Raw genomic sequence first — 144179 nt, 5'->3', positions numbered from 1 at the left:
TGTACTGTCATAATTTTGATTATTATTAACAACAAGAAACTAACTCAATTCCTAGCCAATAATTAATCAAATCAATGAATCTACAATCATGATCGACATCTGATCATCACCACAGACCTGTGGTCACAAAATCTTAAGGTTCTAAAGATAAACATTTCAATTAAAATCAATTACAAGGCATACTGGATAACTTTTATCACCAACAGTTCAGTTTATCTAAACAAAAAGAAATTAATATCAGAGTTGTAAATAAGCAACATCTTTTCCATGGTGCATAATATTGCACTTACTTGTGGTTAACAGAACTGTGTGCTTGTCTGTGTAACAGAAGAAACATTACATTTATTCTTCAATTTTCAATGCTTGACTGAATTTTTTTTTTAACTTACTTCAGACTTTTACAACTGGTAGAAAAGTTTATGGACAACAGGTAGATAGTGAGCATTTGAGGATCTTTAAGCTGCCTCTGTTAGACATGATTACAGCACACTGGTTTGGGGTTAATTCACTAATGTGCAATGGTTAATAGAGAAAACAGTGGTGGAATAAGCTGCAGGTGGTTGGGCTCCACAGTCAGAGGGTTGGACTCTCCTTTTCATAATGTATATCAATGACTTAGCTCAAGGACAACATTTCCAAGGTTTAAGGATAAAAAATTAACCGTGTGAGATTTACAGAGAATGCAAGGAGAAATCAGCACAAATGGGAGGGCTGGCTAAATAGACAAGGACATGATGAATGGAAAATAATGTGGTGACATATGACTTCAGTAGGAATATTAGAAAAACAGATATTTGTTATATGGTGAGTGACTGGACATTCAGAGGATCTGGGTGTCTGTATACACAGTCACTGAAAGCTAAGTGAGCCAATAGACCAGGGGTTCCCAACCTGGGGTGTCTGCACCCCCAGGGAGTGCGAGATAGAATTTCAGGGGGTGCGACAAAGAGTGACTTGTGTCCTTGAGTGACGAGTCACGAGTCATCACTCAGCCAGCTGCCACTGTGCCCTGAGAAATGGTAGTAACATTTGTCCCAAGCACACTCCAGTCTCCTGCTGCCCGAGTCAGCGTTAAGGATTCTCATCAGTGTTACCTGGGAAATTACACCTCAGAGTTGAGGAGTCTCATCAATGTTAGCTAAAACAGGGGTTCCCAAACTTTTCTATGCCCCACACCCCTAGGAAATGTTTGATTAATGTTCGCACCCCCTACAAAAGTAATATCACATTTGAAGATGCAGAAGTCTAATTTTTAATTTTTGAACCACATACAATACTGCGGGTGAACAAATTGAACTTAAAAAATAAGCTTTTATCTCAGTGCAAAAAATGCAAATATAAGTTGAGCAATTAGATTCTAATTTAATCAGAAAAAATTGTGAACAGTAAAATCAATCCCAACTGTGAACATAAAATTCAATGACTTTTTTGCTCCTGCTCTCATTCATGATTTTGTCAAAATGTGGAACTTTCTTGCTGACAGGTCTGCCTGTGGATTCAGACCATTCCGAGATTTTGTCTTGATTGACAAAAGAGAACTGAATCCAGATTCACACAAGTATGTTGTTGAAAATGGAATGAGGACACGGAATGCTTTTCCACCATGACTTGGGAACATATCCGGTGCTGCACACCAAAACTCCTCCAAACTTTTGCTTTCAAATTGCATTTCAAGAGCTCGATTTGTCCGCAAATCAATAAGATCTTCCTTCAGCTCGTCATCATCTGACATATTTTCCAAATTGTAGGAGTCTGGATTCATGATCCATTCTTCTGAAATCTTCAGGTCTCTAGCAGCAAAATATTCATCAAACGATTCTGACAGCATTTCCAAATGAGCCACAATTTCTTCATGCACAGTAGGAGTTATGGATCCAGCATCATCAACCATCTCTTCTAGTGAAGGAAAATTTGAGAGACTGCCTCTTTCCATCCTTTGACGCCAAAGACATAACTTTTCTTTGAAGGCATTCAACTCTTCACAAGCCTTCAATATGTTTATCCCTTTTCCTTGAAGAGAAACACTCAGGTCATTCATACAAGTGAAAATGTCAGCTAAGTAAGCCAGCATTTGGGCAGATTCCTGTGATTCCGTTGCCCCAACCAGATCACATTCACGCTCCTTCAGAAAAACTTTGATTTCTTCCCGCAGTTCAAAGAAGTGGGTTAAAGCTTGTCCTCCTGACAACCAACGGACTTCTGTGTGGAAAAACAAAACTGAATGCTCACTTCCCAGATCCTCACAAAATGATTTGAAGATGCGATGGTTCAAAGCATGCCCGCTGATCCAGTTGGCGATCTTCACACAAGTATCAAGGACCTTCTTCAAATTTGGAGGCAATGTTTTTGATGCCAAAGCATGTTGATGAAGAGAACAATGTGTAACTTGCAAGTCGGGAATCTCCTTTTTCATCAATGCAGAAAAGCCAGATTTATTTCCAAGCATTGCAGGTGCCCCGTCAGTGCACACAGAACCAATGACTTTGATATCTAAATCATGTTTGGCAAAAAGTCTTTCACCAGCTGCATAACATCCTTTGCGGTTGTGTTTGTTTTCAGATCTTTACAAAACAGGAAATCTTCCTTCATAGCACCATCATTGACATACCTCACTAATGTGATGAGTTGACTACAACTGGAGACATCAGTTGACTCATCCAAATGAATAGAGATTTTAAGAGGGCTAGCTCTGACATCTGACATGACTTGGTCCAAAATATCTTCACTCAAATCATTGATTTGGTTGTGAATGACATTATTTGATCGGGGCACCTGTTCAAATTTTTTTCTTGCTTCTTTGCCCAGGATAATTGCTGCCATTTCCAGTGCACATGACTTGATGAGATCTTCTGCAATTGTATGGGGCTTCTTGGATTTGGCCACTTTATATGCCACTTGGTATGAAGCAAGAAGTAGTGGTTTTTCAACAGAAACAAAACTTAATTTTGGAAGAGTTCCTTGTGAAGCAAAACGAGCTCTTTTGATTTTCAATGACCCAACATCATGTCTTTCAACATCAGCTCTCTCATGCTTGTTCTTGAAGTGCTCTTGAAGCTTGAATGGCTTCAGATTTGAGTTGGAAAACAGAGCGCTACAAAGAATGCACTGGGGTTTTTGCAAGCCATCATTTCCTGTTGTGCAAGTGAAACAAAAGCACACATAGTCATCATTCCATTTCCTTCTTTTTGACATGATGAAGAGTTAAGAGTAAAGAGAAAAATATGAGCTAATATGAGAAAAACTATCTGACTAAGTCAGGGATGACCGCTTTACTCAACCAGACACGCCTATAGCAAAGTATCACGGGAAATACGCTTTCGAATATTATATTACGATATTATCTGAGACGTAACCTTCTAGACAATACCTTATGTGCAGCCTGATCAGTGTTTTATAAAGGCTCAGCATGACAAGATCTTTCTGTGGTGGCAAAGCATTAGGTTGTTCTTTGTATTTGTTCAAAACACAGACTGATGAGATGTCTGGACATGGAGTGTCCAGAGATACAGGACAGTGGTGGAAATGGCGCTGAGGTAGATGATCAACCACATTCTGAATGAATGGTGGAACAGCCAGGAATCCCCAATGGACAACTCCTTCTTCTATTGGTTATGATCCTATGACAGCAGCATTAACACTGTTATTGACACCCTAAGCCCATTGTTTTGTGTTGTATATCTCAGACAACGCACAAAACATTCCTCTCCACAGAATCTCAGACAACGCACTCTTTGTCCATATCACATTGTACTGTGCTGCCATTGTCATCCTGCACATTATCCATTCTACTGGATATACAAGAGTGAACAATAAATCAGTATTCATTGTGTTGTTTCTTATGTACTGAGGAGCAGAAGAGGGCTGTTCAGCCCATCGAGATCATATCATCTGCCCAAGATTTCCATCAGGTATAGTACATCTCCCCATATCTGCCTGGAAACAGCTCTCCGCCATTGTCCTGCTGTTAAATTACACTGGAGGAAATTTACGGTGACCGATTAACCTACCAACACCAACCTGTTCTATTGAAGTCTGCCATGGTCCGGTCTGTGAAATCCACATTTCCGTTCATGGTCCGGTCCATGTTCCTTATTCCAGTTTTTCTGTGATTCCCCAGTTTCTGTTGAGGCAGCTGATTCTTGTTTGGGCTGGCTATATAAATAGCTTCAGGATTCAGCCTCGGGCTGCGGGATTGTTCCTGTCCAAACCCCCTGTCTGTATCCCTTCCCTACACCTTCCTCCTGGAACCCTGCCTCACCTTGTCTTGCCTCTGCCTGGAGCCTTGCCTCGCCTCACCTTGCCTTGCCTCTGCCTGGAGCCTTTCCTCGTCTTGCCTCTGCGTGGAGCCTTGCCTCGCCTTGCCTCTGCGTGGAGCCTTGCCTAGCCGAGCCTCGCCTTGCCTTGCCTTGCCTCTGCCTGGAGCCTTGCCTCGCCTCACTTTGCCTCTGCCTCTGCCTGGAGCCTTTCCTCGTCTTGCCTCTGCGTGGAGCCTTGCCTCGCCTCACCTTGCCTTGCCTCTGCCTGGAGCCTTTCCTCGTCTTGCCTCTGCGTGGAGCCTTGCCTCGCCTTGCCTCTGCGTGGAGCCTTGCCTAGCCGAGCCTTGCCTTGCCTTGCCTTGCCTCTGCCTGGAGCCTTGCCTCTGCCTCGCTGTGCCTCTGCCTGGAGCCTTGCCTCACCTCACCTCTGCCTGGAGCCTTGCCTCACCTTGTCTGTGTCTGGAGCCTCACCCTGTTGGAACTGTCTCTTTGTGTCCACGCCTCCGCTAGGTAGGTCTGGCCATTTTGCCGCTACCTAGCGTTGGGAACTGTCTCGTCGTGTTCAGTGTTCTGTGTGATGAGTCCTGGGCCTACATCCTGTACCCAAGGAGGGGTCCCGGCTCTGTGTTCTGTGTGATGAGTCCCGGCCCTATGTGCTGTACCCAAGGAGGGGTCCCGGCTCTGTGTTCTGCGTTCCTGTCCTCCCTCAACCCAGGCTCTGTGTTCTGCGTTCCTGTTCTTCCTCGCTCAGTGCTCTGCATTCCTGTCTCTTCCTCGACCAAGTCAAGGCTTTGGGGTCTCGTTCAGTCTTAGTCACATCCAAGGTCCTTGTCCTGTCAAAGCCAAGGCTCTGTGTTCTGGTCATGTCCATGTGCCTCACCCTGCCCAGGAGTACCTTGCCCAGCCCGGTGCTGGGATTCCCTCGTCCTGTGCTGGGATGCCCTTGTCCCGTCCATGAATCTCACGTCCTGTCCTGTTGCCTCTCTTCGTCCTGTAACCTCGTCATGTCCTCCCCTTGTTCTGTGTTCCGAGCCCGAGTCAAGACCCAGGTTCTGGGTCCTTGTCCAGTCTCTGGCTCAGAGTCCAAGCCCAGGCTCCTAGTTCCCAGTTCCATGTCCTGGTTCCCTATCCTAGTCAGGTCCTAGCCCAGGCCCGGAGTCCTTGTCTCGTCCGGGGCCGGGGTCATGTCCAGTGTCCTTTCTTCCTCTCTTCCCCTGCTTCCTTTTCACGCCTAGTCCTGTTCCTGGTAGTTCAGTGTCTGTGTCTTGCTTTTGGGTCCGCTCCCAATGCCCCCAATATGACAAAGTCAGAGCACCCAGAGGAAACAAGGAAGGACAGATGATTTCCGCACACTAAGCAGAGGAGCTCGGGATCGAACCTGAATCTCGGGAGATGTGTGGAAAATATTCTGGCAGCTGCACCACTATGCCGCCATTTCTGACACAGAATCATGTAGTATCGTGCTGCTTACTGTCCAAAACCCGTTTTCAGATCGTTAAACAGTCCCGGAATCTCCACACGGCAGCAATACCAGCCGCGATCTTCTCTCTGTAGATCATTTATAGTGAGCGACACATCTCCTGCCGCAATTCTACCACCAAGACTATATCTCTGGGATGTTACAGAAGTTACTCTCTCTCCATTTGTTCTAATCAGTTCATCTGCACAGTTCAGAACACCACACTCTCCCCGGCCCCAGCACATCCAACCTTTTACATACTTTCCGACAGAAAAGCGGCACGACAGTGTGATCGACTGTCCCGTGACTCCTCGCACTTCTGTTCCAGAGACGAAGGCGACTCGACCTGAAACAATCCGGGGATAGAAAGTTACAGATGGCGCTGAATGGGATGAGCAGACGGGGAGTGTCCACAGTTTGGAAACCTGTCCGAGCAACGGGAATGTGATCCATTTTACCTGCTGGACGGCATCTGGGGAATATTACAGAACGTTTCTCCGTATTCAAAGGGATATTATTGTGGATATTATTATGTATTTCCCACACCCTGAAACACCCATGCCTCAGCTGACCCCGAGAAGGATGTGGTGATCGACCAGCATTTCTGTAGTTTTGACACATCCGATAGTCCTGCGGTAACATTTCAGAGAGCTGTCCAGTCACAGTAACAGAAACATGCAGGGAAGGTACGAAGATCAGATTGTGATCTCGAGTATTGAAATTATTCTCCTCCCTTGCCATTTTGAATCTGTGATTCATTGTCCTAGCAAAGGAATGTGATCCATTTTACCTGTTGGCGGCATATGAGGAATATTACGGAAATCCCAAAACTGCTCGGAGGGAATCGAACTAACATCTCTGATCACAGATCCAGCCTCTGGTTCATTCACCCACTCACATACTACTGTGCTACCAAACCTTCAACGCAATGATCCGGGGATATTCCGAGCTTCGATCTTTTCTTAGTCCATTCAGATGAGCACTGATCAGTCCTCCAAGTTCACTCACCCCGTCAGTTCAACTGCCCAACCCCAACTAATCTACAAAAATTGGCAGCGCCGGGCATCACTCAAGGTCTCGGCTGTATCCCTCCCGGATCTAACACTCACACACGGTGTCCTCATCAATTACTGCGTCCAATAGGTTAAAACAACATGATTGAACAAGGTAATTCAATTCCTGCTTTCAGAAGCGTGCCTAACTGAAGAAACATTATTATGAAATGAGTCACAACGCCAGTAACAGCCATCGCGCCGGACACTGTGGCGGCCGCTCTCCATGTCGCTGCGAGTTAAACTGTTGCTTCTGGCTTGTCGTGGACAAGAGTTCCTTCCACAGGAACACGGGTGTTGTTCACTGACACCCCGGAGAAATGAGGCAAATGTTATCAAACACTCGGCTCCTCCCTGGCGTTACCATCAGAGTCTAAACGCGTACGGATTTCCTTCAATGTTGCTTTCAGTTCCCGGTTTTGGGGATAAAACACTTCTTCCGATCACAGATATGACGCTACATCGACAGAAGTTCGTGTCTGAAATGTCCATCAGAAACACGAATGGGCAAGTTGCCAAGTATCCAACAGGCTGAACTGTTGGGTCACTGGTCTGGTTGAGTCCTCTCACTTTGTGTGACGTTTCAATGTTTCGTACGTGAAGGGAACCGAGGGTGAAGTAGAGAGTGAGAGAGAGATCAAGAGACCCAAAGAGGCTGATTCCACCATTTTCTGTTTTAACTCCAGCCTGTTCTGCACTGGCTGTCTAAATTTGGTCTGTCAACCCAACTGAGGACTGGAGTCAAGGTCATTTGTTGGTGAGGCGTGAAGGGACTTTCAATCTCTGTCCAACTGTGAAGAGGCTTAATGGTGGCACAAGAGTCTCTGAACTGCAAATTGTAGACACAATTATACTTCATTCAATCATGTTGTAATAAGCATTGAAACTGGGAGTGATACTGGTGCTGTGGTCAAACCTGGTACTAGGGCTGCCTACCCAGATGTCTGGTGCATTTCCCAGGCAGCTCACAGGTAAAGGTGAGATGATGATCAGACCCCAGTAATTAGGAGGGACCGGCTGATAGATATGCGGAAGAAAGGTCAAGTAGATGGGGAGGCAGTGGAAGATGGGGAAGTGATCGGAAGCATGGAGTGTGAGTACGGGTGATCAGGGAAAATGTACCGTGATAATGACCAGAAAAGAAATGAACAGAAACAACAGAACAAAACTGATCTCCCTAGCCGGGATATTCAGTTACTTTTTCATGCAGAACAACTGTAAATAAATGTAATGCAGGGACTGATGAGTTATATTGCATCATTAAAGCAAAAAAAAAAAATCAGGCAGTTAGAATTGAACATAACTCTAAAGAACGGACGCAATAGGATGATGATTTCCAGAGGGATCAAAGCAATTTCAAGAAAAAGATGCTCAGTGCCCCAGATCCAGGCTGCAGATATACTGTATATTCACTCTGTCTCAGATTGTCACTCTGTCCCAGTTTATGAGAAACAATGATGTGAGCAGTTTCCAGACAATGAGGGAAATTGTCTGAAAATCTGGTGATGCAAAGGACAGTTCAGATGTATTCTGACCAAATGGACCACCGATGTGTTCAAACAATGACTTTATCATGAACTCTCCAAACATATTGAGCACTAACTACATTGAAGACTGGTGAAAGGGTGATGTGAATAGCTGTCGGTACTCCAGTTATTTATTGTTCTCTCTCTTTGGCAACTATGTCCTTTCATTGTTAAGAAACTGGAGCTTTCCACTATCTGCTCAGTCCAGTCTTGCCAAGACTCTGTACAATTATAGTATAACTTTGTTACTCCTATGTTCAAAACTTCTAATAATAAATGGTAACTTATTATTTGCACCTGGAGAGTGACTTGAAGAGATGTGTGTATCATCACACCTTGTTTCTAAAGTTTAGCACCATCCAATCGCTTCGCATTTAAGAAAAATTACATTTACATTATTGTCACTAAAATGGATGATCTCTCATACATCTTCAATGTGTTCCATCTGCCAAGTTCTTGAAATATTATTGAGCTTCTTCATAAAACATTGTGGACATGTTTCCACAAGGTGATGAAATCAGGTTTACTTCTATTTGTGTCACTGATTACCTTGTTGCAAATTCTATGAACAGACACAGTATCATTAATATTGTCATATTAGGTCTTTCTGTATTGGGTGTGGCTTCGATTATTTTTAAGAACAAGAAATTAATTTGACTCCAAACCAACTGGTAATCAAATTAATAAATCTACAGTCAGGATCTACATCTGGTCATCACCACACCCCTGTCTGTGGAAACAGGTACCCCAATGGCTGCTCGGAGTGAAAGTCACTTTATAAAATGCAAGTCTTACTTTCACTTTAACTGCAAACATTCCCAGCCTGCCTTATGCAAATATCTTCACCAAATTTTATGGTTCTAAACATAAGCATTTCAATTAAAATCAATTTCAAGGCGTACTTGTTAACTTTTATCACCAACAGTGCAGTTTTTTCCAAACAAAACACATTGATATCAGAAATGTAAATAAGCAATGTAATTTCCATCGTGTGTAATAAAGCACTTACTTGTGGTTAACAGAACTGTTGTGCTGGTCTCTGTAACAGAAGAAACATTAAATTTCTTTTTACATTTTCCAATGCTTGCCATGCAATTTTATTAACTGACTTCAAGCTTATACAACTTGTAGAAAAGATTAGGATATTAAGCATTTAGACCATTGGAGGATCGTTAAACTGCCACAGTTAGATTTGATTAGAACGCATTGGATTGGGATTAATTGACCAATCTGCATTGGTTAACAGAGAAAACAGAGATGAAATAAGCTTGGGTTGGGAAGCTGCAAGTGGTTGGGCTCAACAGTCATACAGTTGGACCCTCTTCTCTTTATACTGTAACATATATCAAAGACTTAGCTCAAGGGAAACATTTTGAAGATTTAAAAATAAATAATTAACTGTGTGAGATTTACAGAGAATTCAAGGGGAAATCAAAGGAAAAGGGAGGACTGGCTAACTAGACAAGGAGATGATGAATGGAAGATAATGTGGAGAGATGTGACATGATCCACTTCAGTAGGAACCTCAGAAAAACAGACTTTTGTTATATGGTGAGTGATTGGACACTCAAAGGAGCTGGGTGTCTGTGTACATGGTCACTGAAACCTTAGTAAGCCAACAGGCAGATTAAAAAAAGACTTGATCAGAAGAAATAGATGTTCATACATTGATTCCAAGGAAACAGGTATTGGCCGTTTCACAGATGTTGTGCACACAGCAGAGTTCAGATGAATAGGAGGAGAGCTGAGTGAAATATAAAAAAATCTGAGAATGCTTCAAACGGCAGGTGTACAAGATCCTTTGCCTGTAGGGATCATCATTTCTAAATCTCAAAATAAGGCATCATCATTCAGGACTGAGATGCAATAAAATATATGTGGGAACAAGTTATATATTTTGAATTTTCCAATAGTGTAAGACCAAGGGGGATTGGGAGCACATAGCAGGATGTGAAGAGACTGCAGGGTTATATAAACAAGCTCAGAGAGAGGGCAAAAAAACCAACAAATGGAATACAATGTGAAAAAAAATAAAGCTTATCCATTCTGGTGAATAGAAAAGTGAAATAGTTATTAAATGGAGAGTGATAAGGCAATGATAAAGTTTGTAGAGACCAAGGTCTGATGTAGGTGCAAATGGTAGATTACCATTTACAAGAGAATTTGAATACAGCAATGAGGAAGTGTTGCTGTACTTGTAGAATGGCTTGGCAACAGCATCCAAGAGTACAGTGGACAGTTTTGACCTTTTACCTAAGGAAGGATGTAGTGGCCATAGGCAGAATGCGATAACAATTCAGGATTGGTAGGGTTTCTAAATGAGAAGATATTGAGTAGGCTGGGATGTACTCTCTTCACCTTCAACAAAACATACAAAAACCTTCAAGAACTTGGCAGAAAAATGCAAGGAAGTTGTTTTCCCTGCCAGAGGAACCTTGAACTTGAAACAGGCCAGTCAGAATTGACATGAGATACAAGAGAAAAATCTGCTGATGTTGGAAATCCAAGCAATGCACAAACATTGCTGGAGGAACTCAGCAAGCCAGGCAGCATCTATGGGAAAGCTTACAGTTGATGTTTTCAGCCAAGACCTTTCATCAGAACTGTACATACCATAAAACCATAAGGCATAGGAGCAGAATGAAGCCATTCAGCCCATTGAGTCTGCTACACCATTCTATCATGGCTGATCAAGGATCCCACTTAACCCGATTCCCCTGCCTACTTGCTGTATCCTTTGACGTCCTGACCGATCAAGAAATGATCAACTTCCTCCTTAAATATATGCACGGACTTGGCCTCCACTGAAGTCTGTGGCAGAGCATTACATAGATCTTCTACTCTCTGGCGGAAAAAAGAAATCCTGCTCACCTCTGTTGTAAAAGGTCACCCCTGAATCTTGAGGCTGTGCCCCTATCACAGGAGACATCCACTCCACATCCACTCGATCTAGTCCTTTCAACATTCGGTAGCTTTCAATGATATCACCCTGCATTTTTTTCCTAAATTGCAGTGAGTACAGGCACAAAGCTGCCAAATGCTCCCCACATGTTAATCCCTTGAATCCCATAATCATTCCCGTGAACCTCCCCTGGACTCTCCCCAATGATAACCCATCCTTTCTGAGATAAGTGGCCCAAAACTGTTGACAAAACTCTAAGTGAATCCTGACCAGTGTCTTATAAAGGCTCAGCATAAGCAGATATTTCTGTGATCGTGATCCTTTAGTCTGTAGAAGCACTTTTTCGTATTTGTTCAAAACACAGATTGATAGATATCTGGACATGGAGTCAAGAGATACAGGACAGTGGTGGAGAATGGCGCTGAGGTAAAAGGTCAACCACATTCCGAATGTGGAGCAGCAGCCGGGAATGCCCAATGGACAACTCCTGTTTCTATTGGTTATGCTCCTATGACGGCAGCAGTCACACTGTTGCTGACACCCTAAGCCCATTGTTTTGTGTTGTATTTCTGATGCAACACACAAAACATTCCTCTCCACAGAATCTCAGACAACGCACCCTTTGTCCATATCACATTGTACTGTCCTGCCGTCGTCATCCTGCACATTATCCATTCTACTGGATATACAACAGAGTGAACAATAAATCAGTATGTTATTTCTTATGTTCACAGGGGCAGAAGCGGACTGTTCATCCGATCGAGACTATATCATCTGCCCAAGATTCCCATCAGATACATCCTGGAAACTTGGCTTCCGGCATTGTCCTGCCGTTAATTTACACTAGACGCTGATTACGGTGACCGATTAACCTACCAACCTGTTCTTGCGATCTCAGAGCACCCGGAGAAAGTGAAAAAGGACATATGATTTCCACACAACGAGCACAGGAGCTTGGGATTGAACCTGCATCTCTGGAGATGTGGGGCAATTATACTCGCAGCTACACCGCTATGCCGCCATTTCTGACACGGAATCATGTAACATTGAGCTGCTTACCGTCCGAAACCCGGAGATTCAAATTCGTTTTCTGATCATTAAACCATCCCGAAATCTCCACACGGCAGCAATACCAGCCGCTATCTTCTCTCCGCAGATCCTTTATAGTGAGCGATACATCTCCTGCCGCAATTCTACCACCAAGACTATATCTCTGGGATGTTACAGAAGTTACTCTGTCTCCATTTGTTTTAATCAGCTCATTTCCACAGTTCACAATACCACACTCTCCCCGTCCCCAGCACATCTCATGTTTTCCATATTTTCCGACAGAATAGCGGCACGACAGTGTGATCGACTGTCCCGTGACTCCTCGCACTTCTGTTCCAGAGACGAAGGCGACTCGACCTGAAACAATCCAGGGAAAGAAAGTTACAGATGGCGCTGAATGGGATGAGCAGACGGGGAGTGTCCACAGTTTGGAAACTTGTCCGAGCAACGGGAATGTGATCCATTTTACCTGCCGGGCGGCATCTGAGGAATATTACGAGACGTTGCCTCGTATTCAAAGCGATGTGGATATTATTAGGTATTTCCCACATCCTGAAACACCATCCCTCAGCTGACCCCGAGAAGGTGGTGGTGATCGACCAGTATTTCTGTAGTTTTGACATATCCGATAATCCTGCGGTAACATTTCAGAGAGCTGTTCAGTCACAGTAACAGAAACATACAGGGAAGGTGCGAAGATCAGATTGTGATCTCGAGTATTGAAATTATTCTCCTCCCTTGCCATTTTGGATCTGTGATTCATTTTCCCACTCACATACCCTCTGTGCCCCCAAAGCTTCACCGCAATGATCGGGGGATATTCGGTGTTCTGATCTTGTTTCTTAGTCCATTCAGATCAGCACTGATCAGTCCTCCAAGTTCACTCACCCCGGCAGTTCACCTCCCCCCACTAATCTACAAAAACTGGCAGCGCCGGGCATCACTCAGGGTCTCGGCTCTATCCCTCCCGGGTCCAACACTCACACACAGTCTCCACCTCAATTACTGCGTCCAATAGGTTAAAGCAACAAGTTTGAACAAGCTGAATCAATTCTTGCTTTCAGAAACGTACCTATCAGAAGAAACACTATTGGCAAATGAGCCACAACGCCAGTAACAGCCATCGCGCCGGACACTGTGGCGGCCGCTCTCCGTGTCGTGGACCAGATGCCGTGGCTGCGAGTTAAACTGTTGCTTCCGGCTTGTTGTGGACAAGAGTTCCTTCCACAGGATCACGGGTGTTGTTCATCGACACCCCCGAGAAATGAGGCAAATGTTATCAAACACTCGGCTCCTCCCTGACGTTACCATCAGAGTCTAAACGTACGGATTTCCTTCAATGTTGCTTTCAGATCGCGGTTTTGGAGATAAAACACTTCTTCCGATCACGGCATCGACAGATTGCGTCTGAAATGTGCATCAGTAACACGAGTTTGCAAATTGCCAAGTGTTCGTCCGACTGGCTGGTTGAGTCCTCTCACTTTGTGTCACGTTTCAATGTTTGGTACGTGATGGGAACGGAGGGTGAAGTAGAGAGTGAGAGAGAGATCAAGAGAGCCAAGTAAGGTGATTCCACTATTTTCTGTTTTAACGTCAGCCTGGTCTGCACTGGCAGTCGAAATTTGGTCTGTCAACCCAGTTCAAGACTGGAGTTAAGGTCATTTGTTGGTGAGGCGTGAAGGGACTTTCAATCTCTGTCTAACTGTGAAGAGGCTTAATGGTGGCACAAGAGTCTCTGAACTGCAAATTGTAGAGACAATTATACTTTATTCAATCATGCTGTAATAAGCATTGACACTGGGAGTGATACTGGGGCTCTGGTCAAATCTGGTACTCGGGCTGCCTACACCAGATGTCTGGTGCACTTCCCAGGCAGGTCACAGGTAAAGGTGCGATGAAGATCAGACCCCAGTAATTGGGAGATGACTGGCTGATAGATGTGTGGAAGAAAGATCAAGGAGGTGGGGAGGCAGTGGGAGATGGGGAAATGATCAGAAGCATGGAGTGTGAGAAAGGGTGAGCAGCGAAAATGATCCGTGATAATATCTGGAAAAGAGATGAACAGAAACAACAGAACAAGACCGATTTACCCTAGTCAGTGTAGTCAGTTATTTTTCACGATGAACAACTGTAATTAAATGTAATGCAGAGATTGATAATGATTTACATTGCGTAAATCATTATCCAACACCAAAGAATGGAGGGATTAGGATGGTGATTTACAGAGTGATCACAGTGATTCCAAGAAAATGAAACAAGGAAGATGTGGAGGAATTTCAGTGAGGATCAGCGGATTTTATTCAGTGTCCACACATCTTCAACCATAAAAATGGTCCTAAATCAACAACAGAGTGATGTTGGGGGAGGTTGTGTGGGTAAAGGGAGACAGAGAAGATAAACTCTCACACAGTGACAGCAGCAATGTAACAGCGGCAGTGTTGGAGTGATGAAGATTCAGGTTTATTCTCACTGGCATTTGTCATGAAATGTGTTGTTTTGCGACAGCATTACAGTCCAAGACATCAAGTTAATGTCAGGCAGAAAAATGAAATGTACAAATTAGGAATAACAAGGTCGTGTTCATTCAGAAATCTGAAGGGAAATAAACTTTTCCTCAATGCTGAGTGAGTGTCGTCAAACAACTGTACCTCCTACCTATTGGAAATGCCCTTGACGGTGGGAGTCCTAATCAAAGTTCAAGGTAAATATATTATTAATGTACATATATGTGTAGCCTTTTGGAACAAAGAATTGTCCCTGTTGTTTCCGGTAGGATGGAAATTAGTGCGGGGTTAAAAGCGTGACCCAATACGTGCTTGGGCCATTATCGAGTCCATAAGGGGTCGTGAGTGCGCGCATTGTTAATTGTTTTTGCAACACCTGTGCAGCGCTCCCCTTATCTCCTGTGACTGGTCCGCACTCTTTATGAGAAAAATCAAATTCCATAATACTGCACTAGGTGCTAGTAAGCCATTAGAAGCACTAGACATCGAAAGGAGGCGGCGAATAGAAAACACACACTTCCGGAGATAAGCTTTGTTTATAAAAACACGATATACAAAATATTTACACTAGTAAGAACAATTCAAAATTCCAACATTCTGTTAGGTTCTATATCTCAGATATCAACAAAAATCAAATTCCTGTTAGTTAGAATCGATGATATTCATTAGAGTGACCTTTGTTACTCCAATTTCTCTAACTAATTAGATCTAGTGTTATTTCCTGTTTAAGGGTTTACAGACTAACCCTTTTTATTTACCCTAGTTAGAAAATTGTCTGAAACTACAACCCGTTTGGAAAAATATCAAACTAAGATTATAGACCTGGAAACTAGGTCTCGCCAAAACAATATACGAATTGTTGGATTGCAAGAAGGAGCTGAAAATGGAGACTTAACAGTTTACTTTGGTAAGTTCTTTCATACTCTATTTCCGACTATTTTATCACAGCCGTCTGCTATTGAAAGAGCATATAGAGTGTTTCCTTCGAAATTTAAAGATTCAAACAGACCAAGATCTATTCTGGTTTGTTTTCATCACTTTAAAATTAAAGATCAAATAATGCAACAGGCAAGAAAACAGAGAGTTTTCGGATTCAACGAGTCTGAGCTCCGTTTTTATGAAGATTATCCGAAAGAAGTAATGGAACAAAGATCAAGATTTACTTTGGTAATGGATCAAGCATATGATAAGAAACTATTTCCCTCTTTGAGTTACCTGACAAGAATGGAAGTTTTTCCTCCTAATTCTTCTCCACGCATTTTCTTTGACCCAAAAGCCGCACGCGATTTTGTCCAGGCTATACCTGTCACCGTCACTGACGCTACTACCGAATGAACTTGCTGAAAAGCTGTTTGATTACCTGTATATTATTTACATTTCTAAAAGAAGGTATATGAAGTTTATTTGGATATTTCATTGAGAGATTATTAAAAGAAGATAAGAAAACCTGCTCATTATTGCAGCATACTGGATTTTTTTTTGTGGAAAGAAGATTTACGGTTCAAGTTTGACTGTTTAAATGGCTAATTAGAAATTTGACTGAGAAAAGAGGATAAAAGGATTTGTTCCTTTTATCTAATATTTAGTTTGATGTTTCTTTTTGTTGTTTCTTAATTTACTAATTGGTAGTTTTTTTCCTACTAATAGGGTTTCTTTTTATATATATATCCGGGAGGGTTTAGTTACTTATGATATTACTAATTAATATCTTTGTAAATTTAATTTGGTTAAATATACTATTAACCTCTATTTTATCTGTTTTATTATAGCGTCCTATAACCAAATTTAAAATTTCCTTGGAGATTTAAAGCTAAACTTAAGATGGTGCTGGTTTTTCTCTCTAAGAGATTGTATTATTTTGGTTCTTTTATTGTTTAATACATGATGGAATGTAAACACTCTCCTTTGCTGAGACGTTACTGTCTTTCTTGTCAGGTGATTTTATTTTTTTGTGTGCTCGCGGGGGGAGGGAGAGAGGAGACTGACAGAGCGGCCCATGGCTTTGTATTCTGTTTTAGTTCGCTTGCCTTTTTTTCGGGCTTTTGGGAGGGTGGGTGGGTCTAGAGTTAGGAGTTTTTCCCACTGGGTGGTTCCAGAGCATGCGTGTTTTTTATATGGTTGTATTCTTCATCACCACCATTATGAGAATCCCGTATTGGTATGTGTTCTGCTCATGTATAAAGTAAATTAGAATAAAATTATAGTATGGCAGTTAAACAGATTAATGTAATAAATTGGAATGTATGTGGTTGGAATCATCCTAATAAATGAAAAAAAAACTTTTAAAATTATTAATCGATTCCAACCTGATATAATTTTTGCTCTGGAGACGCTTATCAACGCAAGAGATCAAAATAGATTTTTTCGCTGGTGGAATGGAATATAACTCCATGCTACTTCTCAGAGCAAAACTAAGGGCGTGTCTATCTTTATTAAATCTAATATATTTACTCAAGAGGATATTGAATCAGATTCTAATGGTAGATTTTTAATTGTTAAAGGAGTGATTTGTAATAGAAAGGTTGTTTTGGTTAATTTCTATGGTCCTAATTTAGATGATACTTTTTTAAAAAAAAGTATTTGCTTTATTGCCGGATTTAAATGAATATATGTTGATAATGGGTGGGGATTTTAACTGTTGTTTAAATCCCATGACTGACAAGAGCTTAACTAATCAGCGACTTCCAAAAAGTTCTGCGTCAGTTATTAATTCCTTTTTGACCGATTTTGGGTTGATTGAATTATGGAGGTATTTGCACCCTGATAACAGGGTGTCTATAAAAATATTCGCGGATGGATTGTATGATAATTTAACCTTGCCTTTTGCCTAATGTTAAAAACTGTGAATATGACATTATTGCTATATCTGATCATGCATCTTTGAGTTTGTTCTTTGAATTTGATTGTCATTTTTGCCCGTCCTCCATAGCGCATGTCTGAGACTTTATTGCAAAACTCTGATTTTATCATTTTTATTGAAAGCCAGATAAAAGAATTTTTTCTTTTTAATGATATAGGAGGTATGTCCAAATTAATGATATGGAATACATTTAAAGCATTTTTACGTGGTCAGATAATTTCTTATTCAGCTAAACTTAAAAAGCAGACTAAAGCAGAATTAGATAAAATTTCAAAACAAATTAAAGATTTAGATAATATCTATGTGACTTCCCCTAATATTGACTTATTTAAAAAAAGGGTGGAACTTCAATCACAATATTACCTATTATTAACTCATCCAATTGAAGGTTATTTACATAAGTTAAAGAGCCAATTTTATATGTTTGGAGATAAAAATATTAAACTACTTGCATCTCAATTAAAATCGGCTGGAGCCAAAAGTCAAATTTTGAAAATTCGTACAAAGGATGGTATCCTGGCTCAGGAATATGAAGAAATTAATAACATTTTTCAAGATTTTCATACTGAACTTTATAAATCTCAATGTCCAGTAGATTCTTCTGAAATGACTGCTTTTTTATGAAAGATTGCTTTTCCTAAAATTTCTGCTGAGGATCAAAACAACTGTTGATGCCCGAATTACTGAATCCAAAAATCATAAAGCTACTTTTTTCAATGCAATCTGGTAAGGCGCTGGGATTTGAATGATTATCCTGCAGAATTTTATAAAAAATTTGGAAAATTGCTTTCTCCACATATGTTGGAGATGTTTAAAGATTCTTTTGTGAACAGGGCTTTACCCTCTACTTTTTATGAGGCTTCTATTTCTTTAATTCTCAAAAAGGATAAAGATCTTACTGATTGTGCCTCACACAGACCTATTTCATTATTGAATGTTGATGCTAAGATTCTTTCAAAGATAATGGCCAATCGGTTGGAGAGTTTTTGGGTAAAATCATTTTTAAAGATCAAACAGGCTTTATAAAGAGTCGTTATTCTTTTTCAAATGTTCAGAGACTATTTACCATTATCTAATGACCCTCTTCTAAAACTCCACAATGCGTTGTATCTTTCAATGCTGAAAAAGCATTTGATCGAGTCGAATGGAAGTATTTATTTAATGTTTTAGAAAAATTTGGTTTTGGTATTTAATTTTAATAATTGGATTAAAATGATATATAAAGCTCCTATTGCTACTGTTGTCACTAATAACTGTAGGTCTCCTTTTTCTCAGCTATCACGGGGGACAACACAAGGTTGTCCATTAAGTCCTTTGTTATTTAATTTAATATTAGAATCCCTTGCTATAGCTCTTCGTGAAGCCAAATAATATTTCATGGGATTTTTGTGAATGAGACCATGCACAAGATCTCTCTTTACGCTGATGATTTATTGGTATATATATCTAAGCCTGAAGAATCTATTCCTGCTTTGCTAAAATTATTTGACAAATTTGGAGATTTTTCAGGATATAAAATAAATTTTAGTAAAAGTGAATTACTTCCTTTAAATGAATCTGTCTCCAAATATGATAATATTCCTTTTCAAGTCACGGATTCTTTTAGATATTTAGGTGTCATAATTACTAAAAAATATAAGGATCTTTATAAAGCCAATTTTCCTCCTTTAGTCGTCTCTATGAAGTACTCATTTAGTAGATGGAGCCCACTTACATTTTCCTTGTTGGTTGTATTCATGTAGTTAAAATGATGATTTTACCAAAAATTTTTATATTTATTTCAGAATATTCCTGTTTTTTTTTACTAAGAAGTTTTTTGATCGGATTGATTCAATTATTCTCTTTTATTTGGTATAATAAAAAACCAAGTATTAGTAAATGTCATTTACAAAAGTTGAAAAAGGATGGAGGTCTGGCTTTGCCTAATCTAAGAATGTATTATTGGGCTGTTAATTTGTGATATATATAACAGCTGTTCAGCGCTCACCTTATCTCCTGCGACAGGTCGCCGCACTCCTTATGAGAAAAATCAAATTCCATAATACTGCACTAGGTGCTAGTAAGCCATTAGAAGCACCAGACATCGAAAGGAGGCGGCGAATAGAAAACACACACTTCCGGAGATAAGCTTTGTTTATAAAAAAACAAGATATACAAAATATTTACACGAGTAAGAACAATTCAAAATTCCAACACTCTGTTAGGTTCTAAATCTCAGATATCAACAGAAACCAAATTCCTGTTAGTTAGAATCGATGATATTCATTAGAATGACCTTTATTACTCGAATTTCTCTAATTACATCTAGTGTTATTTCCTATTTAAAGGTTTCCAGACTAACGCTTTTTATTTATCCCTAGTTAGAAAACTAATTGAATTCTTATTTACGGTTAACTTCAGTTTCAGTGCAGCTCAGTATGTCTACAATTCAAATTCACAAATTATATATCCACACAGCGTAACTCCTTTCATGACAATTCTCCAACACTACAACTTTTAAACAAAGTGAATCTCACTCAGTAATTATCAGTCTTTGCAAAAATAATCAGTTTTTGTAGATAATCAAACTCAGATCTTTCGAACGAAAATAAACTTATACATCCAAGCGTTTTAAATCTTCTACATCATGAAACATTTCGTTCCCGCGCTGCTTCTTCGAACTTGGGTGGCTCGCCATTTTGTTTCCTGTTTCGTTGGATGAAATATAGTTGATCATGCACGGAAAGTCGGTTCACAAACTTCTCGAAAAAATTGACCAAATCCCTTGTTGTGATTTAACAGAACTAATTCCCGGTTACACGGTAGAGGTCTTGAACACTGGTCTCTGCCGATATCGCCTCGTTACAGCTGCTGCTTGTTGTAGCCGTAGCTTCAATAGATCTTTTATCGCCATCGTCTCTCCTGCAGGAGTTTCACCCCGAGTAAGCAGGGTAAAGTAAGTAGGGTAAAGATACTCACTGCTAGTTCCACTTAAAAACAGTTTTATATATTTTTTGCTGTGATTCTCTCGCTTTCCCACGCTGCATCAGCCACGCCTTGTTCTTGCAAAGCCGTTCCCCCCCCCCCAAGTTCTTTAAAGAAAACAGTATACCTCGTTTCCATCCCTCCACAAGTTCATCACGTTCTTATTTCATCACGTGACTCTTTTTCTTGTTGAACCTCAGACTCATTTGGGATTGATGGAAGTTTCAGACTTCTTTCATCAGGTAGGATACACTGATTTCCGGGATACCCGCCCTCAGCGGCTAAAAGGGAGGGCTCACCAGTGAAAAACGGAGCTCTGCTGAGCCGAATGATACTCCCTTCAAAACCCCAGACACGGATGCAGATCCCGGCAACCGTGAATTACCAACAACAGTCCCTGTCCCTATCCTCTTTGATGCATTCCGGTGCTGAGGGCTATCTGCCGGACGAAGAGATTGCCACCCAGGCCGGAATACCACCCGAGCCGGTAACCACCCCCCCGGAGGCCCGGGCCCTGGACGGAAAACTGCTGGCTCGGGTGACCCACTGTACGCCGCCCCTGACCTTGATCCTATCCGGCAACCATCGGGAGGAGGTACGATTCAGTCTCATTCATTCACCTCAAGCCCCGGTAGTTCCAGGGTATCTATGGCTGACCCAACACAATCCCCTTATCGACTGGTCTACCAAGAAGATAGCCGAATGGAGCCCGTCTTGCCACTCCAGTTGTCTGTGGGCGGCCCCATCTCCCAGAGAAGCCACTGGGACCCCGCCTGTTTTGGAACCCCTTGATTTGTCCCCGGGACTTGACTTGGGACAGGTGTTCAGTAAATAACAGGCCCTTTCCCTGACTCCACACCGCCCATATGATTGTTCCATCGACCTTCTCCCCGCGGCCCCGCTACCCACCAGTGGCCTTTTTAACCTATCCCGACCGGAGAGAGGACATGGAGAAAAACATTAGCGAGTCCCTCGCGGCGGGCATTATCAGGCCTCCAACCTACCCGGTAGGCGCCGGTTTCTTTTTTGTAGAAAAGGACGGGACGCTTCGCCCTTGCATCGACTACCGAGGTCTAAATAATATAACAGTTAAGAACAAGTACCCTCTACCCCTTTTTAGTTCGGCATTTGAACCACTGCATGGAGACATCATCTTCTCCAAGCTGGACCTTGCAACAGCCACAGCAATCCAAAGATCTGGGGTAGGAAAAGAGGACCTGGGATCTGTTTACAGCCCTCCCTAAACTCTCTTCAAGAAACCGCAGATCTTCTCGTCCGCCACGTCTTCCGCCTCCGTGGAATCCCCGCGGACATTGTCTCCGATCGAGGTCCCCAGTTCCTCTCACAGGTATGGAAGGCCTTCTGTCAAGCCTTAGGTGCATAGTCAGCCTGTCATCCTGCTTCCTCCCCCAGACGGTTAGTTCCACCTTGTCCTTGCAACAAAAAGTGTGTCTAGAACCAGAGGAAATAGTGGAGGTACTTAATGAATACTTTGCTTCAATATTCACTACAGAAAAAGACCTTGGTGATTGTCGGTCTGACTTACAGCAGACTGAAAATCTTGAGCATATAGACATTAAGAGAGTGGATGTGCTGGTGCTTTTGGAAAGCATCAAGTTGGATGTCACAGGGACCAGATGAGATATACCTCAAGCTACTGTGGGGGGAGATTGCTGAGCCTCTAGCAATGATCTTTGAATCATCAATGGGGTCAGAAGAGGTTCTGGAGGATTGGAGGGTTAAAGATGTTCCCTTATTCAAGAAAGTGAGTAGAAACAGCCCAGGAAATTTATAGACCAGTGCGTCTTACTTCAGTGGTTGGTAAGTTGATGGAGAAGATCCTGAGAGGCAGGATTTATGAACATTTGGAGAGGCATAATCCAATTACGAATAGTCAGCATGACTTTGTGAAAGGCAGGTCGTGCCTTGTGAGACTGATAGAATTTTTTGAAGATGTGACTAAACACATTGATGAAGGTAGAGCAGTAGATGTAGTGTAGATGGATTTCAGTAAGGCATTTGATAAGGTACCCCATGCAAGGCTTATTGAGAAAGTGAGGAGGCATGGGATCCTAGGGGACATTACTCACAGAAGTCAAAGGGTTGTTGTAGATGGGTCAAAGGGATCTGTTCTGGGACCCTTACTCTTCGTGATTTTTATAAATGAAGTGGAGGGATGCGTTAGTAAGTTTGCTGATGACACAAAGGTTGAGGTGTTGTGGATAGTGTGGAGGGCTGTCAGAGGTTACAGCGGGACATCGATAGGATGCAAAACTGGGCTGAGAAGTGGCAGATGGAGTTCAACCCAGATAAATTGAGGTGGTTCAGTTTGGTAGGTCAAGTATGATGGCAGAGTATAGTATTAATGGCAAGATTCTTGGCAGTGTGGAGGATCAGAGGGATCATGAGGTCCGTGTCCATAGGACACTCAAATCTGCTGCGCAGGTTGACTGTGTGGTTAAGAAGGCATACGGCACATTAGCCTTCATTAACTGTGGGATTGAGTTCAACAGCTGAGAGGTAATGTTACATCTGTATAGGACCCTGTTCAGACCCCACTTGGAGTATTTTGCTCAGTTCTGGTTACATCATTACAGAAAGGATGTGGTAACTATAGAAAGGGTGCAGATGAGATCTAAAAGGATGTTGCCTGGATTGGGGAGCATACCTTGTGAGAATAGGTTGAGTGAACTTGACTTTTCTCCTTGGAGTGACGGAGGATGAGAGGTGACCTGATAGACGTGTATAAGATGGTGAGAGGCATTGATTGTGTGGATATTCAGAGGCTTTTTCCCAGGGCTGAAGTGTCTATCGTGAGAGGGCACAGTTTTATGGTGCTTGGAAGTAGGTACAGAGAGGATGTCAGGGGTAAGTTTACGCAGAGAGTGGTGTGTGTGTGGAATGGGCTGCTGGCAACTGTGGTGGAGGTGCATACAATAGGGTCTTTTAAGAGATTCCTGGATTGCTACATGGAGCTTAGAAAAACAGAGGGCTGTGGGTAACCCTATGAATCACTGGCCTCTTCAGCTCCTGTGACATGACTTCTAGGATCGTTGACATTTGATTGCAGAGTGTCTTCAACCTGAACTCAAACTGCTGCCCAGACTCTTACTACCCCTGACTATTAATGTCCTGGCAGGCTCCATTGCTTTTTAAATCTGGCGCTACACACAAGAATCAGCATGCATGTTACGCATCTGTTCTTTTGACAGGTGGAATGGATATTTAATTATCTTCTCTTTGTACTCAGGATTAATGAAGAGAATCAACCAACCAAACCCACTGGTGCACTAAGCCTGCACTTAATGTCTACCACAAACTTGTACACGTGCTGCTTTAATTCCATTTTTCTTTATTAGGTTTTCATCAACAACCCTTCCTCCCCAGATTCTACTGTTCACTTACACACCAGACCCCATTTAAAGATGCTAATTAATCTACCACCCTGTTTTTCTTTATGGGAGGAAACCTGAACAATCCCAGGGAGAATATGCTAACTCTGTAGTCAGTACCCTCGGCCCAAGCTCAACTCTGGCCTTGTGAGATAGCAGCTTTCCCTGCTGCGCCATTATGCTGCCGAAGAAGTTTGGATAAGGAGTTTTTCAGAGAGCTATAATCTTGTATTTGTACTGGTATGGGCCAGGTATCAGCCTGCTTCTGAAGGTGCAAGGTACAAAGAAGTAATCAAAGAAGACTAGTAACAGAGTATTTTCATGATTCCTCGATGAAATAGTGTAATGAATTTTCCTACTCTTTTAATCATATCTCCAGTACAGAGAACTGCTGAGTGCACTGAAAAGCAAGATGGTGTTCAGGCATCCTCTGGTGTAGCAAGACCTAAACAAAGTGGTAAGGAATCATCAGTAGAAAGAAATTCTTGATATTGTTACTCCTTTTATTTTAAAATTTAAAGCCCATCTTTCTAGTCCTTTCATGACCAAGTGGGTGTTCTTTTTTCTTGAAAAGGTAACTTGGATTACCAAATTTTCATAACAGAGTTTCATTGAGACTCCACATTCATATTTAAATGAAATTCAATAAAAACTGCAGACGCTGAAAATTGGAAATGTAAATGGAACAACTCAGCAGGTCAGGAGAGGGGAATGTTAGGGGACCGATGAGTAAAACAAAGGGAGTATCTCAGACCGTGTAAGAACAAAATGGGTTAATGTGGCATTTAGAGACACATTATTGTACTTTGCTCAGCATTCCTAATTGCAGGGTTGTGAGATATGCCTTCGAGGTCAGATGTACTAATGAGGAAAGAAAAACTGAGCCAAAATGGATGAGTAGGAATGCCATGTTCTGATGTGGACTGTAAAAGTAAGTGAGTTAGCTAAATCTGGAGAGAAGTGCAGTATATCCAGACAGATGATCTGTTGTTCTTCAGGCTTGCATTGGGTCTCAATTCCACAAAGACCATAAAACATAACAGTAGAGCAAGGCCATTTGGCCCATCAGGCCTGCTTTGCCATTTGATCATGGCTGATTTATTTAACATCTCAATCCCCTTCTGCCTTCTCTCCTGACATCTTTGGTGCCCTTACTAATTAAGAACCTATGAACAGGTTTCAATATACCCAATGACTTGGCCTCCAGAGCCATCAATGGTAATAAATTGCACAGATTCAACACCCTATGGCTAAAGAAATTCCCCTTCATTTCCGTTCTGAAGGGATATCCTTCTATTCTGACACTACGCTATCTCATCCTGAACTCTCCCATGACTGGAAGCAACCTCTGCATGTTACTATCTCATAATGTTCACACCATTTAAACTTGTATTAGCAACTTAAGACATATTTATGAGCATTGACAGTTGTTTGTGATGTCAGCATTCTGTTATTAATAATCCTAATCTTAAATTTAAAGCTTCTGGTTTGCTTTAATTTAACTGCTGCATGTAACACTTAATAAATACAAGATAAAGATTATATCCTTACTAAGTAGCTCTTTTTGTTTCTCAGATGATGTATTTCTTCCTAAAGACATTGATTTAGACAGTGTGGAGATGGATGAAACTGACCGTGAGGTGGAACATTTTAAGAGGCAAGTAAAACGAGGAATTAATTGCCATGAGAGTTCCAGCACGGATGAGGGCAGGCACTGGTTTTCCATGTGTGTAAAGGAGATGATCCCTGTCAGCAGAAGCTTTCAGTTAAATTGACTTGTCTCTATTTTCAATGAGTAATGACAGAAAGTGACTTGTAATAAAATAACTTTGATTTCTTTCTATATTTGTCTCTGTTTGTAATCTGCTTTTCTTCCATTCACGGTACAGCTCTATTGTTTCTCTGGCTCATTCTCTTGTTGATGTTTGCTTGCTCCAGTTTGCTCCCTCCTGTGCTCAAGCCCCACTCTTCTTTATTTCTTTATCTCTTTACCTGAATATCACTTGCTGTATTGACCTTTGTCTCTCAATATTGTCTTTAATTCTCTTTTTATCCCCCTGTTGTTCTCACTCTAAGTATCTCATCACAATTGACCACACTGTGCTGTCAGTAGTGTTGACACCAGTGGAGCAAATTGAAATTTCAATAGAAATCAATAACATAAGTGTAAAGTTTGGAAGTTTACTAGATGTTTTTTGAGCAGTCAAGTCGGATGAAATGTGGAATAGGATACAGGTGCCCCCCCCCTTACAAAGGTAGAGCGTTCCTATGAAACCTTTCTTAAGCTGAAATGACGTAAAGCAAAGAACCATTAATTTATATGGGAAAAATTTTCGTAAAAGCAAATCCTCTTTGTAATGCAAAAACAGGTTACTAATGTAGATCTTTAGTAAAAGCGAAGTGGCGTAAAGCGGGGGACAAGGAAGAATGTAAAGTTGTTTGGTCATTAAAGTGACAGTAAGGCAGGGCAGTCACATTTCATGGCACTTGAGGATAGTCTCTCACACAGTGAACTGCAAATGGGACTAACTTTTAAGAGAATATCTTGCTCTTAAATCTAAATAAAATCAACCAGCGTAAAAATCAAATAAACATTGAACATTTTGGACTTTGCACCACCTTGAGTATAGCTTTAATTAGCCCCTTTGATGAGATGTATTTAGTAACTACAGTCTTAATAATGTGTCCATAGAACTGGAGTAAAGGAACATTACCCATAGTCATCTCTGGGAATGTAATTCATTGATAAATCAAAGACTGCATATGAAAATTACAGTACTATGATGTGTTTCCTCAATTAGGAGGATAGACCACGTGCCTTTTTGATTTTCATTTCTCTTCCCAGTTCTAATGCTGAGACTTTTGAACTTAACATTTATAAAATTGGAGGGAAAATTGAATTGCTTCCTCATAAAATTGATATCTAGGTCAGTGCAGTCTGATTTCCCCTTCCTGATTTGAATTTGGAAGGCATTCAAAACAGGAAAGTTTATGGGGAAATTGCTGAGGACATTTGAAATTGGCTTTGAAGGAAAATAATCAGATTTTTGTATGTTTTAAATTAGCTAGCTAAATTTTTGACAGCAATAGGTGAAAGCTCGTACAATGCTATACAGAAAATGTCTCAAGGCAGTTAATTGTGTGCAGGCAACTGCATTGGTGCTTATTTTAAACACTACCAGGTAGTGGTGATCTGCCCATTATAGGAGGTGCTTTGTTGCAATGGAAGCCTTACTTCAGCATTTTTGATCCTGTTCAAATTTTTCTTTTCTCTCAATGACACCATACAAGCTCTGAAATACATAGCTTTTATCTTCACAATAGCCTTTTTTAAAAAATAAAAGCCGTTTTGACACCAAACCAATACTGGCAGTCTTGTTGAAGTACAAACTTTAGACTATAAAATCTATGACAGAAAGTTGCAGTGCTGATGTCACATAACGTGGTCTGAAAATCTGATGTTGCCTCTATAGTGGTTGGAAATAAGAGTAACTGCAGAGCTGCAAGCTCTTTAAAATGAAAAGTTAGATTTACATTTTGGCTGTAGGTTGAATGTAGAGCTTGATCACCAAACAATTGCAAACCTTTGCTGACTCCGTACAACAAATTAACCACACAAAGATCAGACTCTTTGATCATGAGCCCAGTGATACCGTATTCAACCCAAGTACAACCAACAATTAGGCACACAAACATGATCTCCTTGGTTATTTCTATTATATACACTGCTGCAACTAAATTGATTCTTTCTCCTTTGATAATTATTTTCTATTCCTTGAATTGCTGCCACATCCTAGCCAAGAATAAGATTATAATTGCCAGAAAGAAAAGAAATGATTTGGCCATGTGGTATCTTCATGGTGCATGAGTATTAACGGTTGAACTGATGGTGATAACCAGCTGGTTGGTATCTTCTATAAATCACGGAGTAGACAGCATTTTGCAGTATATTATACTGTATGTTAAAGACTTCCTACTGCGCCACCATATTGGAGTGTGTAGTGGTGACGATATAAAACTGTAGTGGCCGACCCACTTTCATATCATGATCAATTTCAAGCTTGAATGATAATTGATCATTTATCATAAACTTTATATATGTGTTTAGAACCACATTGTAAATATCCTGTGTATAGTGGTGTCGGTGCGGATGGTGCTAATGCACATCTGCACGTTGCAGAATGACAAAATAACTTTATATTCAAGTGTTTTTATCTACTTCAGTAATTCTTAGTACAGTAAATTGGCTATAATTGTTGTAAAGCGCATTTTACATGAAGATTTTAATAAAGGCCTCACCAATGTGATGGAAACTGAATAAGAACTTTTCTGTTGTGTATTAGTGACTGTAGCTGGATTTACAGTGGAACATATGATTCATGTTGCATCCTTGTAACAGGTTACTCTTGTTGCATCTCCATGATGTATGAGCCAACAGAGCAGCAGTCTCTTCCCATGAAGTGGCATTATATATTGTAGTATTTGCTTTATTTGTTTTGTTTTTATGCAATCAGCTTAGCCTATGTCCTGTTTTTACTAGTCCTGTTTATACTATCTTTAAATTCTGTTTTTCTTTAGAAGAAAAAAAGTACAGTAAATACTGGTTAATTGGGACATGTCAGGAACAGTACATTTTGGGCCAATTAAGTGGCTGTCCTGATTAGCCAGTTTCATGGAAATAGTTTAAAAAAAAAACTATTTTAAAAAAGACAAACTGCCATTTCAATGAGTAAAAAATTATGTATTTGCCTGAAATACAGAACAATTTAGAACACTACCAATACAGTGTTATAAAACTGTTCATTAGTTCCTACTAGTTATCGACAGGTACTCAACCAGAGTATGTTGCCGTGTTCTTTTGATTGACTGTAAATGAACAAAATTAGTGCAGACGTGTAGTGCAGATAATGGCATGCCTTCATATAATGCTTTAGATGATTACATCCTCCATATCTTAATTTTCATTGTGACATTTTAATTCTTCGTAGTTCCCAACTTTTTGAAGTAGTAAAATTGGTAATTTTTGAAGTTGTTAAATTGGTAACTGATTAAGTCACCCTCTTAAATTTTCATCATATGTTCATTTCTAATTTAATTTTGAAGATTATTGTTAATTTTTTACTTGATAAAATTTTATATGTTTTTCCATTTTAATGACTGCTGGCTGGAAATACAGTGGATTCCAGTTTATTGGAACACATTGGGATCAGTACATCTTGGCACTGAGTAACAAATTATGTATATAAGTAAAATACAGGACACTTTAGAACACTAACAATCCTGCTACAGTACTATAAAACTGTAATTCCTGATAGTTATCGACAGTCAAAGTAATCCAGTGTATGCTGCTGTGTTCTTTTAATTGACTGTAAATGAAAAAATCAGCACAGGCACCTAGTACAGATAATGGCCTGCCTTCATACAATGCATTCAACAATTGCATCCTCCAAATCTTCATTTTCATTGTAACATACAAGATGACTTTTGATAACTTCGGATGTTTGAAACCACGATGAGCAAAACAGTTCCAAATTGTCTTACTGCCTATTTCTTGCCAACTATCAGTGACAAATTCAGCTTAAAAACTTCTTGCTCAAAACACTTTGTTATGTCGAATGGTCATGCAAGTGCTTGTGACTGACACTAGTTAGAAACTGTTCAGCAGCAATCTCCTGTCCTAATTAAGTGGTATTGTGTCTCAAATAAATGAAGGGAATCCCAGCTATTTTCTCAATATTTGTTCTTTAAGTATTGTTCCAAATAAGAGGCTGCCCTGATTAACCAGTGGTTCAATTAACCAGAATCCACTGTACTTGTGATGTTTGTAATGGATGCTGCGATGATATGAATTTTGCCTGAATCTGATAACCATCTCCAGAACTCTCAGCAAGATTTAAATTGGAACACATTTCATATTGTATGTTGGACTAAGCCCTCTGGAAGAAATGTTTTTTGAACAATTTGAAATAGGTGTATAATTGCAGAATAATTGTAGGACAAAGTAATTTATGGAATGAAAATCCGTAGTGTGTGGCATGCTTCTTCTCACACCTGGGAAAGTGATGCCCGTCTACTGACATTTTTTCATGTCTACATCACAATGTTAAGCAATGTGTTTGAAGTAGCCCAGTGTGTGAATTGTCTTTCATTTGAAATATAAATACAATGTCTTGATGAAGATATGTGTGTGTATTTTCTCAGATGTTTGTTCTGCACGCACTTGTAGGTCTAGAAAGACACAAGAGCTATTGGTAGGATTTGACAAGAAGTGACATTCATTAAACACATCTTTTTAACAAATTCACCAACACAGAATTTGCTTGTCAGAAATTTCAGTATTTAGCCATGAGAGTAACCCGGTAGTGCAGAATTGCTTATTCAGGTAGAAAATTACGTGGAGTAAAAACTTTTGTATGTCGTGGATCCACTTATAACCCTTAAGAAGTGTTAATGTGAGATTTGGAAATACTTCTTTGCATTACATACCAATTTATTGTTTTATGTTCCTGAGAAACCAGTTGGACACAGTTGACAACAACTTGTAACTAAGAGTCCACTTTCTCCCACTCAGAGCAGCAGTGTTTGATAGAATACCTCCTGAACTGTACTCTCCATAATTGAAAAATTTCTTTCTGGAGTAGCAAGGAAGCACAGTATAACAAGTATCTTTTTTCTAGTTCGATGGTGGAAAGTATAAGAAGGTTCAAAATGTCTTTAAATTTCTGAGAATCATCTCCATAACAAATCAGCTTCAGGAAGTGAAAATTAAAAAAAGTTTTCTATTGGAATTTGAATCTAAACTAGAATAATTTTATGCCCAATTTAAACAAACTTGTGTCTTTATGATCTTGGTGATTTGAATGATCTGAATTACTGGAGGAATGGACCTGAAAGCTAAATTGTCACATTGATTAAAATTAGATGCTTCATCTTTTAGCCAGTTTGGTAACAAGGATGAAGAAAAGTCTTTTCTAGTTATGATATGGCCATTTCTCTGCGGGGTTTGTGAAGTTGCATTGAGCAACGTGTAGAATTTTTTTTTGAGCGTTCCTATCTTAATTTAGATCCAGTGTTTAAGATTTCATAACCTTAACAACATTTTATGAATTTTTTTCAATATTAATTTGACTCTTTAGACTTAATTACAGATGAACTCTTTGGATGTAGATGTATAAATACTGATTTATGATCCTACTGTAACTCAGTTAATCAAAAATGAAGTCCAATTGAGGCAATATATGCACTCAGGTAGGTGTAATGCATAATTTAAGGAATTAAGATGATACTTTCCGTATGTGACAGTTACAGCTGAAGAATGAGATAATGCTGTACCCAGAGCAATTACAGGTTAAATTCCAGCTAATTTTAAAATTTATTTCCTCAGCTAAAAATCTATTTGGTACAATATTTAAATTTACTGTGAGAAATATAACCAACGATGTTGCATGCTGCTGTAAATACAATGTCAAGAAACAGGGTAAATTCAATTAGCAACAAACATTTAAAGAAAACATTGTTCACAGTATTGTATTAACAAAGGAGGAATGCAAAATTCCCACCACGATTCTGGATGTGAGTAAAGTCAACCTTTGTGCAACTAAGACTTATAGACTGGGAAAGATACTGATGGGTAAAATCATATTAGTGATGGCCAGAAATTTCAGTGATAAAGAATCAGTTATAATGCAGTGGGAAAGGGACATGAGCTCCAAATCCCAAACTGAAAAGATGAGAGACAAGGTAAAAGGCAAATATAAAGGAAACAAAATGATAAAAATGGTGCATATTAGTGGAAGAGATACAAAGTCTAGCAAAAGACGACATGCAGAGCCTATAATTAATAAAAGGCATCATTGAACATAATGAGAACTGTAAATCAGAGAATCAGCGGATTTAAGCTGAGTTGTGCACATAGATTGAATCTAATTATATCTTCTGAAGTGACTTGAAGCAGCAATTAGGGGAATGTCATATTACTGAAGTAGAATTCAATAAATCACTTGAGAAGTTTCTCATAATCGAACACCAGTTAAAGTTGATGTTCTTAGAAATGAGGCAACGATTTACATTTCTATGAATGAGGTCAGGCAGAAGATTATAAGGATCATGGCAAGGTTCTTGTGGTCAAATGTGACTAGTTTGTGCTGCATGGGTCTGTGTTGAAATTGTATTTACAAGTGATTTGGATGCTGGAATAGGATCCACATTAATATCCCAGAAAGGTAGATAGCTTTGTAAATTAAATGTAAATAGAGAAGTTGACAGTTGCAGCAAGTAGACAAAAATGCAAATAGTTCTCAAGATAGACAAACATGTCTACCATGCAAGTAAAATGGATAGAGCAAAGACCTCAGTAAATGGCAAAAGGCTAGAAGAAATGGCAGATATCATTCAAATTGAATGTAGCTAATGGAATGTTGGCCTGTACTAGTCTACTAGGGAATATGAATTATGATAACTGTCTATGCAAAGCTTTGGTCAGACATTGCCAGCAGTAATGTGAGCATTTCTGAGCACCTCTGGAGAAAGTGCATTGTAGATGACCAGAATTAAATTTGGAGTCCAAGGGTTAAGTTACAAGAAGGGAAATAAAATTTGGGTTGTAATCAAGAAATTTTAAAACTTAAGGAGCAACTTGAAGATTTTTAGGAGAATAAGGACAGAAAGCCAGAATTTCTCTTGCTATAGATTTTAGGCAACTTCAAAAAAAAATTAAAGTAACTTGTTTTGGAAGCTTAAGCAAATATTGAATGTGGTAGGAAATTCTGCAGCTTAAGCAAACATTGTGAGTACTGATGAAGGCTCTTGGCCCAATATGTTGACTGTTTACTCTTTCACAGATGCTGCCTGGCCTGCTGAGTTCCTCCAGAGTTTTGTGTGTATTGTTGAATGTGGTAGGAATTTGCAACTCTTCTTTAGATGGTAATATCAGGCCAATTTAAGTTGGGGATTCATGTTGAATAAGATCCATGTGAAAATGTTCACAGTATGTAGAAAAAGTAGGTAGGTAAAATTTGCAGTACTGTTCCTTATTTGTCACTAACTGAATTTAAAAGGTGATGGCATGCCTCATCGGATCACAATGATCTTTGTATTGATACTTCCACAATAATATTAGTTGAGAGAATTCCAGAGTGTTAATTCAGCAGTGATGAAGGAATAGAGTTTTGTGCAGTTTATTTTAAACTGTAAGATATATCAGTTGTTTCATTTCACAGAATCAGTTAGTGCATCAAAAGTGATTAAAAACAGAGCAGGTTGATGTCCACGTAGTGCGGAAAGCTTTGTTCTGGATAATATCACCAAGAAACATGGAGAAATGAAGAAAGAAGAAGAAAAATCTCTAAGGAACTTCAAATTAATGGTGCAGAAAGGCAAGAGAAGGTACTGCAAGAAAGACTCAGATTACAATTGGATTGTTGAATGAAAGTAACCCAGTGAATTAGATATAGCAAGAGAGTTGAAGAATTATGTCATAATTGTAGGTTGTTTATTTAGTGACCTAAATTAATTTATGAAAAGGATTACCAGGAAATTATGGCATTCATAATTCAAGGCAGCAGATAGAGAAATAATTTACAAGTACAGATTGATTAAAGATGTCTTTGAGGAGAAGGGTAATGAAGGTAGTTTCTCCGTGGATCGTCACCTTGTTGTGGTGGAGAAGCTTGTGTGGTCCTGAGATCCTGAGAGTGATGCCGTCTGGAGCTATGCTTCTGGTAGGGTCACCCATGGCAGTAAGGTCGAGGGTGAGGTCCCTGACAAAGAACAATCCAACCAAGACCTCGATGGTGGAACAGGCGGACTCAATGGCTGTGAAGGCAGATGAAGGCTGCAACAAATCCATCAGTTCCAATCATTGTGGTTTCCATGCCATTGGAATCAGTTGGTTGATTTGTGAAGTTCCGTGTGCTTCTTGGAGTGCAACATCAAGAACACGTTAAACAAATACATGCACAGGCATCTTCGTTCTGTGGGCTTGAACTTCCAAAGCCAAGACTGGTGTCATAAGCCACTTAAGAGCCAATAAATAGATCAAAGGAAGGAAGACCATCATCCTCGACCGCGACGGATAGCCATGACGACGACGAATGAAGGTAGGTTTCAAATAGAGCATGCTGGAGTTTGAAAGGAGATACAGGAGACTGGATGCTGGAACAGCAATCTGCTGGAGGAACTCCACCAGGCCGAGCAGCATCTGTTGTGGGGCTGCAGTGGTAAGGGAAGGATTGTCTGTTTCAGGTCCAAACCCTGCATTAGGAATTTTTTTTTTTTAAATTCTGTTTATTAGTTTTTCAAAACATTTTACAAAATTAAAAACCCCAAATCCCAATGAGGAGCATTAATACAGTGCAAGATTAAGCATACAATAACAATATGCTACAAAGGAAGAGAATTTAACAAAAAAGCACCTAAATTAAAGACAAGTGAGCTTAGTGTCCTCTCCAAGCCCCACAACACAAGAAAAAAACAACAACAACTCCAGACCAACCACCACACAGTATAAAGAGTATAAGTCCGGACAGTCAAACTCCCAGACTGTGAATACACTTAGCAACAGAGGATAATAATGCCTACTACCAGAAAAAAAAGGGAGCTGAAAGCAAGGGACCAAAAAGAAGAGAAAAAAAAAGAAAAAAAAACCCTAGTCAAGAGGAAGGTTATGAAAGTACTCGATAAAAGGTCCCCAGACCTTATGGAACTTTAGATCCGAATTAAGAACTGAATAATGAATTTTTTCGAGGTCCAAGCAGGCCATAATGTCGTGAAGCCATTGTGCATGAGTGGGCGGGGCAACATCTCTCCATCTAAGGAGGATCAAGCGTCTCGCCAGGAGAGAGGCAAAGGATAGTATTCGGCATTTGGTCGGACCCAGACATAAATCTGTCTCGCCCCAAAAACCGAACAGAGCAATTAAGGGGTTAGGTTCTAGGTGCTGATTCAGAATACCCGATAATGTAGTGAAGACATCTTTCCAGAATTTCTCCAAGCTAGGACAGAACCAGTACATATGGATGAGAGAGGCCACGCCCCCTTGCATTTATCACAGAGCGGACTAATGCCAGGGTAGAATCGAGATAGTTTAGATTTAGACATATGGGCTCTATGAACAATCTTAAACTGTAAGAGGCAATGGCGAGCACAAAGGGAGGTTGAGTTAACTGATTTGAGAACTGAGTCCCAGCTCTCCTCGGATAAGGAGATATTTAGATCCTGCTCCCAGGCCATTTTAATTTTATCTGCAGGGGCCCGTCGTAAGGCTGCTAGTTTATCTCGGATAATTGAAATTAAACCTTTACCTAGTGGATTAATGGAAAGAAATAGGTCCATAGCATTTTTTGCAGGCATTTCAGGAAAGTTAGGAATTAAAGGAGCAGTAAAGTGTCGGATTTGGAGATATCTGAAAAAGTGAGCATTAGGCAGGTTGAACTTAACGGAGAGCTGCTGAAAAGAAGCGAAGCGATTATCAATGAAGAGATCTTCAAAATGTCTAATGCCCTTCCTGTACCAAACATGGAATGCTGAATCGTACGTAGTAGGTAAAAAAAAGGTGATTATGTGCGACAGGGCTAGAAACGGAAAACCCCTGGAAATCATAGCATTTCCTGAACTGAGCCCATATACGCAAAGTGTGTCTAACCAGAGGATTAGCTATTGATCTGGGCAGACTGCTAGGGAGTGCAGAGCCAAGAAGTGCAGATATAGATAATTCTTTAGTGGAGCTCAACTCCATTGTCACCCAGTTAGGGCACTCGGGTTGACCATGGAAGAAAGACCAGAAGGCAGCACAACGTATATTAGCTGCCCAGTAATATAAGCGAAAGTTAGGGAAAGCCATGCCACCCTCTTTTTTAGATTTTTGGAGGTGGATTTTATTAATTCTAGAGCGCTTATTCTGCCACAGATATGACAAAATAATAGAGTCTAAGGAATCAAAAAAAGATTTAAGAATAAAAATTGGGATAGATTGAAATAAGTATAAAAATTTGGGGAGAACATACATTTTAACAACATTAATACGACCTACCAAGGACATAGATAGAGGTGACCATTGTACCAGACTCTGTTTTATAGCATATGAAAGATTGACAAAGTTTTCACGAAAGAGATCTTTAAACTTCCTTTTGACTGTAATTCCAAGATAAGTAAATTGATTATGGACTACTTTAAAAGGGAGATCACAAAATATTAGTTCTTGTGCTTCTTTATTAATTGGGAAAAGTTCACTCTTGTGTAAGTTGAGTTTATAGCCAGAGATCTGGCTAAACTGGTCAAGAAATGAAAACATTAGAGGTAAGGATGTAGACGGATTTGAGAGAAAGAGTAATAAGTCATCAGCATAGAGAGAAACTTTATGCTCAACACCTCCTCTCCAAATCCCAGTCAATTCAGGACAATTTCGAAATGCTATCGCCAGAGGTTCTATAGCCAAATCAAAGAGAAAGGGACTTAAGGGGCATCCCTGACGGGTGCCACGTTTGAGATTAAATACTTGGGATTTCTGAAAATTAGTTAGAACAGAAGCAGTAGGACACAGGTACAGCAATTGGATCCAAGAGATGAAACTTTGGCCGAGGTCAAATTTTTCTAAGACTGCAAAAAGGTAGTTCCACTCTATACGATCAAATGCTTTCTCCGCATCAAGGGAGATAACACATTCAGGAGTCCCAGTTGGAACTGAGTATAAAATATTAAATAGACGCCGAATGTTAAAAAAAGGGAGACATTTTTTAATAAAGCCTGTTTGGTCATCAGAGATAATGGAGGGAATAACGGTTTCTAATCTATGAGCCAACACTTTAGCTAAGATCTTTACATCAACATTGAGCAGAGAGATCGGCCTGTACAAGGAACACTCTGTTGGGTCTTTGCCCTTTTTTAAAAGAAGAATAATAGATGCCTCATTGAAAGAGGGTGGCAATTTGCCGTAATTAAACGAGTCAGATAATACTGAAAGTAACTGAGGAGAAAGAAGTGAAGAGAATGATTTATAAAATTCCACAGGGAACCCATCAGGTCCAGGAGATTTCCCTGAGGACAGTGCAGAAATTGCAAAAGATATTTCTTCTAGTGATATAGGCGCATTGAGTTTGGCTTTGAAATCAGATGAAAGTGAGGGGATATTCAGATTCTGTAAAAATTGATCCACAGAGATATTGTCATTCAGAGATTCAGAGGAATAAAGCCGAGAATAAAATTTTTTAAATGCGTCATTAATTTCTAAATGATCCGATGTAAAGTCTCCGTTCTCCTTCCGGATCTTTGTAATATATTGTTTGGCTTTGGAACACCTCAGCTGATTGGGTAGGAATTTACCAGACTTATCCCCATGAATGTAAAAGCGACTCTTGCTTTCGAGAAGTTGGCGTTCGACAGGTTGAGTGGACAGAAGGTTAAATTTAGTTTGGAGTTCAACGCGCTTCTTGTATAATTCAGGGTTCTTAGTTTGGGCATATATTTGATCCAAATCTTTAATCTGGTTAATGAGGTCTGCTCGATCTGCACGGGATCTTCTATTGAGATTTGCTGTGTAAGAGATTATTTGACCCCTCAGATATGCTTTCATGGCATCCCAGACAATCTGGGATGGCACTTCAGGTAATGTATTAGTGTTAAAATAAAAGGTTATCTGGTCCTTAATAAATTTTATGAAATCATCATCCGATAATAAAGTTGAATCAAACCGCCAGTGTTTGTTCCTCTGAGGGAGACCAGGAAAGTTCAGAGAGAGGGTAATTGGGGCATGGTCAGAAATCAGTATACTCTGATAGTCACAAGAGTGGGCAAATGGGATAAGTTGGTTATCGAGTAAGAAATAGTCAATTCTAGTGAAGGTATGGTGAACATGTGAGAAAAAAAGAATAATCTCTCTCCGTAGGATGGAGGAAATGCCATATATCAGAGATACCAAAATTAGAGAGAAATGATTGAATAGCTAAGGCAGATTTAGTAGGTGATCTGGTAACAGAGGACGATCGGTCCAGTTTAGGATCCAACCAACAGTTGAAGTCACCACCCAGTATAAGAGAGTATGAGTTTAGGTCTGGCAGTGAGGAAAAAAACCGTTCAAAAAAGTTAACATCATCAAAGTTGGGGGCATACAGGTTTGCTAGTGCAACTTTAGTGTTATATAGTTTACCAGAAACAATAATAAAACGGCCATTTGTATCAGATATTTTATTATGGAGTTCAAAAGGAATACTTGAATTAATAAGAATGGAAACTCCCCTAGCTTTAGCGGCAAAGGATGAATGAAAATGCTGACCCGCCCACTTTGACAGAAGCCGGGAGTTATCAAAACAACGAATATGAGTTTCTTGGAGGAAAGCAATGTCAGCTTTGAGTTGTTTAATATGTGAGAATACCTTCCTCCTTTTAACAGGGTGGTTCAATCCCTTTACATTCCAGCTCACAAATTTAAGTGCACTAGCCATTATCAATTACTAATGCATATAAAAAGTCAAGCAGTACAATAGCAGTCTGGGAGCAGAGATGTAAACATAGATTCGTAAGGTCAAAATATAAACATGTCCTAAGCAATAAAGAGATGTTGGAACTGGAAAATTCACCCCACCCGCACAACCCAAAACTAGACGGCTACCAAAACAAGTAGCTAGCTCTACCAAAAAAATTAACCCAAATACAACTTCCAGATCTGTGTCATTAACAACAGTTCCGTATAAATACTATAGCAAATAATAACTAGTTTATGCACTAGAAAACATAACTACAGATTAGAACACCTTCTGCAGAAATATAAAACTTAATACAGAGAAAATCGGAAGAAAACCAAAACTAACCTACCCGCGAAAAATTATAGAAGAATAAAGTAAGAGAAAGGGGAAAAAAAGGGTAAGAAGGAAAAAGAAAAAAGAAGAGGAAGGGGAAAATTATAAATTCAAGATGAGTATTTATCAACCATTTACAGAGAAGGGAGAAAAAAATTCAGAGATTAGAAAAAAAGGGTGAAGAAAAGAAAAAGATAAAATAAATATTTAAAACAAAGGAAAAATAAATCAGCAGTTGAACTGTGAACCGACAAACAGGGAGGCCTTCACTAAAGACTTCGAACCTCCAAAACAAGTTAGAGTTAGTTGTAGAACTCTGTAGGTAAAGTTATACAAGAATAAAAATAGATTACACACACACCAAATCCCGGGAGAGATTGTCAACAGCCCTTAAAGTTTCAATGAATAATGTCTGAGTGATTCAAGTGAATTCCGAGTCCAGAGAAAGTAATTTTACTACGAGGAGTACTTATCCACCATTTTAGGAGGTCCGATCAGATTCTGAAGATGACTGGATAGCCGGAAGACTTGCCACAAACGCTTCAGCTTCCTTCGCTGATTTGAACCACTTGTATTTCCCGGTATTAAGCTTGATTCGTAGATTGGCAGGGTTACGAAGGGAAGGTTTGAAACCACGATCAAAAAGCACTTTCATTGCGCCTTTAAACTCAGCGCGCATCTTTAAGGTCTGAGGTGCAAAATCTTCCACAAAGCGAATGGTTGTATCCTTGAAAGGAAGCGACCCCCTGCGACGCGCCTCTACGACATTAGGAATTTAAAGGAGAATGATTTTAAATCATCTCGTATTGGAGAGTTGTCTTACAATCATCCCTTTTCAGCCAGACACACCTTGATTAAGTGACAGAGTGCTGGTTAGCAGTGTTGGAGTAACAAACTGTTTTTGCACTGATAGAGTGAAACACTAAGCTCTAATTCAGTGTGGTGAAAGAATATTAGCCTTAATATATTTTTACATATTTTTAGGTGATGCAAATAATTATAGATAGTCTAATTTGAAATTGTATAGTTCTTTAGCTATTAACTTACATATAGAATGCATCAAATGCCTTCCCAGTATTGAACAAATTAGAATTTTCAGGGATGTATTCTGAAGTGGAGACCATTTAGACTTGAACTGAGGTATCTGAATGACTCCTTATAAAAAAATATGTGAGATGCTGATGGAACGGAGCAGCAATCCATGGGGCTGTTTACATCATCAGAGCAGAGGAAGCTGTACCTTAAAACTTCTAAGATGCAAGATTATGTCTAATATCAGAGAAAGTGGCACAAAAGCAAAATATTCCAGATGCTGATGACTATAAATGGAACAAGAAAACTGAAGGTAGTACTTCAAGTCAATAGCCTTTCAACAGAACCAATGTATGGAATAGACTGACAAGTAGAATATTGGAATGAAAGCTCTAAAATCACAAATTCAATACTGCCTTAAGAAGATCCAGAGAGGTGTTGAAACCCCTTTGTCGCAGTAATACTGTCTGTCAGGATCATAATGCATCTACAAGGCATACCATTACTCTAGCAGTGTTTGTTCAGAAATTTGTGGCATGGGTGTCTGGCATTATTTGTTATATTACACCATGACTTCCTGGGTCTTCAGTAGCACTTTGCCAATGGTCCCTGTTGAAAGCAGCTGCAACATAAATATCAAATTTTCACTCCCTTTAAAATCGGCGATGATCACAAATTTGCTGCAAATGGTGTAATGGCAATTGTAGCAGGAATTAGAATGGCTCATGGCTTTCAATATTAGCATATGAAACAGCAACTTCCAGGAATGGCAGTGACATTTAAACTTGCATAATTGGAAGTTGCTGAACTTGGTGCCCTGTTCCACCTAAAGTAAGAATTAAATCTGTGAACAATTTACTATTCACATTCATGGAATGATATGAAGTTGCTAATTCTCATGGTGAATGAAATATTATGAATGTGAACCATCTTAATCAAAACATAAGTCTTAAACACAGTCTTATTCTTTCAGATGTCAAATGTTATTGACAGTTTTATAGTATGTATTGATTTTAAAACTATGACTTGATCTGTTCCTTTTCCTTCTATTTGTACTTTGCTTTTTGTACATGATTTGATACAATTAAGTACTTGCTCATGTCCTGATTCTTGCTGTTTTTCTCATTAATCAGTATTGAGGCACAGAAAAATATTTTAGGAAGGCTGCACTTTTAACAGTGTCTGAAGGGAATTACCTGTTTGGCCCATGGGCAAGTTCAGAAGATTAGGCAGTGGCAGATTGTATTTAAGGAAGTATTCATTTTCTTTGGGTATGTTATTCTCCTTATGTATAAACTGTAGGTTGTTTATTTACTGAAAAGTATTGCCAGGAAACTTAACAAAATGATTTCCGGTTTATTTGTTACATGTACATTAAAACATACAGTGAAATGTGTCATTTGCATTAACAACCAACACACCTGAGGATGTGCTGGGGCCAGTCTGTAAGTGTCGCCAAATATTCTGGGACCAACACAGTATGCCCACAATGTTGGCAGAATCACAGAACACAACAAGCAAAAACGGCCCATTCCTCCTTCCCACCCACGCACATACAGAATCCTTTAACCCCAGGACTGGCCTCCAGAGGCCACGTTCTCTGCAAACACAGGATTTTGAACCTCCCAGTGGACTCACAAAGATTCTCAGGTTCAGTTCCGGATAATGGGCCTTGACATCTGGACTTCCAATTCCTCTTCGGGCCTCAGTCCTCAACATTAATCCTGACACTTGCTGATCACTGAACACCTGGCATCAAATCATCTATATCTTAATTGAAAATTAACTTTACAGATACATTTGGAATCATAATCAGGCTTATTATCACTGATATATTTTGAAATTTTTTGTTTTGAGTAAGACATAAAATTATTATAAAGTACAAAACCTGCAAAAAAATGAATAATGAGGGAGAGTCCATGGACCATTCATAAATCTGTTGGTGGACGGGAAGAATCTGTTCTTAAAACATTGAATGTGGGTCTTCAGTTTCCTGTACCACTCTCCATTAATACCAACAATGGTAATAATGTGAAATACCTGTTTTTAAATTGATCAGAGCTTTTATTTACACTGAATAATGAGCAAACAAAGTTAAACAGAAAATTTCAGAAACACTCTGCATGTCAGGTGGTTTCGTGGAAAGGGAAACACAGTTTTTGAAGTTTTAGATCACAGACCCTTTAGATTCTGCCTGACCTGGTGATCATTTCCAGAATTTTCTGTGTTTATTTCAGCTTTCCAGCAATTGCAGTAATTTTTAAATTTCCTGTTCTGTGGTAGGTTTCAAAACCCACACAAGCTCCCTACCTGACTCCCTTGTCCACTCGTCCCTCCCTACTGATCTCCCTCCTGGTACTTATCTTTGTAAGCAGAGCAAGTACCACACCTGCCCCTACAGCTCCCCCCTCACTACCATTCAGGGCCCCAAACAGTCCTTCCAGATGAGGCGACACATCACCTGTTAGTCTGTAGGGGTCACCTACTGTATCTGGTGCTCCTGTATATCGGTGAGACGCAACATAGATTGGGAGACTGCTTTGCTGAGCACCTACCAGGAATATTGGGATCTCCTGGTGGCCACTTATTTGAATTCTACTTCCCATTCCCATTCCCATTCCGACATGTCAGTCCATGCCTCCTCTACTGCCATGATGAGGCCACACTCAGGTTGAAGGAGTAATATCTTGTACTCCATGTGGGTAGACTCTAACCTGATGGCATGAACATTAACTTCTTGAACTTCCATTAATTGGCCCCATTGCCTCTCCTTCACCTTTCCCCATTCCTGTTTCCCTCTCTCACCTTATCTCTTTACCTGCCCATCAACTCCCTCTGGTGCTCCTCCCCCCTTCCCTTTCTTCCATGGTCTGTCCTCTCCTATCAGATTCCCCCTTCTCCAGCCCTTTATCTCTTTCACCAATCAACTTCCCAGCTCTTTATTTCACCCCTTCCCCATCTCACGTTTTCAGCTATCACCTGCCACTTTGTGCTTCTTCTTCCGCTTCCTCTGCCTCTTACTCTGACTTCTCCCCTTCCTTTCCAGTCCTGATGAAATGTCTCGGCTCAAAAGGTTGGCTGTTTACTCTTTTCCTTGGATGCTGCCTGGCCTGCTGAGTTCCTCCAGCTTTTTGTGTGTATCGCTTTGGATTTCCAGCATCTGTGGATTTTCTCATGTTTTCAATTTGTTAGTCATTTATTTTGCAACTTTTGATTAATTGTTATCTTCTGTTATTTCAGTTTGTCAGTAAATTTGCTATCAATGCACCTCTTGGATGACAGCTGACATATTGGAACTGTTGTGCCCAATCTCCACAATACAGTTGCTATTTGTAACTAAGGAATGAAATCACAGTCCACTAGAGGGAGTACTAATATAGAAATGGAAATTGTTTGGTTTATAGAGGGTAATTGAATAATGTATCTACTGTGTTGTTGAAGTACCAGTAAAGTTAAAAATATGCATTAAAATGTAATGTACGTTGTGAGCACATTAACTCCAATTATGAATAGTTCAGTGCACTTAATTGTCTAACTTAAGAGCCATAGAAAAGTACAGCTCAGAAACAGGTGATTCAGCCCATCTAGTCCATGCAGGACCACTTGTGTTATCAGCTCATTCCACACTTTCATGACCCCCTAAGTGAAGACGTTTCCCCTTATGACCCCCTTAATCTTTCCACCTTTCATCCTTAACTCATAACCTCTAGTTGCAGAAAAGCCTGCCCGCATTTATCTTCTCTATGCCCCTCATAATTTTGTAAACCTCTCTCAGATCTCCTCTTGATCTTCTATTTTCCAAGCAATAAAGTCCTAACCTATTCAACCTTTCCATGTAACTCTGATCCTCGAGATCTGGCAACATCCTTGTAAATTTTCACTGTTCTCTTTCAACCTTCGTTATATCTTTCCTGAAGGTCGCTGACCAAAACTGCGTACAATACTCCAAATTAGGCCTCATCAATGTCTTGTACAACTTCAACATAACGTCCCATCTCCTGTAGTCAATACATTGATTTATGAAGGCCAATGTGCCAAAAGCTTTCTTTACAGCCCTATCTACATGTGACACCACTTTCAATGAATGATGGACCCATATTCCCATATCCCATTGTTCTAGTACACTCATCAATGCCCTACCTTTCACCGTGTAAGACATATCCTGGTTGGTCCAATCAGGTGTGTCAGAGGTGAATTTTAATAGACTTTTGTTTAATGCGGAGGTATTTGTACACTGCTCCTCTTCCTTTAAACTTGCACTGGGATCTGTGCTACCTCCCTGCTATATGACACTATTCCTATCCTCATTGTGGCCTGTGTGTCCTTTCCCTGTCCACTCGTAGTTTTTCTTCAGATCTGGGGTTGACACATTGGGTCATAGATTTCCACTTGTGGTGCATCTGGTTACAATCATTGGACAGGCCTCATTATTGCAGGCAGCTGGATGAACCAGTCAGCAGTCTGAAGTTTAATTTTCATTTTGTCCCTTTAATGATTGAGTTGCTAATTGGGTTTAATGCTTTTACATTTCCAAAATGCAGGGTGTAAAAATGATGATATTTTAAGATGGAGCATCTCCCTGACATCAGTTGAGATTGGCAGAAATGAAGTGGATGGAGTGCTTTAGTGTTCATTTCTGTACTCAGGAAAACACTTTTTTTACACAATTGTTGTAATGTCCGGTTTAGATAGGCGTAGACTTGCAGCATTCTTCTGATCAAGATGCCTCCGAGCTGCAATGTGTGTCGAGGTCGTGGTTCAGTCTTAGTTGTGTTTTATAGGTTTGTAAGGACAGTTTTTGGGACAGTGTGGGGATTGAGGGGACAGATAAAGATTTACGGACAGGGATGAGGGGAGTTAAAGGTAACAGGCAGTAAATGAAGAGTCAAGGCAGGAGCCAGTGGCAGTGTCCAGGTCTGAGTGATCTGTGGTCGAAGGCCAGTGATCCTCGTGGATGAATGTCGGGTCAGCAGGCACTGAGTGGATTAGTGACCCCCGTGTCAATGACTGAGATCAGCAGACTCCCTTGATGGGGGTTGGTGATCCACCAGGTTGGTGAGTCATGGGATTGGATGCTTGTGTGGGCAGGAAGCAGTTGGGCTGATGACTCCATCCCCCCCACCCTAGGTCTGTGAGTCCCCAGTTCGGAGGCCTGTGTAAGCTCAGAGTTTGAGTACTGGAGTTTAAAGTCCTGGGCTTGATAGCAAAGGCCCAAGATGAAAGTCAGTCCAATAATCAAGACCCATGGGTTAGTGTATCCTGAAGTCAGAGGCCCGATGTGTGCAAGTATGGGATAGGATCTAGAGGCTGGAGGCCCGGAGGCAGCCTGTCCTGGGGTTGGAGGCCTCTCTGTATGTGAGTGGGTGAGTGGATGGGAGGAAGGAATGGGGCTTGTTTTACTGATTTGTTGCTGCTGTTGTGGTTAGTGTTGCTTGTGTTGATCTGTTGAACATTGTGGGCTATTGTGAAAGATATTGTTTTGTGCCATTTATGAAATTCTAATGAATTGAGAACAGTGGGAACACTTTTTCCACACCCAAGCCCATAGTAAGGCTTTTCTGTGGGCTGATATGGCAACAGGGGAATTTTATGACGTGCCAGTGTCAGGGTTGTTCGTAGGAACCTAAATATGATTGATTTTAAAAGCCAACTCAACATATTTGTAAAGGTTTAATGTGCTTAATGATTATTGGAGTGGAGGAGTTCCTGTGACTTAGGAACCTTCCACTCCGTCATCGTCATCCCAACTATCATTCTGGATTAACAAAGGATAGGGATTGCAAAACCGAGGCAGAACTTTACATAAGGGATTCAGAACTTCTTTAGCCTCCTTTATAAAACTTGCCGCATTTCATATTGGGTGCCACATTTGCTTATCTAACGTTCAACCATTTTTGTATCAAAGAGATTGAGATTCAGGTGATTCAGTTGGAATCACAATTAAATTCCAGTGAGCAGGTTATTGGTGGTTCATGTTGCCTAATTGGTGGTTCATTTTCCTAGAGTATGATTATACAGGGAGGTTAGCAAAAAGAATTTTTCTCCAAATGCTACAGTTGGTAACAGTCATCTTGGGGAATTAAGTGCAGAGGGCAAAAGAGTTCGTATTTTGTATTTCCAGCGTTTGATTAGTTTAGTAAGTAAAATGTGAATATAATTCTAAGTTGAGTTAGTGTGTGATTTAGAGTGGAAAATTCTGGTGAAGATGTTCCCTCAGTCTGGTAGCTCATTCTCATCAGTAACAGAAGTTGTGGATATAGGAAATGTTATTTAAAGATACATTTTTGCGTGCATTTTGCAGCCCTGCCAGCAGGCTGGGAATGGATGTGGTAGGGTACCGGTCAAACAGCCTAATCTGTCCTGGGTTTTGCTCAGCTGCTTAAGCTATATGAAGAAGCATCCATCCATGTAAGTGTGGAGTATTCCTACTGATGGTATCTATGCAATGTCATTGCTATATTGCTTTGTCATTCCCACTTAGCTCCCTTCTGAACAAATTCACCGTTTGCAAGCAAAAGTCATCTTCTGTGTCTAATTGTTTTTATTTTGATGCTGAGAACAAATCTGAGAGGAGTTCGGGAAAGTAAGGACACTTCTCAGAATAAAATCTGAAATCCTTCCAGTATCTCAGATTCCTTCTCTTGCTTTGAAACCCTCCCTAAAGTCCAACCTTAGACCAAGCGTTTGGTCAAATGACATCTACTTCCTTTATCACAGTTTCCAATTTCATCTGAGCAGGATTTTATGTAGAGATTGGGCATCTATTTATTATCAGTAAGGAATTGTCACAACCACGGACTCTGCTGTAAGTTCTACACACCTGCACAGGCAGGCTGTGCAATAGGTGAACAATCACACTTGCGAGTACGCATGTTCCAGCTCTGTTCCAGTTATGATGGTATTTAACTTCCTCTTTTCTTTGTGGCTTTGTCGAGACTCGACCAAAAGCACAGCAACCTCTATGCTTCCTGCTTACTCTCACCCTTCTTTGGGAAAGAGGGCCACCGTTTCGACCGATGCTGTCAAACGGTGTTTCGTGTTAGTTATTACTTCCAGGCACAGCGTTGGCGTTAACTTTTTGCTTGAGCGTGTTAGTTAATGGCCCTGTTGACCTAATATTTATTGTATCTTTTTCCTTTAAATTCTGCAACAGTTCTGATTAAGGTCAGTGAACTGTTGACCCTCTTCAGTGTCTCCCTCTCTCCCACACTTGGACCATATCCGAGCGTTTTGACAGGAATAATATTAACACAATACTGATCTATTAATTATCATACTAACAGAAGTGTTCCATGTACTTAATTGCTTAACAACTTTTTACTGCCCAAGTTTGCTATGTTTTTCAGATTCCATTTGACTGCTGTTGTTCCCTTTCAGGTCGAATGGACAAGTCTAATGACCTTCATGATGAACTACATTGCAAAGTAAAATGCGGCAACATGAGATAGATAAGTGATCCTTATAAACTATCACACACTGAATGAAGTATTTGCCTGAAATTAAGCTGTTTCAATTGAGTACAATTAATGCTTAGGAGACGAGACATTTGACCGTTTAGTTCACCCTGCTGCAGAAAGCACATCTGTGCTGTTATGGGCTTTGAACGTGGAGTGGAGAAATGGACGATTGCCTGAAAACAGGGCTGGAGAATGATATGGCATGAGGTCATTGAGAGATGCATATAAGCATTTTAATTATGATGAATAATTATTCACTATATAGTTATTTTTAAACATTTCTCTGAAATGACAGTCATGGCCAAAGCAAAAGGAGGTCTGCTTAAACTAGAGGCAGGACCCGATGGACATCCAGGAGCATTGACTGATCAGTTGATACAGTGAAACGATGAAAGGTCCTGTTGGTATGGGTTGTGGGTTAGAAAACAGAGGAGCCAATAGTTAAAAGTACTACTATCACAGTTTTGATGAAGGGTCATTGACCTGGAATATTAACTCTTACCAGAGCATTAGTCAACACAGCACAGGTTTTCGAGCGACTGAGGGAAGCTTTGAAAATGCCATGTTGAGCTGTGCACAGTGCTAGAACTCCAATATCCAAAATAAAATTGTCCTCAGCTAAGGCACAGGAATAGTTATTAGGCTACAGTGTGAAATTATATATGCAAGAAGTGTTTTAACCTTTGTGCAAAGAAATATATGTTCCAAAGACTATTCTAAAGCTCATCTTCCAACTACTGAGGAAGGAAAAGTAATATTGAGTAATTAATTACATTTACATAACTAAAATGTATAAAAAATCTTCACATTAGATTGATTGGATTTCCAGGAGTATAGAAGGATGAGAACAGTTCAGTGCTGTTCTGACTGGGCAATTGATTAGGTTCAAGGGGCCGAACGTCCCCTGGTCATTGGTGAAGGTTTGGCAGCTCAGTGGGTATGTGAGCAGGCTAATAAATCAGAGGCTGCAATCATGATCAGAAATGTTAGTTTGACACCCACTCGGGCAGTTTGAGGGTTTAAATGAAGTTAATTAAATAAAATATGAATAAAAATGCCTGGAGAGGAAAACATTTGCTTCATACGTATCACTCCTATTACAATCTGTTAGTACCTGCTCCAGGATGTTCCTGTGTCTGACACAACTTTCAATGGACTGTGTCAAAGCTGCTGTGGAAATGCAGAGGTTGAAGAAGGTTGATCACTGCGACCTTTCCAGGGAGAAATGGGGTTGGAAAGGGAACGTTGGATCCACCAGCATTTGATGGTAATGCCAGGCCTGTTGCGGAGTGATTTTTAAACATTTTCTCTATATTTATCTGGAGTGTGTGTTGGTGAACAACACCCACGTTCCTCTGACAGGAAGTCTTGTCCACATCAAGCAGGATGCAACAGTTTAACTCACAGCCACAAGATCCATTTTTATTTTAGTTAATCTTTTTAAAATTTCACTTTTGGTTGAGAAGTGGTAGATGGGATTCAATCTGATAATGTGTGAAGTGATACACTTTGGAAGGTTGAATTTTAAGTCTGTGTACAAGGTTAATGGCAGGATTTAGCAGTGTGGAGGAACAGAGGGATCTTGTGGGTCCATATCCATAGATCCCTTAAAGTTGCCATGCAAGTTGATAGGGTATTTAAGAAGGTGTATGGTGTGTTGGCCTTCATTAGTCGAGGTATTGAGGTTAGAGTGAAAAATTGTATGTAATTTTAAGGTGACTAGAGGAAAGTATAGGGAGATGCCAGAGGTAGGTGTTTTATGCAGAGAGTGGTGGGTGTGTGGAATGTGCTGGTAGATGCAGATAGATCAAAGACATTTGAGAGACTTTTAGATAGCGCATGGATGAAAGACTAATGGAGGGCTATGTAGGAGGGAAGGATCAGGTTGCTCTTGGAGTGGGTTAAAAGGTCAACACAACAACTGACCTGTGGAGCCTGTGTTACACTGCTCCATTTTCTATGTTATAACTTTTTGGAATGCAGTAGCTGAGGTGGGGGCTGTGTTTGACTGAGGGACCTGGGAGGGATACAGTCAAGTTCCCAAATGATGCCTGGTCTGATTGTGAGGATTGCCTCTCTTGAGTTTTGCAGGCTTGGAGGTGAACTACCGGGGTGTTTAAAGTCCAAATGGAATTTGGGGGATAGACATAGAGAACCTGTTCTTTTTGGCAGAGTTCACAACCAGAGTGTGGGGATCATCTTAAATAGAACAAGGTCACTGCAGTGAAGCCCAGAACAATTATTTTTCTTACAGCGAGAAATGTAGAATTCTCATCCTTTCGACTGTGGTTATTGTGTCAGTTGAAAATATCAAGGATGAGCTAAATTGTCTTTTATTTGGAAAATGTGAAGCCAACTTTGGTTGAAAATGTGGAAGTGAGTGTTTTAAATGGTGGGGATTGAAAGGTCTTCGTGTCCAACAAACCTGGGTCTCCAAGGCTGATCGTTGAAAACGTACTTGAAGGTATAGCAAGTGATTCAGTAATCTTAAGTGTGTTCATCTGAAGAGCGATGGCACTTCAATAATAAAAACATATTTTGATGTTATTTCTCCAATCCTTTCAGCTTGTAACACAAATTACTTTTTCAGTATTGTGATAAATTTTCATCTGTGGATGCTTGCTCACTGATCAGTCCAGTCAACCTCAGCTGTAACTTTCTTTGGATGGTTTCAGATCGAGTCACCCTTGTCACTGGATCAGAAGTGTGAGGTGGACTGATTAGAACAAACAAAGACACAGTAACTTCGGCAACATCCTCAAGGTACTGTCTTAGTGGTAGAATTGGGGAAGGAGATGTATCCCTCACTTATGGAGAGAAGACAGCAGGTTGAACTGCTGCTGCATGGTGATTCCTGGTTGGTTTAATGATCTTGAATTGAATCTTCTCATTTTGGATGGTAAACCAATTCAAGATTGCTTCCTGTTATTTACTGTACTCAAGCATAAAGGAACACAAGATAATTGTTACTCTGGATGTGATGCAACACAAACAAAAACAAAGGTTAAAGAATGCAATAATTTTAAAAAACCACAATAAATATAAATAGATGAGATAGTCTATGTATATTGATTGTATTTCCATAATGTTACTGGGCACAACAATGTCTGTGATATTTATGATTATAGATTTTTGCTTTTCAGATCAAGTCCACCCATTCATTATTACAATTTATAATTTTTATAATCCAGATTTTATTGATTTTAGTGGGGATTGAACTGTACCTTTCCTACCATTGCTGTCATACCTGTTACATTTTGAAGGATATATTCCTCCCCCCTGCCCTCTTCCCACCTTTGATTGTACATCTTTATCTTTTTGGTTTGCTGTGAAATAGTTCCTTCCCACTCCTGAATCAGTGAAACCTCACTGTGATCCTCAGGAGGGATGGTCGTCCTGTTTGATGTTTTGATCATTAGCAGGGAAAAGTGCCTTGATGGGAAAAGTTCTGCCCTTATAAGCATCTTGAAGGGCTGAAGAATAAGTTACTCGCTAGCTATGATCTGAGCATTAATACTTCCGAAGGTTTTTGGATATGAATGCATATCTGGTGAAGTTTTGTTTGCTGCCTCACTGGCTTTTTTGGTCTTTTGAAGACAGTGGCTTGGACAGATAAATTCCTTGCATATACTCTGCATCCTCTGACTTTGAATGAATGATTCATCTAACATTTTTTCAATTGCATTCATAACTTAAAATCTCATGTAAGGGGTTTCTGGTGGCGTCATCGTCGAGAATGGCAGCTTAAGTCACTAGCTCCGCCGGAAAAATGCGTATTAAGCCCCATTAACCTGTCAAATATAGTATTTTTCGAAAAATATTTGAACTGAAAAGAGGGGCAAGAATAGGGAAAAAGAATGGAAATAAAAAAAGCGACACTGCGGAGCCTGCGTCCGAGAGGAGTGCAGCGAGCGGCTCTCCGACCCGACCGTGTGCGAGCGAGGCGGCCGCTGGGCCTCGTTCAGTCAAAGCAGCGAATGTCTTCAAAATCCTGAAAGAGATAAGGGAGTTCCGGAAAGAAATAGAGCAGCAGCTCCGTGATATTAAGGTAGAGCTCGCCAGCATTAATCAAAAAATAGCGGTGGCAGAGACTCGCATTAAGAAGTTGGAAGATCGCGTTCAAAACGTGGAACGGATACTGAGCAAGACAATAAAAATCATACATCACCAAGAAGGTAAACTGCTTGACCTGGAGGGAAGATCACGGCGGAAAAATATCAGAATCTACAACGTTCCCGAAGGAGCGGAGGACTTGTCTATGACGGAGTTTGTCGGAAAGTTACTGCGGGACGCGCTGGATCTTCCCCCGGCTATGAACCTGGAAGTCAAAAGAGCCCACTGCACGTTAATCCCAAAACCTACCCAGGATAGAAAGCCACGCTCAATAATAATTAAATTCCTTCGGTACAGCACCAAGGCGGAGATTCTATGAAGGGCCTGGGGTAAGAAGAGAGTGTTTTTAGAGGATAAATTAACATACTTCGACTAAGATTGCCCCCCCCCCCACCCCGTCCTCCAGAAACGCAAAGAATACTCTGAAGTGAAGCAAGAATTAAAGCAAAATAAGATTAGGTTTCAAACTCCGTACCCTGCTAAACTTCGAGTGTTTTATGACAACGGGACGCGGTTGTACCAGACAGTGGAAGAGGCGACTACAGACATGAAGGCCAGAGGGTTGCCCGTCAGCATGACCAAAACGAAAGAAAGCCTGGCTGAGGAATTGTTCCGCTCCGCTTGGGAAATAGTGCGAGAAACGAGAAGGCAGGAGACGGGAGGAAGCCGAGAGAAACATATCAGGAAGAGTCCGGGAGTTTCCCAAAGACAGTCCTCACCCCTTTCAGAAGAGCCATAAGGTTTGGCTAACTTTAAAAATGCTGAGAAGCTAAACAGAAGCAAAAGTACACGGTGATATACCTATCTCCCTATCTCGAGAAATACTTATTATAGTGTGGATTTTATATTACTTAGTTGTTATTCTTTATTCGCTCACTTATTCCTTTTCCCCACCAAAATGAGAATATGTGTATATGTATATATATATGTGTGTGTGTGTGTGTGTGTATATGCGTGTGTGTGTGTATATATATGTATATGTGTGTGTGTATATATATATATATATGTGTGTGTGTGTGTGTGTATGTATGCATATATATATATATATATATTTGTGTGTGTGCATATATATATATATATATATATATATAGGAGGAGTACACAGGGAAATCTTTTCTGTGTAATGGATTTATTCACTGACTTTTATGAATACTGCAATGGGGACCCTCAACTCACAAATAGGAGGGGTTATCCTCCACAGCTAGACATTTCCTCTAGCTCAACGCAGGGTCATTTACTAGAGACCTCAGCCTTGGGATCACACGTTCTTTGCCATTTTTGTTATTATTTGAGTTTCTTGGTTCTTATTTGTTCAGGGAGTAGATCGATTAAGTTTTATTCTAATTTCAATGATACATTGACAGATAAATACAGATGGCTAAGGACAAGGTAAAATTCATCTCTTTTAATGTAAATGGGCTATTAAATCCAATCAAACGTAAGAGAATTTTATCCAAAATGAAAAAAGAACAAGCCCATGTAGTATATTTACAGGAAACTCATTTAAGCGATAATGAACATAAAAAACTAAAGAGAATGGGCTTCATTAATCTGTTTTTCTCCTCATATAAATCAGGACATAGGAGAGGAGTTGCTATTCTTATCTCAAGTAAGCTAAATTTTGAAAAAATATTCAAAATGGGATATAAAGAAGGCAGATATATTCTGGTAAGGGGGAATATACACAGCAATTCAGTTACTCTATTGAATATATACGCACCCCTGGGAAGTGATATTGGTTTCTTTCGGAAAATTACTGACATTATAGTAATGGAAACAGAAGGTCTCCTGATATGTGGGAGAGACTTAAATTTACAATTACAACCAAACTTAGACTCTTTCAATAGAAAAACCTATGAAACAAAATCTTTACATAAGAAAGTCAATACACTTTTTGAGGATGTTGGTTTAATTGATATATGGAGGGACCTTTTCCCTGACAGAAGGGATTACACTCATTATTCTGCTCCCCATTCTGTATATACAAGAATAAACTATTTCATAACATTTGGAAAAGACAAAGACAAAATAAACACCTGTGGAACTGGAACAATAGACGTAAGTGACCATGCACCTATATATTTATCTGTTGATTTTGACCGACAACCAAAGGATACTATTTGGAAACTAAATTCAAGTCTACTCAATGATCCATACTTTAAGGAACAAATTAAAAAAGAAATTGGTCTCTACTTAGAATTTAATGATAATGGAGAGGTTTCACCTCCCATTTTATGGGATACTCTGAAGGTGGTCTTAAGAGGGAAAATTATAGTGATAACTTCATATAAGAAAAAAATAAGGAATAAAACATTAGAGGAATTACAAAATAGACTGAAGGAACTAGGGAAAAAACACAAATTGAATTTGGCACAGGATACATTAGGGGAAATTAAAAGAATTAGGAATGAAATAAATAATTTGGCTACGCAAGAAATCAGGAAAAACAATGTTTCTGAAACAGAGACATTATGAAAGTGGATTGAAATCTATGAAAATACTGGCGTGGAAACTGAAAAAGAAGATAGCAGAAAATACAATTCATAGAATTAGGGACCCAAGAATGAAAATGATAAAAAGTAAGCTAAGTGAAATTCAAGAAGCTTTTGAAGTGTTTTACAAAATGCTATATTCCAAAGTTCCAGGGGAAAGCATAACCCAAATTGACACCTTCTTGAATTCTCTAGAGTTACCCACTTTAAGCGAAGAACAACATAGAAGGATGACTGCTGACATAACTGAAGATGAATTAAAAGCTGCAATTAGTAGGCTTAAATTAAGCAAGTCACCAGGATCAGATGGGTATATGACAGAGTGGTACAAAGAATTTAAAAATGAGTTAATCCCTGTTTTACTCCCCACACTGAACTGGGCTCTAAAAAAGGCACAAAGGCCACCCAGTTGGAAGGAAGCGATAATCTCAGCTATACCGGAAGAAGGCAAGGATAAAATGGAATGCCGGTCATTTAGACCAATATCCCTTCTTAATGTAGATTATAGGTCATTTACCTCCATCATGGCCAAACGATTAGAGGAGTTTCTACCCATACTGATACATAATGATCAGACAGGTTTTATACGACAACGCCAGACTCAAGACAATATACGAAGGACACTTCACATTATGGATCATATACAAAAAAATAAAATCGAAGCAATAGTGATAAGTGTAGATGCTGAAAAAGCATTTGATTTGGTTAATTGGAATTTTCTTTACAGAGTTTTACATAGATTTGGTTTCCAAGACACAATTATTAAAACTATACAGACACTATATGACAATCCTACTGCTAGGATTAAAATCAATGGATATTTATCAAATAGTCTTACCCTAGAAAAGGGCACGAGACAGGGTTGTGCATGGTCACCACTACTGTTCGCGCTATATCTGGAACCATTAGCTCAATGCATCAGACAAAATGAAGATATCAGGGGAATTACTATTAAAGGGACAGAGCATAAATTGGCTTGTTATGCGGATGACATTTTGATCTATCTAGGGTAACCAACATACTCTTTACCTTATTTTTATACAATCCTTTGAACAATATGGTCAATTATCAGGATACAAGATCAACATAGATAAAACCCAATTACTTTCATATTACTATAGCCCACCAAGAGAAATTGAAAGTCGATACCCCTGGGCATGGCACACAGAGTCTTTCAAATATTTGGGCATCATTATGCCAAAAGATTTGGCAAAATTATCAGAATGTAATTATCAGCCTTTATATAAAAAAATTAAGGAAGATGTGCCAAGATGGAGCCTGATTCCTTTTTTCAGTCTCAGTTCAAGGATTGAGTCTATTAAAATGAATATACTGCCCAGACTGTTATATCTCTTTCAGACCCTACCAACAGAGATTAATCAAAATCAATTCAATGAATGGAACAAGATGCTATCAAGGTATATTTGGCAGGGTAAAATGCCTAGAGTTCATCTCAAAACTTTGCAATTAGCAGAGGAAAAGGGGGATGGGGCTTGCCTTCTCTTAGAGATTATTATTTTGCAGCACAGTTGAGAGCTGTGATATGTTGGTGCAACCCATCATATGACGCTCAATGGTAAAACATTGAGGAGCGGGTACTTCCCACCCACATACAAGCAATTTTGGCTGATAACAACCTACAAAGGTACATAAATACTATTGATAACCCATGGGTGAAATTGACTCTTAAAATATGGAAAACCTCTATAAAAGAATATAATCTAGAGGGAGATATTGCAATTCTTAGATGGTGTGCATATGACTCTGATTTTACACCAAATAATTTGGATGCTAGATTTAAGGACTAGACAGCTAAAGGAATAACAGTTCTTTGCAACATAATGAAAGAAGGAACACTGTTCAGTTTTGAAATGCTCAAAGAGAAACACTTATTAGAAAAACAAGATTTTATCGGTATTTACAGATGCGACAATATATTAATAAGACGCTTAAAAATGTACCCAAGGCAAATACGTGCTTGATAGAGCTCTTTAGAAAAGCATATAATTCAGATAATGGTAGTAGAATCATTTCAAGCATGTATAAAGGGTTGTCAAATCTTAAAACACATTCGACTTCACACATTAAAACAAAATGGGAGAAGGAAGGAGGGATAATTATATCTGAGGAAGAATGGACAACAATATGGAGATATCAGTGGAAGTGTACCAATTCACAGAAATGGAGGGAGTTTGGATGGAAAAACTTGATAAGATATTTTATTACACCCTCTCAGAAATCCCATTATGATAGTAACATCCCTGTTTGCTGGAGAAATTGTGGAAATCAAAATGCAAATCATTATCATATTTTTTGGGACTGCCCTGTTGTCAAAAACTATTGGAGGGGGATACACAATGCCCTACAAGAAATCTTTAAATGTGAAATACCCTTGGAGAGTAAGACCATATATTTTGGATATATAGCTCAAGAATGGTTGAAAAGAGATACCGTAGATTCCGGATTTTAAGCCGCTACTTTTTTCCCACATTTTGAACAGCTTTGAACTTTGCGGCCTTTAATACGGAGCGGCTAATGCATTATTTTTTTTCATGCCGCCAAAAACATTTTGCCTCGTAACAGTAGATCAATAAAATTGATGAGTAGTTCACAGAGGTCCAATGAAATTGTACGATAAATCAAGCGCACTTTCACAATTAAATTATTGTAAATCAGTCATTTGTACTCACCCTCATCAACATGGAAAACACTCGAAGAAAAGCATTGTGCTGCCTTTATGGCAGTTATTTAGTTTATAATATTTTCGCTTAGTAATTCATTTTCTAGTTAAAGTTAGAACTGTTTTAACTATATTTGTTTACTACATCGCGGGATGCTATGATGTCACACCCGGTTTCGCCGCGTCTTGTGGGGAAAATACTGGTTTGCGATAAACGGGAAGGAGGGGGCAAGCGCATTACACCCGCGCGAGAACGCTGCTTTTAAATGCCGTTTGCGATAAACGGGACGGCGGGGGGCGAGCGACGGAGCAAAAACGCTGCTTTTAAGTTAAAGGCGATCAATAACTTTTCCTGGTAGGCTGCAGTATATATATTTTTTACCAGTCGTTAGGAGATATTGGAATGTTGTTCAGTAAAGAAGTATACGCAACGTATATTTAAAAGTAGCCGCGTTACGGGCACGGTTCGAAAAAAAGCATTTGCAATATGTATTTGTTTTTGTTACCATATGGATTTAATTAAAAGTTAAAAAATCCTCACATGTAATATCTTTCTGTGTAAATATCTCATATTACAACGTGGGATACCTGCGGCCGAAAATCTGGTGCAGCCTAAAATCCGGTGCGGCCTAAAATCCGGTGCGGCCTGTACAAGTAAAAAATTGATTTTATTTCTAAAATTAGAGCCAGCGGCTTTTAATCAGGTGCGCTCTGTAGTCCGGAATCTACGGTAAATATTTAATGAATATACTGCTGGTGGCTGGTAAAAAGACTCTTACTAGGAAATGGTTATCACAGGAGAGCCCAACTTTAACTACATGGATGGAAATTACAATGGACATTTACAAAATGGAGAAGATAACAGCATCTGTTAATCATAAGCTGGAACAATTTGATTCATACTGGGAAAAATGGTTTAACTACATAATGCCTCTTAGGCCTGATGTTATTCTCACAAATCAATGAACATGTTGTAAAACAAAGGTCACTCCCTACTTGTACATAGTTCTTTCCTTTTGCTTGTTTTTTCTTTCCACCCTTTTCAATAAGTGTATACCTCAGATGAATACTTTGTGGAGATTTGTGATATATATGATTATATGATGTATATGTACAATGTCTGAAATACATCTTATGGAAGTGTTTGATGAACTTCAATAAAAAAATAAATTACAAAAAAAAAATCTCATGTAAAATCTCCTTAAATCTTTATGGAATGTTAGTTGAGAAATTTGGTCGATTTTGGTGAGCAAAAGCACAAAACTTCCTTTACAGTGAAGTGGCTGGCCAGCTTCTTGCTGCAGAAACTCTTAATGTTTTTTAATGTTTTTTAAACATTTAATGTTTTTTTTAAACACAAGAAATTCTGCAGATGCTGGAAATCCAAAGCAACATACACAAAATGCTGGAGGAACTCAGCAGGTCAGGCATGCCAAAGACACACGGGTTGGTAAATTAGTTGGCTGCTGCAAATTGCCCCTAGTAAGTAGCGGAGTAACAAAATGGGGGGAGTTGTTGGGAATGTAAGATAAAGACAATTGAATTAATATAATTTTAGTGTAACTAGATGTTTGATGGCTGGCAGTACCTTTGACTCTATGCCTCTTAAAATTAACAATGCAAATTCAGATTTTAGATTTAGATTTATTTATCACAAGGACATCAAAATATACAACGAAATGTGTCGTTTGCATTAACAAATAATGTACCTAAGGATATGATGGTGACGGCCTGCATGTGTTGCCACATATCCTGGTGCCAAATAACCATTTGATTGTGGAAGAATTAATTCGAACAGTTGTGGAGGATCAAAAGTGGGCGAAATAATGCAATGGGAAGACTTCCAATCTATGGGTGTCTATGTTGCATCTGAATGGGCTGGTTTCAATCCTGCAGAACCGGTTGATGCTCAATTAATGAATGTTAAAAAACACTTAGCCCAGACAGACCTAACGTGCATTCTGTTAAAGGTAACTTTTCTCAAATTAACAAGCAACTTTGACAACTATATATGGTGTGGAGTTCACAAGAGACATAATTTCTTTGCGAATTTTTTTACTTTAATTTGACAGAATTAGTTTTGCTGAAGCTAATGTTTGTGAATCTAATGCTCCAAAGGTGGTAAATTGTGAGCCATATTACCAGCCGCCTGAAATCCAGCATCCACTCGTTGAGATGCTCTTTTGGAAATTTCAGTCCTCAGTCTGTTATCCTTCCTCAGATGGTTTCATTGTAGCTATTGTCTCACTCTTTTCTGTTGCTAGATCATCCAAGTGTCTGCTGACTATGAACTCCTGGACACCTTCCAACCATGTGCCAATGGATTTCTCAGGTGCCACATGTCCATTCTGCACTGTGAATGATTTCTGGACTGTCTTTCATCTGAACGCTCTGAAACTTTTGAAAGCACAGCCCCTCAAATTGAGTGCGCTGATCCAATTCATTCCCAGGATTGCTGTTATACACTTGTAACCTACAGTATAACCATGATAGAGTCATCGAACCCTATAGCACATAAGTAGGCCCTTTTGCCCATATGGGCTGCACCAAACCATTAATCTGCTGTGTCCCATCAACCTGCACCTGGACCATATCCCTCTGTATACCTCTATTAAATCTCCTTGCTTTCTCTTGCACTCGGGAATAAAGTCCTAATTTATTCAACCTTTCCCTATAATTCAGGTACAGAAGTTCTGACAACATCTTTGTAAATTTTCTCCTGCAACTTTATCAATCTTAGTGATAACTTTCATGTAGGTAGGTGACCAGAACTGTACACAATGCTCCAAATTAGGCTTCACCAATGTCTTTTACAAAATCAACATAACATCGCAACACCTGTACTCATAACTTTGACTTATGAAGGCCAATGTGTATAAAGCTCTCGTTATGACCCTATTTCCCTGTGACGCCACTTTCAAGGAATTATGGATCTGTATTCCTAGATCCCTCTGCTCTACCACATTCCTCAGTGTCCCACTATTCACTGTTCAAGTTCTATCCAGCCTGAGAAGTGACTTGGATCTTCTCCAATTTTCCCAACAGCACAACAGGTCCATGACAAATGCCATTTCATTGGCTGTTCTCTCAAGTCTGGAACACCTGGACAACAAAGGTACATACATCAGGATGCTCTTTATTGACCACAGCTCAGCATTCAATACCATTATCCTCTCAAAACTAATCAATACACTTTAAGATCTTGGCCTCAATACATCCTTGTGCAATTAGATCCTCAGTTTTCACTTACAGACCCCAGTCGGTCAGATTGGCAACAACATCTCCTCCACAACCTCCATCGCCACTGGTGCACCACAAGGCTGTGTGCTTAGCCCTCTGTTCTACTCACTTCACACTTGTGACTGTGTGGCTAAGCACAGCTCCATGCCATATTTAAGTTTGCTGATGTCACCACTGTTGTAAACTGAAGCAAAGATGGCGATAAATCAGAATATCGGAGGGAGACTGAAAATCTGGCTGAATGGTGCCACATCAACAAACTCACTCTCAATGTCAGCAAGAGCAAGGAGCTGATTGTTGACCTCAGGAGGAGGAAACCAGAGGTCCATGAGCCAGTCCTCATTGGGAGATCAGAGGTGGAGATGCTGAGCAACTTTAAATTCCTCAGTGTTATTTCAGACTTGTCCTGTGCCCAGTACATAAGTGCAATTAAAAAAGAAGGCATGGCAGTGCCTCTACTTCCTTAGAAGTCTGCAAAGATTTGGCAAAACATCTAAAACTTTGATAAACTTGTATAGATGTGCGGTGGAGAGTATATTGACTGGCTGCATTGCGGCCTGGTATGGAAACACCAACGCCCTTGAATGGAAAATCCTACAAAAAGTAGTGGATATGGCCCAGTTCATCATGCCACCATTGAGCACATCTACATGGAGCATTGTCTCATGAACAGCATCCACCATCAGAGACCCCTCCGCCCACTTCACGCTCTCTTCTTGCTGCTGCCATGAGGAAGAAGATGCAGGAGCCTCAGGGCCCACACCACCAGGTTCAGGAACAGTTATCCCCCCTCAACCACCAGGTTCTCGAACGACAGGGGAAAGCTTCACTCAGCTTACTTACCCCATCACTGTTCCCACAACCTAGTTAAGTCAAGTCAAGCTTATTGGCATTTAACTGTATACATGTATAGAACATATATCATGTATATAGAAACAAGACAACGTTTCTTTGAACCAAGTTGTAAAGCACATTAGTACACAGAACACACAGAACTGACGATAACTTTTGAAGGCAAGGATAAAATCTATAGATGAAAACTTTGACTCACTTTGAAGTACTCTTCATCTCATGCTCTTGATATTTATTTACTTATTACTTTTATCTTTTTTTTCCTTTGTATTTTGACAGTTTTTTGACTTGTGCACACTAGTTGTCCATGCCGTTGGGTGCAGTCTTTCCTTGATTCAATTATGGTTATTGGATTTATTGAGTATGCCTGCAAGAAAATGAATCTCAGGGTTGTATATGGTGATGAATATGTACATTGATAATAAATTTACTTTGAAATTTAAACTTCGATGAAATGCATTTATGGTGTTCTGTGAATAGCTCGTTATAAGTTATGCTCTGCCTCTCTGAAGCTCATAATCTAAAAGTAACACTGGCATTTTGAACAATGCATTCCTCCCTTCTGATTGTTCCATTGTCGTTTTCTTTATTGCATATAGAAATATAGAAAGCCCTGTAAATCTTCCGGTTTAAGATGACGAGACCAAAGATGATGACGAAGACTTACAGACTTCACAAAGCCAGAAGTACATCTAAATACTTTATTAATAACACTTTTTTTGAAAAAATCATGGCAAATGATCACTGCAAACAATGAAGAGGTGAGCAAAGGTGAGGCTGAGCTGAGGGTGGAGGCATGAGGGTGCGATGCAAAGTTGGAACAAGGTCAGGTCGAGGCATGTTTGAGGAAAAGTTGAGGCATATTTGAGAAGGAGTCGGGGTGTGTGAAGCAGAGAGAAGTCGGAGCGGAGGAGATTTGGAATCCATCCACCTAATCCGAGAGTGAGGTCTGATTGATCTAAATGCTGGGCTGAATTGGAAAGGTCGGGTATGGGCCGGAATGTGGTGGTGGGGTCCAGGCTCAGAGTGTATCAATGTGTCAGGGCCTGGGTCTTAGAGCGAGGAATGACCTGATGTTTGGATGATATATACACTGGGCTGGATGGACTGGAAAGGCAGGATGTGGTGACCGGAGGTGAGGATTGGGCCGGTTCTGCTCACTGCTCAGTGACGTTTTCTCCACTCTTTGCTGCACTGAGGCTGAGCCTGTGGGCCTGCTGAGGGCTCAGTGTGTGCGAGCTCCATGATACTTTGCTCTGCAGTGTGACGAACTGAGGCTGAGGCTGTGGGCCTACTCCAGCCACCCCGGGTTTTCGTGTCTATCACTCACTTGTGTTCTGAGTGCTATTGCTTGCTGTTATTATTTGCACATTTTGTGTGTTTTCCCTTCTTGTCTCTGTGCATTGGGTGCTTGTGGTCTTTTGAAAATGCGTTTTTTTGGCTTTCTTGTTTTGTGGCTGCCTGTAAGGAGACAAATCTCAAGGGTGTGTAATGTATACATATTTTGATAATAAGTGGGCTTTGAACTTTAAAATCTTCCACCAAAGTTTCACAACAATGTTGCTTTCGTGGCAAGAAGGCTGAGTTTATTAACAGTCTAAATGTAGTTAAGGAGTGTATCCCCTGATATTTACACTTGGAGGTGTCTGTTGAAGGCAGCCACGATCCCTTTGGAATCATCTTGCCAATTACAGAATGATTTCTTCTGTATGATCAAACAGAATTGATCAAATTCAAACAGATCAACTAAATTTCAAAAAATCTAATCTTTCCATTCAAATTGCACATCAAAATGTGTAAAGATGAATACCCAGTGAGACCCTTGGGGAAAAAATGGTGGTTCTCTAAATCAGAATCAGGTTTAATATCACTGACATAAGTCGTGAAATATTTTGTTTTCTGAAAACTGATATTCCAATGCTATAGCTAAAGTCAAAATGAGTGGAAAGAATACTGGAGATCTGAGCTGGGTCTTTGGGTGCCTGTGGGGAAAGGAGATGGTTTCACATTCACTAATGTTGTGTAAATGTGTCCAGCTCTGGAAGGGAGTGGGATGATCAGGAAGATGCACTTTTCCTTTTTCAAAGAGCTGTTGATAGAATTACATACTTCCATTTTTCATAAGTCTGCACCCACAATGTCAGATTGACATTCCAAAGATTCTTGCCTCTTCCATTTTGCTGCCCAGGTGTCACTTTTTGTACCTGTCCATTTCCACTGTTTTTTTTATTAACACTCCCAATGAGACTCTGGGCCAGGAAAGTGTTATAGTTCCCTGGGGCATCAGAAAGAAATGGGGGTGCTCATATCAGGTATCTGTACTTTTTAGCACAGGTAATTATTGATCCTAATGTAACCACTAGGGGCCATGATCCACACCGTTACATACCCCATGTGTATCTTGTGACTGTCTTATGACCATGATGTAATTGAGTATCTTGTGAGCATTATGTAATTGTCTTGTGATGGTGGGGTGTTGTAATTTTCCCACCAGTGTGAGATCAGATAATGTAATTTTCAAAAGTTTTGATATGAGCACCCCCATTTCTTTCTGATGCCTCAGACTTATGAAAAATGGAAGTATGTAATTCTATCAACAGCTCTTTGAAAAAGGAAAAGTCAGGACTGACTGAAAGGAAAGATACTAAGAGATTTGAAAGTAGTGGGGGGGGGGGGGAGGGGGAAATGTGAAATGATAGGAGAAGACCGGAGGGGGTGGGATGAAGCTAAGAGCGAAAGTGATACAGAGCTGGAGAAGGGAAAAGACCATGGGACGGGAGGCCTCGGGAGAAAGAAAGGGGGGGGGAGCACTAGAGGGAGATGGAGAACAGGCAGAGTGATTGGCACAGAGTGAAAAAAAACAAACAACTAAGTATGTCAGGGATGGGGTAAGAAGGGAAGGAGGGGCATTAACAGAAGTCAGAGAAGTCAATGTTCATGTCATCAGGTTGGAGGCTACCCAGCCGGTATATAAGGTGTTGTTCCTCCAACCTGAGTGTGGCTTCATCTTGATAGTAGAGGAGGCCATGGATAGACATATCAGAATGGGAATGGGATGTGGAATTAAAATGTGTGGCCACTGGGAGATCCTGCTTTCTCTGGCAGACCGAGCGTAGGTGTTCAGCGAAATGGTCTCCCAGTCTGCATCGGGTCTCACCAATATATAAACGACCACACCGGGAGCACCGGACGCAGTATATCATACCAGCCGACTCACAGGTGAAGTGTCGCCTCACCTGGAAGGACTGTCTGGGGCCCTGAATGGTGATGAGGGAGGAAGTGTAAGGGCAGGTGTAGCACTTGTTCTACTTACAAAGATAAGTGCCAGGAGGGAGTTTGGTGGGAAGGGATGGGGGGCACGAGTGGACAAGGGAGTCGCATAGGGGGTGATCCCTGCAGAAAGCAGAAAGAGGGGGGCAGGGAAAGATGTGCTTGGTAGTGGGATCCCTTTGGAGGTGGCGGAAGTTACGGAGAATTATATGTTGGACCTGGAGGCTGGTGGGGTGGTAGGTGAGGACAAGGGGAACTCTATCTCGAGTGGGGTGGTGGGCGGATGGGGTAAGGGCAGATGTGCAGGAAATGGGAGAGATGTGTTTGAGAGCAGAGTTGATGGTGGAAGAAGGGAAGCCCCTTTGTTTAAAAAAGGAAGACATCTCCTTCATCCTGGAATGAAAGGCCTCATCCTGAGAGCAGATGCAGCAGAGATGGAGGAATTGTGAGAAGGGGATGACATTTTTGCAAGAGACAGGGTGGGAAGAGCAATAGTCCAGGTAGCTGTGAGAGTCTGTAGGCTTATAGTAGATATCAGTAGATAACCGTCTCCAGAGATGGAGACAGAAAGATCAAGAAAGGGGAGGGAGGTGTTGGAAATGGACCAGGTAAATTTGAGGGCAGGGTGAAAGTTGGAGACAAAGTTAATGAAGTCAACAAGCTCAGCATGCGTGCAGGAGGCAGCGCCAACGCAGGCAATGAAGGAGAAATATCAGGTTGTTAATCAACCACTCAGGAACAGGGAACAAATTCAAAATCTAAATTACAAACTTTTCAATAATCTGTAAGTACTGACTGATTGAGCAGAATTCACCTGTGCTGCCCTCTGACTGAGGTGCTTGCTGGCCTCGGCTGTGACCTCAACACTTTTCTGATACATTTCCTTTTGCTTGCACTTGAGTCCAAAGTTCTGTCTGACTCAGCCTTGAAAGTGTTCAGGGTCGGGGTCCACAGCTTCATGGAGTAGAAAATTGAAACATGCACAACATTCTGTAGAAGAAATGACTCCCCTTCATGACCCAGATTACCCCAGGGAGGAAATCAACTTTAGTATATCCATTTTGTCCATCTCCCTCGAATCACCTTTTATTCTTCCAAATTCCAATCCACACAGGCTGAATCTGCTCAATCATTCCTCCAAAGAAATAGTCTGGTGAGTATTGAGCCATTTCCAAAGCTGGAGCATCTCTTGTTAGGGCCTAAATTCTACATAGCACAGGTGTTATATCAGTCTGAAAGTGACATAAGCCCACAGTTCTTGCATTCTTAATTAAAAGAACCATTTTTACAGCCGGGACTGAAAGGATCACAACAAGTGTGTTGAACATCTCCTAGGCCTCTGATTATCATTAACATGGGGCCTATGTTCTGTTTTGAATGAAAGCCTTGGATGCTATTTAAAACCCAGACTCATTGGTCAGGAGGTGTGTCTAATCTGTTGCATGTAGAATGCTTTGTCACCAGTTTAGGTCTGATTTACCAAACCTGTATGCTTTTCCTCATTCTCACTGTTTCATTTCTCAAAATAATGAGCAGAAAGTAAAAATAGTGGCTTCCTCTTCTCTGCTACTTCTTCTCATGGTCAAACTAGAAAGTGAAACTAGAAACACTCAATGCTAACTTACACTTCACTGGAGTAAAGGTGTAGAATATTTCGCACACAAGTAGATGTCAATGTTTCAAACGTTTTTTCATCAGTTAATAGATGTTAAAGGGAATTATCTGCAGACAATTGTGCTGTAGACGAACACTGAGCGTAACTTTATGTAGCAGACTGACAATATATTGCACAATTCAGAAATACAACTTGTAACAACAAGTAGGATACCAAACTGAGAAAGTAAATCTAATGATTATTACCTTAATGTCTTCCTCTTTTAGATCAGTTTCCAGTGCTGAAACATTAGGTCATCCTGGATACAGTCAGTAAAAACTGAATAACTGCCAGATGCCTTCAGGCATCAAACCAGCCGTATTAATACAGCTTCTGTTCAACCAGGTAACATGGTAACCCACTTAACAAATTTAATGTCAGTTGGAACAATTTGTAAACTTTTCTTAAAAATAAATAAAAGTACTGTTGCTATCAAGCTGAAATGAAAGAGAATAATGCTGGAAATACTCAGCAGTTCAGGCAGCATCTGTGGAGAGAGAGAAAAATAGTTATGTTCCAAGTCAATGATCTTTTACCACGACTGGAATAAGTTGAAAAGGTTCAACCAAGTTCAAAGTTATTGAGTAAGGGGAGGAATGGAAAAAACAAAGAGAATGCCTGTGCTGGGATGGAGACCAAGAGAGAAGACCCTCACTAGCACATTCAGCTCAAGAAGATTCAGCACCCATTATTGAGAGACTCCATACAGCAAATGCAGAAACTCACGGGTGCCTCTTCAAATTTAGTCCCTTCCATTCAAACTTCACAATGTGGTCTACTCTATACTGGGGAAACCAAACCCTGGGATCAGTAACTGCTTCATAGACTCAGTCCACAAAGACAACTCTGAGCTTCCAGTTGCCTGTCACCTTACGTCCCTGTCCCACTCAGTCTTTGGCATCTTTCCCCGTTCCAATGACGCTCAAGATAAGATTGGGGAATGACATCTCATCTTCCAATGACACATGTTATGGCTACAGGCTTTAACACTAAATTCAACTATTTCAGATATTCAGACTTTCCAGTTTGTATCAGAATATCTGAATTAATGACAGTGACTCTTTACACAGATACTGCCCAACCTGAACATTGACAACATATTCTGATTTTACTTTGTTTTTCCAACATCTGCTGTGTTTTGCATCTTTTGTCTTCAGAATAGTTTACCCTCAGTTCAGGACTCTCAGTTTAAGAGCATCAATGGCAGAAGAGGCTGCGACCACCACGACTCATTCACTAATGGCTGCTGATCGGTGCAGGGAGCTGGGAGTTAACAGAATTGGTGCATCTGGAGTCAGACTGCGGAAGGATGGCAAATTTCCTTCCCTGAAGCATATTAATGAATCAGATGAGGTTTTATGAAAACTCCACAGTTTCATGATTTCTGTTAACAACTTACGCTTTCTCTTAAAACCCCATATTTATGCTGTTGATTGAATCCAAACTTCTATCCGCTATAAAGGAGTTGAACTCGTGCCTCTGGATGTATTGTCCTGAACACCGCTTGCCAGCCAATAACCTAACCATCAGCTACCCGGTAAGGAGAGGAAGATATACTTCAGCTGAGTCCTGGTGTCCTTGTTAATTCTCTACAAAATCTATTCACCAGGAATGAGTACCTTGGAAATTGGCACTCCTGAACACAGTCTGATGTCAGACACAGAGCGCCTGTATCAAGATTTCTGTGTTGGGCACTTGAGCTCCATATGAAGTCCAACAGGGGAGTGCACACTGGCCCAGATTGCTCAGTGCTCAGGCTGGATACCTGGTTCAAGTCTAATAACCTCAGATTCCAATGGAGAAGCAGTTACAGAGAGAAAGACGAGCACAGGTTAATTTTCTTCTTGGTTTAATTCAGTGGACTTCAATCACTTTATGATCTCTGGCCTGGATTGCTTTATATTCACAATGGATATCCATCTCCTATACATCACCATCAGCTGTCAAGAAGACCTTAAAGTTCTCCACCTCTTTCTAGACAACAGACCAAATCTGTTTCTTTCTACTACCCACCTTCCCTCTTCATACAGAACTGTTCCTCACCCTCAACAATTTCTCGTTTGTTTCCTCCCACTTTCCCCAAGACAAAGGTATAACTATGGACACTAGCATGGGTTCCAGCTATGCTTGTCTTTTCATCAGCTACAAGGAGGACTATGTGTTACAAGCCAACACTAAGGACATGGACAACTGCATTGGTATTGTTTGCTGCACCCGCTGATACTTTATTCCTTTTCTCAATCTCGCTGTCTCCATTTCTGGAGTCAAACGAGCAACTGGTGTTACAAACCGGGTGACTCTCACAGTGACAGCATCTTGAGTATACTTCTTCCCACCCTGTCACTTGTAAAAACACTATTCCCTTCTCTCTGTTTATTCTGACTACATTTGTTCTCAGGATGAGGTTTTTCATTCTAGAACATCTGAGATGTCCTTTTTTTGAAAAAAAATGGTGTTTCCCTTCTACCAACATCAATGCTACTTTCACCCCATCCTCCCACTGTCGTAACAGTGATAGTGTCCACCTGGCCCTTCCTACCACCCCACGAGCTTCTGTAAGCAGCACATCCCTAACCCTAATGTCTGCCATTTTCGACTGGATTCTAGAATCGAGCACATCTTTCCATCCCACCTCTCCCCCCTCTTCTCTGTTTTCCATGGGGATCCTCTCTACCCGACTCCCAAGTACACTTCTCTCTCAACACTAATCTTCCTCCTCGCACTTATCCCTGCAAGCGTGTCAAGTGCTACACCTGCCCCTACACTTCTTCCATCACCACCATTCAAAGCTCCAAACACTCCTTTCAGGTTTGGTGAAACTTCACCAGTGAGACTGTCAGGGACATCCTTTGTATCCGGTGTTCCCAGTGCAGCCTCTTCTGCATCGGTGAGACTGCATGCAGATCTGCGGACAACTTTGTCAAGGATATTTGTTCTCTCTGCTGTAAGACACATGATATCCCAGCGGCTACACATGTCAGTTTGACTTCCCATTGCCATTTTGTCATGTCTGTCCATGGCTTTTTTACTGCCATGATGAGATCAAACTCAGGCTGGAGGAGTGACACCTCATATTCAGTGACGGTGGACTCCAACCCGATGTTATGAACATTTATTTCTCCATGTTATGGTAATTTCCACCCCACCTCTTTCTCCATTCCTGATTTTGGTTAACCCTTCTCTTCCCTTCACCTGCCTATCATCTCCCTCTGGTTCCCCTCCTCCTTTCCTCCATGGTCTATTGTCCTCCCCTAGTAGATTCCTTCCTCTTCAGCCCTTTACCTCTTCCAATTATACACCCCAGCTTCTTGCTTCATCACCCCTCCCACAATGAGTTCACCTTCCCCGTCACATTGTCTCACTTATTACCAACCAGCATGTACTCTTTCCCTCCCACGCTTTCTTATTCTAGCTCCTGCCCCCTTCCCTTGCAGTCCTGCTGGAGAAGCTTGGCTCAAAAAACCTGGTATTCTCCAGCACAGATGCTGCATGACTTGCTCCGTTTCTTCAGCATTCTGTGTGCGTGGCTCAAGATTTCCAGCAACTGTCCCCATTCAAATTCCAAGGAATTTAGATGAACTGTAACAATCTGGCTGGGTTCAAACTCAAGGCCAGCAGTCAGCATTTATACCTACAAGACACTGGAATCTGGAATCGCACAAAGAACACAGAGAGGATTTCCTTAAACTGCAGCACTGTTAGTTATTTAGCCCAACCACTGGGAGGTGACGCAAACAGATCACTTCAATTTTTGGACAGTATTAAACTTGTCGGCAAGAGGTCTGTTAACATCAAGATTAAGCAAAATGTATCTCGTGTAACCAAATTATATCAAGTGTTCTAACAATTCTTAAGGCCGTTTTGGTCCATTGCTGGCAAAATTCTTTGAGATCCATTCTAGGATGTTAGCTCTACAAATGTTTGGAGTTTCCAACTTCACACTTTCAGTTTAAGACTGGTGGATAGATACAGGATTATACCTCATGCAGTTCATAGATAGAGTATACTTGAAGCCAGTAATACTTTCCACTGTAAATGTCACAAATAACAAGAGTTCATTTCAAAAGATAGTTACAAAAATAGATAAATCACTTGAAACAATGGAAGTCCACATTAAATTTAGACAGTTATCTTCACATTATGATTTGTCATTCACACATACTGCCGCCCTTGGTCAGTGAACAGTGATCCATGGTGAATATTGGTGCATTTTGCCTTCCCAGCAGCTATTGATGGGGCTGGTCTAGGTGGACTTAGTCAGCTTCAATGTCTCACTGAACTGAATGATGTCACGAACTTCAGATCCTCATCTGAAGTCTGCACCCCATCACAACTTCAATTATTCAAAGATATCAACTGTCTGCAAAGGCAAAAAAAACACATAAATCCATTTTTCTGAAGTAATCCTGCAAGAGCTTTACAAAAACACGTCCACATAGCTGATAATTTCAGTGACATTTCTCCCCATATTAACCACATGTTCAGTACTTCAGTCACGGGCATACAAAACCTCCGTAGAAAATGCAAATCGTTATTTTGTGGGTAACACAAGGAAGGACTGTGATGCACAGTTTACTCATGTCAGATCAACACAATAAAGGTTGTGGACAAAATTCATGCTGCTTTCACACCAACCAGCCCTGGCCACAAAGTTCATTGCATTTGTGAAACCATAGTTTCCAATTTTAGGAGAGGCAAGTACATCTCAAAGAATGTTGTAACTCAGAGAAAATTTAACCAAACATCATTTTGCTCATTTTGTTACAAGCTCAACAACATGAGCTAAATCCAACAAGATTTCAATATCCAGTCCAGGGACCAGAATCACAGACTCGATCCATAATTGAACAAACTGTGCATGATGCCTCATATCCAAATAAATTGGAGACTCTTTCTGTGAGCGACCTTCTGTCAAACATTGTGACTATTCCCCTTGCTCTGAGAAGTTTGAATTAATATTGAAATGAATCTCCAAATTTCATCTGCAGACAACAGCTTGCACTCTGAGAAGGCTCATCCTAATCCCAATTTTCTGGAAGAAAAAATATTGCAAATGCTAGAAATCTGAAATAAAACAGAAAATGCTGAAGAAAGACCAAGAACTCGAACTGTTAACTCTACTTGTCTTTCCGCTGATGCTGCCTGACCTGCTCTGTGTTTCCCTCAGTTTCAGATGCTAATCATTCTAATCCCAATAATCAACATGCTGATAGAAGTTGTTTACATTTCCCCAGCGTCTATTTTGAGGGGATCGCTGCTCCCACTCACATTTGCCCCGATAGCTGCCATGGTAATAAGGAATCACAATCTTGGTCAGCAGTTACCTTCTGCAGGGACCAGCAGCCCCTATAATGTGACTCAACCCGTAACCACTGCATCTCCAAGCATCCAGAGTTTGGGCCCCAGTAAAACAGCCTGCCCCTTGTACCCATGTTACTGGTGACCACACAAACTTTAATCCTGCATAACAGTATGGTTTCAAATGATCGGGAATGAGACCATATTCCCTGTACCTTTGGTAGGCTTGCTTCCCGGTTCCACATTTTCAGATTCCTTCTCTATCCTGGTGGTTGCTCGATTCACTCCCGTGAATATTGGGTACAAGACCTCATGTGGTTCTGCTTGAATCCTTTCCACACATACACAACACCCACAGCCCTCATTACATTTCAATGTATCCATGATCCTAAGGTACTCATAGCTGGAGGGTGGTAGTGGGGACGAGCTCCCACTGCTACACAAATGCTTTTCATGGCGTGCGTCTCAAACAGCCTGTAACAATCAAGCCCAACTCCCGGCCTTCACATGTGGCATAGTTCTTATGCCCGGCGGAGCTGTTCTCACTGACAAGAGAAGGGGCAAAGGCGGACACTGGCGCCTTAAAACCAGTTGCTCCGGGCAGATGGGGCTCGTTAACCACGGATGGTAGCTCATTTAGGAGAGGGAAACTCTGATTACAAACCTCCACTGCCTTGCGGCTATACCTGCTCACAGGAAAGGCTTTGGGAGTAAACCCCGAGGAAAAATACAGAGTTGGAGTCCCAATGGTGGCTGACTGCTGTACCCAGCACTGGCACGGCAACTCCTGCGATGCTGCTGGCACCAAACTGTATCGACTTTCGTCGTTCCTTTGGTCCTGTCATCAGCATGGAGAGGGGTGTCCCACTGCACGGGCAACAGACGGATCTCCATATCAACTCTGCCCTGGCTTGTACACTGGAGAGGCCACTCCAGCTTCGCTTTATAGTGCTGTACAAACATGGGAAGCAGCAGTTACCGGTTATAAGTCATAATGCTTGATTGGTGTAGAGCATGGCGCCAGAGGTTGCTTCCGATGGTGGGAGAGACCATCGCGTTTCACTGGACAGCTACTGCCCCCTTCAAGCTGGGCAGCCCCCAGCCAATAAGGTGCTGTCCTACCACAGTCTGTCTTCCTCATTGGGTGCATGAGGATAATGGATTATTCCATGAAGAGCTGACTGTAACTACTGCACAGACAAGAAAGAAAACAAATCGAATAAGACAGCTCCCCTCAAGTTGGGATGTTGGAATGTCCGCACAATGATGACTGGACTTGACCAAAACCTCAAGGCTATCGAAGATGCATGAAAAACAGTGGTCATTAACAATGAGCTACTAAGGCTCAATGTTTAGCTGCCCTACAAGAAACATGTTTGGCAGATTCAGGTACACTGAAAGAAAGGGACTACACATTTTTCTGGCAGGGAAAGAACCAAGACGGGCCCTGCTATCATGGAGTGGGTTTTACCATTAAGAACTCCTTGTTGCAAATGGTGGAGCCACCAGAAAATGGATCAGAACGACTTATAACTCTCCACCCACACACCAGTCATGGCCCAGTATCTCTCGTCAGTGTGTATGCCCCTACCTTGAACTCCACCTCGGAGGCAAAAGACATGTTCTACGGCAAATTAGAAGCTGTTGTCAGGAACATTCCCAGCAATGAGCACCTAGTACTCCTTGATGACTTCAATGCCAGAGTAGGAGCCGATAACGGTTCCTGGCCGTCTTGTATTGGCCACTTTGGAATTGGCAAAATAAATGACAATGGACAACGTCTCCTGGAATTCTGCTCCTATCACGGCCTGTGTGTAACTAACTCCTACTTTCAGATGAAGTTGCAGTACAAGGTCTCATGGCAACATCCACGGTCCACTGGCACCAACTAGACATGATCATCACCAGGCGTTCTTTCATCAACTCTGTACTAATCACCCACTCAGACCACAGTGCAGACTGCGATACGGATCATGCTGCAGGATCAAACTATGTCGGAAGAAAATCCGCCACTCCAAACAAACTGGAAATCCTCGCATCAACACAACAGAGATGAAACAGTCAGAAAAGCTTGCCCAGTTTGCCAAGTCAGTACAGGGTGCTATGACTACCTCCTCACGAGGAGATACAGCAACAGAACATTGGAATACCTTCATGATACCATCCACGAATCAGCTCTCTCTATCTTTGGAAGAAAGAGCAGTGACTGGTTTGAGGCAAAGTCCAACATTATGACTCCTGTCATTGAAGCCAAGCGTACAGCTCTCACAGAGTACAAGTGCTCACCTTCCGACCAAACACTCCATGCTCTTCGAGCTGCTAGAGGCAAAGTGCAATGGACTGCAAGGCAGAGTGAAAATGAGTACTGACTCCAGCTCAGTGAGGACATTCAGACAGCAGCTGTGACAGGCAACATCAGATCGATATATGATGGTATCAAGAAGGCCCTTGGCCCATCGCAGAGCAAGACAGCACCCCTGAAGTCATCCAGCGGTGAAATAATCACCAATAAAAGTAAGTAGATGGAAGGCTAGGTAGAACACTACTCTGAGCTTTACTCGAGGGAAAATGTTGTTGTTAGCTCAGCCATTGATGCCATCGATTGTCTACCAGTCATGGATGAACTCGAGTCCATACCAACCATTGAGGACCTCAGCAAAGCAATTGACAGTCTGGCCCCAGGGAAAGCTCCTGGCAATGATGGGATTCCTCCAGACCTGATCAAACACTGCAAGAGCTCACTCCTCCAACCTTTACACAAGGTCCTCTGTCAGTGCTGGAAGGAAGGAGCCATACCACAGGATATGCATGACTCCAAAATCGTCAATTTGTACAAGAACAAGGGTGATAGGAATGACTGCAACAACTACAGGGGTATCTCCCTCCTGAGTATTTGCTCGTGTAGCTCTGGCATGTCTACAAACACTGGCAGAACGAGTCAACCCTGAGTCCCAATGTGGTTTTCGCTTAAGGAGGTCAACTGTCAACATGATTTTCTCACTCCGTCAACTCCAGGAGAAGTGCAGGGGACGACAGTAACCCCTCTACGTCGCTTTCATCAACTTGACCAAGGCATTAGACCTTGTCAGCAGCGATTGGCGCTTTCAGATTCTCCTCAAGATCGGCTGTCCCCCGAAACTCCAAAGTATCATCAAGCTATTCCATGATGACATGAGGGCTACTGTTCAGTACGATGGCAGCTCATCAGAACCCTTTGCAATTCATAATGGAGTCAAACAAGGATGCATGTTGGTCCCAACATTATTCAGCAACTTCTTCTCATGCCTGGGACGTTGACAGAAGGCATCTACATGCACATCAGGTCTGATGGGTGGCTGTTCAACCCTGCGCGCCTGAGAGCAAGAACAAAGGTGCGAAAGATCTTAATATGTGATATGCTCTTTCCCGATGACACTGCTACAACCTCGCACACCAAACAGCAACAACAAACTCTCATTGACCACTTTTCTAATGCATACAAGGACTTTGGGCTTACCATCAGCCAAAAGAAAACAAATGCTCTTACCCAGAACATAATGGAGACACCGGTCATTAACATCGACAATTACGATCTAGAAGTGGTCCATGAGTTCATATACAAGGGGTCGACCATTAGTGACACTCTCTCCCTCAATGCTGAAATCAATAGGCATATCAGCAAAGAAACATCAATCCTTGCTCAACTCTCCTCGCGGGCTGGGAGAATCTGAAACTCGCTACAAATACCAAGACTGCCTTGTACAATGCATGCGTTAACAACACCCTCCTGTATGGTAGCGAGACTTGGACCATCCACTCCAAACTCAATAGTTTTCACCTGCGCAGCCTTCACCGCATCCTCGGCATCACCTGGAGAGACAAAGTCCCAAACTCTGAGGTCCTCTCCTGCACTGGACTTCTCACAATGTTCACGCTTTTAAGACAATGCAGACTACGCTGGCTGAGCCACATCCGTGGTATGAAGGATGGTAGACTGCCAAAGGACATCCTCTATGGAAAACTAGCAACAGGCAAGAGGAATGCTGGTAGACCCCAGCTTCGCTTCAAGGACTTCTGCAAGCGCAACATGAAAGCCTTAAAAATCAACACAGAGCGCTGGGAGAATACAGCAGATGACCACATCAAATAGCGAGGTACTCTTCAGCAACACCTAGACAAGGCGAAAGAGTGACCGAGTCAGTTTGAGGAGTGGAGAGCTAAATGGAGAGGACAGCGGACAACAGACAACAATTCCACGACGCCCTACACATGCAGCAACTGTGGCGGAGCCTACCGTTCCAGGATTAGATTATGAGGACACTCGGTCCTCGTTTATCGTCATTTAGAAATGCATGCATGCATCAAGAAATGATACAATGTTCCTCCAGAGTGATATCACAAAAAAACAGGGCAAACCAAAGACTCACACTGACAAAAAGAACCACATAATTATAACACAGTTACAGCAGTGCAAAGCAATACCATAATTTGATAAAAGCAGACCATGGGCACGGTTAAAAGAAAAAGTCTCAAGTCCTGATCGACTCCAGTAGTCCCGATATCAGGCAGCAAAAAGGGAGAAACTCTCCCTGCCATAAACTTCCAGGCACCGACAACTGATGCCGTGGAACCACCCAACCACAGCAGACTCTGATTCCGTCCGAAAACTTCCAGCCTCCGACCAGTTCCACCGATACAGCCTCCAGATCGCCATCCTCTGCCGAGCGCCTTCAACCTTGTCCTGGCCGCCGAAGCAAGCAAAGCCGAGGTCTCGGAGGCCTTCTCCTCCGGAGGTTCCGGACCACACAGTAACAATGGCAGTGAAGCAGGCATTTCAGAAGTTTCTCCAGATGTTCCTCCACGCTCTCACGTCTGTCTCCATCAAATCAGGATTGTGCACAGATCCCTACTTAACAAGTAACAGATATCAATCTCCAGAGAGGCCACGCGCTCTGCATCGTGCCGCCATTTTATCCTCCTCCTCAGTAGCCACAATAGCCACGGTCAATGCTTCTCGACAAACCAGTGACTACCAGAGGCGCAGTACCCATGGACGACCACGACTGACAGAGGCCTCACATCCTGGTAACGTTAGCCCAAATTGACAAAATGTTTCACTCAGTCCCTGATTCAACATTACAATCATACTAAGGGATTTGGTCGAGTTATTTTTTGTGTAATGTATAGTGAATGGACTTTCAGTGGATGACCCACCATTTCATCCAATGAACCAAGAAACAGGATGACGAGTCACCAAGATCGAGGATCCAGTGTGGGAATGGAATGCTTCACGATGTGGAGGATTTAATATGGTTGGATGTATAAGTTTATTTTTCATTTGAAGGATCTGATTTGATTTATAGAAGAACTAATTATTTTTGCAAGAACTTTGATAAGTGACTGGTGATAAGGTTTAATTTGTTTAAAAGTTGTGATGTTGGAGAATTTGTTGTGAAAAGAGTTAAGCTGCATCCATATATATTTGGGGTTGAATTTGAATTTGTAGATACACTGACCCGAACTGAAACTGAGGTTAACCATAATACTTGAAAATAGGAACTCAATTAGCTTCCTAACTAACTAGAGATAAATAAAAAGCCAAATGTTAGTCAGTAAACCTTTGAATAGGGAATAACATTAGATCAAATTAGAGAAAATGGAATAATAAAGGTTATTCTAATGAATCTCACTGATTCTAACTAAAAAAGAATTTGGTTTCCATTTGATATCTGAGATTTGGAACCTAATGTAACACCTGTGTAGCGCTTATCTTATCCCATGTGATTGAGCAAAATCAAATTACATAATACTACACTAGGTGCTGGTGGGCCATCAGAAGCTCTAGGTATTGAAAGGAGGCAGTGAACAGGAAACACACACCTCTGGGGGTAAATTTTATTTATAGAAAACAGCTATATATATATATATATATATATATATATATATATATATATATATATATATATATATATAGATAAAATATTTACATGAGAAAGAACAATTCAAAATTTCAACAGAGATGCTCAGTTTTATTTGTAATTCCAATGGTACATCTCCTCTGTCTACGTTTGTAAATGCCTGTTGAAGTCAGCCTTGATCAGATGAAAACCATCATAACTTTTCAGTTATGTGGTGATTTGTTACATTGATGACATAGCAGGAGTCCAGAAGAAAGGATTTTGTTTCCCTAAACAAAAATTTCAGGCTTTCTTTCCAGTTGATAACTTTTCTGTAAAGTTTAGTACTAACTCTGGGTTCTGCACACTCACTTGGGATGGGTATTTCAGTCACCATACGTGGTCAATCTTTGTTTCACTATGGGAGAGCCTTCCTGTGGACATCAAAGTGATTGCTGCAAGGGTATGGAGTCTCTGATGGGCTTGGTGTTGTTCCTGTTCAGACAGATGGAGGATGTGCCTGAGTGACACAAAAATGCAGAACACTGATGAGTGAACCTTAGATGCTGTACTAGAACTACATAGACTGCAGTTCATGGTCAAATAATGAGCAAAGACATCACTTTTGCATAATAAGCGAAACACCTTTACCAAAATTGTGGTTTTTTTGCGTACTTATCAATGAATCTGAAGAAAGAATATAATGTGCAATTCACTCACTGACAGATGTTCATTTATAATCAAATTGAAGTAAATCTCAACAAGTAGAAAAATGAATTTTTTTCACTCAAATTGCAAGTGATACTGGGAACTGTGACTGAAGAGTGAAACTTTAGGGTACAAGTTCATAGTTCCCTAAAAGTGAGAGCACATGTGGGCAGAGAGGCAACAAATGTGTGTAGTACAACAACTAAACATTATGACCAGAGAACAGAGGAAATGGGAATAAGCTTTTAACAAGTTTTACCCAGTTACAGAAAGTACTTTGTTGAGTAGAGACATGGTCTTATCTACACAGAGGGAAACATGAGAGTCACATATCTAACCTTTGTAATTGCTTTGCTCAAATAAAGCATTTTACTTCAAATAAATATCATCATCACATTGAGTGAAATGCGAAGAACAACTTTACACAAATATCTTACAAAATGTTTTGAATATTAAATATTAATTTGTCACTTACGTTTCCACTTGCAAAGCAGCACAGTGATGGAAAGAAAAAAGATGAAAACTGAGGCACGAGCGGTCCAGCAAAGCAGAGATATCAGGTTGTTCACAAGCTCAGCAGAAACCTGAAACAGAGAACAAGACCTATTTTCTCGGCTTTAAATTTAAAATGAGCGAACTGCAAGCACTGAATAATACTGTCATGGCTTCCTTAAAGCCTGCATGGACAGTGTGGACTGTTGCAAAGAGATATTAAAGATATCGATTAAGATGTCTGTTAGCTGGGGCACAGAATCCCTCAGCACCCGGCAGATTTGTGTGTATTTACCCTGGCTAGGACCCTCCTCAACTTGGCTGTGGTCACACTGGGTTGCAAAAAGGGATGGAAATGAGCCATTAGGAAAAGGCAATAGTGAACTGTTCACGATGGTAGGGTTGGAAGAACTGATCTTTATTTTCTATTTCTGCTGTGAAATGTTGACAAATAAGAGAATGTGAGACAGCTGGAGCTGTAACATGTTCTGAAATGTAATGGAACCCAACACAAGCCTTTTAGAGATGATCGACATAAATTATCTGCAGAAGAGCAGATCTGCTGGACGGATGCTCAGGAATTAGTGGAAAACATAGAAACATAGAAATCCTACAGCACAATACAGGCCCTTCGGCCCACAAAGTTGTGCTGAACATGTCCCTACTTGTGCTGAACATGTCCCTACTAAGAAGTGCCAGCTGAGCATGACAATATCATGGAGAATGCTCCAAGAATGTAAATGCTGTAAGAAAGATGAATTATTTCCCAAGTTAAATCTAATACAGGTATATCCATTATGTGGCTATTAGTATCATTGATTGTACAATAAACCCTGACACACAAATGAAACATTTGCATTGCTCAGTCCTCAACACTTCAGTTCAAAAGATTCACCTCACCTTCATGCACTGAGCCCAGATGAAAACTCACAGTTTACACACACAAATGCATAGGCATAAAGGGTCTTTCCTGGTTGGCTGCCATTGACTACTGGCATTCCAAAGGTTCATTTTATTGTCAGAGTATTAATGTACGATGCAACTCCAATATGGGTCTTTTCCAGATAGCCAAGAAATGCAGAAAAACTACGGGTGTCATTGAAAGGAAAGACAACAAACCCCCCTCACTGCATTGAATGGAAAAAGGAACAAAGCTCTCAGACCCCAAACCCCTCAGCCCCTCCCTCACAGAAGAAATAACTAACAGATTGCTCACCTGGAATACGACATCCAAAACAACAAAAACAACACCCATGGTTTTTCTGTATTTCATGGCTATCTAGAGAAGACGAATATCAGAGTTGTGTTGCACATGCATACTTTGACAATAAAATAACCTTTGGAATGCCAGAACTTAGAAAGTTCTACTTTTTTGTAGAAAAAGTTAAATAATTGAAGAGATTGTCTACCTGGAAGATGTTGCCTGAGGAATCGTTTGCTTGCACCGTCTTGACTGGAAGTGTTGGGTGCAAAGAGACGTGGGAGTCCTAATGTAGGATTCACAAATTTTAACTTCCAGTTTGAGTCAGTGATGAGGAAAGAAATGCAATGTTAGCAATTAATTCGAGTGAACTGGAATATAAAGCAAGGATGTAATGCTGAGCTTGATAAGGTGTTTGTCAACATATTTGGAATCTTGTGGGCACTTTTGGGCCTCATATCTAAGGAATTATGTGTTGGCATTATAGAGAGTCCAGAGGAGGTTTATGAGAATGATCCAGGAATGAAAGGCTTGATGTATGAGGAACATATGATGGCTCTGGGTCTGTACATGCTGCAAGTTTAGAAGAATAAGTTGAGATTTCATTAAAACCCACTGAATAGTGAAAGGCCTGAATAGAGTGTAAATGGAGGGGATGTTTCCAATAGTGCGAGAGTTGAGGAGCAGAAGGCACAACCTCAGAATAAAGAAGACATCCCTTTAGAATAGAGATTAATAGGAATATTTTTATCTGTAGGGTGGTGAATCTGGAATTCATCGTCAGAGATGGCTGGAGGCTAAGCCATGGTATATATTTAAAGTGGAGGTTGATATATTCTTGATTAGTAAGAGTGCAAGAGGCTACAGACTTGAAGGGTCAAATTCTGCCAATTCTGCTCCTGTCTTCCTCCTCTTGTTATGGTCTTATGGTCTCCCCTCCCTTCACCATGACCCAAACAGAGTTCTGCTTCCACCTCAGAACAATCTCTTCAATTATTTAACTTTTTCTATGAAAAAGAAGAACTTTCAAAGTTCTGGCATTCCAAAGGTTATTTTATTGTCAAAGTATGCATGTACAATACAACTCTGGAATAAGCTGAGCAGAAGGAGATAACCTTGTCATCTCAGTGAAATTTTATGAATAATTACACTTATCTTCTGGACAAAAAAGGAATTACTCACAGGTAAATGTGGAGTTGAACTGGAATCTCTCAGAGATGTCGACGTAGAGGTTGTAAGACCTGTAATGACAGTTTTAAGAACGAAATGTGCAGGAAACAGAACAAGATGGTATTGAATGTAAAAACAGTTTATCCAAAAGTTCCTCTTTTGGAAGAGGACAGCGAGGCTTTGAGAAGAAGTGCGGCGGTGGCCATTTTCAAATTGCTTCTCAGATCGGAGTTCTGAGAGGCGGGACTGCGCAGGCACGTGAAGGAGGCCTGGGAAGGAGGGAAGATATAAAAAGAACGCAGCCTTAAGCAGCGGGCAGCTTCGTTTGCGGGCAGCGGAGTGAGCCGGGAGCAGAGTGTAGGGCTTGGGCTCAGAGGGCTTAGGCGGAAGAGGGCACAGTAGACTTATCTTTTAGTTCTTGTTATTTTCAGTTATTCGGGAAGTATGAGTGTGAGGGCAGCTTGTTGTTCTCGGTGTCGGATGTGGGAGATCCTGGAGTCTCCGAGCCTCCCGGACATCCACATCTGCGCCAGGTGCGCCGAACTGCAGCTCCTGAGGGACCGAGTTAGGGAACTGGAGCTGCAGCTCGATGACCTTCACCTGGTCAGGGAGAGTGAGGAGGTGATAGAGAGGAGTTACAGGCAGGTGGTCACTCCGGGGCCACGGGAGGCAGATAGGTGGGTCACGGTCAGGAAGGGGAAGGGGCAGGTACTAGAGAGTACCCCAGTGGCTGTACCCCTTGACAATAAGTACTCATGTTTGAGTACTGTTGGGGGGGACAGCCTACCTGGAGGAAGTGACAGTGGCCGGGCCTCCGGCACAGAGGACGGCCCTGTAGCTCAGAAGGGTAGGGATAGAAGAAAGAGGACCATAGTAATAGGGGACTCGATAGTCAGGGGTTCAGACAGGCAGTTCTGTGCAGATGATCGGGAGTCCCGGATGGTAGTTTGCCTCCCTGGTGCCAGGGTCCGGGACGTTTCTGATCGCATCCAAGATATCCTGAAGTGGGAGGGTGAGGAGCCAGAGGTTGTGGTACATGTAGGTACCAATGACATAGGTAGGAAAGGGGAAGAGGTCCTGAAACGAGAGTATAGAGAGTTAGGAAGGCAGTTAAGAAGAATGACCGCAAAGGTAGTAATCTCGGGTTTACTGCCTGTGCCACGCGTCAGAGTAGGAATGGAATTAGGTGGAGGATGAATGCGTGGTTGAGGGATTGGAGCGGGGGCAGGGATTCAAGTTTCTGGATCATTGGGACCTCTTCTGGGGCAGGCATGACCTGTTCAAGAAGGACGGGTTACACTTGAATCCTGGGGGGACCAATATCCTAGCGGGGAGGTTTGCTAGGGCTACAGGGCAGACTTTAAACTAGTAAGATGGGGGGGCGGAAATCAATTTGAGGAAACTATGAGAGAGGAGGTTAGTTCACCAGTAGAGCAAGTAAGTAGACAGTGTGTGAGGGAGGAAAGGCAGGTGATGGAGAAGGGATGCGCTCAGCCCGAAGTTGTAGGGGAGAAGAAAGGAAAGGATAATAAATTTGAATGCATTGCTAGGGATGAAAAGAGAGGAGGAGGTGGAAAGTATCTTAAATGTATCTATGTTAATGCTAGGAGCATTGTAAGAAAGGTGGATGAGCTTAAAGTGTGGATTGATACCTGGAATTATGATGTTGTAGCTATTAGTGAAACATGGTTGCAGGAAGGGTGTGATTGGCAACTAAATATTCCTGGATTTAGTTGCTTCAGGTGTGATAGAGTAGGAGGGGCCAGAGGAGGAGGTGTTGCATTGCTTGTCCGAGAAAATCTTATGGCGGTGCTTTGGAAGGATAGATTACAGAGCTCCTCTAGGGAGGCTATTTGGGTGGAATTGAGGAATGGGAAAGGTGTAGTAACACTGATAGGAGTGTATTATAGGCCACCTAATGGGGAGCGTGAGTTGGAAGAGCAAATGTGTAAGGAGATAGCAGATATTTGTAGTAAACACAAGGTGGTGATTGTGGGAGATTTTAATTTTCCACACATAGATTGGGAAGCTCATTCTGTAAAAGGGCTGGATGGTTTAGAGTTTGTGAAATGTGTGCAGGATAGTTTTTTGCAACAATACATAGAAGTACTGACTAGAGATGGGGCAGTGTTGGATCTCCTGTTAGGGAATGCGATAGGTCAGCTGACAGATATATGTGTTGGGGAGCACTTCGGGTCCAGTGATCACAATAGCATTAGCTTCAATATAATTATGGAGAAGGACAGGACTGGACCTAGAGTTGAGATTTTTGATTGGAGAAAGGCTAACTTTGAGGAGATGCGCAGGGATTTAGAGAGAGTGGATTGGGTCAAGTTGTTTTATGGGAAGGATGTAATAGAGAAATGGAGGTCATTTAAGGGTGAAATTATGAGGATACAGAATCTTTATGTTCCTGTTCGGTTGAAAGGAAAGGTTAAAGGTTTGAAAGCGCCATGGTTTTCAAGGGATATTAGAAACTTGGTTCGAAAAAAGAGGGATGTCTACAATAGATATAGGCAGCGTGGAGTAAAGGAATTGCTCGAGGAATATAAAGAATGTAAAAGGAAACTTAAGAAAGAGATTAGAAAAGCTAAAAGAAGTTACGAGTTTAGTTTGGCAAATAAGGTGGAAGTAAATCCGAAAGGCTTCTACAGTTATATTAAAAGCAAGAGGATAGTGAGGGATAAAATTGGTCCCTTAGAGAATCAGGGTGGTCAGCTATGTGTGGAGCCGAGGGAGATGGGAGAGATTTTGAACGATTTCTTCTCTTTGGTATTCACTAAGGAGAAGGATATTGAATGGTGTAAGGTGTGGGAAACAAGTAAGGAAGTTATGGAACCTATGACAATTAAAGAGGTGGAAGTACTGGCGCTTTTAAGAAATTTAAAAGTGGATAAATCTCCGGGTCCTGACCGGATATTCCCCAGGACCTTGAGGGAAGTTTGTGTAGAGATAGCAGGAGCTCTGACGGAGATCTTTCAGATGTCATTAGAAACGGGGATTGTGCCGGAGGATTGGCGTATTGCTCATGTGGTTCCATTGTTTAAAAAGGGTTCTAGAAGTAAGCCTGGCAATTATAGACCTGTCAGTTTGACATCAGTGGTGGGTAAATTAATGGAAAGTATTCTTAGAGATAGTATTTATAATTATCTGGATAGACAGGATCTGATTAGGAGTAGCCAGCATGGATTTGTGCGTGGAAGGTCATGTTTGACAAACCTTATTGAATTTTTTGAAGTAGTTACGAGGAATGTTGACGAGGGTAAGGCAGTGGATGTAGTCTATATGGACTTCAGCAAGGCCTTTGACAAAGTTCCACATGGAAGGTTAGTTAAGGTTCAGTCGTTAGGTATTAATGCTGGAGTAATAAAATGGATTCAACAGTGGCTAGATGGGAGATGTCAGAGAGTAGTGGTGGATAATTGTTTATCGGGATGGAGGCCGGTGACTAGCGGGGTGCCTCAGGGATCTGTTTTGGGCCCAATGTTGTTTGTAATATACATAAATGATCTGGATGATGGGGTGGTAAATTGGATTAGTAAGTATGCTGATGATACTAAGGTAGGAGGTGTTGTGGATAATGAGGTGGGTTTTCAAAGCTTGCAGGGAGATTTATGCCGGTTAGAAGAATGGGCTGAACGTTGGCAGATGGAGTTTAATGCTGAGAAGTGTGAGGTTCTACATTTTGGCAGGAATAATCCAAATAGAACATACAGGGTAAATGGTAGGGCATTGAGGAATGCAGTGGAACAGAGAGATCTAGGAATAACAGTGCATAGTTCCCTGAAGGTGGAGTCTCATGTAGATAGGGTGGTGAAGAAGGCTTTTGGAACGCTGGCCTTTATAAATCAGAGCATTGAGTACAGAAGTTGGGATGTAAAGTTAAAATTGTACAAGGCATTGGTAAGGCCAAATTTGGAATATTGTGTACAGTTCTGGTCACCGAATTATAGGAAAGATATCAATAAATTAGAGAGAGTGCAGAGATGATTTACTAGGATGTTACCTGGGTTTCAGCACTTAAGTTACAGAGAAAGGTTGAACAAGTTAGGTCTCTATTCATTGGAGCGTAGAAGGTTGAGGGGGGATTTGATCGAGGTATTTAAAATGTTGAGAGGGATAGATAGAGTTGACGTGAATAGGCTGTTTCCATTGAGAGTAGGGGAGATTCAAACGAGAGGACATGATTTGAGAGTTAGGGGGCAAAAGTTTAAGGGAAACATGAGGGGGTATTTCTTTACTCAGAGAGTGATAGCTGTGTGGAATGAGCTTCCTGTAGAAGTAGTAGGGGCCAGTTCAGTTGTGTCATTTAAGGTAAAATTGGATAGGTATATGGACAGGAAAGGAGTGGAGGGTTATGGGCTGAGTGCGGGTAGGTGGGACTAGGTGAGATTAAGAGTTCGGCACGGACTAGGAGGGCCGGAATGGCCTGTTTCTGTGCTGTGATTGTTATATGGTTATATGGTTAGATATTGAGATAATTTGCCAAAACAGTCTCAGTTTTCAGAACATAGAACATTACAGCACATAAATGTAACACTTCCCCAAAAGGCTGGTATATGTCTAGGGGAAAAGGAGATCCAGCCACACACCAACCCACCTCCCGTACACGCAGGTGCTGTGAGAATCGAGTTTATGCCTCGCGCCGCCCACCGTATCAACTTCACACCAAATACCATTATGAAATACACTTTATAGAGTTTACTAACCTTAACTAAAGAAGTATTAGGCAATACAATATATATATACAAGGAAAGAAAAAAACAAAATGCACCAACTTATCAAAGTTCAGTCAGTGTAGTGCACATCGTAGGAGCTCAATCAACGAATCATCCGACAGCCACGTCGTCGCACCTGGGACCACCCCGGTGGTCTTATGAACCATCCAGCGCCCATCCCGGTGGTCCTACGAGCCGTCCAGCGCCCGTCCACCTTCCTCGTCCGTCTCTCCTCCCGACCCTCCTCACACCCCAAGCCCGCGCAACCCCTCCCCCAAATTCCCAGCCTCACAAAACACAATAACATTCCCCATTGATTAACAAATGAATACAATTACCATATCAGCCATTCTAAAGCGAAACAACTGCGAGAGAAACATTTAACAGACAAAGAAGCCTTCCTACTCGTAACAAACCAAAGAAGCCCTTTTTAGTAACATACACCGGACATTGTACATAAACAAGCTCTTCAACTCATAATGTAGTCACAAAACAAATAAATCAGTAATAAAATGGCCAACTAAACTAAACCTTTATGCCTACTACTGCCAAAAGGAACTACAGTCTACAGATTAGTGGATTTGGATGAATCAAGGACAGGGGAAGTAGACAAACCAATTGTCATTGTTTCCTCCCCCATTTTGTGAACTCAGAACTGATTCTTGCTCTGGGATTATCTAATCAGAACAAATAAATGTGGACATAAGGAGCTTCAGCTAATGACCTGCTAACCCTGAGACCTTTCTCAGATAAGCAGCTATTGTAAAGTGGTAGATTTACTAGAGAAGTGATTTGTAACCTCATTAGGTTTGGTGTTTGGGTCGCCTAGTTTAACTGGTTTGGACCAATCAGAGTTGAAAGACACAAATACATAAGGCTGGGGTGGACAGAAATATGAAACAATGTTGGTTATAGCCCTGGACTAGAATCAGGTGGGCCAGGTGACCTTGAGCCAATGGGTTGGAGATCCACCAGTTCAACTGATGAGGTACACTATAAAAGTCTGGAGCTCCAAATACGTTACAGCGATAACTCTCCAGCAACCATCACAGATGAGGAGGACCCCACGGACATGTGGAGATCAGGATCATGAGAATGCCTGGCCAGCGTAGACTCCTTTCCCTGGTAGTACCTTTTCCCTTCATTGACTGTTCATGGAGGTTCTGGGAATTCTTGTGGGTGTGCTCACAAGTAGTTAGTTAGCGAACCCACATGCTTTTTAGTTGAGACAATAAAGGTTACTTGTAGGTAAATAGAGATTCTCTCTGTACCTTTCTGATCATTGTTGCAAGGGGTGATTCTTAAAACAAGGCCCTTCAACCCACTATGTAGTGCTGAAACAAATAAATTAACCACATATTCCTATCCCTCTCTCAACAAAGTCTCTGCAATGGCCAGAACATCATAATTCCTGTACTGATCCAAGCTCCAGTTCATTATCTTTATCCATAATACTCCAAACATTAAAATACACACACTACAAACTATCTGTCGTATCTACTTATTACTTTTCTCCTGCCTGTTTTTACTGGCCCTGACATCTACCTTCCTCTGTATCCCTCCACTTTCTGACCTGGAGTTCCGGTTCCATTCCAAGGCTAAACTAATTTAAACCATCCTGAGTAGCACTAGTGACCCTCCTAGCCAAGAAATTGGTTCTTCTCCAGTTCAGGTGCATCCAGTCCCTTCTGTTCAGGTCACCCCTGGCCCAGAAGAGGTTCAGATGATCCAAGAACCTGAAACCCTGCCCCTGCACTAATTCTATAGTTATTCATTCATTTGTACTATCATCCTATTCCTGCTCTAACTCGCAAGTGAAACAGGGATTAATCCGGAAGTTATTGCCTTGGCAGTCTTGCTCTTCAGCCTCTTTCCTACCTCCCGAAACACAATTCCCAGGCAATCAATTTTCCTTGGGCTTCTGCATTCCACTAATTTGCTCAGAAATTACCAGTAAGTCAAGGAGTCTGTTACATCCTCTACATTTGAGTTCAGTTCTTTTCCTCAAGAAGAGATTGAAATAAGTAATGAGAATGTTCCAAGGTCAGGTTCAGAGTCAAGTCCTTGTGAAGATGCATTCTGTCATTAATGAGCCATTGATGTTGTCATGGTGAGAGATTCTCCACTAGGTGCTCATGGAGTGAGATTTGATTTGGCTTCGCTCCATTACTGTTTTTTTTTAATCCATGATCACCTTTATTTAATCTATTTTTATCTACACTAGAAGATATTTATTTTTGAATTTTTTTTGAGTTATAATTGTGAATTTTTGAAGAAATGAGCACAGAAGTGAGTACAATGAGTACAAGATCTAAAGGGCCAGATTCAAAAGACGGGGAAGATACCAACGGTAACGTTAAGAAGAAAAGAGGTGAACCTAAGCATACTGAATTAATTTATGATACAGTGTTGGAACTTTTAAACACACAATCTATTGAACTACGTCAAAATATTAAAATAGATTTTAAGGCACTCCAGGATTCTTTGGTCACGAAGTTAAACAACAATAATCCAAAATCACAGAACTACAGGACGAAGCTCAGAAGAGAGATCAGAAAATTGATTGCTTGGACAAACTCTGTCTTCGACAGTTAAACAGTTGGAGAGTTTTAAATCCTAGATCATCGACCTAGAAGACAGAATCTACATATAATCGGTCTCCAAAGAGATGTCGAGAAAGGGGACCCTTTAAAATTCTTTTCTCAAATTTTAAAGGATGCATTTACCTCTGAATTCCCAAACGACCCCCCATTACTCGACCGCGCCCATCGCTCCTTTCCTCGAATACCGGTTCCCGGGCCGAAACCCTGAGCAGTGATTGTCCAGTTTCATTATGTGCACGTTAAAGAACATCTTATTCGCGTTGCTCGTCGGCAAGGTATGATTAAATTTCAAAATGATCAATTTCGTCTTGTGGAGGATTACAGCCCAGAAGTAATGAAGGCATGGTTGGCTTTTAAAGCTTTGATGTCGGAATGTTATGAAAAGGGTCTCAAACCAGCATTATTATATCCTGCGCGACTCAGAATTTCCCCTTCGGAAGGACAACGTCATATCTTCCTCTCTACGAGTGCAGCTCGAAGTTTCTTGGATGAACATTATCCATCTGTTTTGGACACTCAGTTTTAATTAATCTATGGTTTTGTAGTCCTGGTTCTGTACTTACGTGCCTTTAAAAAAAAATATTTATTTATTTATTTATCTATTTATTTATTTATTTATCCATTGACAATTTTATTTATTTATTTATTTATTAAATTTTTCCCAAGGTCCACAATTTTCCTATGGAGTTCGATGTTTATAAGTTTAAGCTCATCATTGGTTACTAGTGTAGTTACACTTTACATTTTAACTGTAGTTTTTTTTTGTTGATGTACTCATTTTTTTTCTTTTAATTTTGCTAATTTTTAAAATTATTTGATTTTTGACATCTTGATTAATGATTTGATGGTGGATTTCTCTTTTTGTTTCGTGTAATCAAGATGGTGGTTCATTTTTCTTATCTCATATTTTCTCTTGTTCTTTTACTTCACCATTTCTTTTTTTTTTGCCTTCTTCTCCCCATAATGCCTTTTTTGTTTTTTGAAGTGTTATTTTCAATTGTTTATGTTTTTTTCCGATTAATAATATGCTGATGTTTACTCTTTTTCCCTTTTTTAGAAACCACTTTATGAAGATTGGCATAGTATAATTCTTAAGTTTTTTTGGATTTTGGGTGGTGGTTTTTTAACATACATTTTTGGCGTTGCCTTCTGGAGAATCAGGGCTAGATTTAGTGTTATTTCTCTTTCTGGCCTTCTTTAGGCATACTTTTGGGTCTTTGCAAGTCAAGGGTGGGGGATTTTTCTATATTATTTTTATTCTTCTCATTTGGGCTGACTTAGAACTACAAAGATGTCTGCAGTGTCATCACCTCTAGTTTCTCCCTGAGCTTTTGTTCCTCTTCCGGGTTCATGAGTTTGCATTATGGTTAACTCTTTACATACCAACGGGTTGACTCTACGAAATTATGGCTGAGATTATTAATTTTCTCTCTTGGAATACAAATGGTTTAAACTATCCGATTAAATGGAAGAAGACTTTTAATGTATTCCAAAGACTGAATGCTCATATTACTTTTGTACAAGAAACTCATGTGAGGAAAGAGGATAATCAGCATTTTTCCCGGTTTTGGAAGGCACAACAGTTTCATTTGAATTTGCATGCTAAAGTGAGAGCAGTTACAATTTTTATAGATTCCTCAATTACATTTGTTCATCGTGATACTGTTTCGGATCTGAATTGCAGATTTTTGTTTATTACTGGGTTACTTTTTAATAAAAATGTGGTTATGGATAATGTTTACGCTCCAAATGTGGATTATCCTGAATTTTTAAAGAATTTATTTACTGCTTTCCCTGATCTAAATGAATATATGCTGATAATGGGTGGTGATTTTAATTGCTGTTTGAATCCCTCGATGGATCGATTTATATCTACTCAAGCCTTACCAAACAAATCGGCTACTCTTATCAACTCCTTCATGAATGATTCTGGAATTTTGGATATTTGGAGATTTCTACACCCCAAGGATAAAGTGTTTTCATTCTTTTCACATGTTTATCATTCTTACTTTAGAATTGATTACCTTTTTTATTGACTCTTGTCTCATCCCATCTGTGATTGACTGTAACTATGACATTATTGCCATTTCTGATCATGCTCCAAGGAAACTTTCTACCAAATTAATGGATACAGCTCCTAGTATTAGACAATAGTGATTTAATTCAAATTGCTTCAGGACTTGGATTTTGTTAAGTTTATGAAGGAACAGATCAATTCCTTTTTTTCAACTAATTTTATGGACGAAACCTCCAACAGGATACTTTTAAGGCATATATCTGTGGTCAGATTATTTCCTATTCTGTTGGTACGAGGACATGTATTAAGAATGAAACATTATTATTGGTTGATAAGATTAAAGAAATTGATAAGAAATATTCCATCACTCCTAGTAAGGAGCTTTATAAACAAAGAGTCGAGCTTCAAATGGAACATAATTTATTACTTACCTCCTTGATTGAAAATCAATTAATGAAAACCAGAAGTAAGTTTTATAAACATAGTGATAAATCGGGTAAATTATTAGCTAATCAATTGAAAGCTGCCTCAGTTAAACCCCAAATTATTAAGATTCGGAAACAAGATGATAATTTGACAGTTAATCATGATGAAATAAACAAGTCTTTTCAAGAGTTTTATACCTCTTTATATAACTCTGAATTTCCCAATGATCCTAATTTCATGTATGACTTTTTAAGGAAATTGAATTTTCCGAAACTATCACCCCGAAAACGTTTAATACTAGAAACTCCCTTTACAGATGATGAAATAAAAAGTGTTATTTCTTCAATGAATTCTGGTAAAGCACCAGGTCCAGATGGTTATACAGTTGAATTCTTTAAGTGTTTTTCTTCTATTCTCTCTCCTTGGTTAGGTAGAGTTTTTAAAGAAGCAATTAGATTAGGTAAATTGGCACAATCATTTTATAGGGCTTCCATTTCTTTAATTTTAAAAAAGAATAAAGATCCTACTGATTGTGCATCATATAGACCAATATCTTTGTTGAATGTAGATTCTAAGATTTTTACTAAGGTATTGGCAGCTTGGTTAGAGAGGGTGTTACATTGATTTATATCTGTGGATTAAACTAGATTTATTAAAAGCTGTTACTCTTCTTTTAATATTAGGAGATTAATGAATATTGTTTACTCTCCTTCACGTAGGATTCCAGAATGTGTAATTCCATTAGATGCTGAGAAAGCATTTGACAGAGTTGAATGGCCATATTTATTTACTGTGCTCGTGAATTTTAATTTCAGTTCGACTTTTATATCTTGGATTAAATTGATATATCATACTCCAGTAGCTTCAGTTAGTACTAATAATCAAAGATCTCCCTTTTTTCGTTTACTTCAGGGCACCAGGCAAGGTTGTCCTCTTAGTCCATTACTATTTGATATTGCTCTGGAACCTTTAGCAAATGCTATTTGGAATCACCTAATATTTTCACCTAATATCTTCACAAGGAGTCAAGTCCTTGTAAAGATGTATCCTGTTATTAATGAGCCATTGATGTTGTCATGGTAACTCATGGATACTACTAGCATTACTATTACATTGTACATTTTATATTGTAGCATCCAAAACTAGAAGATTCAAGTTCATTTTCAGATCATCTTTGTACTTTGTGGTGTTCAAAGGCTGTAATAAATCTAGTCATGAAGAAAAGAAAAGCTTACAAAAGGTTCAGAGAGGTAGGAAATGTTAGAGATCTAGAAGATTATAAGGTTAACTGGAAGAAGCTTAAAAAGGAAATTAGGAGAGCCAGAAGGGGCCATGAAAAGGCCTTGGCAGGCAAGATTAAGGAAAACCCCAAGACATTCTACGAGTATGTGAAGAGGAAGAGGATAAGACATGAAAGAATAGGATCTATCAAGTGTGACAGTGGGAAAGTGTGCATGCAACCGGAGGAAATAGCAGAGGTACTTAATGAATACTTTACTTCAGTATTCACTATGGAAACGGATCTTAGTGATTGTAGTGCTGACTTGCAGCAGACTGAAAAGCTTGAGCATGTAGGCACTGTATTAAGGAAGATGATGTGCTGGAACTTTGGGAAAGCATCAAGTTGGATAAGTCACCAGGACTGGATGAAATATAACCCAGGTTACTGTGGGAGGTGAGGGAGGAGATTGCTGAGCCTCTGGCGATGACCTTCGCATCATCAATGGGGACGGGAGAGTTTCTGGAGGATTGGAGGTTTGCGGATGTTGTTCCTATATTCAAGAAAGGGAGTAGAGATAGACAAGGAATTTATAGACCAGTAAGTCTTACTTCAGTGATTGGTAAATTGATGGAGAAGATCCCAAGAGGCAAGATTTATGAACATTTGCAGAGGTATAATATGATTAGGAATAGTCAGCATGGCTTTGCAAATGGCAGGTCGTGCCTTACGAGCCTGATTGAATTTTTTGAGGATGTGACTAAACACATTGATGAATGAAGAGCAGTAGATGTAGTGTATATGGATTTCAGAAAGTCATTTGATAAGCTACCCCATACAAGGTTTACTGAGAAAGTAAAGAGGCTTGGGATCAAAGGGAACATTGTTTTGTGGATCCAGAACTGCCTTGCCCACAGAAGGCAAAAAGTGGTTGTAGATGGGTCATATTCTGCATGGAGGTCTGTGACCAGTGGAGTGCCTCAGGGATCTGTTCTGGGACCCCTCTCTTTGTGATTTTTATAAATGACCTGGATGAGAAAGTGGAGGGATGGTATAGTAAGTTTGCTGATGACATAAAAGTTGGAGGTGTTGTGGATAGTGTGGAGGGCTGTCAGAGGTTACAGTGGGACATTGATAAGATGCAAAACTAGGCTGAGAAGTGGCAGATGGGGTTTAACCCAGATAAGTGTGAAGTGGTTCATTTTGGTAGGTCAAATATGATGGCAGAATATAGTATTAATTGTAAGACTCCTGTCAGTGTGGAAAATTAGAGGGATCATGGGGTCCGAGTGCATAGGACACTCAAAGTAGCTGCGCTGGTTTACTCTGTGGTTAAGAAGGCATATGGTGTATTGGCCTTCATTAATCGTGGAATTGAATTTAGGAGCTGAGAGGTAATGTTGCAGCTATATAGGACCCTGGTCAGACCCCACTTGGAGTACTATGCTCATTTCTGGTTACCCCACTACAGGAAGGATGTGGAAGCCATAGAAAAGGTGCCGAGGAGATTTAGATAGATAGATACTTTACAAGGATGTTACCTGGATTGGGGAGCATGCCTTATGAAAACCGGTTGAGTGAACTGAGCGTTTTCTCCTTGGAGCAACAGAGGATGAGAGGTGACCTGATAGAGGTGTATAAGATGATGAGAGGCATTGATCGTGTGGATAGTCTGAAGCTTTTTCCCAGGGCTGAAATGCTTGCCACAAGAGGACACGGGATTAAGGTGCTGGGGAGCAGGTACAGAGGAGATGTCACGGGTAAGCAACAGTGGAGAGTACATGGAATAGGCTGCCGGCACCAGTGATGGAGGTGGATACGATAGGGTCTTTTAAGAGATTTTTGGATAGTTACATGGAGCTTAGAAAAATAGAGGGATATAGGTAAGCCTAGTAATTTTTAAGGTAGGGACATGTTAGACACAACTTTGTGGGCCAAAGGTCCTGTATTGTGCTGTAGGTTTTCTAAGTTTCTATGTTTCTATGATTAAACAGTCCAAGAATCTCCACACGGCAACAATACCAGCTGCTAACTCCTCTCTGTAGATCACTTATAGTGTGTGATACATCTCCTTCCCCAATTCTAACACCAAGATGATAGCCCTGGGATGTTACAGAAGTTACACTCAGGTCTGGTAACCTAATAAGTACAAGGTGTACAGTTACAATCCCTGGAAAGCCATCTCTTTCTATGCTCGCTTTGGCTGTCAAAGGATCGATGAAACTTCATGAACTCCCACAGCCTCCGATGACCCTGTGATTTCTGTCTCTGAGGCAGACATGAGAGCATCCTGAAGGAGGGTGAACCCACAAAAAGCATCTGAGCCAGAGGGGGTACCTGGCCAAGTACTAATGACCTGTGCTGATCAGCTGGCTGGAGCATTGACCGATATCTTTAAACTCTTGCTTGAACAGTCTGAGATACCCAGCTGCTTCAAGCAGGCTTCAATTACATTGCTGCCTCAGAAGAATGTGGAAACCTGCCTCAATAACTATCATCCAGCAGCACTTACATCCACTGTGATGAAGCACTTTGAGAGGTTGGTGATGAAACATATCAACTCCTGCCTGAGAGGCGACTTGGATTTGCTCCAATTAGCTTTCCATGTCATTCTCCACAATAAATACTGACAGAGAATATATATTTCTTCAGGGCCTGGAATGTGACCCCACATTATCTAACGATTTGATCTGTATGAACAGTAGGCAAAATAAGCATTTCACTGTATCAACATGTGACAACAAATAAACCAATACCAATTCCAATGAAGACCTCATCCATTTCCCATCACTCAAAATTTAGATTACCACAGTGATCCATGGGAGGATGATTCTTCCTCCAATTGCTTTTTTGTTCTTAGTGTACTTATGGAATCTTTGATAATCTCCTTTATTTTATCAGACAGAGATATCTCGTAGTCCCCTTCTAATTTCATTCCCAAGTGTGCTCCTAAATACAATATACTCCTCCATAATAATTGCTTGAAACAAGCTGCCTATACCTATCACTTGCCTCCTTCTTTTTCTGGACCAGATCCTCCATATCCTTTATCACCAGGATCTCTAATTTTACCAGCCTTGTACATCACTCTAACAGGAACATGCTGGTGCTGAAGTTTTCCTGTCACACAGTTAAGTGCCTCCCATTTGCCAGATGTCCCCTGACCTGCAAGCAGACTCTGCCAATCAACTTTTAAGAATGTTAAGAACTTTTAAGTGTCCTGACGAAGGGTCTCAACCCGAAACGTTGACTGCTTCTTTCAACGGATGCTGCCCGACCTGCTGAGTTCATCCAGTTTTTTTGTACGTCTTAACTTTTAAGAATTCCTGTCTGACACCATCAGAATAAGCCTCACCCCAGTTTATGACACTATATTGAATCATATCAAAAGCTAATATAATTATGGTCACTGATCCCAAACTGATCCCCCCACCACTGAACAAATCATCCACTTTCCCACCTCATTTCCTAAGAAGAGGTCGAGTCTAGCCCCTTCTCTAGAAAGTGAAGGAAATATTTTACCTATTTGTGTGTTTTGAGGAGGTGTTAGGTTAATTAAAGAGAATGGATGCTGTTTACTTCAACTTCAGTAAAGTGAATGGCAAGGTGCTTCAGAAGATTGAGGACCATGGGATCTACAGAGACCTGGCTATACAATACTTTATCTAAGTTAAAGCCACCATAATTGTTAATGTTCTACACATGAACATTTAAATTGTAAGCAATTTCAAGGCTTTCTCGTCCACTTTGAAGATTATAGTTAAATTGTGCAGTATACACAAATGAAAAAATATTGATGCCATTGTTTAGAGGATAAATTGTAACGCATGGAAGATGCAGACTGACCCGGGTAAGTAGATGGTGTCGTGTCACTTCCACGGTCTGTAGACAAGGACTCAGTTGTGGTCGAAGGAGATGTTGTGCTGGTGCCTGTAACAGAAGAAAAGTTAATTTACTTTCATGTCAGTAAACTCATTCATTTTTCTCAATCAATGACTCACGTAGAACTAAATGAGGGACTGTGTTGCATGATAAGCTCTTTGTGGTGCTTGGCCACAATGACCTTGTCAGACTCTTATTCCCCTGACCAGGAACATCTAAGATCTCTTAAATGTTGAAATTGAGCTTGCATGCACCACTTGTTCTGTCAGCTCATTCCACACTCTCATGGCCCTCTGGGTGAAGACGTTCTTCTTAGACTTTTCACCTTTCACCTTTAACCCATGTCCCACCCAACCTCAGTCGAAAAAGCCTACTTGAATTAACCCTATCTATACCCTTCATAATGTTGTATACCTCTATCAAATCTCCTCTTGATCTTCTACATTCTAGGGAATAAAGTCCTAACCTATTCAATCTTCCCTCATAACTCAGGTCCTCCAGGTACAGCAACATCCTTGTGAATTTTCTCTGCACTCCTTCAGCCTTGTTTACATATTTCCTGTAGGCAGGTGATGAAAACTGTACACAATGCTCAAAATTAGGCCTCACCAATGTCTTATGCAATTTCAACATAACAGCTCATCTCTTGTACTGAATACATTGATTTTTGAAGGCCAATGTGCAAAAGCTTTCTTTATGGGCCTTTCTGTCCGCGACAGCACTTTAAACGAATTACGAATCTGTATTTGCAGATCCCTTTTGTTCTACCACACCCCCCATTGCTCCACCAGTCACTGTGTAAGACTGGTCCTGCCTAAGTGCAAATCCTCACACTTGTCTGAAGTAAATTCCATCTTCAGTAGAAAGTCTCTTGATGCTTGTTACCAATTTCCATACTATTCTCACTTTCATATGCTCCATCTGGTTTATATCTGCTTTTCCACATAAAATACAACACTTCACACTTCTGAGCATCCATCGCCCATTCCTCCATCCAGTTCTTGATGTCTATTATTGTCTATTTCATGATTCACAATGCATCCAAATTTTACACTATCTGTATATTTTGAAAATATGATCTACTTTTTCCCTCACATTTTGCGCTACTAATTTAATTATTTTTTATATATACTTACTCTAATTTACAGTTTTTATTTTATATTTACTATCTTTTTTATTATATTAACCTTAATGAAAAATCCTGTAATTGAGTTTAGAGTAATATAGCATGGAAATAGGCTCATGTCATTCATGCCAATCAAGATGTGCACCTAAATTACTCCTATTTGCAAATGTAGCACATTATCAAATATGTGAGCTTTTGATGAGGTGATTATCTGACCTCATCAAAAACTGTGTCACATTAATTAAACACCATTAGCCTTTAACAAAGCCACACTGGATGTTTCTAAACAATCCACACTTGTCCCAGTGATTACTAATACTCTACTTTTTCCAACACCTTCTCCATTTCAAAGCTAAAATACTTTTCACTTTCTTTAAGATGACTGATTTATTGTCTCCAGGTTTTGCACAGCTGCACACACAGTTTGTATGGGTGATTTTTGATTAAAATGTTACAATGTCTGGAGCTGGTCACACAATCTGATAAAGACCAAATGGTCTCAATAGCCTAAAACATTGACCCACTTGTGATTGAGACGATATTTTCTGTTTCTTCTTGGATGGCCAGTCAGGCGATGCCCATTCTATGTTGAACATGCATCTATTCCAGCTTTTGCTAAACTCGTGAGATTAATAAACCATTTCCTCCCCACAGAATCGCTTTCTGCTGCAATTCTCTTGGACAATTTACAACAGGCTGTGGATCTTCTGCACAGGATTTCTCTTTCCCTTTCCAGTGTGTTGTTTCTCACTTCTATAAACAACAAATGGGACAGTGAGGCATATTATTTGAAAAGCCACAGGCAATCACAAAGAACATTCTTGCTGGTTTGTTACATGACATGGAACTCTGCCACTCTGAGTAAGGTTAATCTCAGGATCAATGACAAAAGCATTTGCACCACTCAAGTCATGGGAAACATTACTGGAATCAACATGTCATTGCAAATGAAATAGCTGATAATTAAAATGTGACAGAAAATTTAACAAACTTTGGCAGGCAAATGTCAACAATTTAGTTTGTGTTTAAAATCTCTCACCTACTGTCATGTAGTGCGTGTTTCATAATCTCTAATATATCTGCCTATGTGCAGTCCACAATAAATGCAAGGCAACCTTTAGAAATTCCAATATGGAAATAGTTGTTACTGGATCTGTTAAAGCAATTTGTGCTGGGAGTAAGTTTTTGCTGAGATATATATATATATATATATCCCTCAGAGATAGCAATGTATATCCCTGAGCGATAGAGAGAGAGAGAGAGAGAGAGAGAGAGAGAGAGAGAGAAAGAAGCCAAGCAGAATAGGCCCCATTTATTCCCACTCTTATTCTCCTGCCAATCAGCTAATCCTCTTTCCATGCTAGTATCTTTCCTGAAATACCATGGGCTCTTATCTTGTTAAGAAGCCTCATGAGTGGCACCTTGTCAAAGGACTTCTGAAAATTCAACTAAACAATATTCACTGATTCTCCTTTATATCCTGTTTGTTATTTCTTCAAACGATCTCAACAGATACATGACAGTAGTTGAGAGATTTTAAACACAAACTAAATTGTTGACATTTGCCTGCCAAAGTTTGTTAAATTTTCTGTCACATTTTAATTATCAGCTATTTCATTTGCAATGACATGTTGATTCCAGTAATGTTTCCCATGACTTGAGTGGTGCAAATGCTTTTGTCATTGATCCTGAGATTAACCTTACTCAGAGTGACAGAGTTCCACGTCATGTAACAAACCAGCAAGAACATTCTTTGTGATTGCCTGTGGCTTTTCAAATAATATTCCTCATTGTCTGCCTCAACGACTATTGCAAAGATGCACTCACATCTACTTTGCTGAAGTACATCGAGAAGATGGTCAAGGCCACAACTAATTCCTTTCTAAGCAAGGACCTGGACCTGCAGCAATTTTCCTACTGCTACAATAGGCTACAGTGGATGCAATCTCACCATATCTCCACTTGGCCTTGGACCATCGGGTCACCAGCAATACGTATGTTGGACTGCTGATTGATAATGACAGCTCAGCATACTCTCAGCGTTAATCAACAAGCTTCAAAACCTGGACCTCTATACCTCTCTCTGCAACTGGATCCGTAACTTCTTTGTTGGGAGGCATTAGTAAGTGTGAATTGCAAATACCATCTCCTCATTGACAATCAGCACCGACACACCAGAAGGATGCATGCGTAGCCCACTGCTCTGCTCTTTCTATATCCATGACTGTATGACTAGGTACAGCTTAAAAACCATTTATAAATTTGCCAATGACATAACTGTTGTTGACTGAACCTCAGATGGTGATGAGGTGCACATCTTGAAACCCCTGTCTGCCATGAAATTTCTGCCTGGGTGAGACCTTGCTGATGCAGGATGACCACCTTGTCTCATGCTCACTCTTGTCAAGGTGAAAGGATTGATGAATTGAAAGTTAAAGTGTCATATCTGCCACATCCTCACCTTTCAGTTTGGTTGTTCTTCACCCAGTTTGATTCTTTCTACATGCATTTCTGAGGATGAATACTTGAAAATCTAATATTTGCTATTTTGTACTGTCACACTAATGCAGAAGAAGGAAAATATTTAAGTAGATAAATATATATATGAGATTCCATTTAACTGGGTCATATTGGGGCGAGTACCTTTTGGCCCCATTAAGAGGCTCTGCAAATTAGCCAGAATTTCATGGAAGTAGCTAAAAGGTCTAAAAAAGACAAATTACTGTTTAACTGAGTCACAATTCATTTATTTTAATGAAATAAGTAACATGCTAGAACACTACTAATACCTCTACAGTCCCATAAGTACAGTACAGTACCATCAACAGGGAACTCATCTGGCATATACTTTTAATTGACCATAAACAAACAATATCAGTGCAGATGCCTAGTGCACATTATTGATTGCCAACCAGCAATGCCTTCATCGACTGCATTCCCCAAATCTTCATTTTCATTATGAGATTCCAGATTTGTAGATATCTTTGTAATTCTCAACTTGCTGAAGAAGGGATATTGCTCCATTTTCACCAGCAACCGTTTCTGGCATCTCCAACCCTGAATAATTGAAACTGTGATGAACAAAACAGTTCTGAACTGTCTTACTGCTTATTTCTCACCAATTATCAATGACAAAAGTAACTGCTGTTTGAACGCAAGCACAAGCAAGTGATGGTATTTAAAAAGTGATCACTCCCAGCATGGAGTAGTGTCTAACAGATACCTAAATATACATGTCTAAACCTAGTCAGAAACTGTTCAGCAACAATCTCCTACCTCAATTAAGTGTAATAGTGTCCCAAATAAATGAAGGAATCCCAGCCATTTTCACAATTTAGGTTTTGTTCTTTAAGATTTGTCCCAAATAAATAGCTTCCCCGATTAACTGAATCCACTGTTTAAGAATCTCTCCATGTTACTTAAAATTTTGTGTTTGTCACATGACAATCTCAAATGTGTTGCACCAGAAAAGATTCACCCACACCTGAATGTTCAGCTGCTGTGTGAACACCCAGGGAGCATTCTGATGCTCAGTGTTCCAGATCCAGTTTCCAGACAATCAGAGTAAATGTCTGAATGCCTGGTGATGCAAAGGTCAATTCAGATATATTCTGACCAAATGGACGACCGATGTGTTCAAACAATGACTTTATCACCAACTCTCAAAATATATTGAACACTCACTCCACTGACGAATGAGGGAAGGTTGTTGTGAATTGCTATCTGTGACTCCAGTTATTCACTGTTCTCTCTCTATGGTAAGTATGACTTTTCATTGTTCAGAAACCAAAACTCTCCACTACCTTCCCTGTGCAGTCTTGCTAAGACTATGGATTAAGAGTCATACTGTAGTTGTACAATGTGCAAAGATTCTAATAATAAATGGTGACTTATTATTTGTACATGCACAACGGCCTGAAGAGATGTGTGTATCATCACAACTTGGTGCTAAAGTTCTGCAGCACACAATCACTTAGAATTATATAAAAACTCAACTTTTACATTATTGGCACTAAATTTGATGATCTCCCATTTTCCTTCATTGTGTTCCATCTGCCAAGTTCTTGTCATCTCACTGAGCTTGTTTATAAAACCTTGTGGACATATTTCCACAAGGTGACGAAATCAGGATTATCATCACCACATCACTGTCTGTGGAAGCAGGTTCCCCAATGCCTGCTCAGTGCAAAAGGCACTTTATAAAATGCAGATCTTGCCTTCACTTTAACTGCAAACATTCCCAGCCTGTCCTTATGCAAATATCTTCACCTAATCTTTAGGTTCTAAACATAAACATTTCAATTAAAATGAATTTCAATGCATATTTTTAAATTTTTTATCACCAACAGTGCAGTTTATCCAACAAAATGGCATTAATGTCAGAGCTGTAAATAAGCAACATCATTTCCATGGTGTAAAATAAAGCACTTACTTGTGGTTAACAGAACTGTTGTACTAGTCATGCAATTATTTTTCACTTACTTCAAGCTTATACAACTCTTAGAAAAAGGTTAGAGTCAACAGGTGGATATTGAGCATTTAGACTGTTGGAGGATCTTTAAGGTGTCACTGTTAGACATGATTAGAACACATTGGATTGGGGTTAATTCACTAATGTGCATTGGTTAACAGAGAAAACAGAGATGGAATAGACGGGGGTTGGGAAGGTGCAAGTGGTTGGGCTCCATAGTCATAGAGTTGGACTCTTCTTTTCATAACATATATCAATGACTTAGCTCAAGGACAAAATTTCTAAGATTTAAGGATAGGTAATTAACTGTGTGAGATTTACAGAGAATGCAAGGAGAAATCAACACAAAAGGGAGGGCTGGCTAAATAGACAAGGACATGATGACTGGAATATAATGTAGTGAATGTAACATAATCCACTTCAGCAGGAACATTAGAAAAACAGATTTTGATTAAATGTTAAGTGAATGGACATTCAATGGATCGGGGTGTCTGTGTACATAGTCACTGAAAGCTAAGTAAGGCAATAAGAAAATAACCAAAGAAAAAACTTGTTCAGAATAAATAAATGTTCATACATTGATTCCAGGTGTAACAAACTGGTTAAGAATTTTACTGATATGCTGTAGGTATTTCAAATTGGCAATTCCATAAGAGCAGTCTGTTCTGCTTTCAGCCTGTCTGGGTTTGAGCTGAGATAAGAGGCTTTGACGTTCAACTTAGGAATATGGTGTCAGCCAATCAGGATGATAGAATTTGGAGAAGGTTCTGGAGAACATTGGGCAGAGAGGTCTTTGTTGATGGGAGCAGGGAGAAGACAGAAGGGAAGATAGCTGAGGATGCCGTCCCTGCTGCACAAGGTGCTTTGTGCAGATGAATGGCTTTTAGAAAGAAGACCAATACTCGCGTGGGAGAGCCCACTCCTCCTAGAAGGATTTTGACCTTCATTCGGAAGGTGCAGAGTGTGCATCAAAAGCAACATCGTTTGGAAGATTTGAGCACCACCGTGCACGTGACTTTTTAAGCATAATAGGTCCTTTTGTTTTTTTCCCCTTCCGTTTAATAACTGTTTGCTTAAGTTAACATTCTTAAATGTACTTCTTTATGAATGTATGCAGTGTATGATCTGTTATTTCTTACCAGGGATAAGTAAATCACCCAGCATTCACACAAACTGGGGTTTGGGTGGTTGAGACATCCCAACCTCAGGAATTTGGCAAGTCCAAAGTCGTATACACCCTAGACGTACAAAGCCCAAGAAAGGTGTGTTTCTCACTGTGGAGTCCAGTGGCTCAGTAGTGAGGGGCTCACGAGCCACATTTCCAGAGACGCCCAGCAAAATGGTGTTTCCTAGGCAAATAGATATTTTTCTTTACACAGATGTTGAGCACAAGGCAGAGCTTAGAAGAATGATAGGGGAGCTCATTGAAATGTATACAATTCTGAGAGGGTTTGAAAGGGTAGCTGTAAGCGATGTCTTGCCTGTCAAGAAATGGGAATCATCATCTCAAAATAAGGTTCATCATTCAGGACTGAGATGGAATGAAATTCATGAGGCAACAAATGATACATCTGGTGATTTACCAACAGTGTAAAGCCAAGTGGGACTGGGAGCACAGAGGAGGATGTGAAGAGGCAGCAAGTTTATACAGTCAAATTCAGTGAGTGGGCAGGGAAATGACAAACGGAATACAATGTGGGCAATTTTGACCTCTCAGCTAAGAAAGAATTACTTGCCATAGGCAGAGTGCAAAGGATATTCAGGGTTGGCAAGGTTTCTGTATGATGAGATACTGAGTAGACTCGGACTGTACTCTCTTCAACTTCAACAAAACATACTAAATCCTTCAAGGACTTGTCAGAACAAAATGTAAGTAAGGTGTTTTCCCTGAATGAGGTACCTAGAAATTGAGATAGGCAGCTAGGACATACAAGGGAAGATCTTTCTGTGGTGGTGAAGCTTTAGGCTGCAGATGCACATTCTCTTTATTTGTTCAAAACACAGACTGATAGATATCTGGACATGGAGTCAAGAGATACAGGACAGTGGTGGAAAATGGTGCTGAGGTAGAAAGAAGATCAATCCCATTCCTAATCAATGTTGGAACAGTCCGAAAGCCCAATGGACAACTCCTGCTTCTATTTGATATGCTCCTATGACAGCAGCATTAACACTGTTATTGACACCCTAAGCCCATTGTTTTGTGTTGTATATCTGAGACAACACACAAAACATTCCTCTCCACAGAATCTCAGACAACGCATTCTTTGTCCATATCACATTGTACTGTCCTGCCGTTGTCATCCTACACATTATCCATTCTACTGGATATACAACAGAGTGAACAATAAATCAGTATTCATTATGTTATTTCTTATGTTCTCAGGGGCAGAAGAGGGCCGTTAAGCCCATCGAAATTATATCATCTCCCAAGATTCCCATCAGAAATATCCCCACATATCTGCCAGGAAACTTTCCCCCTCAGCTCCCCGCCATTGTCCTGCCGTTCATCTAATGGCCGTTTACAGTGATCGATTAACACACCAACCTGTTCTTGCGACGTAAAAACATTCGGATGAACCAAGGGAAAACAAGATTCCCACACACTGAGCACAGGAGCTTGGGATCGAACCTGAATCTCAGGAGATGCGGGGCAAATATACTCGCAGCTACACCGCTAAGCCGCCATTTCTGACACAGAATCATGTAACATTGAGCTGCTTACCGTCCGAAACCCGGAGATTCAAATTCGTTTTCAGATCATTAAACCATCCCGAAATCCTCACACGGCAGCAATACCAGCCGCTATCTTCTCTCTGTAGATCATTTATAGTGAGCGACACATCTCCTGCCGCAATTCTACCACCAAGACTATATCTCTGGGATGTTCCAGAAGTTACTCTGTCTCCATTTGTTTTAATCAGCTCATCTCCACAGCCGCGAGAAGGACACTGTCCCCGTCCCCAGCACATCTCACGTTTTCCATATTTTCCGACAGAATAGCGGCACGGCAGTGTGATCGACTGTCCCGTGACTCCTCGCACTTCTGTTCCAGAGGCGAAGGCGACTCGACCTGAAACAATCCGGGGAAAGAAAGTTACAGATGGGGCTGAATGAGAGTGGGAGAGTCCACAGTTTGAAAACCTGTCCTAGCAACGGGAATGTGATCCATGTTACCTGTTGGCGGCATATGAGGAATATTACGGAAAATCCCAAAACTGCTCGGAGGGAATCGAACTAACATCTCTGATCACAGATCCAGCCACTCACATACTACTGTGCTACCAAACCTTCAACGCAATGATCAAGGGAAATTCGGTGATTTCATCTTGTTCCACGGTCTATTCAGATGAACACTGGTCGGTCCTCCAAGTTCACTCGTCCCGTCAGCTCACCTCCCACCCAATCTTCAACAACCGGCAGCGCCGGGCATCACTCAGGGTCTCGCCTGTGCCCCTCCCGGGTCCCTCATTCACACACTAGCTCCACCTCAATTACTACATACCAAGATATTGTAATAAGAAGTCTGAACAAGGTAATTCAATTCCTGCTTTCAGAAACGTACCTAACAGAAGAAACACTATTTTCAAATGAGCCACAACGCCAGTAACAGCCATCGCGCCGAACACTGTGGCGGCCGCTCTCCGTGTCGCTGCACCTGATGCCGTGGCTGCAAGTTAAACTGTTGCTTCCGGCTTGTCGTGGACAAGAATTCCTTCCACAGGAACACGGGTGTTGTTCATCGACACCCCCGAGAAATGAGGCAAATGCTATCAAACACTCGGCTCCTCCCTGGCGTAACCATCAATGTCTAAATGCACGGATTTCCTTCAATTTCTTTCAATTCGCGGTTTAGGGATAAAACAGTTCTTCAGATTACAGATGCGACGCTACATTAACAGAAGTTCGTGTCTGAAATGTGCATCAATAACACAAATGGACAAGTTACAAGTGTCCAACTGGCTACTTGAACTGCTGGGTCGCTGCTCTGGTTGAGTCCGATCACAAGCAAGGAATAAGTGAAGCTTAGTGGAGTTATCTCCTCTGGTTCGAGAATCTGATGGTTCTGAGGTAATAACTGTTCCTGAACCTGATGGTGTGGATCTAGAAGCCCCTGTTGCTTCCTCCTGATGGCAGCACACTTAGCGATCTGATACTTCTCGCACTTCAAAACTGAACATGTGCAACCAACAAAGCTAATTAAAACAAAAGTTTATTTCAAAGTTTAATTACAAAACTGGATAAATCACCTCAAAAGGCCACTCTACCTTTCTTCACTGTGTCTATTTGTTGATTTGCCCAACATATCTTCTTGGTAATTGAACAGAGATCAACAGTAAACACCGATCCACTTTCCTTTCCATGCACAGAAGCTAGCAGCCATTGACAAACTGGACAAAATGGACTAACTTGGTTATTGTCTCATTGTCTTAACAACTGCAGACCATCATAACCCCAAACTGCAACTGTGAATGTACAGAGATTGCAACTGTCTGCCTTAGCAAAAAAGCTATTTTTCTGGTTATCTCATAGGAACCTCACACAGCAAATTCCACATCGTTGCGAAGTTCAATGATATTTGCACCCCCCTCCCGTTAACTTTAGAGTTCAGATTTGCCTCTGAATATATGAAAATCCTCATAGAATTAAAAAAAAAATTATCTTGAGGGTAACACAGGAAAATGAGATCTGCAAAATTTTTATCAAGCAAAGACCAACCCAATAAAGGTATGAAATTCCTGCTGCCTACTCATTGTTATCTTCACACTAGTCAGCTCTGACCAGAAAGTTCATTGTCTTTTTGTGCCAGCACAGGATGCAATTTTATGAGTGGCAAGTATCAGCTTAACCATGTGCCGAAAGTTATGAAAAGTTATTAATCAGAATTGATTTTTTTCAGACTTCTTAACTACAATTACAACATCATGATCTAAACCCTACATCACTAAAAAATCCATTCCAGGGGCCAATAATTCCCATTGGTCACTTGTCCAAACAAGCTCCATACAGAACTGCCCCTGTATAGAGTGAGACACAATAGCGTGGAAACTGCTCCCTCACCACAACTTGCCTATGCTGACTGTGTTGTCCAGTGAGTTCATCCACAGAGGCTTGTTCCATAGTCTTCTAAACCATTCCGATCCATGTACTTATCTAGATGATTTTGAAATGTTGCTAAATGTACCCACCCTAACCAATATTCCTGGCAGCTCATTCCAAATGCACACTGCCCTTTAAGGGAAGAAGCTTGCCCAGATTTTCTTTGTTAAACTTGTAGTCTCTGATCTTAAACATATGCTCTCTTGTTATTAGCAGCCTTCCCTAGGAAAAAGACTGAGTGTTTCCACCATGTCTCTGCCCCTCATGATCTAATAAATCTCCAAGGAATAAATCCCAGTCCATGTAATATCTCAGGCACTGTCTGGTTCTGCACTTTTCTAGTTTAATAATGTCTATCCTATAAAATGTGACCAAAGCAGAACACAATATTCCAAGTGAAGCCTCACCAATGGCTCACATAATTGCATCATATTTTTCTACTCCTATACTCTGACTGTTGAAGGTCAGCATGTCAAATGCCCTCTTCACCATCCTATCTCCTGTGGCAAAGCTTTCAGTGAATAATATACTCGCATTCTTGGGTCATTTCTTTGGCAGTTTGAACGGGGCATGATTGCGCAAGCGCATGAAAGTTGGCCCATGAGGAACCCATCATCAGGGTCTATAAGTTTGGTATTTTTGTGCATAGATGATGCCTGGCCTTGTCATCAATGGTTCAGACATGGCCCAAGTGCGGAGTGAGAGTCACTGAAGCAGGTCGATAGTTCACAGACTTTAAAGCCAACAGTGTTAAAGGGAAAAGAAAACAATAAATGCTAGGCCAAACAGGGCCATTAACTAAAACTCTCAAATGGAAAACAAAGCCTACACTGTGGCTGAAAAGAACAACTAAATATTAAATGAAAACTGCTGGTCTTCATAGTCAGTTGACTCAACAGTCCAATTTCTCCGGCAAGGCTGAATGGAAACAGGCAGCGATGCACTGCTGTGCTGTGTCTAAGTCTCGACAAGCTCTACGACGACAAGTATGGAGTTAAATACAATCACAATGAAATAATTAGCTGACATGTGCATATTCACAAGCGCAATTGCCGTATCTACCGCGCTGTCAAATCCGTGGTTGTGACAGGCCTGCTGAGTTCTTCCAGCATTTTGTGTGTGCTGAAGTTATCCTTGCATTGGGAAGCTGCAATTCATTGGTCTCCATTGTCATGGGGCTGGAACGTCTTCTGTTCATAACATAACAATGTCTTAGCTCAAGGACAACATTTCCAAGATTTGATGACGGATCCTCACCTGCCTATGTGAGATTTACAGAGAATGACAGGAGAAATCAGCAGAAAAGAGAGGGCTAGCTAAATAGACAAGCACATGATGAATGGAGTTTAACGTGTTGAAATGTGACATGATCCACTTCAGCAGGAACATTAGAAAAACAGATTTTTGTAATATGGTGAGTGAATTGATATTGAAACCATTTAGGTGTCTGTGTACATGGTCACTGAAAAATAAGAATGGCAATAAGAAGTTAAACAATAAAAATCTTGAATAAAATAAATAAATGTTCATACATTGATTCTAGGTGTAGCAACCTGGTGAAGATTTTTACTGCTATGCTGTAGGTATTTCAAATTACCAGTTCTGCTTACACCATGTTTGGGTTTGAGGTGAGATAAAGAGCTTTGTTGTTCAACTTAGGAACGTGGTGTCAGCCAGTCAGGATGGTAGAATTGGGAGGGGGTTCTGGAGAATGCTGGGTGGAGAGGTCTTTGTTGGCAGGAGCTCGGAGAAGATAGGAGGAAAGATTGCTGAGAATGCTTTCCTATTCCACCAGGTGCTTTGTGCAGATGAAAGGCTTCAAGAAGGAAGACCAATACTCATGAGGAGAGCCTTTTTGTTTGAGATGGCGTTAGGAAGGTGCAGTGTGTACATCAAAAACCAACAGCATTTGGAAGATTTGAGCGACATCTGCATATGTGACTATTTAAGTATAATGGGCCTTTTTTGATTTTTTTTTTCTTTCTTTTCTTTAACAACTGGATGCTTAAGTTGACATTCTTAAATATACTTCTTTATAAATGTATGCAGTGTATGATTTGTTATTTCTTGCCAATGGCGATATCTGGGGGCATTAAATCACAAAGGATTCACACAAACCTTGAAAAGCAAGAGGATAGGACATGAGAGATTAGGACTAATCAAGTGTGACAATGGAAAAGTGTGTATGGAATCAGAGGAAATTGCAGAGATACTTAATGTATACTTTGCTTCAGTATTCACTATGAAAAACTATCTTGGTGATTGTTGGGATGACTTGAATTGGACTGACAAGCTTGAGAATGTAGATATTAGGAAGGAGGATGTGCTGGAACTTTTGGAAAGCATCAAGTTGGATAAGTCACCGGGACTGGACGGGATGTACCCCAGGCACTGTGGGAAGCGATGGAGGAGATTGCTGAGCCTCTGGCAATGATCTTTGCATCATCAATGAGGACGGGTGAGGTTCCGGAGGATTGGAGGGTTGCGGATGTTGCTCCCTTATTCAAGAAAGGGAGCAGAGATATCCCAGGAAATTATAGGCCAGTGAGTCTACTTCAGTGGTTGGTAAATTGATGGAGAAGATCCTGAGAGACAGGATTCATGAACATTTGGGGAGGTATAATATGATTAGGAATAGTCAGTATGACTTTGTCAAAGGCAGGTCGGCCTTATGAGCCTGATTGAATTTTTTGAGGATGTGACTAAGCAAATTGATAAAGTAGAGCCGTAGATGTAGTGTATATAGATTTTAGCAAGACATTTGTTAAGGTACCCCATGCAAGGCTTATTGAGAAAGTAAGGAGGCATGGGATCCAAGGGGACATTACTTTGTGGATCCAGAACTGGCTTGCCCACAGAAGGCAAAGAGTTGTTGTAGATGGGTCATATTCTGCATGGAGGCTAGTGACCAGTGGTGTGCCTCAGGGATCTCTTCTGGGACCACTACTCTTTGTGATTTTTATAAATGACCTGGATGAGGACACGGAGGGTTGGGTAAGTAAATTTGCTGATGACACAAAGGTCGGGGTGTTGTGGATAGTGTGGAGGGCCATGAGAGGTTACAATGGGACATTGATAGGATGCAAAACTGGGCTGAGAAGTGGCAGATGGAGTCCAACCCAGATAAATGTGAGGTTGTTCATTTTGGTAGGTCAAATATGATGGCAGAATATAGTATTAATGGTAAGACTCTTGGAAGTGTGGAGGATCAGAGGGATATTGGTTTCCACAGGACGCTCAAAGCTGCCATGCAGATTGACTCTGTGGTTAAGAAGGCATTCGCTGCATTGGCCTTCATCAATCATGGGATTGAGTTTAGGAGCTGAGAGGTCATGTTGCAGCTCTAAAGGACCCTGGTCAGACCCCACTTGGAGTACTGTGCTCAGTTCGGGTCACCTCACTACAGGAAGTATGTGGAAACCATAGAAAAGGTGCAGAGGAGAATTATAAGGATGGTGCCTGGATTGGGGAACATGCCTTATGAGAATAGGTTGATTGAACTTGTCCTTTACTCCTTGGAGTGACGAAGAATGAGATGTGACCTGATAGGGGTGTATAAAATGATGAGAGGCATAGATAGTGTGGATAGTCAAAGGCGTTTTCCCAGGGCTGAAATGGCTGGCATGAGAAGGCACAGTTTTAAAGTGCTTGGAAGTAGGTACAGAGGAGGTGTCAGGGGTAAGTTGTTCATGCAGAGTGTGGTGAGTGCATGGAATGGGCTGCCGGTGACAGTGGTGGAGGCTGATATGATAGGGTCCTTTAAGAACTCCTGGAAAGGTACATGGAACTTAGAAAAATAGAGGGTTGTGGGTAACCCTAGGTAATTTCTATGGTAAGAACATGTTCAGCACAGATTTGTGGGCTGAAGGGCCTGTATTGTGCTGTAGGTTTTCTATGTTTCCACGTTTCTACAATGTGAAAACATTTAAAACTTATCCATTCTGGTGCAATTACAGAAAAGTGAATTAGTTATTAAATGGAGAGTGCTTAGGTAATGTTACAGTTTATAGAGATCAAGGTCTGATGTAGGTGCAAATAGTAGATGATCATTTACAAGAGAATTTGAATACAGCAATGAGCAAGTCTTTTTGTACCTGTAGAATGGCTTGGCAAAAGCACCCAAAAGTATATTGGACAGCTTTAACCTCTTAACTAAGAAAGGATGTACTTGCCATAGGCAGAGTGCAATAATGATTCAGGATTGGTAGGGTTTCGAAATGAGAAGATATTGAGTAGACTGGGATTTTACTTTCTTCAGCTTCAGCAAAACATGCAAAATCCTTCAAGAACTTGGCAGAAAAAATGTAAGAAGGGTGTTTTCCCTGCCTGAGGAACCTCGAACTCGAGACAGGCCAGACTGAACTTACATGAGAAACAAGAGAAAATCTGCTGATGCTGGAAATCCAAACAGCGCACACAAAATGCTGGAGGTACTCTGCAGGGCAGGCAGCATCTATGGAAAAGAGTACAGTTGATGGCTTGGGGCAGTACCTTTCATCAGAACTGTACATACCATAAGACCATTAGATGTAAGAGCAGAATTAGGCCATTCAGCCCATTGAGTCTACTTTACTATTCTATCATGGCTGATCCCGGTTACCCTCAATCCTATACACCTGCCTGCTCGCCGTATACTTTGATGCCCTGACCGATGAGGAAACAATCAACTTCTGCCTTAAACATACACACAGACTTGGCCTCCACTGCAGTTTGTGGCAGAGCATTCCACAGATTTACTGCTCTATGGCTAAAAAAAAAATTCTCCTTACCTCTGTTCTAAAGGGTCGCCCCTCAATCGTGTGGCTGTGTCCTATAGTTCTGGACACCCCCACCATAGGAAACATCGGCTCCACATCCACCCTATCTAGTCCTTTCAACATTCTGTAGGTTCCGATGATATCTTCCCACATTTTTCTAAATTCCAGTGAGTACAGGCCCAAAGCTGCCAAACGCTCCTCACATGTTAACCCCTTGAATCCTGTAATCATCCCGATGAACCTTCCCTGGAATCTCTCGAATGACAACACATCCTTTCTGAGATATGGGGCCCAAAACTGTAGACAATACTCTATGTGCTGCCTGATTAGTGTCTTATAAGGGCTCAGCATGAGAAGATCTTTCTGTGGTGGTGAAGCTTTAGGCTGTAGATGCCCATTCTTTGTATTTGTATATAAACACAGATTGGTAGATGTCTGGACATGGAGTCAAGAGATACAGGACAGTGGTGGCAATGGCACTGAGGCAGATGATCAAGCACATTCCGAATCTGACAGGAGCTTGGGATCGAACCTGAATCGCAGGAGATGAGGGGCAAATATACTCGCAGTCACACCGCTAAGCCGCCATTTCTGACACAGAACCATGTAACATTGAGCTGCTTACCGTCCGAAACCAGGAGATTCAAATTCGTTTTCAGATCATTAAACCATCCCGAAATCTCCACACGGCAGCAATACCAGCCGCTATCTTCTCTCTGTAGATCATTTATAGTGAGCGACACATCTCCTGTCGCAATTCTACCACCAAGACTATATCTCTGGGATGTTCCAGAAGTTACTCTGTCTCCATTTGTTCTAATCAGCTCATCTCCACAGTTCACAACACCACACTGTCCCCGTCCCCAGCACATCCAACTTTTCACACATTTTCCGACAGAATAGCGGCACGACAGTGTGATCGACTGTCCCGTGACTCCTCGCACTTTTGTTTCAGAGACGAAGGAGACTCGACCTGAAACAATCCAGGGAAAGAAAGTTACAGATGGCGCTGAATGGGATGAGCAGAGGGGGTGTGATGAGAATGAGCAACTGGAATGTGATCCATTTTACCTGCTGGGCGGCATCTGAGGAATATTACGGGAAGTTTCTACGTATTCAAAGGGATGTGGATATTATTAGGTATTTCCCACACCCTGAAACACCATCCCTCAGCTGACCCCGAGAAGGATGTGGTGATCGACCAGCATTTCTGTAGTTTTGACACATCCGATAGTCCTGCGGTAACATTTCAGAGAGCTGTACAGTCACAGTAACAGAAACATACAGGGAAGGTGCGAAGATCAGATTGTGATCTCGAGTATTGAAATCATTCTCCTCCCTTGCCTTTTTGGATCTGGGATTCATTTTCCCACTCACATACCCTCTGTGCTCCCAAAGCTTCACCGCAATGATCGGGGGATATTCGGTGTTCTGATCTTGTTTCTTAGTCCATTCAGATCAGCACTGATCAGTCCTCCAAGTTCACTCACCCCGGCAGTTCACCTCCCCCCACTATTCTACAAAAACTGGCAGCGCCGGGCATCACTCAGGGTCTCGGCTCTATCCCTCCCGGGTCCAACACTACCACAGTCTCCACCTCAATTACTGCGTCCAATAGGTTAAAACAACAAGATTGAACAAGCTAATTCAATTCCTGCTTTCAGAAACGTACCTAACAGAAGAAACATTGTTGTCAAATGAGCCATAACGCCAGTAACAGCCATCGCGCCGGACACTGTGGCGGCCGCTCTCCGTGTCGCTGCACCTGATGCCGTGGCTGCGAGTTAAACTGTTGTTTCTGGCTTGTCGTGGACAAGAGTTCCTTCCACAGGATCACGGGTGTTGTTCACCGACACCCCCGAGAAATGAGGCAAATGTTATCAAACATTCGGCTCCTCCCTGACGTTACCATCAGAGTCTAAACGCGCACGGATTTCCTTCAATGTTACTTTCAGTTCCCGGTTTTGGAGATAAAACACTTCTTCCGATCACAGATGTGACGCTACATCGACAGAAGTTCGTGTCTGAAATGTGCATCAGTAACACGAATGGGCAAGTTGCCAAGTATCCAGCTGGCTGTTTGAACTGCTGGGTCTGTGTGACGTTTCAATGTTTGGTACGTGAAGGGAACCGAGGGTGAAGTAGAGAGTGAGAGAGAGATCAAGAGACCCAAAGAGGGTGATTCCACCACTTTCTGTTTTAACTGCAGCCTGTACTGCACTGGCTGTCTAAATTTGGTCTGTCAACCCAGTTCAAGACTGAAGTCAATGTCCTTTGTTGGTGAGGAGTGTAGGGACTTTGAATCTCTATCCAACTGTGAAGACGCTTAATGGTGGCACAAGAGTCTCTGAACTGCAAATTGTAGACACAATTATACTTCATTCAATCATGCTGTAATAAGCATTGACACTGGGAGTGATACTGCTGCTGTGGTCAAACCTGGTACTCGGGCTGCCTATATCAGATGTCTGGTGCACTTCTCAGGCAGCTCACAGGTAAAGGTGAGATGAAGATCAGACCTCAGTAATTGGGAGGGACTGGCTGATAAATGTGTGGAAGAAAGGTCAAGGAGGTGGGGAGGCAGTGGGAGATGGGGAAGCAATTGGAAGTATGGAGTGTGAGAAAGGGTGAGCAGGGAAAATGATCTGTGATAACAACCGGAAAAGAGATGAACAGATACAGCAAATCCAGACTGGTTTCCCTAGCCCGGGTAGGGACTGACAATGATTTAAATTGCATTATTAAAGGTAAAAAAAAAGAAAACAGGCAGACAGAATTGAACATAACGCCAAAGAATGGAAGTATTAGGATGATGATTTACAGAGGGATCAAAGTGATTTCAAGAAAAAGATGCTCAGTGTCCCACATCCAGGCTGCAGATATACTGTATATTCACTCTGTCTCAGATTGCTGTTCCTCCAGTTTATGAGAAACAATGATAAGTGAGCAGTTTCCCGACAATGAGGGAAATTGTATAAACGCCAGGTGGTGCAAAGGGCAGTTCAGATGTATTCTCACCAAATGGACCACCAATGTGTTCAAACAATGACTTTATCACGAACTCTCCAAGTATATTGAGCACTCACTACTTTGAAGTATGGGGGAAGGGTGATGTGAATAGCTGACTGTACTCTAGTTAGTTACTGTTCTCTCCCTTTGGCAAGTATGTCCTTTCACTGTTACAAAACTGGAATTTCCACTACCTGCTCAGTCCGGTCTTGCCAAGACTCTGTACAATTATAGTATGACTCTGTTACTCTTATGTTTAAAAGCTGCTAATAATAAATGGTAACTTATTATTTGCACCTGGAGAGTGGCCTGAAGAGATATGTGCAGCATCACACCTTGTTTCTAAAGTTCAGCACCATCCAATCACTGAGCATTTAAGAAAATATACCTTTACATTATTGGCACTAAAATGGATGATCTCCCATATGTCTTCATTCTGTTCCATCTGCCAAGTTCTTGAAATATCACTAAGCTTCTTCACAAAACATTGTGGACATGTTTCCACAAGGTGATGTTATGAATAAGCAACAATGAATATAGAATTGAGACAGGCTTTTTATAAACAAATTAAACATTTATTTAAACTCAGCTCAACAACAAATGAAAAGTAAACAAATGACTAACTTAACTGGAATTTATCTGCTATACAGCAATTCGAACTGTTCTTAAAGCGATAAATGCGAACACAGTTCTTAAAGCGATAAATGCGAACTCAGTTCTTAAAAGTGGTAAATGTGAAAGTCCCAATGATTTACACAGTCAATTAGGAGAGACTTTCCTGAAGTAACGAATTCCTCCATGACGTGACGTTACTGCTGATTCCAGCCGAAATATGCCTTGCCTGAAGGATTTATGATGAAGGAAATAAAAATGGCTTAAAGGAACTGACCTTCCTTGGCAAATAACGCTGCATCCAACCTTTTCTGCTTTCACAGAGCAGTGGCTATCTTGGATACAGGTTACTACCTTTTTAACGAAGATATAATAAGGTCAATTCTGTATTACCACTGACGACACCAACTTCAATAAATTATTCACTCTCCAACTGAACTAAATCTGGCAGCATTGTGGCAAACTGCCAGCAATAATCTTTGAGACTTAAGATAGAAATTAAAACTCCACTTTAAAACAAAACTGTGTCATGAGACAAATACACAGCATAACAGGGTAACTGAAGAATTAAACCATGAACTAACCTGCACCACAGCAAGGCTTTCACGTTTTATACCTGTTGAAACAGGCCATCACATGACTTCTCACTGGTGTGAAAATTACATCATGTGACCTCACACTGACGTGAAATTACATCACCCCACCATCAAAAGACCATTACATCATGCTCACCAGATACTCAATTACATCATGGCCATAAGACAGTCACAAGATACTCACGGGATATGTAACACCTCCCTCCAAAAAAAAAATTGGTCTGTCATGAGCAAAATTTTAACAATTAACTATTTAGAAAAGAAAATACAAATGTATAAAATTTACAACATACACAGTATACATAGTATTATCATACAGCACCTTACAAATTACTATACAGTAGGAGTGTTACAAATGTTAAAATATCACTCCATAAAAAATTACATTCAACATCTAGATAGACAATCAGCAATCACATTATCTTTGCCTTTAATATGAGTTATCAAAATATTATACTCCAGTAACATCAAACTCCAATTTAATAACCTTCTATTTATGTTTTTCATGTTACTCAGAAACACTAACGGATTATAATTGGTGTAAATTATGAGTGGCTTTTGAGTTGTACCAACATACACATCAAAATTGTTCTAAGACCAACACAAGAGATGATAATTCCTTTTCTTTGGTTGAATAGTTTCTTTGATGCTCATTAAATTTCTTAGAAAAGTAAGCTAGTGGATGATCAACCTCGTCACGCTCATTCCTTTGCAGTAACACTGCTCCTGCAGCCTCATCAGTAGCATCTACAGCTAATGAAAAAGGATTTTCAAAGTCAGGTGCCCTGAGCACAGGTTGATGACATATCATAGTTTTCAATTTCTCAAATGCTTCCTGACAAAGCACTGTCCACACAAACTTTTCATTTTTCTTCAAGAGGTGAGTTAATGGAAGGGCAATATTAGCAAAATTCTTATAAAATTTTCGGTAATGTCCTACCTTTCCCAAGAATCTTCTGAGAGATTTTTTTCCCAGTTGGGTAGGGACCTCTAAAATTGCCCGAACGTTTGCCTGAACAGGAGCTACCTTACATTGACCCACAACATAACCAAGGTATGTCACAGTGGCATGACCGAATACACTTTGAACTAGTTTAGTGGTTAAGTTAACTTTTGAAAGCCTTTCAAATTGTCAATATAGGCATCTATATCTTTTAAACGATGAATCACAGAGTTAATCATCTGCTGGATAGTACTTGGGGCATTCTTCATCCCAAGTGGAAGAACATTATATTCATATAACCCAGATAGGGTTACAAATGAAGAAATCTCTACCTCTATCCATCAATGGAACACACCAATACCTTTTTAACAAATCAATCTTTGTAAGGAACTTTGCTTGTCCAACTTTGTCCACCCAACATCCACTCTAGGGATTGGATACGCATCTGTTTTTGTTACAGCATTCACCTTCCTATAATCAGTACAAAACCATATACTACCATTTGGCTTAGGCAGCATAACACAAGGTAAACTCCAATTCGAATTAGAAGGTCTAATAAAATTATTCTCTAACATATACTTAATTTCTTTCTCAGCAAGTTCACATTTTCCATGTTCATCTGATATAGATGTTGCTTTATGGGTCTGGCATCACCAACATCTACATCATGTGAAGCTACTGTGGTTCTTCTAGGAACTTCTGGAAATAAATCCCTATATTTAAAAATTAATTGCTCAATCTGCTGCTTCTGCTCTGGCTGTAAATGGACTAACTTCTCATCCATTATGAGAATCATCCATTATGTTCCTAGTGAGATCACTCATTATTATTGACCACAACAGTCATAGTAGCAGAGTGTTTCTCATAATATGGTTTCAACATATTTATATGGCAAAGTTATGTTGGCCTTCTTCGATCTGGAGTTTTTATCACATAATCCACATCATTAACTTTAGACATAATTTCATAAGGACCATGAAATCTAGCTTGTAAAGGATTCGTTTGCACTGGGAGAAGAACCAACACCTTATCTCCAGGCTTAAATTTCCTCATCCTAGCTTCTCTATCATACCAGGTTTTCATTTTCTCCTAGCCGATTTTAAATTTTCCCTGACTAAGCTACAAACTTTATGTAATCTGTCCTTAAATTTTAAAACATAATCCAGCAAATTTGTGTGTACCTTTTTATTAATCCATTGTTCTTTTAAGAAGGCCAAGGTCCTCTAACTCTATGCCCAAATACAAGATCAAATGGACTAAAACTTAATGATTTCTGTACTGACCCCTGTACTGCAAATAGAAGTAAGTATAAACCCTCATCCCAATCATTTTCATTTTCTGCACAATACATCGAATTATAGTCTTGAGGGTAGAATGCAACCTCTCCAAGGCTCCTTGCGATTTTGGATGGTATGCAGATGAGATAATCTGCTTAGTTCCCAGTTTATAAACAATCTGTTGAACCAATCCAGACATAAAATTACTACCTTGATCAGATTGTATTTCTTAGGCAACCCAAAATAAGTAAAGAATTTTATAAGAGCACTTATTACAGTTTTAGTCATTATATTCCTAAGTGGTACTGCCTCTGGAAACCTAGACACAGTGCACATGATGGTCAGAAAGTATTGATGCCCAGTTTTTGTTTTTGGTAATGGGCATACACAATCTATAATAATTTTGGAAAACAGTTCACCAAATGCAGGAATAGGCTGCAGTGGAGCCACTGGCGTAACTAGATTAGGTTTACCCACAATTTGGCAAATATGACCCATTCTGCAAAATGTCACCACATCTTTTTTCAAACCAGGCCAGTAAAAATGTTTAAAAATCTTGTCCACAGTTTTCTTCACCCTTTGATGTCCACCCAAAGGCACACTATGAGCTAAAGTTAAAAGCTCATTTCGATAAACTTTAGGAACAACTACCTGGTGAACAACCTTCCATTCATCACTTGCAGGAATTATAGGTGATTTCCACTTCCTCATCAATACTCCTTTCTCAAAATAATATCCTACTGGCACCTTATCAATTTCAATATCTGGAAGAGCTTGTTCCTTTAACTTGATAATCTCAGGGTCTCTACTCTGCTCTGCTATCATCTCCTTCCGAGACAGAGACAAATCTTCAGGGTCAGACTTACTCCAAGAATCTTGCTCAAACAATGAAGGTAAGAAAGTTTCTGACACATCCTCAAAATTTGAATCCCAAGTTGAACAGTCATGGGTAACAACCTCATCCTGCACATCAAGCTTTTTAGCCATAGCTCGAGTTACAACTCAGGAGGAATCTGTGTTAGAATCCATACGTGGTTCCTCTGACTTTATTGTCAAATACACTTCAGGAAAAACTTGTCCATCTGCTAAGTCATTTCATAAAAATAGAGAAACATCATTCATAGGTAAGCTAGGTTGTAGTCCTACTTTAACAAGTCCTGTAACTAACCCTGACCTTAAATTTACTCTATGCAATTGTACAGGCATAAGGGCACTCACAACACCTCGTATATAGTTTACCTCACCAGTGTCAGTGATTGAGAAGCTCCAGTATCCTTAATGATTTTTATTGGCACTGGAGTGGATCCCTCTTTCAAGGATACAAATCCTTCGGTTATAAAATGATCATATCCCCTCTTAAATTGGTCAGACTCTGACAAATCTTCATTTGTATTCACTGAACCCTGATGATTTACAGGTGTTTCAGTATGTTGCACACAAGCATCTGGGACTGCCTCCTTCTCCTTCTTCAATCGGAAACAGTTAGCTATAACGTGAGCAGGTTTCTTACAATAATTACAAATGAGACCAAACTGTCTTTCCTTCACACGTTTTCCTTACCTTTGTCACTAACTTCTGGTTTACCTTGACTCTGATTTAATTTCTGGTTTACCTTGACTCTCTGTGCTATTTTTCTTTTCAAAAGTTCTACCCTGAGGAAATTTCATCTTGTGGTTTAAAGCATACTCATCAGCTAATTTAGCAGACTCCTGCACTGTAGCAGTGTCCCTCTCATTTAAGTATGTCCTTATTTCAGCAGGGATGATCTTTTTAAATTCCTCCATTAAAATCAACTCTTTAAATTTATTATACTCCCCATTCACATTTTTAGAGGAAACCCACCTCTCAAAACACATAGCTTTATCATAGGCAAATTCCACGTAAGTTTTTTCCACAGATTTCTTCAAATTTCTGAATCTTTCTCTATAAGCTTCTGAAACCAGTCCATACGCTTTCAGTATATGCTGCTTCACAATATCATAATCAAGTGCTTGCTCAGCAGTTAAAGCTGTATAAACTTGTTGTGCCTTGCCTTTAATTACACACTGTAACACCACTGTCCATTTCTCTTTCGGCCACTCTGAAATCAGAGCAACAGTTTCCAAATGTTGAAAATATTTATCCACTTCTCTTTCATTAATCGGAGGAGCTAATATAACTTCCTGACTACCAACAAACTGTTTCCTAGAACAAGAGGAAATTCTCGGACTTTAATTCCGCCATCGCAAGTTCAAATTCCCTATTATTGTTTGCTTCTCTTTCTTCAAATTTCCTCTGTTTATTTGCAGCTTCTAACCGACTTAGTTCCAAGTCAGCTTCTATTCTAAACATTTCTAATGCTACCTGTTCCAGTTGTAACTGGATCGCTGCTTTACTTACAGGGAACCTTGCTTTACTTACAGGGAACCTATCTAACACCGCTTCATCAAAAACACCCGAATCTATATAGTGTTCCGTGATTTTCCTCTGAATTACAGGCTTTGTAGTAGCCATCAAAACACCTTTAAGATGCAACCTGCTAGCGATCTCTTTTTCACCTTCGCTAATAACTCCAGGTCTGGCGATGCCAGAAAGTCATCAACGTTCATTGTTGCCAAATGCCACTCACGACCAATCAAACAAAAGAAATGGATAATTCCCTTTTCCAAAACAGACCAATAATTAAGCAAGCATTTAAGCACAAAAATGGGCATATCCCAGATGAGCCCCCAATTGTCATGATTCAGCAACAATGAATATAGAATTGAGACAGGCTTTTTATAAACAAATTAAACATTTATTTAAACTCAGTTCAATAACATATGAAAAGTAAACAAACGACTAACTTAACTGGAAGTTAACTGCTATACGGCAACTCGAACAGCTCTTAAAGCAATAAATGTGAACACAGTTCTTAAAGTGATAAATGCGAACACAGTTCTTAAAAGTGGTAAATGTGAAAGTCTTAATGATTTACACAGTCAATTAGGGGAGACTTTCCTGAAGTAACGAATTCCTCGATGACATGACGTTATTGCTGATCCTAGCCAAAATATGCCTTGCCCGAAGGATTTATGATGAAGGAAATAAAAATGGCTTAAAGGAACTGACCTTCTTTGGAGAATAACGCTGCATCTAATCCTTTCTGCTTTCACAGTGCAGGGGCTATCTCGGGTGCAGGTTACTACCTTCTGAACGAGGATATAATAAAGTTGATGCTGTATTACCACCGCCGACACCAACTTTACTCGATCCTTCAGGTTACTGCACTTCAATAAATTCTTCACTCCCCGACTGGACTCAAACTGGCAACGTTGTGGCAAACTGCCGGCTATGACCTTTGAGACTTAAGATAGAAATTAAAACTCCACTTTAAAACAAAACTGCATCATGAGACTAATACACAGCATAATGGAGTAACTAACAAATTAAACAATTAACTTATCTACATCACAGCAAGGCTTTTACGTTTTATACCTGTTGAAACAGGCCATCACATGACCTCTCACTGGCAGGAAAATTACATCATGTCACCTTACACTGTGGGAAATTACATCACCCCACCATCACAAGACCATTACATCATACTCACCAGATGCTCAATTACATCATGGTCATAAGACAGTCACAAGATACCCATGGGGTATGTAACAGTGATAAAATCAGGATTACTTCTATTTGTGTTACTGATTTGTTTACCTTGTTGCAAATTTGATGAACAGACACAGTATCATTAATATTGTCATATTAGCTTATTCTGTATTGTCATGACTTTGATTATTTTTAAGAACAAGAAATTAACTAGATTCCAAACCAACTGGTAATGAAATTAATAAATCTACAGTCAGGATCTACATCTGGTCATCACCACATCCCTGTCTGTGGAAACAGGTACCCCAATGACTGCTCAGAGTGAAAGTCACTTTATAAAATGCAAGTCTTACTTTCACTTTAATTGCAAGCATCCCTAGCCTGCCTTATGCAAATATCTTCTCCAAATCTTAAGGTTCTAAACATAAACATTTCAATTAAAATCAATTTCAAGGCAGACTTGTTAACTTTTGTCACCAACAGCACAGTTTACCCAAACAAAACACATTGATATCAGAGATGTAGGAAAGACGTAGAAGCATAGGAAAGGGTACAGAGGAGATTTACCAGGATGTTGCCTGGGTTTAGAGAGTATGCATTATGATCAGAGATTAAGGGAGCTAGGGCTTTACTCTTTGGAGAGAAGGAGAATGAGAAAAGACATGATAGAGGTATACAAGATATTAAGAGGAATAGATAGAGTGAATGGCCAGCAACTCTTCCCCAGGGTACCACTTCTCAATATAAGGCTTTAAGGTAAGGGGTGGGAAGTTCAAGGGGGATATTAGAGGAAGGTTTTTTAGACAGAGTGGTTGGTGTGTGGAATGCACTGACTGAGTTAGTGGTGGGGACAGATACACTAATGAAAATTTAAGAGACTACTAGACAGGTATATGGAGGAACTTAAGGTGGGGGGTTATATGGGAGGCAGGGTTTAAGGGTCGGCACAACATTATGTGCCAAAGGGCCTGTACTGTGCTGTATTATTCTATGTCCTATAAAATAAGCAACTTAATATCCATCGTGTGTAATAAAGCACTTACTTGTGGTTAACAGAACTGTGTGCTTGTCTGTGTAACAGAAGAAACATTAAATTTCTTTTTACATTTTTCAATGCTTGTCATGCAATTCTATTCACTGACTTCAAGCTTATACAACTTGTTGGAAAGATTAGGGACAACAGGTGGATATTAAGCATTTAGACCATTGGAGGATCTTTAAACTGCCACAGTTAGACTTGATTAGAACACATCTGCTTGGGGTTAATTGACCAATCTGCATTGGTTAACAGAGAAAACAGAGATGATATAAGCTTGGGTTGGGAAACTGCAAGTGGTTGGGCTCCATCAAAGACTTAACTCAAGGGCAAATTTTCCAAGATTTAATAATAGATAATTAACTGTGTGAGATTTACAGAGAATGCAAGGAGAAATCAGTGGAAAAGGGTGGACTGGCTAAATAGACGAGATGATAAATGAAATATAATGTGGACAGATGTGACATGATCCACTTCAGTAGGAACATCAGAAAAACAGACTTTAGTTATATGATGAGTGATTGGACATCCAAAGGATCTGTGTGTCTGTAAACACAGTCACTGAAAGCTTAGTAAGCCAACAGGCTGATAAAAAAAGACTTGATCAGAAGAAATAGATGTTCATATGTTGATTCCAGGGAAACTGATATTGGCCTTTACACAGATGTTGAGCACACAGCAGAGCTTAAATGAGTAGGAGGAAAGTGGTTTGAAATGGATAAAATTCTGAGAATGCTTCAAACAGCAGGTGTAAGAGATTCTTTGCCTGTAGGGATCATCATCTCAAAATCTCAAAATAAGGCATCATCCTTCAGGACTGAGATGCAATAAAGTATATGTGGGAACAAGTTATATATTTTGAATTTTCCAATAGTGTAAGACCAAAAGGGATTGGGAACACAGAGCAGGATGTGAAGAGACTGCAAGGTTACATAAACAAGCTCAGAGAGAGGGCAAGAAAACGACAAATGGAATACAATATGAAGAAATTTAAAGCTTATCCATTCTGGTACAATGAATAGAAAAGTTAAATAGTTATTAAATGGAGAGTGATGATAAAGTTTATAGAGACCAAGGTCTGATGTAGGTGCAAATGGTAGATTACCATTTACAAGAGAATTTGAATACAACAATGAGGAAGTGTTGCTGTACTTGTAGAATGGCTTGGCAACAGCACCCAAGAGTACAGTAGACCGTTTTGACCTCTTACCTAAGGAAGGATGTACTTGCGATAGGCGGAGTGCGATAACGATTCAGGATTGGTAGGTTTCTAAATGAGAAGATATTGAGTAGACTGGGATGTACTCTCTTCAGCTTCAACAAAACATACAAAAACCTTCAAGAACTTGGTAGAAAAATGCAAGGAAGGTGTCTTCCCTGCCAGAGGAACCTAGAACTTGAGAGAGGTGTGTCAGAACTTACATGAGATAGAAGAGAAAATCTTCTGATGCTGGAAATCCAAGCAACACACACACACACACACACACACACACACACACACACACACACACACACACACACACACACACACACACACACACACACACACACACACACACACACACACACACTCACACACACACACAGCTGGATGAACTCAGCAAGCCAGGCAGCATCTATGGAAAAGATTACAATTGATGTTTTCAGCCAAGACCTTTCATCAGAACTGTACATACCCTAAAACCATAAGGCATAGGAGCAGAATGAAGCCATTCAGCCCATTGAGTCTGCTACACCATTCTATCATGTCTGATCAAGGATCCCACTTAAGCCCATTTTCCTGCCTACTTGCCATATCCTTTGATGCCCTGACCGATCAGGAAATGATCAACTTCCACCTTAAATATATGCACGAACTTGGCCTCCACTGAAGTCTGTGGCAGAGCATTACACAGATCTTCTACTCTCTGGCTAAAAAAATTCCTCCTTACCTCTGTTGTAAAGGGTCACCCCTGAATCTTGAGGCTGTGCCTCTATCAGAGGAGACATCCACTCCACATCCACCCGATCTAGTCCTTTCAACATTCGGTAGCGTTCAATGATATCACCCTGCATTTTTTTTCTAAATTGCAGTGAGTACAGGCACAAAGCTGCCAAATGCTCCCCACATGTTAATCCCTTGGATCCCATAATCATTCCCGTGAACCTCCTCTGGACTCTCCCCAATGATAACCCATCCTTTCTGAGATAAGGAGCCCAAAACTGTTGACAAAACTCTAAGTGAATCCTGACCAGTGTCTTATAAAGTCTCTGCATAAGAAGAACTTTCTGTGATCTTGGTTCTTTAGTCTGTAGATGCCCATTCTTTGTATTTGTACAAAACACAGATTGGTAGATGTCTGGACATGGTGTCAAGAGATACTGGACAGTGGTGGAAATGGCACTGAAGTAGATGATCCGAATGAATGGTGGAACAGCCGGGAATGCCCAATGGACAACTCCTGCTTCTATTTGATATGCTCCTATGACGGCAGCATTAACACTGTTATTGACACCCTAACCCCATTGTTTTGTGTTGTATATCTGATGCAACACACAAAACATTCCTCTCCACGGAATCTCAGACAACGCACTCTTTGTCCATATCACATTGTACTGTCCTGCCGTTGTCATCCTGCACATTATCCATTCTACTGGATACACAACAGAGTGGACAATAAATCAGTATGTTATTTCTTATGCTCTCAGTGGCAGAAGAGGGCCGTTCAGCCCATCGAGACCATATCATTTGCCCAAGATTCCCATCAGATACATCCGAAATATCCCCCTGAAAGCAGCTCCCCGCCATTGTCCTGCGGTTAATTTACACTAGAGGCTGATTACGGTGACCGATTAATCTACCAACCTGTTCTTGCGATCTCAGAGCACCCGGAGGAAGTGAAGAAGGACATATGATTTCCACACAACGAGCACAGGAGCTCGGGATTGAACCTGCATCTCAGGAGATGTGGGCAGTTACCGAGTAGCTACACCGCTAAGCCGCAATTTCTGACACAGAATCATGTAACATTGAGCTGCTTACCGTCCGAAACCCGGAGATTCAAATTCGTTTTCAGATCATTAAACGGTCCCGGAATCTCCACACGGCAGCAATACCAGCCGCTATCTTCTCTCTGTAGATCATTTATAGTGAGCGACACATCTCCTGCCGCAATTCTACCACCAAGACTGTATCTCTGGGATGTTACAGAAGTTACTCTCTCTCCATTTGTTTTAATCATCTCATCTCCACAGTTCAGAGCACCACACTCTCCCCGTCCCCAGCACATCTCATGTTTTCCATATTTTCCGACAGAATAGCGGCACGACAGTGTGATCGACTGTCCCGTGACTGCTCGCACTTTTGTTCCAGAGACGAAGGCGACTCGACCTGAAACAATCCGGGGAAAGAAAGTTACAGATGGCGCTGAATGGGATGAGCAGACGGGGTGTGTTCACAGTTTGAAAACCTGTCCGAGCAACTGGAATGTGATCCATTTTACCTGCCGGGTGACATCTGAGGAATATTACGGGACGTTGCTACGTATTCAAAGGGATGTGGATATTATTAGGTATTTCCCACATCCTGAAACACCATCCCTCAGCTGACACCGAGAAGGATGTGGTGATCAACCAGTATTTCTGTAGTTTTGACACATCCGATAGTCCTGCGGTAACATTTCAGAGAGCTGTTCAGTCACAGTAACAGAAACATACAGGGAAGGTACGAAGGTCAGATTGTGATCTCGAGTATTGAAATCATTCTCCTCCCTTGCCATTTTGGATCTGGGATTCATTTTCCCACTCACATACCCTCTGTGCTCCCAAAGCTTCACCGCAATGATCGGGGGATATTCGGTGTTCTGATCTTGTTTCTTAGTCCATTCAGATCAGCACTGATCAGTCCTCCAAGTTCACTCACCCCGGCAGTTCACCTCCCCCCACTAATCTACAAATACTGGCAGCGCTGGGCATCACTCGGGGTCTTGGCTCTATCCCTCCCGGGTCCAACATTCCCACAGTCTCCACCTCAATTACTGCGTCCAATAGGTTAAAACAACAAGATTGAACAAGTCTAATTTCCTTCAAAGTTGCTTTCAGTTCGCGGTTTAAGGATAAATCATTTCTTCCGATCACAGCTGTGACGCTGCATTGACAGATGTTCGTGTCTGAAATGTGCATCAGTAACACGAGTTTGCAAATTGCCAAGTGTTCGTCCGACTGGCTGGTTGAGTCCTCTCACTTTGTGTCACGTTTCAATGTTTCGTACGAAAATTGAACGGAGGGTGAAGTAGAGACTGAGCGAGAGATCAAGAGACCCAAGTAAGGTGATTCCACCATTTTCTGTTGTAAGTCCAGCCTGGTTTGCACTGGCAGCCGAAATTTGGTCTGTCAACCCAGTTCAAGACTGAGTCAGGGTCATTTGTTGGTGAGGAGTGAAGGGACTTTCAATCTCTGTCCAACTGTGAAGAGGCTTAATGGTGGCACGAGTCTCTGAACTGCAAATTGTAGCCCCAGTTTTACTTTATTCGATCATGCTGTAATAAGGATTGACACTGGGAGTGATACTGGTGCTGTGGTCAAACCTGGTACTAGGGCTGCCTACATCAGATGTCTGGTGCACTTCCCAGGCAGGTCACAGGTAAAGGTGAGATGAAGATCAGACCCCAGTAATTAGGAGGTGACTGGCTGATAGATGTGTGGAAGGAAGTTCAAGGAGGTGGGGAGGCAGTGGGAGATGGGGAAGTGATCGGAAGTATGGAGTGTGAGAAAGGGTGAGCAGGGAAAATAAACCAAGATAATGACCGGAAAAGTGATGAACAGAAACAACAGAACAAGACTGATTTACCCTAGTCAGTGTAGACAGTTATTTTTCATGAGGAACAACTGTAATTAAATGTAATGCAGGGATTGATAATGATTTACATTGTATCAGTAAAGCTCCAAAAAATTTAGCCTGACATAATTGAACGTAACACCAAAGAATGGAGGGATTAGAATAGTGATTTACAGAGTGATCACAGTGATTCAAAGAAAATGAACCAGAGGTAACAAGGTAGTGTTCATGGAGCATTCAGAAATTTGATGGGGAAGAAACTTTTCCTCAACGCTGTGTGAGTGTCGTCAGTCACCTGTTCCTCCTACCTATTGGAAATGTCCTTGACGGTGGGAGTCCTAATCAAAGTTCAAGGTAAATATATTATTAATGTACATATATGCATAGCCTTTTGCAACAAAGAATTGTCCCTGTTGTTTCCGGTAGGATGGAAATTAGTGCGGGGTTAAAAGCGTGACCCAATACGTGCTTGGGCCATTATCGAGTCCATAAGGGGTCGTGAGTGGGCGCATTGTTAATTGTTTTTGCAACACCTGTGCAGCGCTCCCCTTATCTCCTGTGACTGGTCGCCGCACTCCTTATGAGAAAAATCAAATTCCATAATACTGCACTAGGTGCTAGTAAGCCATTAGAAGCACTAGACATCGAAAGGAGGCGGTGAATAGAAAAGACACACTTCCGGAGATAAGCTTTGTTTATATTAAAAAAAACAAGATATACAAAATATGTACACGAGTAAGAAGAATTCAAAATTCCAACATTCTGTTAGGTCCTAAATCGCAGATATCAACAGAAACCAAATTCCTTTTATTTAGAATCGATGATATTCATTAGAATGACCTTTATTACTCCAATTTGTCTAACTAATTAGATCTAGTGTTATTCCCTATTTAAAGGTTTCCAGACTAACCCTTTTTATTTATCCCTAGTTAGAAAACTAATTGAATTCTTATTTACGGTTAACTTCAGTTTCAGTTCAGCTCAGTATGTCTACAATTCAAATTCAAAAATTATATATCCACACAGCGTAACTCCTTTCATGACAATTCTCAAACACTACAACTTTTAACCAAAGTAATTTTCGGTCTTTGCAGAAATAACCAGATTTTTTTAGCAAATCAAATTCAGATCTTTCGAATGAGAATAAACTTATACGTCCTAACGTTTTAAATCTTCTACATCATGAAACATTTCGTTCCCGCGCTGCTTCTTCGAACTTGGGTGGCTCGCCATCTTGTTTCTTGTTTCGTTGGATGAAATGTAGTTGATCATGCACGGAAAGTCGGTTCACAAACTTCTTGAAAAAATTGACCAAACCCCTTGTTGTGATTTAACAGAACTAATTCCCGGTTACACGGTAGAGGTCTTGAACACTGGTCTCTGCCGATATCGCCTCGTTACAGCTGCTGCTTGTTGTAGCCGTAGCTTCAATAGATCTTTTATCGCCATCGTCTCTCCTGCAGGAGTTTCACCCCGAGTAAGCAGGGTAAAGTAAGTAGGGTAAAGATACTCACTGCTAATTCCACTTAAAAACAGTTTTATATTTTTATTTTCTAATAGTTTTTGGTGTGATTCTCTCGCTTTCCCACGCCACGCCTTGTTCTTTCATTGCCTTTTTTCCCTCCCTAACAAAACAGTATACTGTAGCGGTGTGCTACACGCAGCGCTGAAATAACGACACGGAGTCGGTAAACTGCCGTTAAAAAAGATTTTATTCGAACTTCGCGTCCTCGCTTTAAAGCCTCCCTGATCCCGCCCTCCCCGGGCGCGGATGCTGTAGGGGACACGTATTCACAGTCCCGCGCGGGCTTTTCCCTTTGTTGGTGAAGCAGACTTGGCGCCCTTTTGGGACTGGCTGTGGTGAACTACATATACCAGTGTGGTTTGCTCCCAACAGACCCCTGCTGACTGCTCCTGTGGCTCCTCCCACAGACCCCTGTATAAAGGCGAATAAGGCCAGAGGCCGGCCCTCATTCTCCAGGATGTTGTGTTGTTCATTCTTCCAGTCAATAAAAGCCGATATCTCACTTCTTACGTCTCAGAGTGAGTTATTGATGGTGCATCAATTTTATTGACTGGAAGTTTTTAAGCATGGAAACCGTTTTACGTCCGGAAAGATTGGATCTGGACCCCCAGGACCCTGAAGCGGCTCTTGCCTTTGAACACTGGCTTGCATGCTTCCAATCATTCTTGGAGGAGGTTAGTGCAACCGACCCTGCTGTTAGGCACAGGATTCTCCTCTCACGAGTCACCCCAAAAGTTTATTCCTTCATCAGGGACCTCTCGACCTACGACGGGGCTCTGGCCGCCCTCAAACGACAGTACCTGCGGCCGGTGAACACCGTCTACGCAAGACATCGTTTGGCTACCAGACGGCAGCGGCCTGCGGAATCGTGCGCCGAATTTCTCCGAGCCCTACAGACACTCGTGCGGACTTGTGAATGCCAAACGCTCACGGCGGAACAGCATGCGGAACTCTTGGTACGAGACGCCTTTGTGACGGGACTGAGGTCAGTGTATGTGCGGCAGCGTTTGCTGGAAAATCCCAACCTCACCTTACACTCGGCGATCAAGACGGCCGAAACACTCGAGGCTGCTCTACGCTATGCTGACGCCGTCCAGCCACGCGATTCCCCGTCGGATTCGTGGACGCCTCAGACCCCGCCGCCGCCGGTTCCCGCGAGCGAATTCGCCAACGCCGCTGCCAGTCACGATTCCACGAACTCCCCGAACCTGTCCGCGGCGGCGTCCAAGCAAAAGCCGGGGCTGTGTTATTTTTGTGGACTGGAGAAACATCCTCCAAAACGTTGCGGAGCGACCTGCTCCAGCTGCGGAAAACGGGGTTATTTCGCCAGAGTCTGTAAGTCTAAATCGAAAACATGTGAGGAGTAATAAATACTCCCCGCTGGTAGAGAAGGTTCACCTTCTGCATGCTAACCCCCAGTATGCCTACGTGGTCTTGCCTGATGGGCGGGAGGACATGGTCTCTGTCCGCGACCTGGCACCGGCAGGAGCAGCAGACCACTACCCCGAACACTCCCCGGTAACTATGAACCCAGTACCCGAGGTGACACCGCGCACACCGCGCCCAGCACAGACTCCTCACGACACTCATGTACCAGACACCTCGTACGCGTATAGTCCGGATGCCTCGCACACACGTGAGGGATCAATGCCACCTCCAGTTAGGCCAGAACCAGCACAACCTCCGTCCCCTGAGCTATCACCACCTCCGGCATCTATGCAATCACCACCTCCGGCACCTGTGCAATCACAGCCGGAACTACGCAGATCGCAGCGACAGATTCGACCACCTGATAGACTTAGCCTGTAAATATACTTGTAAGAAACTTCGCCACCTGGGGACTCTTTTCCAACAAAGGGGGGGCGGGTGAATGTGGTGAACTACATATACCAGTGTGGTTTGCTCCCAACAGACCCCTGCTGACTGCTCCTGTGGCTCCTCCCACAAACCCCTGTATAAAGGCGAATGAGGCCTGAGGCCGGCCCTCATTCTCCAGGATGTTGTGTTGTTCATGCTTCCAGTTAATAAAAGCCGATATCTCACTTCTTACGTCTCAGAGTGAGTTATTGATGGTGCATCACTGGCATTTGTGCTGGCGCGCTGGCTATTTGTGAGCCGGGTCGAGTGCGCTAGGAAGTGGGTCGCCACATAGCCCCTCCCCCCAGAACCGGCGATACATCCCCCAATGTCCACAGTCTGGGCCGGAACCTGTTTGGGAGGTCGGCCTCTGCGCCGCGGTGCCGGAAACTCGACCGGTTGCGCCTCGTCCACATGGGCCTGTTTGAGTCGGTCCACCGTGAAAACCTCCTCTCTCCCCTCAACGTCCAGCACGAACGTGGACCTGTTGTTCCTGATCACCGTAAACGGCCCCTCGTAGGGCCGCTGTAGCGGTGGCCGATGTCCGCCCCGTCGTACAAACACAAACCTACAGTTCTGCAGGTCTTTGGGTACGCAGGTCGGGTTCTGCCCATTCTGCGAATTGGGTATGGGGGCCAGGGCACCGAGCCTCTCGCGTAGTCTGCCCAGGATTGCTGCGGGCTCTTCCTCTCGCCCCTTTGGGGCTGGTATGAACTCCCCAGGGACGACCAGGGGGGCACCGTACACCAACTCGGCCGACGAGGTGTGCAGATCGTCTTTGGGCGCCGTGCGGATTCCGACCAGGACCTAGGGAAGCTCGTCCACCCAGTTAGCTCCTCTCAGGCGGGCCATGAGAGCTGACTTTAGGTGACGGTGGAAACGCTCCACCAGGCCGTTGGACTGTGCGTGGTAGGCAGTTGTGTGGTGCAGCTGTGTCCCCAAAAGGCTGGCCATAGCTGACCACAGGCCGGAGGTGAACTGGGCGCCTCTGTCGGAGGTAATGTGGGCCGGTACACCAAAGCGGGATACCCAGGTGGCGATCAGTGCCCGGGCGCAAGATTCGGAGGTGGTGTCAGTGAGCGGGATCGCCTCTGGACATCTGGTGAACCGGTCCACGATAGTGAGGAGGTGCCGTGCTCCGCGCGACACTGGCAGGGGGCCCACGATATCCACATGAATGTGGTCAAAACGCCGGTGGGTGGGGTGGAACTGCTGCGGCAGAGCTTTGGTGTGCTGCTGCACCTTGGCCGTCTGGCAGTGCATGCACGTTCTGGCCCATTCACTGACTTGCTTGTGGAGTCCGTGCCAAACGAACCTGCTGGAGACCATCCGGATGGTTGCCCTGATGGAGGGGTGCGCTAAGTTATGAATGGAGTTGAAAATGTGCCGCCGCCAGGCTGCCGGAATGATGGGACGGGGTTGGCCGGTGGTGACGTCACAGAGTAGGGTCCCCTCACTTGGGCCTACGGGGAGGTCCTGGAGCTGCAAACCGGAGACTGCGGTTCTGTAACTAGGGATCTCCTCATCTGTCTGCTGCGCCTCTGCCAGTGCCTCAAAGTCTACCCCTTGGGAAAGGGCATGAATGTTAGGGCGAGAGAGTGCGTCCGCCACGATATGGTCCTTACCCGAGACGTGCCGGACATCCGTCGTGAATTCAGAGATGTAGGACAGATGGTGCTGCTGGCGGGACGACCAGGGATCGGACACCTTCGTGAACGTAAAGGTAAGTGGCTTGTGGTCCGTGAATGCGGTGAAGGGCCTACCTTCTAAGAAGTACCTGAAATGCCGGATTGCCAGGTAGAGCGCCAACAGTTCCCAGTCGAAAGCACTGTATTTGAACTCGGGTGGTCGCAAGTGTTTGCTGAAAAACGCCAGGGGTTGCCAGCGACCCGCGATGAGTTGCTCCAGTACCTCACCGACTGCCTTGTTAGATGTGTCCACGGTGAGGGTGGTAGGGACGTCCATTCTGGGGTGCACTAGCATCGCGGCATTTGCCAAGGCTTCTTTCGTTTTCATGAAAGCGGCGGCAGACTCCTCGTCCCAGGTAATGTCTTGCCCTTACCCAACATCAGGGCGAACAGGGGGCGCATGATTCGGGCAGCTGAAGGGAGGAAGCGGTGGTAGAAATTTAGCATACCCACGAATTCCTGAAGGCCTTTGATTGTGGTGGGTCGGGGAAAATGGCGGACTGCGTCTACCTTGGCGGGCAGAGGGGTTGCCCCGTCTTTAGTAATCCTGTGACCCAGGAAGTCGATAGTGTCAAGCCCGAACTGGCATTTGGCCGGGTTGATTGTCAGGCCGTATTCACTCAGTCGGGTGTAGAGTTGATGGAGGTGGGACAGATGCTCCTGATGACTGCTGCTGGCTATGAGGATGTCGTCCAAATAGATGAAAGTGAAGTCCAGGTCGCGTCCCACTGCGTCCATTAACCGCTGAAACGTCTGTGCGGCATACTTCAGGCCGAACGGCATGCGGAGGAACTTGAAAAGACCGAACGGGGTGATGAGAGCCGTTTTGGGGACGTCGTCCGGATGCATCGGGATTTGATGGTATCCCCGGACGAGGTCTACCTTGGAGAAGATCCGTGCACCATGCAGGTTTGCTGCAAAGTCCTGAATGTGCGGCACAGGGTAGCGGTCCGTTGTTGTAGCCTCGTTCAGCCTGCGGTAGTCGCCGCATGGTCTCCAGCCCCCTGTTGCTTTGGGCACCATGTGCAGGAGGGAGGCCCATGGGCTGTTGGACCGCCGTATGATCCCCAATTCCTCCATCCTCTTGATCTCCTCCTTCGCCAGTCGGAGCTTGTCCGGGAGATGCCTCTGAGCATGGGCGTGGAGGGGTGGTCCCTGGGTTAGGATGTGGTGCTGTACGCCGTGTCTGGGCATGGCTGTTGTGAACTGCAGTGCCAGAACCGATGGGAAATCTGCCAGGACTCTGGTGAAGTCGTTGTCGGACAGCGTGATGGAGCCGAGGTGTGGGGCTGGCAACTGGGCTTCTCCCAGGGAGAACGTCAGAAAGGTCTCGGTGTGGACCAGTGTCTGCCTCGGCAGGTTGACCAGTAGGCTGTGAGACCGCAAAAAATCCGCACCCAGAAGCGGTTGGGCTACGGCGGCCAGTGTGAAGTCCCACGTGAACCGGCCGGAGCCGAACTGTAGCTGCACCGTACGGGTGCTGTAGGTCCTTACTGTGCTGCCGTTCATGGCCCTCAGGGGGGGACCCGGTGCCCTGTTGCAGGTGTCGTAACTCGTCGGAGGTAAGACGCTGATCTCGGCACCGGTGTCGACCAAAAAACGGTGTCCCGACCGCTTGTCCCACACATACAGGAGGCTATCCCGATGGCCAGCCACCATAGCCATCAGCTGCGGCTGGCCCTGCCGTTTCCCGGGAACTTGCAGGGCGGGCTACAGCAGCGGGCTTCTGCGCCCCACCGCTGGTGGTAGAAGCACCATTGTTCGTTGGGCTCCTCACCCCTGCTTCTGGGGTTAGCGGGCTCTGCGGCCGGGCCTGGACTGGTTTGCTGCTGGGAGCGTGGCCTGGTGATCTGTGCGACGGATGCCCCACTCACCTTCTTGGCGTTCCATAGCAAGTCTGCCCGGGCTGCCACCTTCCGGGGGTCGCTGAACTCTGCATCGGACAGCAGCAGGCTTATGTCCTCGGGCAGCTGCTCCAGGAATGCCTGCTCAAACATAAGGCAGGGTGTGTGTCCTCCGGCCAGAGACAGCATCTCATTCATTAAAACCGATGGAGGTCTGTCTCCCAAACCATCCAGGTCCAATAAGCGGGCAGCTCGCTCGCGCCATGAGAGTCCGAAAGTCCTTATGAGTAGGGCTTTGAAGTCCGTGTATTTGCCGTCCTCCGGGGGCAACTGTATGAACTCCTCAACCTGGGCGGCTGTCTCCTGGTCGAGGGAGCTCACCACGTAGTAGTAACGTGTGTCCTTCGAGGTTATCTGCCGAATGTGGAATTGGGCTTCTGCTTGCTGGAACCATAGGTGAGGTCACAGCGTCCAGAAGCTTGGCAATTTCAATGAAACCGCATGAACAGATGCGGCGTCGGTCATCTTTGGCCCAAATATCGTTTGGGCTGTCGGAGTCACCAATTGTAGTGGTGTGCTACACGCAGCACTGAAATAATGACACGGAGTCGGTAAACTGCAGTTAAAAAAGATTTTATTCGAACTTCGCGGCCTTGCTTTAAAGCCTCCCTGATCCTGCCCTCCCCGGGCACGGATGCTGTAGGGGACACGTATTCACAGTCCCGCGCGGGCTTTTCCCTTTGTTGGTGAAGCAGACCTGGCGCCCTTTTGGGACTGGCCTTTGTGCCAGCGCGCTGGCTATTTGTGAGCCGGTTCGAGTGCGCTCAGAAGTGGGTTGCCACAGTAACCTAAATATGATTGATTTTGAAAGCCAACCCCAAGATATTTGTAAAGGTTTAATGTGCTTAATGATTATTGGAGTGGAGGAGTTCTTGTGACTTAGGAACCTTCCACTCCCTCCTTGTCATCCCAACTATCATTCTGGATTAACAAAGGATAGGGATTGCAAAACCAAGGCAGAAATTTTCATAACAGATTCAGAGCTTCTTTCCCCTCCCTTGTAAAACTTCCCCATTTCATATTCAGTGCTACATTTGCTTATCTAGCTTTCAACCTTTGCTTCCATTTTTGTATCAAAGAGATTGAGATTCAAGTGATTCAGTTGGAATCACAATTAAATTCCAGTGAGCAGTTTATTGGTGGTTCATGTTGCCTAAAAGCACTGTAATAATCTCAATGCTTAATGGATTCTTATGTGGAAGCCAATAAGATTTTAGTTGACTGGGTTAGGTTTTGAGCAGATGGTTGTCAGAATTATTAATAGATTAGGATGTCTTAAAAAAGGGTGTGGATAGTTGTGTTGTACGAATCTTAAAAATGGAATGCCCACGCAGAGTGGAGTTGAATCTTATTTTGGTTGGACTTTTCCCTATAAATTGGAATCTCTAAAAAGCCAACATTAATGCCCTCTTGGAATTACTATTTAAGTTGTGGTAACCTCTGATCACAAACTGCTACCATGTGAATTTATTCCCAGAGTATGATTACACAGGGAGGTTAGCAAAAAGCAATTTTCTCCAAGTGCTACAGTTGGTAACAGTCATCTTGGGGAATTAAGTGCAGAGGGCAAAAGAGGTCGTATTTTGTATCTCCAGCCCTTGATTAGTTTAGTAAGTAAAATGTAAATATAATTCTAAGTTGAGTTAGTGTGTTAGAGTGGAAAATTTTTGATGAAGGGTCTTTGACCTGGAATATTAACTCTTACCAGAGCATTAGTCAACACAGCACAGGTTTTCGAGCGACTGAGGGAAGCTTTGAAAATGCCATGTTGAGCTGTGCACAGTGCTAGAACTCCAATATCCAAAATAAAATTGTCCTCAGCTAAGGCACAGGAATAGTTATTAGGCTACAGTGTGAAATAGTATGTGCAGGAAGTGTTTTAACCTTTGTGCAAAGAAATATATGTTCCAAAGACTATTCTAAAGCTCATCTTCCAACTACTGAGGAAGGAAAAATAATATTGAGTAATTAATTACATTTACATAATTTAAATATATAAAAAATCTTCACATTGGATTGATTGGATTTCCAGGAGTATAGAAGGATGAGAACAGTTCAGTGCTGTTCTGACTGGGCAATAGATCAGGTTCAAGGGGCCGAATGTCCCCTGGTCATTGGTGAAGGTTTGGCAGCACAGTGGGTATGTGAGCAGGCTAATAAATCAGAGGCTGCAATCATGATCAGTAATGTTAGTTTGACTCCCACCCGGGCAGTTTGAGGGTTTAAATGAAGTTAATTAAATAAAATATGAATAAAAATGCCTGGAGAGGAAAACATTTGCTTCATACGTATCACTCATATTACAATCTGTTAGTACCTGCTCCATGATGTTCCTGTGTCTGACACAACTTTCAATGGACTGTGTCAAAGCTGCTGTGGAAATGCAGAGGTTGAAGAAGGTTGATCACTGCTACCTTTCCAGGGAGAAATGGGGTTGGAAAGGGAACACTGGATCCACCAGCCAGGCCTGCTGTTGAGTGATTTTTAAACATTTTCTCTATATTTATCTGGAGTGTGTGTCAGTGAACAACACCCATGTTCCTCTGACAGGAAGTCTTGTCCACATCAAGCAGGAAGCAACAGTTTAACTCACAGCCACAAGATCCTTTTTTTATTCTGGTTAATCTTTTTAAAATTTCAGTTTTGGTTGAGAAGTGGTAGATGGGACTCAATCCGATCAAGTGTGAAGTGATACACTTTGGAAGGTTGAATTTGGAGTCTGTGTACAAGGTTAATGGCAGGATTTAGCAGCAGAGGAAACAGAGGGATCTTGTGGGTCCATATCCATAGATCCCTCAAAGTTGCCATGCAAGTTGATAGGGTATTTAAGAAGGTGTATGGTGTGTTGGCCTTCATTAGTTGAGATATTGAGTTCAAGATGTCATGCTGCCCTATAATACACTTGTGAGGTCGCACTTGGAGAACTGTGTTCAGTTCTGGTTACTTCATTAGGAAGTACAAGAAAATGGAGATTTTCCAGGATGCTGCCTGAATTAGAGAGCATGTCTTATGAGGAAAGGTTGAGCGAGCTAGGGATTTTCCTTAGGGAAGATGAGACATGTCTTGATGGGGGTATAAAAGATGATGAGAGGCATAGATGAAGTACAAAGCTAGAGAATATTTTCCCCAGAGCGAAAAAGTATATGTAATTTTCAGGTGATTAGAGGAAAGTATAAGGAGATCCAGAGGTAGGTGTTTTATGCAGAGAGTGGTGGGTGTGTGGAATGTGCTGGTAGATGCAGATAGATCAAAGACATTTGAGAGACTTTTAGATAGCGCATGGATGAAAGAATAATGGAGGGCTATGTAGGAGGGAAGGATCAGGTTGCTCTTGGAGTGGGTTAAAAGGTCAACACAACAACTGACCTGTGGAGACTGTGGTACACTGCTCCATTTTCTATGTTATAATTTTTTGGAATGCAGTAGCTGAGGTGGGGGCTGTGTTTGAGTGAGGGACCTAGGAGGGATACAATCGAGTTCCCAAGTGATGCCTGGTCTGATTGTGAGGGTTGCCTCTCGAGTTTTGCAGGCTTGGAGGTGAACTACCGGGGTGTTTAAAGTCCATTTGGAATTTGGGGGATAGACATAGAGAACCTGTTCCTTTTGGCAGAGTTCACAACCATATTGTGTTGATAATCTTAAATAGAGCAAGGTCACTGCAGTGAAGCCCAGAACAATTATTTTTCTTACAGTGAGAAATGTAGAATTCTCATCCTTTTGACTGACTGTGGTTATTGTGTCAGTTGAAAATATCAAGGCTGAGTTAAATTGTTTTTTATTTGGAAAATGTGAGGCCAACTTTGGTTGAAAATATGGAAGCGAGTGTTTTAAATGGTGGGGATTGAAAGGTCTTCGTGTCCAACAAACCTGGGTCTCCAAGGCTGATCGTTGAAAATGTACTTGAAGGTATAGCAAGTGATTCAGTAATCATAAGAGTGTTCATCCGAAGAGCGATGCCACTTCAATAATAAAAACATATTTTGATGTTATTTCTCCAATCCTTTCAGCTAGTAACATGAATTACTTTGTCATTATTGTGATAAATCTTCATCTGTGGATGCTTGCTCACTGATCAGTCCAGTCAACCTCAGCTGTAACTTTCTTTGGATGGTTTCAGATCGAGTCACCCTTGTCACTAGATCAGAAGTGTGAGGTGGACTGATTAGAACAAACAAAGACACAGTAACTTCGGCAACATCCTCAGATACTGTCTTAGTGGTAGAATTGGGGAAGGAGATGTACCCCTCACTTATGGAGAGAAGACAGCAGGTTGAACTGCTGCTGCATGGTGATTCCTGGTTGGTTTAATGATCTTGAATTGAATCTCCTGATTTTGGATGGTAAACCAATTCAAGATTGCTTAATGTTATTTACTGTACTCAAGGATAAAGGAACACAAGATAATTGTTACTCTGGATGTGATGCAACATAAACAAAAACAAAGGTTAAAGAATGCAATAATTTTAAAAAACCACAATAAATATAAATAGATGAGATAGTCTATGTGTATTGATTGTACGTCCATAATATGTTACTGGGCACAACAATGTCTGTGATATTTATGATTATAGATTTTTGCTATTGAGATCACGTCCACCCATTCATTATTACAATTTTAAATTTTTTAAATCCTGATTTTATTGATTTTAGTGGGGATTGAACTGTACCTTTCCTACGATTGCTGTCATACCTGTTACATTTTGAAGGATATATTCCTCCCCCCTGCCCTCTTCCCACCTTTGATTGTACATCTTTATCTTTTTGGTTTGCTGTGAAATAGTTCCTTCCCACTCCTGAATCAGTGAAACCTCACTATGATCCTCAGGAGGGATGGTTGTCCTGTTTGATGTTTTGATCATTAGCAGGGAAAAGTGCCTTGATGGGAAAAGTTCTGCCCTTATATGCATCTTGAAGGGCTGAAGAATAAGATTCTCGCTAGCTATGATCTGAGCATTAACACTTCCAAAGGTTTTTGGATATGAATGCATATCTGGTGAAGTCTTGTTTGCTGCCTCACTGGCTTTTTTGGTCATTTGAAGACAGTGGCTTGGGCAGATAATTTCCTTGTATATGCTCTGTATCCTCTTTGATTTTGAATGAATGATTCATCTAACATTTTTTCCATTGCATTCATAGTTTAAAATCTCATGTAAAAACTCCTTAAATCTTTATGGAATGTTGGTTGAGAAATCTGGTCGATTTTGATGAGCAAAAGCACAAAACTTCCTTTACAGTGAAGTGGCTGGCCAATTTCTTGCTGCAGAAACTCATTTAATGATTTTTTAACACAAGAAATTCTGTGGATGCTGGAAATCCAAAGCAACATACACAAAATGCTGGAGGAACTCAGCAGGTCAGGCATACCAAAGACACACGGGTTAGTAAATTAATTGACTGGTGCAAACTGCCCCAGGGAAGTAGCGGAGTAAGAAAATGGGGGGAGTTGTTGGGAATGTAAGATAAAGACAATTGAATTAATATAATTTTAGTGTAACTAGGTGTTTGAAGGCTGAAGGACCTTTGACTCTATGACTCTTTAAAATTAATAATGCAATTTCAGATTTCATATTTAGATTTATTTATCACAAGGACATCAAAACATACAACAAAATGTTTTAGCAAACAATGTACTTAAGGATGTGATGGTTTCTTTGTAGCTATTGTCTCATTCTTTCCTGTTGCTAGATCATCCAAGTGTCTGCTGACTATGAACTCCTGGACACCTTCCAACCATTTGCCAGTGGATTTCTTGGGTGCTGCCAGTCCATTCTGGAGTGTGAATGACGTCTGCACTGTCTTTCATCTAAACGCTCTGAAACTTTTGAAAGCACAGCCTCACAAATTAAGTGCACTGATCCAATCGATTCCCAGGATTGCTGTTATATACTTGTAATCTACAGTACAACCATGATAGAGTCATAGAACTCTACAGCATGTAAGTAGGCCCCCCTTAACCACCAGGTTCTTGAATGACAGGGGAAAGCTTCACTCAGCTTACTTACCCCATCATTGAACTGTTCCCACAACCTTGTTAAGTCAAGTCAAGCTTATTGGCATTTAACTGTATACATGTATATAATGTATATAGAAACAAGATAATGTTTCTTTGAACCAGTGTGTAAAGCACAGTAGTACACATAACACACAGAACACATGATAATTAATGAAGGCAAGGATAAAATTTATATGTGAAAACTTTGACTCACTTTGAAGTACTATTCATCCCATGCTCTTGAAATTTATTTATTTATTTTTTTCCTTTGTATTTTCAGTTTTTTGTCTTGTGCGCACTAGATGTCCATGTTGTTGGGTACAGTCTTTCATTGATTCAATTATGTTGATTGGATTTATTGAGTATGCCTGCAAGCAAATGAATCTCAGGGTTGTATATGGTGACGAATATGTACTTTGATAATAAATTTATTTTGAAATTTAAACGTCAATGAAGTGCATTTATGGTGTTCTGTGAATAGCTCGTTATAAGTTATGCTCTGCCTCTCTGAAGCTCATAATCTAAAAGTAACACTGGCATTTTGTACAGTGCTTTCCTCCCTTTTGATTGTTCCATTGCCATTTTCTTTATTGCATATAGAAATATAGAAAGCCCTGTAAATATTCCGGTTTAAGATGACGAGACCAAAGATGATGATGAAGACTTACAGGCAGTTCCCAAAGCCAGAAGTACATCTAAATACTTTATTAATAACACTTTTTTTGAAAAAATCATGGCAAATGATCACTGCAAACAATGAAGAGGTGAGCAAAGGCGAGGCTGAGCTGAGGGTGGAGGCATGAGGGTGCGATGCAAAGTTGGAACAAGGTCAGGTCGAGGCATGTTTGAGGAAAAGTTGAGGCATATTTGAGAAGGAGTCGGGGTGTGTGAAGCAGAGAGAATTTGGAACGGAGGAGTCTTGGAACCCATCCACCTAATCCGAGAGCGAGGTCTGATTGATCTAAATGCCGGGCTGATTTGGAAAGGTCGGGTATGGGCTGGAACGTGGTGGTGGTGTCCAGGCTCAGAGTGTATCAATGTGTCAGGGCCTGGGTCTTAGAGTGAGGAATGACCTGATGTTTGGATGATATATACACTGGGCCGGATGGACTGGAAAGGCAGGATGTGGTGACCGGAGGTGAGGATTGGGCCGGTTCTGCTCACTGCTCAGTGACATTTCCTCCACTCTTTGCTGTACTGCTGAGCCTGTGGGCCTGCTGAGGGCTTAGTGTCTGCAAGCTCTTCGATGCTTTGCTCTGCTGCGTGACAAACTGAGGCTGAATCTGTGGGCCTACTCCAGCCACCCCGGGTTTTCGTGTCTATCACTCACTTGTGTTCTGAGTGCTATTGCTGGCTTGTATTTTTTGCACGCTTTGTGTTTTTTAACCTTCTTGTCTCTGTGCAGTGGGTGCTTGTGGTCTTTTTAAAATAGTTTTGCTTTATATTCACAATGGATATCCATCCCCTATACACCACCATCACCTGTCAAGAAGACAATAAAGTTCTCCACCTCTTTCTAGACAACAGACCTAATCTGTTCCTTTCTACTACCCACCTTCCCTCTTCATACAGAACTGTTCCTCACCCTCAACAATTTCTCTTTTGTTTCCTCCCACTTTCCCCAAGACAAAGGTATAACTATGGACACTAGCATGGGTTCCAGCTATGCTTGTCTTTTCATCAGCTACAAGGCGGACTACGTGTTACAAGCCAACACTAAGGACATGGACAACTGGATTGGTATTGTTTGCTGAACCCACTGATACTTTATTCCTTTTCTTGATCTCACTGTCTCCATTTCTGGAGTCAAACGATCAACTGGTGTTACAAACCTGGTGACTCTCACAGTGACAGCATCTTGAGTATACTTCTTCCCACCTTGTCACTTGTAAAAACACTGTTCCCTTCTCTCTGTTTATTCTGACCACATTTGTTCTCAGCATGAGGTTTTTCATTCTAGAAGATCTGAGATGTCCTCCTTTTATTAAAAAAAATGGTGTTTCCCTTCTACCAACATCAATGCTACTTTCACCCCATCCTCCCTCTGTTGTAACAGTGATAGTGTCCACCTGGCCCTTCCTACCACCCCATGAGCTTCTGTAAGCAGCACATCCCTAACCCTAATGTCTGCCATTTCCGACTGGGTTCTAGAATCGAGCACATCATTCCATCCCACCTCTCCCCCCACTTCTCTGTTTTCCATGGGGATCCTTTCTACCCGACTCCCAAGTACACTTGTCTCTCAACACTAATCTTCCTCCTCGCACTTATCCCTGCAAGCGTGTCACGTGCTACACCTGCCCCTACACTTCTTCCCTCACCACCATTCAAAGCTCCAAACACTCCTTTCAGGTTAGGTGAAACTTCACCAGTGAGACTGTCAGGGACATCCTTTGTATCCGGTGTTCCCAGTGCAGCCTCTTCTGCATCAGTGAGACTCATGCAGATCTGGGGACAACTTTGTCATGGATATTTGTTCTCTCTGCTGCAAGACACAGGATATCCCAGCGGCTACACATGTCAGTTCAACTTCCCATTGCCATTCTGTCATGTCTGTCCATGGCTTCTTTACTGCCATGATGAGATCAAACTCAGGCTGGAGGAGTAACACCTCATATTCAATGAGGGTGGCCTCCAAACCGATGTCATGAACATTGATTTCTCCATCTTCTGGTAAATTCTGCCCCACCTCTTCCTCCATTCCTGATTTTGGTTACACCTTCTCTTCCCTTCACCTGCCTATCATCTCCCTCTGGTTCCCCTCCTCCTTTCCTCCATGGTCTATTGTCCTCCCCTGGTAGATTCCTTCCTCTTCAGCCCTTTACCTCTTCCAATTATACACCCCAGCTTCTTGCTTCATTACCCCTCCCCCAGTGAGTCCATCTTCCCCGTCACATGGTCTCACTTATTACCGACCAGCATGTACTTCGTTCCCTCCCACGCTTTCTTATTCTAGCTCCTGCCCCCTTCTTTTGCAGTCCTGCTGGAGAAGCTTGGCTCAGAACAATTATTTATTCCCCTCCATAGATGCTGCATGAGTGGTTCAGTTCAAATACCAGGCCAGCAGCAATCATTCATATCTACCAGAGTGCTGGAATCTGGAATCACATGAAGTGCTGAAGGAACTTAAAATGTCAGGCAGCATCAATGGAGGGAAATGGACAGGCTACGTTTCAGATCAAGACCCTTCGTGAAGGATCCAGATGAATGGTCTCAATTGTCCATTTGCCTCCATAGGCATTGCCTGACACATCTAGTCCCTCTGGTGACTTGTATGTTACTGATTCACAGACAGGATTTCCTGAAACTGCAGCACTCTTACTTATTTAGCCCAACCACTGGGAGGTGATGCAAACAGATCACTTCAATTTTTGGACAGGATTAAACTTGTTGGCAAGAGGTCTGTTAACATCAAGATTAAGAAAATACATCTGTGTAACCAAATTATATCAAGTGTTCCAAAAATTCTTAAGGCTGTTTTAGTCCATTTTTGACAGAAACTCTTGAGATTCATTCTAGGATGTTAGTTCTACAAATGTTTGGAGTTTTCAACTTCACACTTTCAGTTTGAGACTGGTGGATAGATACAGGATTATACCTCAGGCACTTCAAAAATATTGTATTTTTGAAGCAAGTAATATTTTCTACTGTAAATGTCACAAATAACAAGAGATTATTTCAAAATGTAGTTAGCAAACCAGATAAACCACTTGAAACAATGGAAGTCCACATTAAATTTAGACAGTTATCTTCACATTATAATTTGTCATTCACACATACTGCCCCCCTTGGTCATTGAATAGTGATCCATGGTGAATATTGGTGCATTTTGCCTTCCCAGCAGCTATTGATGGGGCTGGTCTAGGTGGACTAGGTCAGCTTCAATGTCTCACTGAACTGAATGATGTCACGAACTTCAGATCCTCATCTGAAGTCTGCACCCCATCACAACTTCAATCATTCAAAGATAGCGACTGTCTGCAAATCCAAAAAAAACCAACTAAATCAATTTTTCTGAAGTAATCCTGCAAGAGCTTTACAAAAACACGTCCATATAGCAGATAATTTCAGTGACCTTTCTCTCCATATTAACCACATGTTCAGTACTTCAGTCACGGGCATGCAAAACCTCGGTAGAAAATGCAAATCGTTATTTTGTGGGTAACACAAGGAAGGACTGTGATGCAGAATTTACTCATGTCAGATCAACACAATAAAGGTTGTGGACAAAGTTCATGCTGCTTTCACACCAACCAGCCCTGGCCACAAAGTTCATTGCATTTGTGAGTCACCATAGTTTCAAATTTTAGGAGAGGCAAGTACATCTCAAAGAATGTTGTAACTCAGAGAAAATTTAACCAAACATCATTTTGCTCATTTTGTTACAAACTCAACAACATGAGCTAAATCCAATAAGATTTCAATTTCCAGTCCAGGTACCAGAATCACAGAGACTCAATCCATAACTGAACAAACTGTGCATGATGCCTCATACTATCCAAATAAATCGGAGACTCTTCCTGTGAGCTGCTCTCTGTCAAATATTGTGACTCTTCCCCTTGCTCTGAAAAGTATGAATTAGTGTTCAAATGAATCTCCAACTTTCATCTGCAGACAACAGGTTGCACTCTGAGAAGCCTCATCCTAATCCCGATTTTCTGGAAGAAAAAATATTGCAGATGCTAGAAATCTGAAATAATACAGAAAATGCTGAAGAAAAACAAATAACTTGAAATGTTAACTCTA

General features: G+C 41.4%; 1 protein-coding gene across 1 annotated transcript; it reads right to left on the bottom strand.

Annotated features, from left to right (window-relative positions):
• Positions 1-76880: 76880 nt before the first annotated feature.
• Positions 76881-112332, bottom strand: LOC140739082 (uncharacterized). The gene is made up of 7 exons (XM_073067027.1): positions 112281-112332; positions 104712-104924; positions 103477-103824; positions 95119-95202; positions 80302-80360; positions 77902-78010; positions 76881-77238 (listed from the first exon to the last, which is right to left on the bottom strand). The coding sequence occupies exons 1-7, from the start codon at positions 112330-112332 to the stop codon at positions 77162-77164; spliced, it is 942 nt and encodes a 313-aa protein (XP_072923128.1). The 3' UTR covers positions 76881-77161.
• Positions 112333-144179: the final 31847 nt, after the last annotated feature.

The sequence above is a fragment of the Hemitrygon akajei genome, chromosome 15 (genome assembly GCF_048418815.1).
Source record: "Hemitrygon akajei chromosome 15, sHemAka1.3, whole genome shotgun sequence".
Lineage (NCBI taxonomy): Eukaryota > Metazoa > Chordata > Chondrichthyes > Myliobatiformes > Dasyatidae > Hemitrygon > Hemitrygon akajei.
This window is presented reverse-complemented; position numbering and strand designations above follow the sequence as displayed.

What these genes read in the sequence shown, in the direction of transcription:
- LOC140739082 (XM_073067027.1), bottom strand. Translation starts at nt 112,332, where the DNA reads ATGGCTGTTACTGGCGTTATGGCTCATTTGACAACAATGTTTCTTCTG. An exon ending in AACAATGTTTCTTCTGTTAG is followed by an intron (nt 104,925 to 112,280) that starts GTACGTTTCTGA and finishes GCACATGTTCAG; the next exon opens with TTTTGAAGTGCGAGAAGTAT. An exon ending in GTTCAACTCCACATTTACCT is followed by an intron (nt 78,011 to 80,301) that starts GTGAGTAATTCC and finishes TCTCTGTTTCAG; the next exon opens with GTTTCTGCTGAGCTTGTGAA.